The sequence below is a fragment of the Ceratotherium simum genome, chromosome 9 (genome assembly GCF_057802395.1).
Source record: "Ceratotherium simum simum isolate JZ-2026a chromosome 9, ASM5780239v1, whole genome shotgun sequence".
Classification (NCBI taxonomy): domain Eukaryota; kingdom Metazoa; phylum Chordata; class Mammalia; order Perissodactyla; family Rhinocerotidae; genus Ceratotherium; species Ceratotherium simum.
In genome coordinates, this window is record NC_141908.1 from 77945247 (window position 1) to 78089425 (window position 144179).

Sequence of the window (144179 nt, forward strand, 5' to 3'; positions counted from 1 at the left end):
TTGTGTGGAGGTATATGGATTATTTTTAATGTTTCTAACACGAACTTCACATTATTTCTCACGTTATTAATTGTTGAATGCTTGTGATAATCTACATATTCTGGAAACGTAATAATTAGACCATAATTCCTAATAATCTGGCTGAATTTCATAAAGACAAAATGCAAAGATTAGAAAAAGTGCAAACTCTCAACTAAACACAGTAGTTTGAAGACACACCAATTGAGAAAGGAAATAGGACTCCAAACATGTAGAGTGGGAGAAGCTAGCCTGAAATTGTCGATAACCTATAATTTTACTGATACTTAAAAAATGACTGCCATTTGTCTTAACACAGTTTCCCTGGAAACAGAGCCTCAAGCAAAAGCTTCCATGTAACACTTGATTTTGACGGGGAGGGGTCATATGCAATCCTGGGGAAGTAGAAGTGAGGGGAAAGGGGAAGAAAAGCAGAGAAGGAAGGAGAGCAAATAAGTGGAGTGTGTTTCTGAGCCAGCCTCAGCTCCACACACAATGGTGGAGGTGCATTCCATGGGTGCATTCCCGCGTTTCTCCATCGTGTCACCTGGCCCTTGCAGGAAGTTGCTGGAGAAGCCAGAGCCGCTGTTGGTCCATTCAGGCTGGTGGCCAGGCACAGGGCCTCTCCGTCAGTCAGCTTCATGTGCGGGGGCTCTTTGGTCTTTGAGAGCAGGAGGTAGCAGTAACAGTGGCCATGCTGCAGGACAGCAGAGGGGGCTTCTCCCCGCAAGCAGCCAACCCCTGAGGTAGGTCCGGCTGACCCGGAGTGGCCCGTCAACTGGGTCTGATTCACAGATCAAAATGAAGTCATCTAAGTCTTCTGTCCTTATTCAGAAATCTTTGGTAACAAAAATTGTTCTGGACAAGTGCTAGAAAACATCTTAAGAAGTCATCTAGGTGCCTGCCTGGTGGCGCAGCAGTTAAGTGCACACACTCCACTTCGGAGGCCTGGGGTTCGCAGGTTCGAATCCCAGATGCACTCTGACTCACCGCTTGTCAAGCCATGCTGTAGTGGCGTCCCATATAAAGCAGAGGAAGATGGGCACAGATGTTAGCCCAGCGCCAATCTTCCTCAGCAAAAAAAAAAAAAAGAAGTCATCTAATAATTTCCTTGAGTTTAAACAAGACCATAAGTTGTTTTATTTTTGAAAATTCTGAAGACTATTTCACAATTTCCCTCAGTAGCCCATTCTAGAATCTAAACATAGCATTTTAAACCTTAAAAAATCAAGCTATTCTATTTTAGCAACTTGTGACTTAGATGAATTACCCCCTAGGCTAATAAAAATGCTAACCATTTAAAAATTATAAAACTTATGATAATTAGAGGGTGATTAAAAAAACCAGCTCAAACCCAGTCTGGGATATAACTTTTGTATGATGAAATTCACAATCTCCTTTTAGGAAGAAATCAGCATATCTGATAAAATGTATTGTAATCAAATTACGATAAATTCTAATGGGATTAAGAAATATTTGGAGGAACTAGCTTCTCTCACTCTATTGATTGTCAGTCAAAAATTTAATAGTCTTTAACCAAATGTTCTTTTTTTTTGTATTAGTGTAGTCACTTTTTTTTTAAACTAAATGTCTCTAATTTGAGTAAATCTTTGAATTGGCTGCTTTAGATATCTTCTCTTGTCGCAATTTTGAAATAAAACTTGAATACATGCTCATAATTAAATTATCTGAAAGATTTTTTTTAAACTGTTGTGAGGTTCAGATATCAAATATACATAATTATTGTTGTGATAGTAGACATGACTCTCATTCTTTCCTTTAATGCTGAGATTGTGTGTGTGGGTATCCTACATTCTGTCTCACTCAGATTAGTACATTATAGTGGCAATAACCTTAGGAGTCTATGAGAGAAAATAGTTCTGTTCAAAGGCGTCATGTATTAATATAGTAAACAATAATTACATATATGTGGAAGGAAGGAAGGAGGGAGAGGGAAGGAGAGAGGGAGAAGAAGGAGATACTTCGTTCAAACTCCTCTCTCTCCACCGTTGGGTAACATTGTTATCTGTATAGTAAGAACAACACAGGTGCTCACTAGATAGTTTTTGAATCAATGAATGAATGACTACCCCTCTGGGACTATTAGATACACTATTGCTTGAATGCAAAGAGATGGAGTAGATATCCTCAGCTTTCTTCCTGTTCTATGATTCTGTGGTTTCTTTGACTAAAAAGTTGGCTAGGTTGCAAATTTATTTTAAAATCTGAAAAGCAAAATGCTTTCAGGTGAAAACAGGGAGAAATTACTTCTCAACATGTCCACTTTAGCACCAGGGAAGCCTAATAAATATCATTATCATTTACATGGCCACGCAATGTAAATTCATGAAAACTATGTATACCAATAGCACTAACTTGTGGCTGGAATAAGAACCTTAACTGCGCCAAACTGTATTCTATCCTATATTAGCCATCCTGCTTTCAGTTAGTACATAGGAATGCGGTTGGCCGCCTCTCCAATCTCTAGTTTCTTGCACCGATAAGGAAAAACTGCTGAAGTCATGAGGCTGCTCCAGGCAGAGCCCGAATGTGAGTCATATGAAAGCTCCAGCATTGCTGACCTCTGGCAAAGAGGGAGGGAAGGAGGACACGAGAGGCAGAGGGGGAGAGGCTCAAGCGTGGGTTTTCTCCTTGAACCTAGAAGATTATGGGTCAAGAGCTGTGTGCGAAGACTCTCCAGCCTGGATGCAGCTGCCGTCGCTGTGGGGAGGGAGGCGATGCACACAGCTGTCAGAGGAGTGTGCCCGTGAGGACCGAGGCTGCGATTGAGGTATTTGTATCCCAGGAGGAGCATCTTCCTCTATTGATAAACCAAGGAGGTCAGAGACTCCCTCTCTGAAGCAGGGTCTGATTTTTCTGCCGTAGGTCTAAACCAACAAAAAGAAAATACTATTAAACTCACAGAGAATTTATGCCTGTTGTTACCAAATTTGGGGATTTTCTTGTAAACCAAAGGGGAAAAATAATCCTGTGCTTTGGACTGCACGAGACTTGGTTGACTTGAATTCGAGAAATTTAGTTATTCTTTTGGAATCTCTGAAGTGCTAAATTACAGAGCTGAACCTCAGAAACCCAGCTGCAGTATTGGTATGCCAGGATTCAAAATTTTAATAATTAGCTCATGGTTATTAGCAACGCCATGCCAGAAAATTATTCCCCTAAAGAGATAAATTAAGGGGACATGAAAAAAAAAAAAAAGCCCGAGTTACAGAGAGAAAAATTGGAAACCATCCATCAAAGAGATTTAGGTTAACCTGTGTTAAAGACAAAGTTTTAGGTGAAGAAAGAATATAATATTTCAGCAGTTGATGGTAGTATGATCTCTTTTTTAGGGACCTGACTTTCAGGAAAGGTGACTTTTGGGGGTGTAGGAAGCTCAGAAAACATTTGAAGAGTGAAAATCAGGCAAATAAAGAAAAAATGGTTTATGTCAGCCACCGACTCTTGACTTTGCATAAATTTTATTCCTGCACTTTCTTCTTTCTCTAGCTAACAGATCTAAAGGAAGCATCATGTTCCATGACTTCATTTCACCCCAGGGGACTTCAGACTGTCCGTGCCCGGAAGTTCAAGAGTAAAAGGCCACGGAGTAACAGTGATTCTTTTCAGGAAGAGGATCTGAGACAGGGTTTTCAGTGGGTGAGTGAGCAGCTGATGTTGATCAAGAAGAATTTACTGCATGCTTATCTAGGGAGATGGCCCTTACCTCCAGGGCAATTCCTGACCAGGCCTTCCCAAGTACATTCTGGTAATGCTAATTTCTCTGGAAAAAAATCCACACTAAAAATGTGCTCTTTCTTTCTTTCTCACTTCTCGCCCCTCCCTGTTCCCCTTAAGCAGAGGAAGAGCGTCCCTTTTGGGGCAGCCTCGTCTTACTTGAACTTGGAGAAGCTGGGTGAAGGTTCTTATGCTACAGTTTACAAGGGGATTAGCAGGTGAGTGACTCATAGCTGGGAGAGACTTTAGAGATGAGGACCCCACCCCCTGATTCGACGTTGTAAAGCCCCAGTGACACATGGCAGAAGTTCATGGCTTTTGGGACCTGGGCAAGGCACCATAGTCAATAGGAAGAGACAAGATGATTTAAATAGTTTGAAAGGAAACCAAACTTCACCTGCCCCAATTAAAGTCAGCTCACTAAGGTGCTTATCAGCTTTTCCTCTTTTGTGTGTGTGTGTGAGGAAGATCAGCCCTGAGCTAACATCCATGCCAATCCTCCTCTTTTTGCTGAGGAAGACTGGCCCTGGGCTAACATCTGTGCCCATCTTCCTCCACTTTATATGGGACGCCGCCACAGCATGGCCTGACAAGCGGTGCATCAGTGCGCACCTGGGGTTCGGATCCCGGGCTGCCAGCAGCGGAGTGCGGGCACTTAACTGCTACGCCACGGGGCCAGCCCCAAGAGTTTCCTCTTTTTTATTCAATTCAAAGAAAGTAGACTGGCCCACAGAACAGTTACTGCTCTTCAGCCTGGTGGGAAGTGCAGTTGGTAAGTTGTCTCTAAAGGGTTTTTCAAATCCCTCCCTAAGTCACAGTGACAGAGGTTTGCAATGGCAACCTTGAGCTTGCTCCTTCATCCTTCCACTTTGCCTTCGTGGAAGAAACTCAAGTTGGTTTCTACAAAGTATGATTTACGCAAAAAATGATTAATCCTGGGTTTTCTACTTCCAAAATACACAAAATGGCTGGGGAATAAAAATACTGCTAATCCAGAAGCCAAGTACCCGTTTTCGCTAACAACAAACTTTGTGAAACGTATACTAAAGGTCCATGACCTCCACTGCTTCTTAGTTAAGGTGGGAAAGTCAGAAGGTCGGATTTCTTTAATTTATGTTACTCCAATGGAGAAAAATAATGGCCCAATAAAAATAATAGTTGTTAAATGTTAATTAAAAAAAATTTAATGTAGGGCCAGCCCTGTGGCATAGAGGGTGAGTGCGTGTGCTCTGCGGCTGGCAGCCCGGGTTCGGATCCCGGGCGCGCACCGATGCACTGCTTGTCAGGCCATGCTGTGATGGCGGCCCATATAAAGTGGAGGAAGATGGGCACGGATGTTAGCCCAGGGCCAGTCTTCCTCAGCAAAAAGAGGGCTGATCTTCCTCACACACACACACACACAAAAAATGTAATATAAATACTACAAGACTACATAGTCATTATTTATCTTAGTACTTGTGTTAATATTTTTGTTAAAACAGGATTTTAGGGGAAATATCATTTTAAATATATTCTGCAGAAACAGGCTTTAATTCACTTCCATAGACTATCTTAGGAACTGAGAATATAAAAGATTTCCTTCAAGGGACTCAGCCTTATAATAATATGAAGAATACATTAGAAATACTTGTCCAAGTGCACAGAGATACATGTAAAAGTGCATTCACTGCAGCAAGATTTGTAATAGAAAAAGTAAAAACCTGGTCACAAATATCCATTAATGGAGGACTGTCTAAATAATCACCGTACAGTGAAATAGCACACAGCCATCTGAAGTATGAGATTGATGTACTAATATGAAAAGAAGTGCAATATTTTAAGAGAAAAAAGTAGGTTACAGAACAATATGTACCCTATGAACTCATTTAGAAAAAAGCACTCGGATGTACTATACATGTATAAATTTGTATGTGCATAGAGGAATTTGGAAAAATGCACAAGAGATCGTTAAAAGTAGACACTTCTAGTGGTTGAAACTGGGGTGGGGAAAGAAAGATCAAACTTTTCACTTTATTCCTTACCACGAAGGCATTACATTTATGATTTAAAAACAAGTTTAAATGTATCATAGAGATAGATGCCAAAAAGGCATTTGATAAATTCAACATCAATTACTAGTTTTTAAAACTCTGAGCAAAATAGAAATAGAATAATAATTCCTCATTATGATATAGAATATTTCAAATCAACAGCCCACATACTTTTTTGTTAAATACTAGAGACATCACTATTAAGTAAGAGATGGGGCAAGAATGCCCATTATCCTTTATTGTTGAAGATTATTGTAAATGTTCTAGCCAACGCAATGAGAAAAAAAAGACAATATCATTTTTGTGGATTATAGAATTGTCTACCTACAAAAACCAAAAGAATCATCTAAGGAACTGTTAGAAGTAGTAAGATAGAACAATAAGGTAATCAGTTACAAAATCAAAGTATACTTATCAAAAGTTGTCTTAGGTATTAGCAATAACCATTAATAGAAAATATAGTAGGGGAAATTACTCTCACGATGGCAACAACAAAAAATCATCAGCATCAAAAAGTGGGCAGGATTTATGTAAAGACTTACAAAGGGACATAAGGGACTTGAAGGAAGAGCCGACCAGGCATTCATTCATTCTACTAATATTTATTGTGCACCTACTGATGTGCCAGGCATATTAGCCAATAAAGATTCAACAGAGAACAAAAGAGACAAAAATCTCTGCTCTTGTGGAATGTACATTCTAGTAGGGCTGAGATAGACAATAAATATGTTAGTAAAACACTGAGTTTGTCTGGAAAGAGTGAAACAGGGCAGAGGGACACGGAGTGCCAGAGCTGGGTGGTGGGTTACCGTTCTAAGAAGGGCGATGAGACAGGCCTTGCTGAGAAGGGAACACTTGAGCAGAGACCTGGCAGAGGAGAGGCGTGAGCTGTGTGCATGGACAGTGAAGAGAGCTGCAGGCAGAGGGAACAGCAAGTAACAAGTCCCTGAGGCAGGAGCAGGCTGGCATTGGAGGGGAGAGAGGAGGGAGCTGAGAGCAGGGAGGGGTTGTAGTTGCCGTCGGGCAGTAGAATAGGGTCTCATAGGTCATCCCAGGGACAGTTGTAAGGGTATTTGAATTAGAAAATCTAATAGTGCAAAGATGTCAACGATTCTCTAATTTAGAGTTTTAATGTAGTCTCAATGTGTTCAAAAGCTACCGTAATTAAAATAGTGTAGCACAAGTATAAGAAAAGACAGGTCAAAGAAATACGATTTTTAAAAGTGCAGAACAGTCATGAATCCAAGTATTAGTAAGATCTAGTGCATAATCATGGTGGCGTGTGGAATATGTAGGGAAAAGAAGGCAGTCCAATAAATGGAGCTGGGACAATTGTTTGCAGTTTGGAAAAGGTAAGCATGCAGTATGAGTTCCCAGTGCATTAAAAAGTTAAATGAAATAGAAAACATATGAGAACTAGAAGAGTAGGTAAGAGAATTCTGTGTCACGTTTGGGCTGGAAAGGTCTGTCTATATATAACACTTTTTTTTTTTTTGGTGAGGAAGATCAGCACTGAGCTAACATCCGATGCCAATCCTCCTCTTTTTTTTTTTTTTTTTTTTGCTGAGGAAGACTGGCCCTGAGCTAACATTCCTGCCCATCTTCCTCTACTTTATATGGGACCCCGCCACAGCATGGCTTGACAAGCAGTGCGTCGGAGCATGCCCAGGATCCAAACCTGAGAACCCCAGGCTGAAGCGGAGCACATGCACTTAACCGCTTGCACCACCGGCCAGCCCCCATAACACTTAAATCAGAACCCATAAGGGAAGATTGGAAGTGTCCATGTGCCCCATCTATCCAAGTATGTCCTAGGAGGCCCCAATTCTGAGATACCTTTTTTTTGTGAGGAAGATCAGCCCTGAGCTACCATCCATGCCAATCCTCCTCTTTTTGCTGAGGAAGACTGGCCCTGAGCTAACATCTGTGCCCATCTTCCTCCACTCTATATGGGACGCCGCCACAGCACGGGCTGACAAGTGGTGCATCGGTGCGCGCCCGGGATCCGAACCTGGGCTGCCAGCAGCAGAGCGCGCACATTTAACAGCTACATAGTGTGGCTTGCCCCCTGAGATACCTTAATAGAGGTTTCATTGAGACAGTTACCATTGTCTGATTGACCTGGGAACCCTAGAACAAAATCAAATGTGACCCTTTATTGTAGGTGCTCTCAGCATCTTTAAAATGTTAACATATACCATGACCGTCTAAGAAAGATTAAGAATATTTAAAAAATATAGGGGCCAGCCTGGTGGCATAGTGGTTAAGTTCGACATGCTCCACTTCAGCAGCCTGGGTTCTTGGGTTCGGACCTTGGGTGCAGTCCTACACACCACTCATCAAGCCATGCTGTGGCAGCAACCCACATACAAAATAGAGGAAGATGGGCACAGATGTTAGCTCAGGGCTAATCTTCCTCAAGCGAAAAACACGAAGATTGGCAACAGGCGTTAGCTCAGGGCCAATCTTCCTCACCAAAAAAAAAAAAAAAAGTATAAAGAGTTTTCTAAACATATTTACCAAAAAACTTTTTTGGGAGGGTGGGGAGAATTTCACAGAGCTATGCTCTGAGTAAAACATTTCGGAAAATACTGAAACCATAAAATTTTTAAATTTCAAAGATGATAAGGCAAACAAAAGAAATTGGTAAAAGTATATGAAGAATATTTCAATAAAAATAGGCAAATCACGAAAGAACAGAAAAGACCAATAAACTTATGAAAATTCAGTTCTTTTCAGAAAAGTAGTTAAAGAAATAGAAATTAAAATGTGATAATCCTTTTTACCTATTAAATATGCCAAAAAATGAAGATAAAAGCATGCTCCATGGGGCTGGCCTGGTGGCATAGCAGTTGGGTTTGCACGCTCTGCTTCGGCAGCCTGGGGTTTGCGGGTTCCAATCCCAGGCGTGGACATGCGCACTGCTTATCCAGCCATGCTGTGGCAGGTGTCCCACATGTAAAGTAGAAAAAGATGGGCACGGATGTTGGCTCAGGGCCAATCTTCCTCAGCAAAAAGAGGAGGATTGGCAACAGATGTTAGCTCAGGGCTAACCTTCCTCACCAAAAAAACAAAACAAAACAATGAATGTTCCACAAAACAGCAAACCCCACATTTGTGGGGGTATGTCAAAGGGATGCAGGAACCAACTGAAAAAACTCCCAAAACAAAGCTGGAAAAATTTGAGCAACAAAATAAATAAATTAGTATTGGCTTATAACTCAAAGTATAAAATAAATATCTATGGGGGCCGGCCCGGTGGCGCAGCGGTTAAGCGCACGCGCTCTGCTTCAGGGGCCCGGGGTTCGCAGGCCCGGATCCCCAGCATGCACGATGCGCCGCTTGTCAGGCCATGCTGTGGGGGCGTCCCATATAAAGTGGAGGAAGGTGGGCACGGATGTTAGCTCAGGGCCAGTCTTCCTCAGCAAAAAGAGGAGGATTGGCATGGATGGTAGCTCAGGGCTGATCTGCCTCACAAAAAAAACAAAAAACAGAAAACAAGGAAAGTTCAGAAAACTGTCACAGTCAAGAGGAGCCTAAAGAGAGAAGACAACTATCTGTAATGTGATACCTGGATGGGATCCTGGAACAGAAAAAGGACATTAGGTAAAAACTAAAGAAACCTCGGTAATCATATTGCAATACATAAATGTATCAAATCAACACACTGAACACCTTTAACTTACACAATGTTATATGTCAATTATATCTCAATTTACAAAAAGGCTAAGATAAATTTACACATATCTACTGTGATATCTACTTTAAAAGAGAAAAAAAGAGATTAAAAAGAAAGCATTTTGAAACAAAATTGGAAAGCCATAATAAACTTATAAGTGCTGTGAAAAAAAAGGCAATATATAACAGCAAATGAATTTTTAAAATTTAAAAATCATCTACAATCCATTGCTTTAGCACAGCAATTGCCATGTGCATTTTGTCTTACACAAGCACACATTCTATATAAAGTTACAAACAAGGTGTGCTTGCTATCTTGTATTCTATTATTCATTTCATCATGAATTTTTTGCATGTTTCTTTCTATATGTCTCTGGAATTAAGCTTTTGTTATGAATGCAAAATATTCCATTGTATTGATGTACTGCAAATTTTTAAACTGTTCCTCTAATGTTGGACATTTCAGATATTTTTATTTTATTTTCTATTATAACTAACACAGTAGGGGATATCTTTCACGCATTTGGAATTTTAAAAATCTTTATTAAATAAGTTTATTGGAAAAAAATTCCTGGGCATGGTACTTTATGACTTTTCCTATGTATTATCACATTGCATTCCTCCCAAATTTTACCAATTTATGATGCAACCCACAATAAATAATACAATTTTACTGCAAAAAAACCCACAAACCACTGAAGAATTCCTAACAAATGTACCACACTAATTAGTATAAGATGTTAACAATAGAAGAAACTGGATGTGAGTTACACGGAAGCCCTCTCTACTATCCTCTCAATTTTTCTGTAAATCTAAAACTGTTCTGAAAAATAAAATCTTAAAAAAAGACAACCCTGCCTAGCGTTGGGGACAGAGTGCTGGCATGGCCACTCTCATAACCAGTTAGTGGTGTGATCAGTTTGGGAACCTGTGTTCAAAAGAATAGAAACTTGTGCACAGCATACTCTTTGATTTAGCAATTCCACCTCTACCCTAAGAAAATAGTAGGAACTGTATGAAAAGACTGATCTACAAATATGATTGTCACTGTATTTTTTTTTTTTAAAGATTTTATGTATTTATTTTTTTCCCTCCAAAGCCCCAGTAGATAGTTGTATGTCATAGCTGCACATCCTTCCAGCTGCTGTATGTGGGACGCGGCCCCAGCATGGCCGGAGAAGCGGTGCGTCGGTGCGCGCCCGGGATCCGAACCCGGGCCGCCAGCAGCAGAGCGCACGCACCCAACCGCTAAGCCACGGGGCCAGCCCTGTCACTGTATTTTTATACTAGTCAAAAGTTAGAAACAATTTAAAAGCATTTGAAATTGGCTAAACACATTGTTGTATATTTATATGATGACATATTATGTCATTTTCAAACATCACATAATACAAGAATGAACAAGAGAAAAAGTTAAGTTGAGGAAAAACGGGTTGCTAATAATATGACATGAATCCCACTATATTAAAAACAGTATATTTATACTTGCATTAAAATCTTCTCTGTTCTCTGGCACTTAGCTTACATCAGCAGACAAAACAATGTATCAGGGGAGAGTAGGAGGAGATGAAGAAAGAGAGAGAATGGTGGGACCAGGCAGATAGGCAACACCTCGGAGGCGATTGTAAGAATTTGGCTTTTATTCAAAGTGAAATGTGGAGATAGTGGTAGGTTTTGAGCAGAGAAGTGACTTATTTTGACTTTCACTTAAAAAGGATGCCCCACGCTACTCTGTTGAGTGCGGATAGTGGGGGTACAAGTGTACCAGCAGAGAGCCTGTTAGGAGGTCACCACAATTCAGATGAAAAATAAAGATGCTTACATAAGTGCACAAAGAGGAAAAAAAGGAACGATATACATCCAAATATTATGAGGATGGATTTGTTGCGTTTTTTTCCTGTGCTTTTCTGTGTTCTCCAAATTTTCTACAATGAACATATATCACTTTGGTAAAGAGAAAAAATGTCTTGGTAAATATACATATGACTTTTAAAACTTTTTATTTTCATAATTTTATTTATTTATTTTTTCCCCCCTAAGTCCCCATAGATAGTTGTATGTCATAGCTGCACATCCTTCTAGTTGCTGTATGTGGGATGCGGCCTCAGCGTGGCGGGAGAAGCAGTGCGTTGGTGTGTGCCCGGGATCCGAACCCGGGCCGCCAGCAGCGGAGCGCACACACTTCACCGCTAAGCCATGGGGCGGCCCTAAAACTTTTTATTTTGAGAAAATTGTAGATTCATATGCTGGAATATATTTTGAAGGAAAGCTACTTTTGTTAAACTATCCTTAGTGTAAACTGCTGCTCTGAACCTTCTTGATAAATATGTGCCCTCTCCCCTGACTCTCCTAGAATAAACGGACAGCTAGTGGCTTTGAAAGTCATCAGCATGAATGCAGAGGAAGGAGTCCCATTTACAGCCATCCGGGAAGGTAAGAACAGTCAAATGGATCCGAGAGATCTGTTTTAAGTCCTTGATTTGGTAAAAAATGCATTGAGTCTAGCAATTTGGTGTCTAGCTTTTGATATTTTTAGAAGTAATATTATAACTGCAATTTTATTCTTCATACTAGTTTTCCAAGTACATTTACACTATGATTTTATTATTTATTCCTGAGGAAATTAAGATTCAATACTATTATATTAGTTGACTAAGACTATGAACTCAATGAGTACTGAGTATGAACTCAATACCTTCTGTGTGTGTGGTCCCATACTAACGCTAAGGCTATATCTATATAACCCCAGAAAAATCCATATAAAAAAAGAAAATATATATATAATCACACAAATTGTCAGTAAGCAAATTGCCTGAAAATAAGTCGTTTAGATGGCATTTGAAAAACTCTTTGGCAAGGCATGCATTTTTAGTGTTGCCCTGTTTTCTCTGTACCCTGGGCAGTATAGCAAGTGGGTAAGGAACCTAGTGTCAGATGGACTTGGGTTTGAATCTTAGATGTACCAATTACTAGTGGTGTGACCACAGGTAGGTGACTATACCTAGTTAAGCCTCGGTTTATTGCAGAAAGAGGATAATTATGCCTATTTCATTGAGTTGTTATGAGGATTAAATGAGAATATGCATATAAAGCACTTATCACAGAGTCCATTTTCAGAGTTCAACAAATGTTGGCTACTATTATTCCATTCTTGTTCTTTTCCCTAGTGATGTCTTGTTCACCATCAAGATAACTAATAATTTATAATATAAAAGTCAAAAAGCCACTATAGTGAAAATAAATCATTAAAAATGCAATTTATTAACCTTTTTACATGAGCCATTTGAAATAAAATGTTGGTAGGACTGCTAACCATTCCAGCAAAAACCCAGAGAAATGGCTCTTCCCTGGCTTTAATTTCTCCCCTTTTAACTTCTTCATCTTCCCTTCTTTATGGAGCACATACTATGCGCAAAGCAGATTGCTGGGTGTTGTGAAGGATGAGAAGGAAAAGCCCTAATCTTTGCTCTATATCGTTTTCAGTCTTAAGAGAGCAGATGATTCAAGTTACAACAAATGTTATAATGGAGATAAAAAAGACGTCAACTCAGATGAGAACCCGCTAGTCTCAGTGTGGCTGATGAAGTCGGCACATTTGGGACTGAGCTTGGAAGGACAGGTTACGCAAACAGGCATGGAAAAAGCAATTCAGAAAATGAGTTTATAACTGAATTTGATGCCATTTTCAAAAGTCTTTCAGAGCCCCTGGGAAATACATCATTTTGAATTTGAGTAGAAGGGCCAAACGGCAATTGGGTTATCCTGGTCGGATCAGGTGCCTTCTGGAGGAAAGCATGGTTTTAAGTGTTTAATATAATGGAAGCTGCATTTACTGATGTACTTATTAGTGGTCGCCATGAAAGGATGATCAGCTTTAGAAAGAGATGTGTAGATGAGTTAAAGAGTATTTCTGAACATAATGGAAATCCCAGGTCACCAACATTTGGGGAGGGTCTCTAGGCCCATGTTCACCCCATTCTTATGGCTTATCTTAAGCCTTTGTCAGGCTTGCTCGCTCTGATTTTGCCCACAGCCACGTTTTTCAGGTTGGCATTTGACTTAAACATTGAAACCTTTTGCTGGGTTTGCTAGCAGATGGTTCAGAAAAGCTGGACCTGTACTGTTCTGCAGGCTAAACGTTCCTCTTATCGCATGTTTGCTGAAGAATTGCCTTTCCATCACAGGTGTTTGCAATTATATTTAGTATTCATCTGTGGACTTTCTTGGTTTGTTTTATGGACTTACCTTACTGAATGCTTTGCTTGTATAATATTAAAAACCACAAAAGGATTTTTGACACATTGGAGGTTGTTAGGCATCCAATTTCCAACAACGAACGTTTCTTTTCCACCAGTGTGAAAGCTTGTTAGAGGAGCCCTCTCCCTCAAGAAGATATGAGGCCTCGTTTGAAAACTTTGGCACTGTCCCATTTTTCCTGTAAGAACTTTAAGGATGTGAGACCAGGGAGACAGGAGGTTAAATGAGAAGGGCTGGAAGACAAAATAAGAACAGCTGGAGTTCATTAGTTAAAATCCAGGGTCACTAGCTAAAAAGGCAACCGAAAGCCACGTGCAGAAAAACTGAACGAGTAATGCAGACTTCTTTAAAAAGCCTTGAAACAGGAATTACTTTTCCTGAACAGTTTGGCTGCTGTGATGGCATATCAGCCAAAGATTTATTGAGTAGGATTTTACTACATGTACAGTCTTTCTATTTATAGGTAGAATACATGTGGCAGTTTATTAATCTGGTCATTTGGAACACTGTGTGATCTTAACATGAAATATTATGAAATTAGCAAAAGTATGAACAGCACTGAGAGAAACATCTCTTGAAACACGCGCCAGATTCTTTTCATGTGTTACCTCCTTCAATCCTCTTAACAACCTTTACAGATAGATATTATTATTATTCCAATATAGCCATGATACAAACCAAATCTCTCTAATTCAACAATCCATACACTCTATTCATTCCCTCTACAGGTATTTATTGAGCTCCCACTATGGACAGGCGCTCTGCTGGCTGCTGGATACACAGCAGTGCACACAACAGACAAGTTCTCTACCCTCATTCCTTGCTAATTATAAAGATTAACCACCTTCATAGCAGCTTAGAAAATCTTTCATAACTGGTTCTAGAATTATATTTTAAATGTTTATTTTTACAAGTAGGAGAAAACACTTTCATTTGAATAGGCTAATATTTTAAGTTTTTATAAAAGAACACGTTCCCTAGTTTTATTAAACTATATATCAATATCTTGATAATGTGCATTATTTTAAATATCTTCTATAAAAATAGAAACTTTGGGTTTAAAAAGGACTTCCAGGACTTTCAGCCTGTTAACAGCATTTGTTTAGGAAGCAGCCATATAACCAATCTTTTTTGAGGACTAGGCATATGACATAATCTCTCCTCCCAATAATCTGTTTTTTAAACCCTTACATCAACTCTAGTTGGTAAAGTATGTTATTTTTGTTGTAGCAATGTAGGAATCTAAGCCTCAGAGAGGTTAGGTAACTTGTCTGAGGTCACAGAGCTAGTAATCAGAGTTGTTAGGTATTAGAATCTATTCTATTCTATTCAAAATCCTTTCTATATTACTATAAAGTAGATAAATTTAGAAATCCTTAACTCAAGCATTTCTCTTTTAGCAACAGTAAAAATAAAAGCAGAAATCTATTTTTATGATACATTTTGTATAAATGTTAAGCAAAATGCAGAAGAAATATTTTAAAGAAAATAATATATAATATTGTATATTTGTCGGTTCTGATTCTATCATTGACTTCCAGTAATTGCAGTGTTTAAATTAGAAACAGTTTCAGTTGAAGATATTTTAAGATCATTCTCTAGCAGAAAACATTACAAAGTAATTATTCCCAGTCCAAATAGTAGAAAGGGGAGCCAAAAATAAACTAAGACACCTCCCCAAGGTCATACAATGAGGTGGAGGATGCCAGCTAGAACTGCTGAGTCAATGGTCACCATACAGAGATTACGGCAGGTCTGGTTAGACAAGAAACCCTCCGGTGAATGCAATCAAAGCACGGCAGGGACATTATGCGTTTACACGTGCATAGTTACATTTGTATCAAACAAAATAGTGCTAGGATGATGGTATGTGATCGGGATTACAATTCCAAAGAAATCAGATGATAACTATTATCTAACATGTGTCTTAATATTTATCTACATTTATATAGACGATTTCTTTTCTTGGAATGCATAACTCAACTCATTGACTTGATTTGTGACACCCAGGCTGGAGAAAATATAACATCAGGAACTACAAACTCTTTTTAATCCAATGCCTCATGTGCGGTGGGTGTGGGAATTGACTCCATTAGTGACTCCTGCCTAAACTCATTACAACTGTCTGGTCTTCATTAATTCACAAGCACTTATTGAGCACCACATGCCAGGCCTGTGCCAGGTGCTCGAGATGCAAAGACAAGGACAGGGGCCACCCACAGCCTAGAGAGGGCTTTGACCACCAGACACTCTCTCTATATATGGTCTTGCCCCAGGACTCTGAAAATCAGCCTTGTTCTTCCTTGTCGTTGCCATCCTTACATTTTCTTCTAAACTAAAGCAGAACAGAGCAGAGCAATATCAAAACATCGTGACCCATTGCACTTGCAAAGCATCAATTTTCCTCAAAATTCACAAAACCACAAACTCCAATGAAATTAATAAAACCAAGAAATTAGATATTCTCATATTATTGCAAGATGAAAATATTTTTTTCTAAATTATTAAATCTCTTACACATATGAGAATCAGATTAAATTCCATTGGTTGGAATCCCATTGGTATTTAGTTGGTCCTAGTAAGCACCTTTTTTGGACATTTAAAATAAAGAAAGAACTACTTCGCATTTTTTAAAATGTGCTGAATAACGTTTTGTCATGGGTCATTTTTCCTGATTTGAGATTATGTTGTTTTCTTCAGGTTTTCTCTTTGGCTTTCTGAGTGTTCTCACGATCATACCAAGTTATCACATGTAAAATTCTTACAACATCACCTGGCATGTGGGAAATGCTCAATGAGTGTTAGCTATTATTATCATCATCAACATCATCATCATTATAAAAGTATTTTAGAAGCACTTAAAGTACTTCCATTGTGATTCCATTTGTCTGGAGCTTTAAAGACTCCCAAATTTATCTTTGCATCTTTTCCTTGAGGAAAAACAAAAATAAGTATACTTAGAATATGTGAATTATAAAAACAATAATTTTACAGGAATCAGAATGCTCTGATTTTAGGCTCTTTCCCCTTCTCAGTTGGCTTTTGCCTCCCTCAGCTGATTAGCCTGCGGAACACACCACATCCTGCTGTGAAGTGTATGAGCTGGCCCTGAAATAAGAAAGAAGACCTTTCCTTCCTGGGTTTAAGACCCACATATCTGAGGCTGTAGGCATTTTAGATCCCTCTGGTGGAAGGATCAAGCCATATACTAATACCGTGAGAGAAATGCTTTAAACATCATCTGCTCTTTCATGTAAATTCCCTATTATTGCTCATCAAATGTCACAGTTTCTATATAAGTATTTCAGTGGTTCTGGGGTGTTAAAAAAGCAGTAGTAGACGTGGCTATAACACACAGCGTTTATAAAGCAACTCCAAGACATAGGGAATAAAAGCATCTTCAACAGAAATACCTAATGCCAACCAATAATAGTACAGAAATGTTAGGTAGTGACCACTAATTCAATAGTAAATATTTACTGAGTGCTCATAATATCCCAGGCATTGTTCTAGGCACTGAGGGTACAGCAATAAGCAAAAAAGACAACAGTGCCTGCTCTCCGTGGAGTTTATATTTTTAAAGGTGGAGACAGACAAGAATCAGACAGATAGCATGTCAGGGGTGATAGAAATATGGAGAAGAGTACAGCAGGGTACGGGATGGAGGGTCACTGGAGACCCACTCTCGTGGGTCGGGGTAGGGGATTGCTATTTTATCAAGAGGGGTCAGGGTAGCCCAGACTTTATATATATCATTTGGGCAGGGACCTGAAGGAAGCAAGGGAGGAAGCAAGCAGAGAGCGGAGACAGGAGGGTTACAAGCAGAGACAGCAGCAGGTGTAAGACCAGGATGGAAATGTGTCTGGAAGGGTCCAACGAGCAGGTAGGAGGCCAGTGTGACTAGGCCCAAGTGAGCAAGGATGGGAGTGTGAGGAGATGAGGGTGGGGAGGTCATGAGGCTGGGCAGGCCATTGTAAGTCCTTTCCATCTTACTCTGAGTGAGATGAGACACCACTGGAGGGTCTGGAACCAGGAGCGACATGCCCTGACTTCTATTTGAGAAGGATCACAGTGGCTGGTGTTTTGTGGGGAAGAGACCGTAGGAAGGAAGGGAGGAAGCAGGGAGACTAGTTAGGAGACATCTAAAATAATTCAGACGAGATGTGATGGTAGCTTGGCTCAGGATGGTAGCAGAGGACATGGCAAAAAGGGATTCTGGACGTGTTTTGAAGGTATTGCCAACAGATTTGCTGATGGATTGGATGAGAGTGGGAGAAGAAGAGCTGAGAGAAGTTGCCATTTACTAGAGTGGTGAATCCTCATCAAATGGATTGATGGTTTCAGATGATTTCTGCAAAGAAATTGTGGATCAAATATAAGACTATTAATGCAAATGTAAGTGAACAGCACAGAAATGGCAAAACAGACACTTTTCCTACTCCTATGAGACAGAAATTATCAAGAAAACTATGCTAAATAAAGATGTATACCCACTGTTGTCAGCAGTGAGCCCCACCCTAAGTAGATATTGTTCCTTGAGTTTTCCAGCAAATGATAGTGTGAAGCCATAGTGATTAACAAAATATGCCATCATGATTTTAAAAATAAGCGTCAAGAGTTTTAGTAATATTATATTTAAGCGAGACTAAAATTGTATTAAAAATAAAATTAAAATATCAATATTCTTAGCAATTTTGGCTTTACCATATCCTTTTAAAACCTAATTTTGGTATATCTTTTGTAATGTGTGTGTGTATGTGTGTGTAGAGAGAGAGAGAAACAAAAATTCATGAACATAATTTATAAATAAAAATATACATAAAATACAAGCATTCTCAACTAATGTTAGAAGTCATTGTGATTATGGAAGGTGTTAAAAACTCTAGCAGAGACATGACATAACCAAGATTTTAAGATGTTAATCTGGAAGTAGGGGTTCAGTGGGGTTCACGGCGAAAAGGAGGGGCAAGAAGCTGATGGCTGGGATATTAATTCTAATTTGCACCTGTGTGATGCTTTACAGTTACCAAGGGTTCCGCACATGGGATCTCGTTCCATCCTTCTGTCAATCTGTGAAGTCAAGTCAGGAAAGGCATTCTCTCTTTTTCATAAGGAGTGAATTGAGACTTGGGTTGAGATTCTCTCCCGACCTCACTCAGATAGAAAGTGACAGGGCCAGGATTCACATTAGAGTTTCTGACTCCACAGTTTTTCGTTAGAACACTTCATAAATATATTTGATAAATTAAGTGCTTGCTCTTGGCTGAGCGTTGTACTAGGTGCTGTGTCAGCATCCAAAAGAGAGGGAAGTCACTCCCTCGGTTCCCATGTAGTCTTCAGTCTGGGACTAGGGACATTAACAGATGCCTGTGAGACTGTTTACTATATTTACAAAGCAAAGTACTTGTAAAAGTGAAATAATAAATTTAGCTCATAGGGATTAGAGGGGCAAACAGTAAAAGAGCATTAGTCATTAGAGCAAAGGAGGGTTAACAGGTGAGTAGGGAGCCTTTGGTGGTAAGAGGTTCTCAGCTGAAACTGACTTAAGCGAAGAAGGAAATTCACAGATCTGATAACTATGGGCTTGCGGGATGTGGACGATATCACCAGGAATCCATGTCTCTCCATCTCCCAGCACTGTTTTTCTCTGCCTTAGATTTACTCCCAGGCATGCTCTCGCCAGGTGGTGGTAATCTGGCCAGAGCAGCTCCTGGCTAAATCCTACAAGCTCAGCCCTCGGAGTGGAAAAGAAAGCACTTCATGGCACCAGCAAAGTAGGGCTCTCCCAGGCTTGGGTTTTGTGCCTGTGTCTGAACCACACACTGTGGCTGGGGGTGCTGTGCTCTGATTGGCCAGGCCTGGGTCAGATGCCCACTCTTGGGCAGGGGTGGGGTCAGCCCCACCAGAATAGCATGAGCTGAGTAGGGAGAGGGTTGGTTCCCCGGAGGAAAATGGAGGTGTCCCCACTAGAAGGGAGAATGGCTGCCAGGGGGGCAAAACAACAGAGGATCAGTACAACAGGATAAGATTCCTGAAGCAAGCAATTGTGTTCCAAAATTTGTAGGGAGTATTTGAGTTTGTTTTTAATCTTATGGAATCCTGGGCGAGAGTTGGTGCAGGGGATTCATGATATGAAGACATACCCTGCAGAACACTGATTAGGGTTTTTTATGCTTAACGTGTCCTTTCCTTTAAGTCTTAAGGACACTGTTTCTTCATGTAGGGATGCCCTGAGCTGAGACTTATCATCTCCTTATTGAGCCTTTTCTGGTCTCCACTCTCCTGAAGCTGGGGGTCTTCCTATCTCTGGAGCCCCCAGAGACAGCTTTTCAAACCCTCTCCCATTCACTCACTGGCCTTTTGTGGTGACTTCTCCCCTTTAAGGCTGCCTTTAGTGACCTCATAATAACCTGTTATTGACGATGCGAGAGAGTCCTCTATCTCCCCACTGCCCTGGGCTCCCTAAGTTTGGCCCTCTCCTCTTTTCAAGTTTGCATTTTCTCCTGTCCACAGAGGTTTGCAATTCTCCCTTTAAGAAATCCCCTCCACTCTCTATTATGTTTCAACAATCCTTCATCCCATGCTCTTATCCCTGCCCTCCACCAAGCACATCTGTGGGCCTTCTTGACCCCCTGTGGGATTTTAAATTTTAGAGAATGGTCATATGTTGCAAAGTCCTCTCTAGAAAGAACACTCCATTTCCTGCTCCCCCAATGGCCTCTCTCCAGGCTTCCTCTCCTGTAGCTCTGAAGCAGAGATGATAAGATTCCCAGAGGAAAGCATTTGCAAAGTGCTCTGAGTGCTTTGATGAAATTGATTGGGTAAATGGAAACATATTTTTTGCAAGGGCTCCAGCCTGTAAGAAAAATAAGTTATGTAAATGCAATGACTTGCCATTTAACAAGTAATGAAGGTCCTTTGTGATTTTAAATATTATTTCACAACAAGGGACTTTTTCCAGCTGTAAAAAACCAGAATGCTTGATGTGAAATGCTTAAAAAATAAATGCTGCTTGGTGTCTTTTAAAGCAGTACTTTCATTATCAATGATTGAATTAACATCTTTGTTTAATTTTTCTAGCTTCTCTGCTGAAGGGTTTGAAACATGCCAATATTGTGCTCCTGCATGACATAATCCACACCAAAGAGACACTGACGTTCGTTTTTGAATACATGGTGAGTTGCCGCAGCACTTTACAAAGCATGAGGGGAAAGCCTGGCGCTCGTATAATGAATCTGTTAATATTTTATGGCATGATAAAACTTTCATTACCATGTGGAAAGTGTCATGGAAATTTTCATTACTGTGATTCATGGAGGCTGTTGTTCTCAGTCTGATTCTTTGGTCCTACTTCTCCACCCACTATATTTGCTGTCTTTTTTCCCTCACCAACAGTAATAAATAAGCACTTTGAGTTTGCCTCCTAAATAAAACTTTTGCACTTATTTTTTATCTATTTTTAATCACGATCTGAGCAGAACCCAACATTTTTTCATTGACAATAAAGACATAAATCACAAGGTTTTAAAAAATTATATGCAAGTTTACTAAAGAATAACTCACTTTGTATTTTTGAAAGGAAAAAATATTCAAATAAGCAGAAGGAAATCATAATGTGTGTGCACTTAGCTTCCCTCAACGACACGTGGAGAGTGGAAAATCCCCACGTTGCTGTGTTCAGTGCCAGTCGTTTAAAATGAGCATCTCTTTGTGCCAAGAAACAGGCCTCCTTCTCGGAGCAGCCAGTTGGAAAGGCATGCTGTGTTTGGCTTTAACAGTAGAATCTCAGAAAACCTGGTTATGTACCTTATGCTCCTTGTTCTCAAAGATTCTGAACATTGTCACACTCTGACAGTCAAGCCTATGGTCTGCTTTAGGACATAGTCCAAGCACCACTAACACCCCTCTCTCCACCATCTTTGTAGCACACAGACCTGGCCCAGTATATGTCTCAGCACCCGGGAGGCCTTCATCCTCACAATGTCAGGGTGAGTACTTTGAGGGGCACGACTCTCCTCTGGCTCACCCACCACAGGAGAGTTTCGAAACAGACTCTCATCGCAAAGCAAAGTCCCATGACACTAAATAAGAAGATGAATATCGTTGATATTCCAGAGAAAAGTAAAAAAAAAAAAGAGAGTTACCTCTCAGATATGGAGCAATGTCTAGCTGTTTTCTGGGCAGCCGGGCCTTGTCAGTCATTGCCATCATGCAAATGTCTTTAGAAATATACACCAATTAAAACAAATTGCAGTAAAAGGAAAGAAGTGAAGCTAGGCCATCATAAAATAAATGCCGTCTTCATGGCAGAGGACTGTGGTCTGTGATCATGTCTGTGTTGTACTTATATTTCCCCACTAGAATTAGCAAATGAAGTACCTCTGTTGGATCTTAATCACTCACCCTTTTGCCTGCTCTATTGGATCCTATTATATCTGGGACTGACTTCCATTTTGCCAGTAACTGGAATAGAAGTAATAATAAACTTTTAACCAGCTGTAATTCTACATCTGTTATAAATTTTAGAAATCATTTGTATTTCATACTTTTCATTCCCTAAGCTTTTATTGGCGTTAATTAATTGGCCCTAAACATAACCATATGAGATTTGTATATGATGTATTCATTCATTTAACTAATATTTATGTATTCATTTATTCATTCATTCAAAAAATATTTATTGAGTACCTCGTACTATATTAAATTCTGAGGTTTCAATAATGATAAGTTGTGTGTCTTCTTTTCAGTGAGCTTAAAGCCTGGTAAGATATACGGACTTAAATAGACAGCGGAAAGCAAAGTGACAAGGGCTATGGCCATGTTAATTAAGAATACTATGAGAAATCAGTAAGGGAGCCTAATCCACCTTTGGAGGCAAGGGGGAAAATGTTTGAGGACAGGGGGTTGAGGAGAGTGAAAACATTTTAAAATAGGTGTTGGAGAATGGGATAGAGAACTAACTAGGAAACCGAGAAGGAATGTCTAGTAGTGTGTTAACACCCTGGTGAGGATGAAACCATTGAATTATCTGCATGAGCATGGGATTTTTTTTAACGGCAGTGCTTAGCAATTTGAATAGAGGAGCAGAGAAAGTAGACAGTTGAATTGATTCAGAGTTGGAGTTTTGCCAGACATGTGAGAAGAAAAGACAGTTGGGCAAGAGAATTGAGGAGATTGTCAATAGATAGGTTAAGGTGATGGTCAGCAGTTTCTAAATTGAGTCTAATCCGAGGGAAAGAGGTAAAGATAAGCAGGTTGCTGATAGGTAGGGAGAGAGCAGAAGAGTCAAGGAACTGGAGGTGTTGATGAAATAGAATGGTTGGAGAAAGATAAAAGATTTTCAGGCTTGAGTGACTTACATACCAGACACTGTGCTAAATGCTTAGAAAGATAAAAAGGCAGAGAATACATGATTCCTGCCCTCAAGAAACAAAAACAAGAGATAAGAAATATACACCAACATTATCAAAGAGTGTTTGTGAATCATGCCAAGTAAGAAGTAAGACCTAGTATTGTAAATGTGCAAAAAAGTAAAAGATATCATCTCATTTTAAGAGGTTTCATTAAGCCAGACCTTAAAAGATGCATTGCATTTCAAGGCGCTGGAATAGAGGAAGAGGTTACAGAAAGAAGCAATGTTTTCAGCAAAGGCACAGAGCAGGGAAGTAGAGGATGCGCTCAAGGAAGAGGATCCCAGAGTCATGTGCTGTTGGGTTAGAGGGACCACTGTGGTGTCAGTGTTCAGGTTCTGACTCATTAGTGGGTTATGAAATCAATTTGGTGATTAGCAACCAGCATTTTAAAAAATGAAATGGAATGGATGAGAAGAGAATAGAAAATATTAGAGCACATTACACTTAGTAAGCCTTATTTGGTGCAACTTTTGTTCCAGTTGAAACTGCACTTACATCTCTGTATGGATGTGAATACTGGATACATATATATTTCTTACTGTGGGTTGCAGTTAAAAAAAGACTTAAAAACACTAGGCTGGTCCAACTTCCTTATTTTGCGGAATTGAAATCCAAGATTTGAGAGAACAAATACTTTACCTGAGGTTAAAGACCTAGCTTTTGCAATTGTAAGAGGGATTCTTGGTTAATATTCTTTTCCACTAATGCTGTACCGCATCTCTGGTCCTGTTGGCCCAAGATATAGAGTATATTATTGAAATAGGGTACGTAAGTCCAGGGAAATAGATTGATAGGTGGCTGAGAGCCTTACTTTCTAAGATGTGGACTTTATTCCTTAGACAGTAGAGTCATTAAAGGAGTTTGAGTTGAGAGAGAATGATGTGATCAGAAGGAAACTTAGTAACTGTGGTCTGTGGGATGGATTAAGAGAGGAGATTGGAGTCAGGGATTCCAGGTAGGAGTTCGTTGATGCGGTCTAGCCCAGTGCTTCTCAAACTTCAATGAGCAGACGAATGACCCAGGGATCTGACTCAGTAAGTCTAGGGCGAGGCCTGAGCTTCTGCTTCTACCATGCTCCCAGGTGATACAGGTGCTGCTGGTCGAGCACCAAACTTTGAGGAGCAAGGATCTAGGTAAGAATAAAGGCTTCAATTATGGTAGTGAAGGTAGGAATGGAAAAGAATGTGAAAAATGGAAACAAAGATGGGTTTAGCCAGGACACGTTGACTAACTGGGCATGAAGAGGGCAAGGATGGGGCCAAACATGACTGGTTTTGAATTTGGTTGGCCAGGAGAATTACAGCTCTGTTAACAGAAACAGGAGACAAAGTTGACTTGGAGAGAAAGAGGAGGAGTCCTGTTTTGGACGTGATGAGCTCCGAGTTGAGGTGGGACATCTGAAGGGAAATGAGCAGCAGCAATGGAAGAGGAGATTGGTGCTCAGAAGGGCGACATAAGCTGGAGGTGCAGATTTGTGGGTAATCGGCACGTGGAGTTTGTAGTTAAAGACAAGAGAGTTGGTAACCAAAAGAGCAAATACACAAAGAGAGAAGGACTGGTGATAGAACTTTTGCCTTTAGGGGAGGAGAAGAGGAACAGGAAAGAGGGACCAAAGGGAAGCAGCTTTTAGGAATGCAAAGGGTCCAGTAAAGTACATTTTAATGGAAGTCGAGGGAAGAGACAATTTCAAGGAGGGCATGGTCGAGAGTGTCACAATACAGTTGTGTCTTATACAACTGAAAATCATACGTGACAGCAAGGACTTTGTGGGTCTGTGAGGGATACACTAATAAGTAGAGGGGTTTCCTAGGAGTGTATGGAAGCACAGAGGAAGAAGTTATCCAATCAAAGCAGGTGGGACTAGAGATGAGTTCCCCGTAGTAGAGGCAGCAGTGAAAATACTCAGATGCCAGAGGGCGTGGTATATTCCAAGAACTGAAGATAATTCAGTAAGGCTGAGGTTTAGAATTAACAGAGTTGGGGATGGTTAGAGACGAGACTTGAGAAGTAAGTAGGAGCCAGAGAATGAAGGGCCCAGCTATGTCGTGCTGTTCCATGTGAGGAGCCATTAAATGGTTTTAAACAAGGAGGTGGTAAATTCAGATTTTGTTTTTGTAAAGCTCGCTCTGAGGACACTATGTGACTAGATTGGAAGGAGGGCAAGACTTTTTTTTTTTAATGTTATAGTCTCCTGTCGCCACTCTGTCCCTGCTTTTTCCTACTCCCACCCCATACTCCCATTTCCTCTAGTCATTCTCTAAATGTTGGTGTCTATTAGGATTCCAGCATTGACAGTGAGGCTAATCAGGACAACAATGGTGCAGATGTGAGATGTTGGTGGAGGAAAGTGGACATATATTCGATCAGTTACTTAGCCAGGATTGACGGGAGATGGAAGAATCAGCAATAATTTTTCTAGCTTTGAGTATTTAGATGGATGATGGTGCTATTCACTGAGATAGAGAAACAGAGTGGAAAATGGATTTTAGAGGGACATAGTGAGTTAAGTTTTGGATGTGCTGAGTTTGAGGTGATTATGGGATGTCCAAGTGATCTTCAGACTCTATGGATCTAAAAGTTAGGACAGAGATGTGAGTTGGAGATAAAGATTTTGAAATCATCTGAATACAGTTGTTAATTGAGGCAGTCAGTGAATTACATGGCTAAGGGAGACTGTGTAGGGTGATAAGATAAGATGGTCAAGGATGGAGCCCTAAGGAATATCAATATATTAGAGATCAGTAGAGGAGGTAGAACCTATGAAAAGAGCAGCCAGAATGATAGGAGAAAAATTAAGGGATTGTGATACCAAGGGGAGAGAGCTTCAGGAAGAAAAACATGGTGCCAAATGCTACAAAGAGAAGAAATGAGAGGTATCCATTGGATTTCCATAGCAAAAGGCATTGGTGACCATGGTAAAAACATTGTGAATGAAGTTCTCATTGCAGAAGCCATTTTATAGAGGGGCAAATTTCACATTTCAGAGGACAGTTGCATATGATGGCAAGACCCAGGGTGTGACCATGAGAGAGTGAGAGCTGAAGTGGACTGGAGAAGCAGATTGTTGGAACTGAGGAGGTTGGCTGAGCTTGTTCACATGGCCACTAATGTCAAGGAAGCAACAGCTGTGATCCAGGTGCCCGAGTCTTTAGTGAATGATGGAGAGTGGCGGGGAGTTCCGTGGATGACAGTGAAAAGAGGCGTAGAGGAAGATGTACCTGGATGGCATGAAAGTCCAAGGGACAGGGGTGGAGAAGCAATGGTTTTGAAGTGGTATTGGGGAGTCAGGAGGCAGCTGACTCCACCTCACGGTCATCAAAGATATGAGCAAATTGTAGAAAAACCAGCATCCACCTGAGAATGCTGCAGGGAAGCAGTGAACTCGAGGTGTCATTTAAGGAATGGAGCCAGAAGGAAATTCACTAGTGGTTGGGTCGTAGAGAGTTTTTAAATCAGGAATGAGGAGTGAAGAGTGAACCATGAGAAGGGTTGGGAGAGGGAGGAACGATGGATGCTGGGTTAAATGAGAGGGCGTGCAAAGCAGTATGGCAATGAGCTCCCAAGGGGAAAAAGAAATAGTCAGAGAGCCTTGTACTTTGAGTAGTGACCACAGAAGACAGGATGGCAATCACAGTGAGGACAGCCTGTGTCGTATTTCTAATAGAACAATCCCAGGGATCACTGGTGAGTGGAAGGACTTGGGCTTCCCTGCTGGAGTTGGCTGATTGATCTAATTGTGTTTTTGAGGGACTCCTAGCCCAGATGGCACTAGCCCAGTGAAAATATTTTGTTCCCAAGAGCCTCACTGTGTTGGAAACAGGACTAACCCCTGGGGTATGTGAGCCTCTCTGGAAAGAGTCACCCACCATCTGGCTTGATGGTGACTGGGAAAGCACCACCAGACTGGGGCGTATAGTTGGTGCAGCTTCGGCAGTGCTGATGGAAGAGTTCAGGTTCTAAGGGACTTGAGAATGAGTAGGTGAGGTTAGTCAGCGCAGACTGCAGTTTTGAGAAGCGTGGCTGTGAAATACCAAACCTTAGGACTGCAGTGTTTTATTGTGTACAAATACATGTCGACGTCTGCTGAGACAGGGAGGAAAGGGATTGAGGAGCACGGAGGAGGGAGGCGGGTGTGACTCACAGATGAGAACAGTCCATCCCAGGGCCAGGAAAGGCATTTGAGCCTGCTGCTTAGAAGCCCCGTCTCTGGCTCGGCTGCCTCTTTCCTTCCCCGGCATGTTTTAACCGTCTTCTCTTGGGTTTCTCAGCATGGCGTAGTGGAGTCAGGCAGGTCTGAATTTGAGACCTGGCCCTGACTCTTTCTCAACATGTTTTTAAAGTTTCCTTGAGCCCTGTTTTTCTTATCTGTAAATCGTGGACAAGCGTATCTTCCTCACAGGGCTGTTTTGAGGATTACAAAAGGCGCTAGGTGTTCACTAAATGTTATTTTCCCTTCCTTTGGTCTCTGTCCCTCACCTGTCTCCATCTGCCTCTTTCTTTAGCACTATTACATTGAAAAACGTATGTTTAAGCCCATACTATGGCATCTTATCTTGTACCTGGAATTTGAGTCGGTTCTTTATATGTCTTTTCCATGAACATCTATATTTATAACCGATTGGAAGGTTTAAATGTTGGTATAGGAATTTTGTGCTTTGGCAGCTGAGTGATGTGATGAAGGGTAAAATGAACACTGTGTGTTTGAAGCACCAGGAAGAGAATCACTGGGAAGACTCATAGAACCAGTGAACATTTGAAGTGGGGGTCTCAAGAAAATTTTAACATTCTTTCACAGTTTGTGACCCTGATGTGGGACCTGCGTGGAAGCTACACGGCCACAGCTGTGCTGTGATGGGTACGCTCCCCAAGGTCCTGCTGTGGTCAGATCACGCTGCTCGTCAACTCGGCTCCAATGTTTCTAAGGCATTGTTAGCTCAGTGCAGGTCCTAGCATCTCTGAAGTTCCTAGTTTCCGATATGTAATGGAAAAAGTGGATTTATCCACACAGCTCTGCATCTGCTATTTTGCCTGTGTCCCCAGGAATGCTGGGGCTTTCTTTTCTAAACAGCCAGAACATGTTCCCAGTTGGCATAGGTCTTTGTAAACACTAGTGTTGGTGTTTGAATTCTCAATTGCCAGTGGCACTGGAAAATAGCAAAAGACACTTAGAATATTAAGCATTCTTTTTTTTCCTTAAGCTTCTATATTGGTGGGAACCTAATAATATCTTTGGTTTCTGTGCCTTATAGCCATGTGCAATATTTTAAAATTTGGGCTCAGAATATATTTTTGCTGTTGTTTTCGTCCTTCTTTCTTCTCTCTACTATTTATTTCTTATTCTCTTTTGATTTTTTTTTGTCTAATTTCTTTTGATCTCTCTCCCCTCTTAATCTATACTGTATATTTCCCTTGTTTTCAACTTTGAACCTAAGACTTTAAAAATAAATTTAAGAAGATAATGGTTGCTTTATTTCCTACTACCATCTAAGGATACATTTCCCAGTCTGGTCCTCTTGTGTTCTGTTTTTAAAAGGGTTTCATATCAGAGAGCCTGGAAAACTTAGGCACTTGTAAACCTTAGACTCGCATTTCCAGGTCAACTTTGATCTTATACGCCAAGTTCATTGGTGGGAAAGAAAATTAAATCTTTCACATCTAAATCAATAACTAGTGTTCCAAAGGAAACTTCAAAGTTTCCCTTTAGATATTTAAGGAAGGGTAATTCCTTCAGTATTAAAGAGATGAGGTGTCAGGAAAAGCCAGAATCCCTTTGTTTAGGACATGGTCTACTTATTTGACTTTCCTTGTCCTTTTTTCCCCTCTGAATGTAAAATCTTCATTTTTTTTGTCTCTCAGGAGACACTTTTACCAAATTCTTTCAGATGACTGTTTTTGATTTAGAGGAGAAATCAGCACATAGTGGCTCCACTCTGTTGAGATAGGGTGTTCATTCCTTCCAGCTTTTCATGTTTCAACTTCTGCGGGGCCTGGCGCACATCCACCACCAACACGTTCTTCACAGGGACCTGAAACCTCAGAACTTACTCATCAGTCACCTGGGAGAGCTCAAACTGGCTGATTTTGGTAAGCCGCCTCTCGAGTCTCTTTCTGGGCTGTGAACAATGATGCTTTTGTGTGCACATGTTTAAAGCATTGACTAGGCCTGGCCTTTGAAGAGTGGAGACCTGGGGAACGTGAGGCTTTGTGAGGATATCAAACTACCATATAGGAAGCGTTGAGGCAAGAAGCAGGGTGAGACTGGTATCTGCTTAGGATTCCATCAAGCCCCAGTCTCATCAGGTCCTAAAACTCGGGCACCCCTACAGCCTCACTGCCATTTTTTTTTTTTTTTTTTTTTTGTGAGGAGATCAGCCCTGTGCTAACATCCGCCAATCCTCCTCTTTTTTTGCTGAGGAAGACGGCCCTGGGCTAACATCTGTGCCCATCTTTCTCCACTTTATATGGGACGCCGCCACAGCATGACCTGCCAAGCAGTGCGTCGGTGCGCGCCCGGGATCCGAACCAGCGAACCCTGGGCCGCCGCAGCGGAGCGTGCGCACCTAACTGCTTGCGCCACCGGGCCGGCCCCCATCACTGCCATTTTTGATATAGAGACAGTTGTCAAGTGAACTGGACTTAGTAGGTTTCCCTAAATCTGAGTGGATGTACAATTTCTGTCTGAATAGGTCAAGGTTATCCCAGGATGGCAGGATAAAGAGGTTAACCCTAGATTGTAGGATAGACTTCTGCTGGAAGGAGGCTCTGAGACACTTGTTCCCGCTCACCTGTATATCTATACAGGTATGTCTATATGGGTACCTGAGGTTTTTATTCCCATCAAAGTGATGCAGGTGTCCCCTGAGTATCACTGTATCATTCCATTTTAGCACTTGTCACCGTTTATAATTATACACACACCACATATATATACTTGTGTGATGATTTTGTCTCCTCCACTACATTGTAGGCATTATGAGGGAAGCCTGGGTCCATTTTTGCTTAACATTGTATCCCTAGTGCCTGGTATCATAGTAGGTGCTCAACAAATATTTGTTGAAAAACTGGTTCCGTGTGAGCTGAGGAACCATACTTCTCTGTTTGAGAGAAGTCAGATGCTGGTACTAGGGCCACAGTACTTTATTCTGAGATAGTAGCTTTCGTCCAGATACGTAAGCATTTAACAGACATTCATTTATCAATTCCCCACAAAGTGAACTCATCTACTGAGATTTTTTCCAGCTATAAATGATGATATTCTCTGAAATAAGTAGCTGACTGACAAAAGTACTCTCATTTTGCAGAGGAGCACTTGAGAATGACTCATCTAAGGTCCTACTACACTTAGTAATTTGGATGAGCAATCCCATCCCTTTATCTACTAAACTGGGGGTTCCTGGACTGCAAAAATGGAAGGTGGCCATATAAGTTGTGAACTGAGTTCAGTTGCTGTTACAGAGGTGCAAAATTAAAGAGATATAAACACGCTGGACGCTTAACTTTCTCACACATAACAGTCTGACCTAAGCAGTCAGAGCTCATGGTGGCCCCATGGTGTCTTGGCACCTTCTGTCATGTGGCCCCACCATCCCTAGGCTGTTGTCCCAGCTGCATATTTCAAAATGGCGGCCACCTCCTTCTCATTACAGCCTGGAGGAAGGAGAAAAGGGAAGAGTGCTTAACTCCGCCATTCAGAGCATGGTCTGGAAGTTCACACATCACTTCTGTTTATATCATAGAGGCAAGAGTTTAGTCACCTCCCTACACTTAGCTGCCAAGAAGGCCACATCTCGCTGCAAAGTAGGCCGAAATTTGAGAAATTCACTTGATGGAGTGCTATACAAGGATCAAGATAGTTGAATAGCTTTTTAAAAGCACTCAAAGTTGGCGTATTATTTTGGAAATATTGTTTACTCTGCCAGTTATACTCTCCTTGGTAGAATACATCACTTTGGCTCTCCAGGAAGTCCCAGGACAATGACTTCTGTGCTTTTCCCCTTTGGTCAGGTCTTGCTCGGGCCAAGTCCATTCCCAGCCAGACATACTCTTCAGAAGTTGTGACCCTCTGGTACCGCCCTCCTGATGCCTTGCTGGGAGCCACTGAATATTCCTCTGAACTGGACATATGGTAAGAGCTGGTGCCAAGAAAATGTGAGTCATCCTACCCATGAGGGTTGCTTATCATATGTATTACATTTTTAATAATAACTCTAATGATACAATCACATTTATATACAGAAACATCAAGTGCTTTCAAATACATATCTCATTTGATTTTTGTAATCATTCTATGAGTTTTTACAGTTAAAGAAACTGAGACTCAGAGAGGTCTTGCCCAAAGTGTCTTCTGAATCCAATGCTCTTTCGACCACACTCCTCCTCCTAACTCCTAACTCTTCTCTTCAATCCTTTGTCTTCTCTCTTTGTCCTCAGAGAAACACACATACACCCCCAAACCACACACACACACAAACACACACACAAGTCTGCGCATGCATACCCACACATGCCCAAACACAGTTCAGAGCCTGGTGAAAAAAACATAAAGATTAAGATTCAGGGGACCTGATTTTCATGCCAGTTCTGTTTCTAATCAATTACTCTGGATTATGTTATCTTGAGAAGTCATATATCTTCTTTGTGTCTGTATTTCTCCATTTTAAAAATGAGAGTAACAAACTCTCCCTATGAGGGGTTAAATGGGACTATTGTTGGGGAGGCTCTTGGATTAACGGGATGCAGTAGTGAGTGTGGGATCTCAGGCACTCATCATCCTAGGGCAGTGGTCTTATGTTATCTGGATCTTATTCCTGGAAATATCCCAGCCGTTTGGGGACCACAGTTGGATGTGTGGTGACTTTGCAGTCACAGCCACCTCCACAAAGGTAACCAAGTATGGGGACTTCTTTCAATTCCTTACAAGGTCTTATACAAACAGAAGGCACAATAATAGATTTTTTAAAAATTAAACAGTATTCTATAAGGCTAACCTAAGCTTTTGGATTTCCCAAAGAATTGAGAAAGGCTGCAGAAATTTTCCTCCAGTGTATCTGTAGTCATTGATTTCCCAGTACCCAGTACTATTTCTAGAAATATAACCTGCTAGTCAAACCCTTCTGAAACTGTCAGCTCTCGCTGCTCTGCGCTGTCACTTCAAAGGCCTTCAGCAGGCTCTGGCTTTCTCAGCTCTTAATGATCACTTCCTAATTGTGCTTCACAGACAGATGAAACTTCTACTTATCACTTTTAAACTTTGATTTATTATGGAGAATTCAAAAATATATATAACATATTTATATGTCAGTGATTTTCAACCAGGGTCAATTTTGCTCCCAAGGGACATTGGCAATGTCTGAAGACACATTTTATTGTCACAGCTGGGTGGGGCGTGCCACTGGCATCTAGTGGGTAGAGGCCAGGGATGCTACTAAACATCCTATAATGCACAGGACAGCCCCGGCAACAAAGATTTATCCAGCCCAAAATGTCAATAGTGTCAAAACTTGAAACCTGATGTAGATTAAGCAATGTAATAAAGTGAACTCCGTGACCCCACTACCCGTTGTAACAACTAGAACTTAATCAGTACTGTCACCTCTACTTGTGTCCCTTTCCCATCAGCCTGCCCCTCCTGACTTTTTTTCTTGTCATCATTCCCTTACCCCTTTTAAGAATAATACTTTTATGTATTCTAAAAAATGTTGTTTTATTTTAACTGCTTTTGAGTTTTTATAAAAATGGTATTATATTGTTTTTAGTCTTCTGTGACTTGCTTTTTTTTCACTCAATATGTTTCTAAGATTCATCCATGTTGATCGCTGTAGCTACCCTTTATTTCCTGTCAATGAACATTTCAATTATTTAGTTTGTTTTTTGTTTTGTTTGTTTTCGCTATTACAAACATACTTGGTATGTGTATTTAAGGATTTCTCTAGGGGACTTTGGAGTAGATTTGCTGTGTCACAGGGTATGTGAATGTTTAACTTCATAAAATAGTGCTGAATTGTTTTCTGGAGTGATTGTACTCATTTATACACCAGCAGTGTGTTATAGTCCCTTATCCTCATCTGCACCAACTTTATAATAACAGATTTCTTAATTTTTGCTGATGAAGTGGGTAGAATGGTATCGTGTTGTGATCGAAATTTGCATTTCCCTAATTGCTAGTGATGTTGGACATCTTTTCATGGATTATTTGCCATTTGTGTTTTCTCCTCTATGAAATACCTGTTTGTCTCTTCCGTTTATTTTCTTTTGGTCTCTCTGTCTCTGTTTCTGTCTCTGACTGTCGGTCTCTCCCTATCTCTCCCTCCCTCCTTTTCTTTCTTTATTGATTTATAGGAATTCTTATAGTCTGTATACTAATCTTTTATCAGTTATGTGTGTTGCAAGTAGCCTCCCCCAGTTCACAGCTTATGTTTTCATATCTTTGTGTTGTCTTTTTGAGCAAAAGTTCTTAATTTTAATATTGCTGACCTTATCAATCTTTTCTTTTATGGTTAGCCCTTTTGTATCTTGTATATAGAATCCTTCTCTCCCTGAGGTCAGAATGATATTGTCCAATACATTCTTTTAAAATTGTAAAGTTTTCCCTTTCACTTTAAATCTTCAACACATCAGAAATGGACCTTTTCTATGCTAACCAATTGTCCCACCCCAATTTCTTCAGTGATCTGCCATGCCAAATCTCTCGTATATCAAGTTTCCATAAATGCATAAGTCTGTTTCTGGGCTCTTTATTCTGTTCCACTGGAGTCAATTTATCTATCCCTGTACCAGTGTCCCACTGTATTAATTTCTATAACTTTATAATAATACTTGATATCTGGTAGGACAAGTCTCCCCACTTACTTCTTCTTCTTCCTCAGGAGCGTCTTGGCTATTTTTCCCCTTTAATTTTTTGTATAAATTTTAGATTAGATGTTTCAAGTTTCATGAAAAATCCTAGTGGGATTTTCATTGGAATTGCATTGAAATTATAGAACACTTTGAGGATAATTAACACCTTTGTAATATTGTCTTCCAATTTTTAAACATGGTATATCTCTCTATCTGTTTAGTTCTCCCCTAATACCTCTCAGTAAAGTTTTACAATTTTCTCTCTAAGGTCTTACACGTCAAGAGCAAAAGTCCTTGTAAATCTATTTCTGTTGTTTATTGTTTCTTTTGGTTCTTGCATCTGGTATCTTTTTTCCACATGTGTTTGGTTGTTTTTGACAGTGATATGCTAATTTTCCAGAATTTCATTTGTGAGATTTTTTTGAGGCCTTGAATGAGGTGGATTCCCTCAGAGAGGATTTGCATTTGATTCTGTTAGGTACATTTTTTAAAAAAGAAATTTATTATTGTAGATTACATAAGTAGTGGTCTGCTACCCAGATCTTGATTTCTTAATACCATTTCTTATTAAAAAGAACTAGGACTTTTTGGAGAAATGGTCAATTCTAAGGCTGGAGCAGAGTAAGTACAAGATGAACCAGGAACATCTTGTTGGGCTGGAACATTTTTTTACAAAGTGATCAAAAAATGATGGGCATATGTCAAAAGGACATAGGAAGCAGCTTGAAGAGACTCCCACTGGCCAAAGCTGGTATAATTTAAGCGTCAAAGTAATAATAAGAGTAATGGATTATAATCCATTGAATAAAATAAGAATACATGAGTCCATACTGAAGATAAATAGCTAGACAGGTAGACAGATAAGAAAGGAAGCTTGGGGCCAGCCTGGTGGTGTAGTGGTTAACTTCGCACGCTCCGCTTCGGTGGCCCAGGGCTTGCAGGTTCAGATCCCAGCACAGACCGACACATCATTCATCAAGCCATGCTGTGGAGGCACCCCATATACAAAATAGAGGAAGATTGGCATAGATATTAGCTCAGGGACAATCTTCCTCAACCAAAAAGAGGAAGATTGGCAACAGATGTTAGCGCAGGGCCAATTTTTCTCACAAAAAAAAAAGGAAGCTCTTCCTTACAGTAGAATGCCAACAAATTATGGAATTAGAAAACCACTATTTTGCAATATAGTAGTAATTGGTTCAAACAAGAATCATCAATGCTAAACTAGAGGGAAAAGTTTGATGAGGAATAAGATATTTACATAGTCTCAAAGCACCTCTCCACAAAGTACCTCTTTGTTACTAATTACAAAGGAAAAAACAGTAACTTTATAGTAGAGAAACTTGGAAGACACCACCTTAACCAAATGATTAGAGTTAATATGATCAATAGTGGGACTGTCTGACATCAGGTGCCTCCTCATATGATGCACTGAGAAGGATACAATATCACTTATGTGGTTTTCCTGCAAAAAAAGCATAACCTGAATCAAATCATAAGGAAACATCAGATAAACAGTTTGAGGGACATTCTACAACATCACTACAACATCACTGGCCTATACTCTTTATTTTTTATTTATTTTGTGAGGGAGATCAGCCCTGAGCTAACATCCGTGCTAATCCTCCTCTTTTTTGCTGAGGAAGACCAGCTCTGAGCTAACATCTATTGCCAATCCTCCTCCATTTTTTTCCCCAAAGCCCCAGTAGATAGTTGTACGTCATAGCTGCACATCCTTCTAGTTGCTGTATGTGGGACGCGGCCTCAGCATGGCTGGAGAAGCGGCGCGTTGGTGCCCGCCCGGGATCTGAACCCAGGCCACCAGTAGTGGTGCGCACGCACTTAACCGGTAAGCCACGGGGCCGGCCCTGGCCTATACTCTTTAAAAGGTTGTCGGGAAGGAAAAATTTTCCTCTATCCTCTTAGGTTCAGTGGATGGGCCTGCAAAATACACTGACAAAAGACAGATTAACAGGATTAAAGCAAACAAATTTGATTTGATACTAAAAGCATTATGTGACATAGGGGAATTGGCTTCATAGAAAAGAGGAAAAATCCCCAAAGAAGCAGCTACGCTTAGAGGCTTTTATACCATTCTGACAAAGGACAATACATTTGTAGAGAAGTGACAAGACAAAGGAACAGGGTTTCTGCACTCTTTGGGAGCCGCAAATTGTAGGAAAGTAAATATATGGGGGACCCTAATGGTAGATAAGGGTTACTTAGCAAGTTTGTTTATGTAGATTCTTCTTGCTGCCATCTCTGTCTCTGGTGATAAGGTTGTTCTCCCCTCTGGGTATGGGAAGGTGGGGTCATCTTCACAAGGGGAATTTATGCCCTGCTTTCAAACGGATAGGGGGAGGTAGTAAGCTCATCCTATGTCTGCTTTTTCTCAATTGCCTTTAGCTTAAAATAATCCTTATGTCAGAATGGCATATTTTGGGCTGGCGTTTTCTGTTCCCCTACAGGGTCAAGGTTTTAAAAGGCAGAGAAACACTGAGGAACTGTTTCAGATTAAAGGAGATCAAAGAGACATGCCAACTAAACACAATGCATGGTCCTAGATTGGATGCTGGGATAAGTGGAGCCAAAGAACACTGCTGGGACAGTAGGTGAAGTTTAAATAGGGACTGTGGGTTAGAGAGTGGTATTAGATCAATGTTAAATTTTGATTTTGGTAATTGCACTGTTGTTATGTAAGAGAATACTTTTATTCTTAGAAAATACGCATGGAGTATTTAGGGGTGAAGAGTCATAGCATCTGCAATTTACTCTCCACTGCTTCAGAAAAAATAGATGATAGATAGATATACAGATAGATGGTAGATGATAGATAGATGAATAGATCGAGAGAGAGAGAGAAAATGATGAAATGAAAGAGTCAAAACGTTGGCAATTGGTGAATCTCTTTGAAGGGTATAACAGAGTTATTTCTACTATTGTTGCAATTTTAAGTTTGAAATTAGTTCAGAATAAAAAGTTAGCAAAAAATTGAGAAAAACCTGGTGTTTCATCAAAGATAGTGTAAGAAGCACTGGCCTAGTACATGATTGGTGTTTGCAATTATTTCATGGGTGTTCAAGAAGCATGCACATTCCTGAATTGTTGGGTACAGGTTTTTACAAACGTTCAAAAATTCAAGGTTGTTAATTGCGTTATCCAAATCTTCTTTACATCATTTTTGTCTGTTTAAACCTATCAATGAAAGGTGTGTTGAAATTGTTCACTATATTGTTGATTTGTCATAATTCTATCCATTTTTGCTTTATATTCTGTGAAGCTGTTTTCATTAAGTGCAATAAATTTAAAACTGTTCATTATTCCTACATGCACTTTAGGTCTTACTTTTGGAATAATTTTCCTTTCTTTTGAAGTAAATCTTTTAGAATTTCTTTAGTGGAGGCCTGTTGGTGGCAAACTCTGTTTTGGTTTCTTAAGATAAACTTTCACTGTTGAAAGGTAGTCTTGCTGGGGTATCATTCTAGACTGATGAGTATTTTCTCTCAGAACTTTGAAGACATCATTCCTACTTTGTCTTCCATTGCTGCTGTTGTGAAGTTTGCTTTTAGCATAATTGTCCTTCTTTTGCAGGTGATCTCTCACTTTCTCTGGATGTTTTTCTTTGTGTTCATGCAGTTTTCACTATTAGGCATCTAGTGTGGATTTCTTTTTACTTACCATACATTGTGCTTCTTCCAATTATGTATTCATGTCTTTCATCAGACATTTTCTTTTTGAATGTTGCCTCTGTTGCCTTCAGTGTTTCTGGAGCTCCAGTGAAAGGTTATTAGACTGCATCTTTCTATTATCCATGAATCTTATCTTCTCTCACATTTTCTGTCTCCTCAACTTTCTGTTCTGCATTCTGGGTCATTTCTTCCTGAGGCTTAGACCGGGTCACCCAGCCTAGTTCTGTAAGTCTCTCCTAAACGATGTATCCCTTACCTTTTTACTGCATATACAAATATATATATAATTCCATCAATAAGTGTTTGATTAACTTAACTGTGAATAATGATGACATAAAATAAAATTCAGTTACAAATTAAAATTATTGTCATTACTCTTATTCATTCCATTATTATTGTTGTTTTCCCAGTAAAACTCAAAAAGTAACATAGAAATAGAACAATAGGCATCTTCCATTGAGTTTCCTGTATTTGCTCACTCCCTACGTAATTGTTAGGTAAGGGGTGTTTACGCTGGGATACACTTTCTCCCATTTTTTCCCCCCTTTTCAGAGTGATAAGAAGAGAAGTGAGTAGGGAGAAGATTTCCAATTAACAAAGGAAGAAAAGGAAAAAAAATTCCTATTCTGCTAGGCCATGCAGCCCCATAGGGTACAAACTGAATGGCTTTGTAGGAGGCAGATGATGGTGGGTGAGCATTAGAGCCTTTGTCTTAAAGAAACTGATTATAACACAGTAGTGCATGAGCTTCTTATTCACACTGAGCCCTGATAGCAGCGGTGCCAGTGGGGGGCCCAGAGCAGATGGTGAGATTATGGAAAATGTACAAGTGGGACAGATCAGTTATTCCTAGTGCTTACACCACATTCTCTTATCTCCCAACATCTTTTTTCTCTCTCTGCTACCTTTTCGGACCTTAAAAGATTCCATTAGCAAATTCAGTGAGAAAAACGCAATGTTTTAGGGTGATTACACTGGTTCTTTTGTTTGTTTTTACTTTTTTGTATTGTGTTAACATATACATGACATAAAATTTACCATTTTAACCATTTTCATATGTACAATTCAGTGACATTGAGCACATTCACACTGTTGTGCAACCATCGCCACTATCCATCTCCAGAACTTTTCATCATCCCAAAGGAAAACTCTGTCCCTACTGAAAAGTCACTCCCTATTACTCCTTCCCATCATCCCCTGGCAACCACCATTCTACTTTCTGTGTCTACAAATGTGACTACTCTAGTACCTCAAATAAGTGGGATCATACAATATTTGTCCTTTCATGTCTGGCTTATTTTACTTAGCATAATGTTTTCAAGGTTCATCTATGTTGTGGTAAAGTGGGTTTTAAAGAAGGATTTATTGGGAGTGACGTCAGCATCATGGCAGAGTGAGCTGTCCTCTTTGTCTCTCCCTCCTTAAGTTATAACTAAATGGACATTCAGTAGCCAACAGAGGATTCCCACACAGCACAACAAAATGCCTGGGAGATCCATGCAGCTATACATCTGAAGGTGGGTGGACTGAATCCCCAGAAAGCAGTGGAACTAGGTGAGCACACCCCTTCTGCTCCCTGGCAGCAGTGAGCCAAGTCTTGGAGCCTCACACAGAGGCCAGAAGCAACTGTAAGAGGAGGCGAGGGCAGCCTGGCATGGTAGCCCTGAGTGTTAGCCCAGCCTGCGGGAGCACCCACTGCCGCACAGTGGCCCCGCCCATGGGCACACTACCCATTGAGTGGTGGCAGCTCAGCCCCCATGAAGTTGCCCCACACTCCAAGCACAGTGGCTCAGCCAAACCACCTGCAAGTGCAGGACCAGCCTGCACCTGCGCAACCCACGTGCTGAGCGCAGAAGCTCCACCACCATGAAAACGACCTACCGAGTGGCTGTGGCCAGCCCATGCAAACCAAGGGCAGCCATACCTGCACAACTTCCAGCAGATGTGGCAGGATCAGAAGCACAGCTCCTGGCTCCCCTCCAGCAGTGGCAGGTGGAATTTGTGACCTGATATTACCACAAATGCACCGGCAAAGGATCAGTTCATCAAACACCATGAAAAACTCTAGTAACACTTCAGAACGGAAGTAAAATGACAAGTCTCCAGAAACCAACCCTGATGAAGTCACAGAAATTTATAATCTAAATGACAGAGAATTTAAAATAGTGGACATAAAGAAACTCAACAAGTAACAAGAAAACTCAGAGAGACAGTTCAATGAGCTCAGGAATAAAATTAGTGAGCAGAGGGAATACTTCACCAAAGAAATTTAAGCTCTTTAAAAAAACGATACAGAAATTCTGGATATGAAGAACACAATTAATGAGATAAAAAATAACCTAGAAACTATAAAAAATAGAGCTGACATTATGGAGGACAGAATTAGTGAATTAGAGGCCAGGAATCTAGAAATGCTTCGGTGGAAGAGGAGAGAGAACTAAGATTTTTTTTTAAAAATGAAGAAATTCTTCGAGAAATATCTGACTCAATTAGGAAAAACAAGATAAGGATTATAGGTATACCAGAGGGAGGAGAGAGGGAAAAAGGAGCAGAGAACTTGTTCAAAGAAATAATAGCTGAGAACTTCCCAAAGCTGGGGAAGGAACTGGACTTACAAGTACATGAAACCAATAGAATTCCTAATTACATCAATGCAAAAACACCTTCTCCAAGGCATGTAATAGTAAAACTGGCAAAAGTCAATGACAAAGAAAAAATATTAAGAGCAGCAAGGCAGAAGAAATAATCTACAAAAGAACCCTTATCAGGCTTTCAGTGGATTTCTCAGCAGAGACCTTACAGGCTAGGAGAGAGTGGAATGATATATTCAAAATACTGAAAGACACAAACTTCCAGACAAGAATACTCTATCCAGTAAAACTATCCTTTAGATATGATGGAGAAATAAAAGCTTTCCAGGATAAACAAAAGCTGAGGGAGTTCATTGCCACTAGACCTCCCTTACAAGAAATAATGAAGGCAGCCCTCCTACCTGAAACAAAAAAACAAAGGTTTAAAAAAGGTTTGAGCTAGGAGATAAATAGACAGACAAAATCTGCAGAAAACTGCATCTCTCTATGAGAACAGGTTAGCAAACACTTAATTATAACATAAAAGATAAAGGGAAGGAAGGCATCAAAAATAACTTGAACACTTCAATTCAGTCACAAAATCACAACACACAAAAGAATAATTTTGACAATAACTCAGAGGGGAAGAGGAAAGGGATAGAACCTGCTTAGGCTAGTGGAGATAAGAGGCTATCAGAAAATGGACCATCTCATCTGTGAGATCTTTTATGTAAACCTCATGGTAACCACTAAACAAAAAATCAGAGCAGAGGCACAAATCATAAATAAAGAGAAAACTGAGAAAATCATCACAAGAAATCACCAAACTGAAATGGCAGTCAGAAATACAAGAGAAAAGAAACAATGGAAATATAGAACACCCAGAAAATAAAAGATAAAATGGCAGTATTAAACCCTCATATATCAATAATCACTCTAAATGTAAATGGATGAATTCTCCAATCAAAAAACACAGAGTAGCTGGATGGATTAAAAAGCAAGACCCAACAATATGCTGCCTTCAGGAAACACATCTCAGCTCTAAAGACAAACATAGGCTCGGAGTCAAGGGATGGAAGATGATACTCCAAGCAAATGGCAAACAAAAGAAAGTAGGTGTTGCCATACTTATATAAGACAAAGCAGACTTCAAGATAAAAAGGGCAATGGAGACAAAGAAGGGAAGTATATAATGATAAAAGAGACATTCCACCAAGAGGACATAACACTTATGAATATATATGCACCCAACACAGGAGCACCAAAGTATATAAAGCAACTATTAATAGACCTAAAGGGAGAAATTGACAGCAACACAGTAATAGTAGGGGACCTCAACACCCACTTACATCAATGGATAGGTCATCCAGGCAGAAGGTCAACAAGGAAACAGTGACCTTAAATGAAATACTAGACCAAATGGACTTAATAGATAAATATAGAACGTTCCATCCCCAAAGAGCAGAATACACATTCTTCTCAAGTGCACATGGAACATTCTCAAGGATAGACCGTAAGTTGGGAAACAAGGCAAGCCTCAATAAGTTTAAAAAGATTGAAATCATATCAAGCATCTTTTCCGACCACAATGCTATGAAACTAGAAATCAACTGTAGGAAGAAGGCTGGGAAAACCACAAATATGTGGAGACTAAACAACATGCTACTGAACAACCATTGGATCAATGAAGAAATCAAAGGAGAAATCAAAAAATACCTGGAGACAAATGAAAATGAAAATACAACATACCAACTCTTATGAGATGCAGCAAAAGCAGTGCTAAGAGGAAATTTATAGCAATACAGGCCTAACTCAACAAAGATGAAAAATTTCAAATAATCTTAAACTACACCTAACAGAACTAGAAAAAGAAGAAAAAACCAAGCCCAAAGTCAGCAAAAGAAGGGAAGTAATAAAAATTAGAGCAAAATAAATGAAATAGAGACTAAAAAAAAAAACAGTAGAAAGGATCAACGAAACTAAGAGCTGATTCTTTGAGAAGATAAACAAAATTGACAAACCCTTAGCCAGACTCACTAAAAAAAAAGAGAGAAGCTGCAAATAAATAAAATTAAAAATGAAAGAGGAGAAATTACAATGGATACCACAGAAATACAAAGGATTATGAGAGAATACTATGAAATACTATATGCCAACGAATTAGATAACCTAGAATAAATGGATAAATTCTTAGACTCATACAATCTCCCAAAACTGAATCAAGAAGAAATAGAAAATCTGAATAGACCAATCACAAGTAAAGAGATTGAAACAGTAATCAAAAACCTCCCAAAAAACAAAAGTCCAGGACCAGATGACTTCTCTGGAGAATTCTACCAGACATTCAAAGAAGATTTAATACCTATCCTTCTCAAACTATTCCAAAAAATTGAAGAAGACAGAACACTTCCTAACACATTCTATGAGGCCAACATTACCCTGATACCAAAACTAGGCAAGGACAACCCAAAGAAGGAAAATTACAGGCGAACATCACTGATGAAGCTAGATGCAAAAATCCTCAACAAAATATTGGCAGACCAAATACAGAAATACATTAAAAGGATCATACACCATCATCAAGTGGCATTTGTACCAGAGACACAGGGATGGTTCAACATCTGCAGATCAATCAATGTGCTACACCACATTAACAAAATGAGGAATAAAAACCACATGATCATCTCAATAGACACAGAAAAAGCATTTGATAAGATCCAACATCCATTTATGATAAAAACTCACAATAAAATGGGTATAGAAGGAAAGTACCTCTACATAATAAATGCCATATATGACAAACTCACAGCCAACATCATAGTTAACAGTGAAAAACTGAAAGTCTTCCCTCTGAGAACAGGAACAAGACAAAGGTGCCCATTCTCACTCCTCCTATTCAGCATAGTACTGGAGGTTTTGGCCAGAGTAATTAGGCAAGAAAAAGAAACAGAAGATCTATTCAGATTCCCTATTTCTTCTTGATTCAGTTTTGGGAGATTGTATGAGTCTAAGAATTTATCCATTTATTCTAGGTTATCCAATTTGTTGGCATAAAGAACAATGGTTACACCTAGAAAACATCTTTCATCTTTCAAACTTAAGGTGCATAGACTTATTTTCTTACCAATGCATTGATATTTATGGTATTTATGGATATTCCAGATACTGAAATATAATTGATTTAGGAATTTTGTTTGTCTTCTAAATGTGTGCATGTAGGCACCAACCATACAAATGCAAATTGGGAATTTCAGCCAGATATTAGCATTTTATTCCATAACACAAACTTCTTGTACTACTTTGTACAACTTGCATAATAGTCTTAATGTCCAGCTTTCTCTAATATATTTTACAAATTGTGTACACTCTCCTAGTGAAGTAGAAGATAAAGGACACTAAGAAACTGTGTAAGGAAAGGACTTCCTTCTTGGTTCCCCACAGCCACTGGTATGAAAAGACAACAAGCTTTTTCTAGCCAAAATGGAAAGGGAGAAGTGAAACTCTCGCTATTTGTGGATGACATGATTCTATATGTAGAAAACCCTGAAGAATCCACTAGAAAGCTATTAGAAATAATCAACAACTACAGCAAAATGGCAGGGTACAAAATCAACTTACAAAAATCAGTTGCATTTCTATACACTAATGAACTAGCAGAAAGAGAAGCCAAGAATACAATTGCATTTACAATAGCAACAAAAAGAATAAAATATCTAGGAGTAAATTTAACCAAGGAGGTGAAAGACCTATACAATGAAAACCATAAGACAGTATTGAAAGAAATCAAAGAAGATATAAAAGAATGGAAAGATATTCCATGCTCATGGATTGGAAGAATAAAAATAGTCAAAAGGTCCATATTACCTAAAGCATTCTACGGATTCAATGCAATCCCAATCAGAATCCCAATGACATTCTTCATGGAAATAGAACAAAGAATCCTAAAATTTATGTGGAACAACAAAAGACTTTGAATAGCCAAAGCAATCCTGAGAAAAAAGAGCAAAGCTGGAGGCATCACGATCCCTGACTTCAAAATATACTGTACAGCTACTGTAATCAAAATAGCATGGTACTGGCACAAAAACGGACACACAGATCAATGGAACAGAATTGAAAGCCCAGAAATAAACCTACACATCTATGGACAGCTGATCTTTGACAAAGGAGCCAAGAACATACAATGGAGAAAGGAATGTCTCTTCAATAAATGGTGTTGGGAAAACTGGACAGCCACATGCAAAAGAATGAATGTAGACTATTATCTTAAACCATACACAAAAATTAACTCAAAATGGATTAAAGACTTGAATGTAATACCTGAAACCATAAAACTCCTAGAAGAAAATATAGGCAGTACCCTCTTTGACATCAGTCTTAGCAGCATCTTTTTGAATGCCATGTCTACTCAGGCAAGGGAAACAAAAGAAAAAATAAACAAATGGGACTACATCAGACTAAAAAGCTTCTGCAAGGCAAATGAAACCATGGACAAAATGAAAAGACAACCCACCAACTGGGAGAAGATATTTGCAAATCATATATCCAGCAAGAGGTTAATCTCCAAAATATATAAAGAACTCATACAACTCAACAACAACAAAACAAACAACCTGATCAAAAAATGGGCAAAGGATACGAACAGACATTTTTCCAAAGAAGATATACAGATGGCCAACAGGCACATGAGAAGACGTTCAACATCGCTAATCATTAGGGAAATGCAAATCAAAACTACAATGAGATATCGCCTTACACCTGTCAGAATGGCTATAATTACCAAGACAAAAAATAACAAATGTTGGAGAGGATGTGGAGAAAAGGGAACCCTCATACACTGCTGGTGGGAATGCAAACTGGTGTAGCCACTATGGAAAACAGTATGGAGATTTCTCAAAAAATTAAAAATAGAAATACCATGTGATCCAACTATCCCACTACTGGGTATTTATCCAAAGAACATGAAATCAACAATTTGAAGAGGTTTATGTACTCCTATGTTCTATTCACAATAGCCAAGACGTGGAAGAAACCCAAGTGCCCATCAACTGATGAATGGATAAAGAAGGTGTGGTATATATGTGCAATGGAATACTACTCAGCCATTAAAAAAAAAGACAAAAATCATCCCATTTGCAGCAACATGGATGGACCGTGAGGGTATAATGTTAAGCAAAATTAGCCAGACAGAGAAAGGCAAACACCGTATGATTTCACTCATATGTGGAAGATAAACTCATGGATAAAGAGAACAGATTAGTGGTTACCAGAGGGGAAGGGGATGGGGGTTGGTGGGCGAAAGGGGTAAAGGGGCACATATGTATGGTGACAGATAAAAATTAGACTATTGGTGGTAAGCGTGATGCACTCTACACAGAAACTGATATACAATAATATACACCTGAAATTACACAGTTATAAACCAATATGACCTCAGTAAAATAATTGAAAAATAAATAAAATAAGGAGAGATTTATTTTGGAACACAAGTCCTCTATTCAAAACCGACTTCAGGCAGCTGCTAGTTTTAGGACTACAACAAGTTGTCTCTGCCTGAAAGATCCTTTGCAGTTAGATTTCTTGCTGCAAACTTCCAAATATAAAGAGTGGCTCTGGGAAAAGCAAGTGGAAGTACCGTGTCCCTGCCATACAGTATGTTGTTCTGCATTAACTTCAACAGCGAAAAACAAAAAACTAATTCATTTCTCCCAACATTTTTATGTGCTTCTTGCACCTCCAAAAACCTAAAACTCCTGAGATAGTTTATTTCCCCAGAAATTGCCTAAGGAATTTGAGGAATCCTTTTCTCTCTTATAGTTTATTTCCCCAGAAATTGCCTAAGGAATTTGAGGAATCCTTTTCTCTCTTATAGAAGAATTTGTTCATGCTCAGAATAGAGCAAAGTTTAGGAAGAGAGCCAGAAAATGCAGAAAACACATAAGCTGTTTCCTCTAACTTGACTGAAGACCACAGTTGGAGCAATAAAATGACCCAGTGCATCTCTCCTTTCTGGAAGGCAATCATCATGGTTTGATGCTACCAGGTCTTTTTTCCCCTGCGTGTGAAGTTCCCCTTTATCTGCATGAGTTGCCCCAAGGGGATCTCCATAGAGCAGAAACCCTCTGAGAAGCCTAAAGACGTGTAGAGTAAGAAGAGCCACAGGAATGAAGATTTAAGAACAAAACAGAGGAATAAAAGGGAATAGTAGCTGGTTCCCTATCTGGACCTGAATGTTCAGAATATTTAATGTTTGCTTAAGGCTAGTCTGGGGTGAGTAAAATAGATGATAGCCACGCAACTTGTTTAAGAAGCAAATAAAAAATATGAAAGCCGCATGACTTTTTTTTACAAAGCAAATAAAAAATAAAACAGTTCTGAAGAATAAATGAAAACAATAGAAAGATGAATTGTACAGTTTTTAAAGAACAATGTTTGCACCTAGAAAACATCTTTCATCTTTCAAAGTTAAGGTGCATAGACTTATTTTCTTACCAATGCATTGATATTTATGGTATTTATGGATATTCCAGATACTGAATTATAATGGATTTAGGAATTTTGTTTGTCTTCTGTGTGTGTGCATGTAGGCACCAACCATACAAGTGCAAATTAGGAATTTCAGCCAGATATTAGCATTTTATTCCATAACACAAACATCTTGTACTACTTTGTAGAACTTGCATAATAGCCTTAATGCCCAGCTTTCTCCAGTATATTTTACATAATTGTGTACACTCTCCTAGGGGAGTAGAAGGTGAAGGACACTAAGAAACTGCGTAAGGAAAGGACTGCCTTCTTGGTTCCCTACAGCTGCTAGTATGAAAAGACAGGAAAAGGCAACAAGCTTTTTCTGGGCTCCTTTCCTTTTGAGAGGAGGAAAAAAAGTGGGCTACAGGCTTAAACCTAGCAACGACTATGGTTTTGAATATTGTTTAAAATGCCCTCAGGCCTTCTAGTGGTTTGTGAGGCCCTGGAGTTTCTGGAAGGTGTTAGGGTACTGGATGGAGACTTGGTTCAAGTCTTCAAAAACCAAGACATTTCCATTTCTATTTTATATCAGTTAATAAAGCAATTACATATATGTTTTATATACACATGTACATACATACATATATGTGTGTGCGTATATATATATATGAAATGATGTGAGACCTTTCAAGTACATACAGAGAAAGCGTGAGGGGCAGTGCGTAGAGGCCAGTTGACGGTATTCACCAACTCAGTTTCTCAGCTGGCTTATCTCATAGTTGACCATTGCTAGCAACCAGGAAGGTTGTTAATCATTTGACAGTTTCCATTGCTTTTATTCTCTTCCATATGTTGTTTCATTTATACCTTTTGCATCTATTGCTTTAAAGACAGGAGGCAAAAAGAACATGGATATTTAAATACAAGTTCATGAAGAGCTTTAAAATGACAATAATTCTAAAAATTCACTTCAAGATATTATTCACTAGATTCTTAAGTTACATTTGTCTCATCAAAATTCTTGCGTCTTTAAGATGTCTCTTGTACATGAAAAATCAGTAAAAAGTAAATATACTGGCCATTATATCCAAATCGGCTTTTTTCAAATTGGGGATAAAAACAACCTGTTGTTTGAGGGGGGGAGAAAAACTGCTCGCAAAACTCGGTCTGATATCTTTTATTTATACATATAAAAATTCTAAGAACAAACCAGTTTATTTTAAATGCAAACCAACTTAATAGGACATGAAAACAGTTTTTGTCTCTTTTGACATGATAAGATATAGTTAAATTTCAATCTTTTTAAAAATATATATTCTCAGGCCGGCCCCGTGGCTTAGCGGTTAAGTGCACGTGCTCTGCTACTGGCGGCCCAGGTTTGGATCCCGGGCGCGCACCGACGCACCGCTTCTCCAGCCATGCTGAGGCCGCGTCCCGCATAGGGCAACTGGAAGGGTGTGCAACTATGACGTACAACTATCTACTGGGGGGCTTTGGGGAAAAAAAAAAAAAAGGAGGAGGATTGGCAATAGATATTAGCTCAGAGCCGGTCTTCCTCAGCAAAAAGAGGAGGATTAGCAAGGATGTTAGCTCAGGGCTGATCTTCCTCACAAAAAAAATAAAAATAAAAATAAAAAATAAAAATATATATTCTCTCCCCAAACCAGACACAAGATAAAAATTATTCTTAAACTTGTTTATCAAGAAATCTACTTTCTCCTACACAATCAATTTAAAGTAAATTAAATAGCATATGTCTATAGACAGATGGAAAAAGTAAACATTTATCATATGTAAAAGTACATATGAATAATATTAAAGACCATATTTAAAATGAATTTGATAAATAAATCTTTAGTAATATGATGATCTATAATAAAATGTTTTCCTTAAATATCCTTCTTTATCAAGCCACACAAAAAAAACGTCAAGATGATTAAGGGAGTTTGCAAAATTATGTGTTATGGGGAAAGAGATTTGGAGTCAAAGTATTGAACCGGGGGGGGGGGGTGATCTCTGTAATGGGTCACCTGAACCATTTTCATCACTCAAAGACTTAGAAGAATAAAAATGTGCATTATCAGCAAATGAATCTTACCCTTTACTGTCTCTCAGTAATTACCTTCCAGTTTGACTACACAGGAAAGAGAATTTATATTTCACCCTATTTAACCTATTTTAAGATGTACATTCTCTGTTAAATCAGGATGCGTCTTACAATAGCCGTCAGCGGGCTGCAGCTGTGACTGAAGTTACCATTGCACGTGGGAACATCAAACATGCCAGCATCGAAACTTATAGAATGGGTGTCAGTGAGTTGGAAGAAAGTCTTGCAGAAAGGAGAGCTTTGTTTTCTCTTTTTAACCCCTAGGAACCAAATGGTTGCGGAGAAGGAGTGATCAGACATTCTCTAAGCAGGAGTCAGAAGTAGGCTTACTCTTCATAATTGCAAGGTCAGCTAGGAGCCCAGCACCGATGACCCTCTATTATTTTACAAAATGCTACATCATCAAACTCCTGACACAGAGGAGGATGCCGTGGATAAACCCAGACATCAAAGAGTCTGAGTCAAATGCTGAATGTGAAAAAGTTTGAGGAACACTTAAACCAATCTTTTTCACTTAATGTTTCATTTTTTGCACGTACCAGTATGATATATGATAAAATAATCTGTCTCATTAATTTTATAACAGCCTTTCCAAGAAGTATAAAAGAAACATTCTGATCATGTCACAGTTTAACCTGCAGTTTTTTTTTTTCTTAATAGTACATACAATAATGGTGCCTCTTACAATGATAGCATCTTAGATTCAGTGAAAGAGGTGTTCAATTTGGAGATTCAGTACTTTCCCCTATTCTCATAAAATTGATAGTTAATGAACTTGAATGAGCTAAATGTTTGCTATCTATACTGTGTTCCTAAATGCTGGTCTTTCCAGTTTAACAAAAGGCTGCAGGCTGTTCGTATTTTTATTTGACATAGGGACTTTTTTTTTTTTTTTGCCCAAGACTGTTAATAGCATGTGGCCCCTATTTAACCATCCTCAAAATATTTCTTGGGAGAAGAAATGCCAGTAGTTCAGTTCCACATGTATGGTTTCCTTAAAAGTGTTGGGTTAACTCTTGTTTCCTTTGCTAGGGGTGCAGGCTGCATCTTTATTGAAATGTTCCAGGGTCAACCTTTGTTTCCTGGGGTTTCCAACATCATTGAACAGCTGGAGAAGATCTGGGAGGTAAGAAAAGAATTCCTCCTAGGAAGAAGAAATATCTGCATTTCAAACTTTGAACCAAATTTGCCTTAGAGACAAATGAAGCAGTCCATCTGGTTTGAGACATTATGCCATATATTAAGGTTGTGGAAACAGTGGTATTTGCCATAGGTATAAGCACCTGGGGAATGAGTGGTCAGGAAAACCCCTGTTGTCCTGGAGCAGCTCCTGAATCCACCTCCTCCCTATTCACTGTCTCACTCTCCCAGGGCAGTTCTGCTATTACTACATATGCACATCCCTGCCTGGCCACCCCCAGCTCTAATTCTACCATATATTTGGCCCTGGATCTTTGTCAACTGAAGACAAGATACTAAATTGTCATAGAACCCTGATAAAACAAAGGCCCACAGGTTAGTGTGAGAGCAGTAATCTATTTGTCATGCTCCTCCCAAAACCAAATTCGTATGATCTCAAGGTGCTTTTGTGTGTGTGGTTCCATTTCTTTATTCATTATTTATCCCTACCTCATTTGTGCCATGATGTACTTCATTTTTATGTCCCTTGTAGCTTATGTGCCATGTACTGTAGTCATCTGTATATTTCCTTTTTTTCTGTGTGATTTTTTAATTATGGTAAAATATACATAAAATTTACCATCCTAACCATTTTTTTTTAATAATTTTGTTTATTTATGTTTTCCCCCAAAGCCCCAGTAGATAGTTGTATGTCATAGCTGCACATCCCTCTAGTTGCTGTATGTGGGACGCGGCCTCAGCATGGCCGGAGAAGTGGTGCGTCGGTGCGCGCCCAGGATCCGAACCTGGGCCGCCAGCAGCGGAGTGCACGCACTTAACCGCTGAGCCATGGGGCCGGCCCCTAACCATTTTTAAGTGTACAGTTCATAGGCATTAAATACATTCACATTGGTGTGCAACCATCACCACCATCCATTTCCAAAACTTGTTCATTGTCCCAAACAGAAGCTCTGTACTCATTAAACAATAGCTCCCCATCTTCCCTCCTCCTAGCTCCTGGTAATCTCTCGTTTATTTTCTGTCCCTATGAATTTGCCTATTCTAGGATTCTCATATTAGCGGAATCATACAGTATTTGTCCTGTGTCTTGATTATTCACTTAGCACAATATTTCCAAGGTTCATCCACATTCTAGCAGGTGTCAAAGTGCTCTAATCTGGGGGTTATCACCTGTTATCCTGCATCCTGCTCCCTTTCAAGTTTACTTGCTTCGAGCAAGCATCCAGAGCATTCTTGCTAACAGCCTCCAATGCAGGTATCTTGGGAAATATTGCCAGTGTGTGGTTTTTGTGCAGGTGAGGAAACTTGTCTTCTTTCGAACTCCTTTGTAATTTTGATTTAGTAGCCCCAAACTTTTGCCTGTCCAGAATAATACAAAGTTTTCATTTTCAAATTGCATAACCACTGTGGAGTCCTTCATTTATTTTAAAAAAAGTTGAGTTTATCTTTAATACACACATAAAGGTGAGGAAAACCTGCTAGGAAACATTTGGGAAAAGGGAAAAGAGTTGCCAGTGTATGGAGGGTCATTGGCTCACCTCTGTGAAGAAATTCTATGCAAATCAGTCTAGTGCTACAGAATCATGACCCAGAAGATGTTGTCTTCTGGCTTAAATAAAACATGCTTTGTGAGATTAAGACATTTTATAGAGATTAATCACTGTCATGGGGCCGGCCTGGTGGCGTAGTGGTTAAGTTCTTGCACTCTGCTTCAGCAGCCCAGGGTTTGCGGGTTCGGATCCGGAACGTGGACCTACACGTCACTCATTAAGCCATGCTGTGGCGGCGTCCCACGTGCAAAATAGAGGAAGATTGGCACAGATGTTAGCTCAGTGGCAATCTTCCTCACCAAAAAAAAAACCACTGCAGTTAAGTTTTCTTTTGGAAACATGGGGATTATTACAGGGGAACATGGGAAAAATTGGGACGCATTCACAAACTAAGAAAACATTTTTCAAACCAAAAGATTTTTTTCTTCCAAATCCCCTGCAAGATTGCTAAATGCTATCTTCAAACAGCATCGCTGGATGAGGGAACATCATCTAAGCTGGAGACAGCCTAAAGTAATGGCTTTGGAGTTGTAAGACCTGGGTTTGAATTCTAGCTACTTCCTAGCTAAACAAATGTGGGCAGGTGATGTAGTCTCTCTGAACTTCAGTTTCCTGTTTGTGAAATGGGGCTAGTGATGACATTCTAACCTTGCTGTGAGCATCCCATAAGATCAAATGCATAACAAGCTCTGTGCACCATACTTGCTCAATAAGTGTTTGCTCCTTCTTCTCTCATAAAAATTATTATTGTAGAGCTGTTTCAATAACCTTTCTGCTGACAAACATTTCCTGACATTTACCTAACTGTTCTGTTCTTCCGCTTAGCATTACTTCTTGTCCACGATAGAGGAAGCACAATCAGCACTGCCTAGACCTGACCCTGCAATGACCCTTACACATTTGAAGAGTATTTCCTAGTAATTTAATCAGGAAACAACACTTATTGGACACTGACCATATAAAATACTCTACAAGGTCTTGTAAGAAGTTATAAGGCATGGAAAAAAGGGAAGAATAAGAAAAATGCAAGTGTTGTTCAGTCTAGGAGGGGTGAGGGGTGAAGTAAAAGTAAATATATGGGAAACAAACATAAACTATGTATATGTGTAAAAGGATCTGTTTATGGGTGGATAGTTAATATAAGTTGTATTATTGAAGTAGAGTGTGTTATTAGGATATTTGAAAATTTGAACATAAACTGATTTTTTAACAGTACATACTAAGTTTAAATGATCATGCTATTAAAAGCAATCATTTTAAAGTTCTTTGCATTTAGCCCAGCACTTAGAAATCATAGAACAAAAAGAATGGGCTAGACGTTTCCCAGGAACTGATGGCTCTCTAGTTATTGGTTCAGGGTTCCAGGACCAGTCTTGCTGACTGACACCAGCCGCCTGAACGATGTTTTAGGTAATTCAGTAAGTGAAAGAATTTGGACTTGAATCTGGACATAAAGTACCAAAACATGAGTGACGCAGCAAAAACAAACATGTCTTAACAAGTCAGTCCAACAGTTCCTGCCCAGGAAGCCATGTTCCCTTCTACCATTATCCTTATCACACTGCAATAAATCAAAGGGACTTTATTTTGACATTTATGACAACTCATTACAAATTTAAAACAAGTAACATATTAGATATAATACTAGCCTGGAGTCAGGAGACTTGAGTTCTGAACCCAGCTCTAAATTCAGGTTATGAGATAGAACAAGTCACATAACTACCCTCCCTGGGTCTCCAGCGTCATTAATTGTATTTGGTTTCCTGACTCCATGAAGTTGTGACTTCTTTGAACAAAGTGTAAAGGGAATATTGTTGCTCCCATCATTTTACATCATAATATTCTTCTCTGGTCATTAGATTCCCCCCTGCTCCCCTCCCCCAGTTAGTTATTTCTCAAGTTTATCAACTTGCACAACTCATTGTTGACTTTGAATCAGCACTGATCACGGAGATAGTTCCATTTTGCTTAGCCATACTTTATGGGCACCAGGAGGTTAGACTCATTCCATCTCATTTTCCCCCGGTCCTGTCCAAGCAGGTAAAGCCTACTGTTTTGTTAGCACATCTGTAGTTCCACGCCCTGAGGACAAAGTGAGAGAGTGGCCACGTTCGGCAGAGTGTTGTCTTTTATACTACTATATCTCAAGCGGGTTAGACATTTAAACATTACAAATAGCTCCTGACTTTGTGTTTTACTAAATTACTATCTGGTCTATACAGAACACAATAGGAAAGCTATTTTGGGTTCTATGATATTTGATGTAGGAATTGCTTACTTGAAAGCAATGTGTCCATTTTAAATCTCCCAACCTCTAATCTCAACCTTCCTCGACATTTATCCTGGGATCTAACTCTTAGGAGGAAAGACATAACGAGAAGTCCTGAATCTTTATTTTGCCATCTTTCTGAAATGCCCGTGTGTGCGTGTGTGCACGTGTGTGTGTGTGCGCGCGCACTCTTGATCACATCTGAATAGCTGTCACTGCTTTCTGATCAATTTTTTACAAATCTAATTCTTTCAATAAGTGCTTTTAACAAATAATCCCGGATGTGGTTCTAAAATTAGAATAAAATAAACGATGCAGACTTTAAATCCATTAATCAAAATGCCTTCAGTTTCCATTCCAACAAAGGCAGAAAACAGCCCCTGCAGCCCACAGTGGTTTCAAACATAGCGCCTTCAGGGAAGGAGTAAATCAACAATTTTTGGTTTTCAGTTTCCCAGACAGTGAAGTGGAGATTTAGTAATTTTCTCAAGTGAAAATGAGTTCAATAACTTTCAAATAAAAACTGAGCATCAAATTTCCAAATAAAAGATATTGAATTTTTGCTTAAAATGTTAAAATCTCAAGCTTAAAGCTTATGGCATAATATTTAAAAAATTTTGGTATCCATTTTGTTGGCTTTAATCAAACATAACACAAAGGAACCAACAATTCTGGTAACTTTCACCTTAGAGAAAATATGGAGGTGGTTCGTCATTGTTTATTTCCTCTATTGCTTTCTCTTCCGTATCTTTGCTGTGTTTTCATTGTGCTTTGCTGGCCAACAGAAGACGTATGGGTACACGTGAATCACAGCCACTTGTTTACATGCACATCTGTGCAAATACATAAGATGGTAGGTTAAAAAAGAAGAATTAGCTTCCCATCCTCTGGCCCTCTCCCACAAAAGAAGAATTAGTCCAGTCGGTTTTTCAAAATGGATTCCAGGGTTCTTCATGTTCCCTCAGGCTCAGGGTGGTTGATAGGAAAAGCCCATAATCCCCTCAGTAGCTTTTCAGTTTATTCAGGGGATGGATCAAAGAAAGAAGTGTTTACTGGGTGGCATGATTTTTTTATTATATGAGGGAAAAGAGCACTCCAGTGTCTTTTGTTTGAGGACAAGCTTAACAGGCACCACCAAGTACACCTCTCAGCCAGAGTCCTAGTCAGCATGCTGGTAGATATTACGATTCTGGATTCCTCTTGATTATTTATTTTCATATTAATTAAGAGCTAGTGCTTCAATTTGGTAATCCAAAGCATCAGTGAGCCCTTTGTCAAGTGATGTTACTATTACGATCCACCAGTCAAAAACCAAATACCACAAGCTACTGGGCCACAGAAAAAACAAGCAGATAAGATGAATTTGGTAGAAGGACTAGAGTTAGGTTTGGGATCATTTTTAGCCAACATTCCACTGCCTAAACGTCAGTAATCCGAATCCTTTTTAATTTGAGCACATTGGGGAACAGCTGAATGTCCACACTGAGGCATAACTTCAGCTGTCAAGTGTCTCCTGTTGATATATATATATATATATATATATATATATATAGTCATCTAATGTAAGGCAAAAGGACAGTCACTCCTGCCTCTTTATGTCCCCAACTCCCAACATAGCATCCTCATGTATGGTAATCATGCAATAGATATTTAGTGATGAGAATATGACTTGAAGCAAGGCTCTATGATCTGCCTCAGAATAGCAAATGAGTTAGTGAAGACACAGGCTCAGGACCTGTATTTGTCACGGTTCTCTAGAGAAACAGAACCAAAAGTATATATAGAGATATACAGTCATGCATCGCTTAATGACAGGGACGTATTCTGAGAAATGCGTTGTTAGGCAATTTTGTCATTGTGTGAACATCATGAAGCATACTTACACAAACCTAGACGGTATAGCCTACTACACACCTAGGCTGTATGGTACTAATCTTATGGGACCACCATCGTATGTGTAGTCCGTCGTTGACCAAAAGGCTGTTATGCGGCACATGACTGTGTAAGACGAGATTTATATGGGAATTGGCTCATGTGATTATGGAGGCTGAGGTATGCCATCTGCAAGCTGGAGAACCAGGAAAGCCACTGGTATAATTCAGTCTGAGTCCGAAGGCCTGAGAACCAAGGGGGCTGCTGGTGTAAGTCCCAGAGTTTGAAGGCCTGAGAACCAGGAGCTCCAATCTCTGAGGGCAAGAGAAGATAGACGTCCCAGCTCAAGAAAAGAGAGAGATAATTTGCCCTTCTTCCACCTTTTTATTCTATTTCAGCCCTCAGTGGATTGAATGATGCCCGCCCACGGTGAAGGGTGCATCTCTTTACTCAGTCTACCGATTCAAATGCTAATCTCTTCCTAAACACTCTCACAGACACACCCAGAAGTAATATTTTATCAGCTACCTGGGCATTAAGTTGACATGTAAAGTTAGCCATCTCAGGACCACAGGAATATACTACATAGAAATATACTATAGTTTTGTCCATGAAACTACAAATGTTGGAAACACTAAAGTTTCTTTCTTGTATACATCAGCTGGTGTAATGTGACAGACGTCTAATTCCTCCTTGTTCTGCCCTGATCTGTCCTTCATGTGTCCATACCTGCTCCATCTACCTTGTCTCTGCCTCATCTTTGTTTGTCTTTCTTTGTCTTTCTATAGGTGTTGGGAGTCCCTACGGAGGATACTTGGCCTGGAGTTTCCAAGCTACCTAACTACAATCCAGGTAATATTGATTTGAGCTTCTGAACGCTCTGAGAATTAGCAATGTGAGAGCACTGGCCACACAAACAGGGTGTCCATCTTTTATTGTTAACAGCAAAGATAGGTCTAGACAAATTTTTAAATTCACACATTCTCTGACTAATCATTTTACGAGGAGGACACTGAAATAAGAGTTGGGGTTAGATCAGTTCTCTAGCTGTGTAAAACACAAGTAGTAAGCTGAATAAGAATTTGAAATAACTATTTCTGTAGATTCCAAATCCATTTCCAAATACTCAAGGGCTCAAAAAAACACTCAAAAGATGGCTTCAATTTTGAGCCCTATGATTACCATTGAGTTTCTTTGCTAGGTTATTGTACCTTTACTGTATATAAAGTATAAAAGGAAAGCTAATACAACAGAGGGGAAGTGGAGGCTCACCAGGGCCAGGACAGGCCAGGGAAGATGGCCCTAGACTACACATGAGTCATCTATTGTCTCTAGACCTAACACTTGGTCATTTTCTGTCACACATTTGGTCCTCCAAGACGGGCTCCTGGGGTTGGATTTGGAAGAGTTGGAAGTGTTGCCCATGGGGGAAGCTGTGAGAAATGGTCCCAAGGCTGTGCCAGAGGGGTCAGAGTATCCAGTAGTCACTTCAAGGATGTTGAGACAGAAGGGAGGAGACAAGCAATGAGCTACAGGATGAAGAGCCATATCAGAGGCTGGAGAAGCAAGGAATGGCGATACCAAAGCTGGACGCTTGCTGGTAGGATTAAAGGGGAGGTAGATATGTCCAGTTAAGGGTGAATGTGGCCCAAGTCAAATTTTCCAGTCTTTATATTATTACATTGTTCCATTACTAAAAATGAATTTTCCCCAAATTGTTGTCATTACTAACTTTGGTGTGAGATTACCCTGGAAGAGTTTCATGAGAGCAAGAAATTGTAGGAGATTAAAAAGGCAATTAAAGAGGAAAATGAAAGACACAGGAGGCTAGGGATTTTTTTCTTCTTTTTCCAGCATCTGATACTTTTGCTCAAACAGCTATATATAGGGATCATGCATCTTGAACTGAGCAGGATTATAGAAACCCTACAGTAAGCTAAAGACTAACTGGAAAGTCATTTCAGCTGCTTTGTGAATGATCCTATGCGTTGCTAAATGGCCTTAGGGTCATTTACAAATAGTTTACCATTTCTAACTATCTTGCTTGAGTTTAGCCTCTGACAAAAATGCCACTCTCTGGCCACAGGGCTTGGAATAGTGCCTTTTCCCTTTGGTCTGAGATAGGGAGAAAAAAGAACAGACTTCTTGAAGAGACCATGGTCCAGTGTGCAATGGGTCCTATCTCCAGTTGCTACACTTTCTAGGAGAACCTGGGTCTCATCTTTTCCTACCCTGCCTGTACCTCTCCCTACCTACTCTCTTCTCCAGGTGAAAATGGGACCCCTCAGCTTCCTAACATGGATGCAGACAGAAGTTTAGGGTCACAGATGGGTGTAGCACACAGTTTGGATGATGTCAACACAAAGCTGCCATGATGAGCATATGCTATTCTCCCAAACTTCAAACATTTGGGTTTCTGATTGATTCAGGCAATAAACAGTGATCTGTAATACAGGATGTCTTGGTGAGCACGATAATGATAGAAACTTGTCCAAAATGCTTCCCTGCAGATTCAGTACTAAATAAGATAAATGGGTTCCAATAAAACAGTGAAAAATATATTGCATTTTTCAATTTGCTGTCGTTTCAAAGTAATGTGCAATTTTTTATTTGTGAAGAGAATTCTCCAGACCCAACATCAATAGGGCTCATACTTTGCATTGTTTTTCTAGTAAGGATTCAGTTTAATTCAAATAAGTCAAAAAATTTTGAGCACCTACCATCCACCAGGCGCTGTTATGTGCTAGGTCTGCACAGATGGATGCGGTACGTTCTTGGGTCTCTAAGAGCCTGGGTTTGTGTTCATTCACCCACACTCTCTCACCAGCTCTCCTCATTTGTGAGCCCTGCTTGCATGGGCTTGGCGGTGTGTAGCTGTGGGCCAGGCTAAGCTTATGGAAGGAAGGGAGTTGTAACCTTCGCCACAGCCAAGATGTCTAACCCCGTATTTGTAAATCTTAAAAGTCTAGTGTATCTTAGGCATGGAGTCAGTACTATTGACAACTCAATCATAAGGACTATGTTTTAACAGGGTCATCCACATCTGTGTTCCAGGAACGTCCCCTTATGTGAATCAAGAAGTCCCTTTGAGCCACTCTTCTCCCACCCCATCCCTGAGCTGCTGCTGCTGCTTCCATGCACTTGAACTCCAATGATTAAGGGAAAAGAAGAGGGGATGGGAGCCAGAAAAATGTCACAGAGAACTGATAACGCCATTCTGGATGAGATTTCCATTCCTTTCCTTCTCATTCTAAGTACTAGTAGAGCCCCCAAACTTCGAATTCAGCCGTACAACAATTTTGAGGGAACCGGAGAGCTCAGAACTTGGGAAAACCACCCAGTGTCCATCTATGCCCACTCTGCCCTTTCCAGACCTGGTCTGGCACATGTCTAGGAGGACAACACAGTCTCTGTTTGTACCAGTTTGAAAAAAACACCTGCTGCTGACCCAGCTGGACAGGTTTCTCTGACCAGTTGTTTTCTTGGGGTACTGGTAAGAGGGGTTGTAGGTTTTCTAGCCATCAATTCAGACTATTATGCTGATTACATCTGGGCAAAGAAAGAGAGGTGTGTAATTTTAGATACTGGTCTGTCTTCCTTCCTTCCTTCTTTCCTTCCCTTCCCCCTTCCTCCTTCCTTCCTTCCTTCCCTTCCCCCTTCCTTCCTTGCTTCCTTCTTTCCTTCCTTCCTCCCTCCCTCCCTCCCTCCCTTCCTTCCTTCCTTCCCTCCCTTCCTCCTTCCTTCTCTCCCTCCCCATTTTAAGCAAGCTGGCTGAGAACTCTGTGTCCTCCACTTCAAAGAGCCAGTTGTCTTATTTTGATGTGGGCAGATTGAGAAGTAGGCTTTGAAAAGGAGGCTTTTTTTTTTGTTTAATCTTTCCTCCTGGGATAGGTTTCAGAGCAATATATCCAAGTGTCAATGAGGGGGTTCTGACGAGCCCGGATTCCCAGACTCTCAGCAGGATCATTCTCTAACAGAAATATAAAAGTGAAATATTAAAAACCCTGGAACGTGAACTCCATCTGCAGAGTAGCCAGTGTCTTGCCTGCTCGCACCATGGGAAAAAAAGATCTTGAAAAAAGAGGGAGGAGAAAAAAAGTGCTTTGAGTAAGAGGTTTACAGGGTTAGCAGAGCATAGTAACATCTCCTCAAAGAAGTGGGTGTTGCTCTGTGACCCCCCAAAATGCTGCTCCTTTGACTTAGCCGCCAGAACACTCACCCTCCCCTGGCAACACACCCCGTTTTCACATGCTAACTGAGGCGCCTGTGATTGGCTGGACAATACACCGGTCACACTTGCTAAAGGCCTGCCATCCTTCACACAATCAGCCAAGACACATTAATCAAACTGGCGGGAACTGGGGCTGCGCTGGCCGCCTGCAGTGGGGGAGGGGACGTTTGGGCGATCCCTAAGGAGAGTCTGCAGGAAGCAATAATAAAGAAGGGCATGCCTGAGGGGCCTCCACTCTCAGAGAGTCTAAAAAGGTGAAAGGCCCAACTGACGCCATATCTGCGGTGCCCTGGATCTGTGGCACACAGGAGCCCAGAAGCTTGCAGCAAACTGGATATTGGTCTTGGCTAAAATCTGCTAATACCAGACCATAGTGTGACTTTAAAGGGTAGACCCCTGGAGACATTTTTATAAAGTTCCCTCAGCCCTCTTGGCTTCCCCTCCGCCCCCAAGAAAACGCACACAGGAGTCCTTTTGAGCCTCAAGCACTTCAGGTCCAACTGGAACCAATGGAATAAAGCATATATAAAAAGTAGAGAACCACCTAGAATCAATTAAGAGAAAGTATTAACTGGCACGGTGTTGGTCCTAAACTAAGTATTCGGAGGACATTAAAAATAGTTAATTTAAGATAAAAAACTTTTAGCATTTTTACTTTCAATGGTAATATCCTCTGACTTCTTTTCCAAACTCCCTTTATATAGATTTTCCAGTGGCAATATAGAGCTAATAAGATCATACCTTAGAGACCAGTTTGCTACAGAATCGTGTAAGGCTTTTAAGAGAATCAGCTAAATATTTAGACATTTCTCAGCTAAAGTAAACGGAGACCGTCCTCCTCTGGAGGTTGTCCAGTCACCATCTCATTAGATGCAAAGATCCTATGATAAAGAAAAACTTTTTTTTTTGCCCACATGGTTGCAGCCCAGTTGTGGTTTTTAATGTGTCATTGATTGTTTCATCCAACTCCTTTTGCTCCGCTGAAAGAGTCTGTCATGGCTCTGTTTGCTTCCTTAAACATGGTTTTTGAAAGCGCTCATGCTGTGTGAGCTCAAATCCTAGCGTTAATGTACCGCTGGGTTCATTTCACCACACTCAAGAGCACTGAATTTAAATCCCTCTCAATTCCATTGGAGGCACCAGAAGCCTTTATCCTTCTCCACTAATGGTTCCAAGTTTACATCTAGATACTGGGGTCAAGGACAGGAGAGGATTTAGAAATAACGGTGCATGACATTAGTCAATGTATTTGCCAAATTGGCAATTAGTTCCTGATGTGCGTGCAAAGCATTTTATTCCTGTCTCTTTGATGCTTGTTCCCATTGAGAAGGGACTAGAGTCCACAGAGGCCTTCAAACTTTTAAAGAAATATCTGCTGAGAATCATGCCTGATTTGTGACATGAGCTCAGCGGCAGGGAAGCATCTGGGATTATCCTGGTTCTTTCAGCTCCAGGAGAGAACACTGCACATGGAAAGATTTTCCACTGGAGGAACTTAGTGGAAATCAAAAGGCAGGAAAGCGGTACTAAAAGCCCTGTGGGGACCCAGATTCAGATGCACGATAAACGGTAGGCAAAATGGATCCTGCTGACACCTAGTTATTTTCAGGACGCCTCGCCTGCTGTTTCACCTTTTGACCACCAGGTGGAAGCAAGAAATAACCAGGACGGAATATGACATCAGACAGCATTGTAGCACAGCAATAGAGCCTTACTCTTGGAATGTTCTATTTGGACCTCAAATCCAGAGTGAGAGCTTCACTTCATCTGACACCACTACAGGGCAGATGATGATTAAAATCTAAAATGATTCTTGTCATACTGGGATGATAAAGAGCTGCCGTGCTTTGGGCTCGTCGGGTCCTGAGCACATCTTTGTGTGTTTGCTATGAACCCAACGCCAGGTCTGCATGCCCTCAGTTGCACGAGCTGTTAGCCGGAGAGTCATTCAACGGGCTGAACTAAGGGAAAGATACTTTTAATTATGGCATCAACTCCTCACAGAACGGCAAGTCCAAGCTCCATCTTGTACTCTCTGGGGCACTTGAGGAAGTCACTTGTTTCCTAGTTCCCTAATCTGCAAAATGGGAGCAATCCTAGCATTTTAAAAGTGTTCCCTATGTGCAGACACAGGACACAGATAACTGCTAATCCTGACTACTGCCTGCTGGGGTGGGTCCATGCTGGTCGGAGTAGCATGGTTTTACATAGGAGGAAACAGAAGCTTTCTCCCAGGTCCACACAGAGCATTTCCTAGATTGGAGATGGTCAATCCACAGCCAAACCTTGTCCTCCTCCCATGTTGTATCCCTCTGTCTCATTTTGCAGGGTGGTTCTGAGAAATAAATGTAATTATTGAACCACCTCTGCCATAGTACCTAACTTTTCTTGAGATTTAATTGACATATAACATTGTATTAGTTTCAGGTGTACAACATAATGATTTGATATATGTATATTTTGCGAAATGGTCACCACAATTAGGTTAGTTAACATCCATCACCACACATGGTGCCCAGCTTTCAGTAGCTGCTCAACAGAAGTTAGCTCCCATTCTATTTCTTACACGGTGTGGAAGTTCATTCAGCTGCTCGGTGCCTCACTGGGGGTCAGACTCCATGACAGGTGTGTGAGAACTGATGCTATGCCTGTTTCTGTATGTTGAGCTCCCTCAGAATTCTCGGCTTCTTTCTAGATGTCAGGCCCACCTCCTGGCACCAGGACTGACTTTTGGTTTTGCTTGCTTGGCCCTAAACATTGCTTGAATGCGCACACACTCAGAGCCGACTTACAGTTTTCAAATACCTACCTAAGTCAGTCTGAGCGCCCGTTGAGGCTGTCCCTCTGGTGGAGGCCCCATTCTGCTCCCCCTCCTGAGCTGCTCGGAGATGCCTGCCCACTCTATGGCACAGGGCTCTTCCCTGGGAGAGCCCCTATTATCTGCATGCTACATATGGGTACCGAGCAAGGGCTACTCAATCCCAGGCAGTGTCAGCGTTGTCACTGTTGATGTCGCCCAAAGTGTGATAGAGTGGGAGGGTCTCTGCAGAGCAAACCTGGCCACTTCAAGTATTTCCAGTATTTTACACATGCCCCCTAACTGGCACATAAGAGTCAATAAATATGTGTTATATGAAATCAGTGACTAGGAGTCAGAAAACCTGGTTCTAGTTCCATTTGCCCCCTCCAGGACATAATAATCCTTGTTCTGCATACTTTGCAGAGAAAGTACATGTTCGTTATTATTCACCTTATTCCTGGGTAACAGGAACTGCTGTTTATTGAGCACTAACTCTGAGTTAGGCACTTTACATACATTATTCTACTTTGATTCACAACAGCCTCATCCGATAGGGCCTTGTTATCATCCCTGCTTTACAGGGGAGGGAGCTGAGGCTTCGGGAGGCACCTGTCTTGTCTAGGGTCACCCAGCCAGGAGGGGGGAGGCCCAGAATATCCAGACCTGTTGGACTCCAAGGTGATGTTCATAGCAGTATTCCACTTTACCGTCCAACTATCAAAGGGCAAATATAATGATTTGGTAATAAAACAATGACCTAGACTGGGGACCAGCTAACAACACTTTTTCAAGTCCATTTCCAATTGATTATGTCCTTCCACCCAGACTTGCTTTTAGAGTCCGTGAGCTTGGTGACGTATTTCTGGAATGTAATGCGAGTTGAGTCCCTACCCTGGGACGCCAGCAACACTCCCTTGCTCCAGGTAATGAAGCCACCGGTGTTCACCGAATCTCTGAACCGCGATTGGGCTCACTACAGCTGCACTTAGGGAACACTGCCACAAGCTCCTGGGGAGTTACTGTTAACATCTCTATTAACCCGCCCCCCAAACCAGTCAGAGAAATTCATTTAGATACGTAGCCTACTTTGATCTTCATTAATAGTTTCTACATTTATTTTTAGTTTTCTCATCTTTATTTGGTGGCAATTATTAGTTTTTATTGAGGAGGACTGGATGATCGTAAAGGAGTTAAGATAAGGAAAAATTGCAAATGAGTGAAAGCAGGTTAAAAAAAATTTTTTTTCCTCAAGTAAAACCCTGCTATATTCCTTTCCAGTTCATGAAAAGGAAACTTAAGGTTCCAAATATCATGGCACTGGGTCAAACCAGAGACTCCTTCCCCGGCTTCACAACCGGTGCTCTGTGCCATCAATCTCTGGGAAACACAGAGCAAGGCACCCATGGGCTCTCTTGAGTTACTTTCACATTTTAAGAATAGGGTTTAGTAAATCTACTCCATTTTTATTTTTCATCCAAGCATCAGTTTTTCTTTTTCTTTCTTTGTTTTTTTTTTTTTTTTTGTGAGGAAGATCAGCCCTGAGCTAACAACCATGCCAATCCTCCTCTTTTTGCTGAGGAAGAGCAGCTCTGAGCTAACATCTATTACCAATCCTCCTCCTTTTTTTTTCCCCCTTTTTCTCCCCAAAGCCCCAGTAGATACTTGCATGTCATAGTTGCACATCCTTCTAGTTGCTGTATGTGGGATGCCACCTCAGCATGGCTGGACAAGCAGTGCATCGGTGCGCGGCCAGGATCCAAACGCGGGCCACCAGTAGTGGAGCATGCGCACTTAACCACTAAGCCATGGGGCCGGCCCCAAGCACCAGTTTTTCATTTGTTCAACAAATATTTATTGATTTTGAATCTCCCAGGCCTAGCTAGGTGCTGGCCTGGGAGATTCAAAAATAAATAAGGACATTGATACCTGCCTTCAAGGAATACAATCTAGAGAGGGAAACGAAACAACAATGTGGAAAAAATATTATTATAGCAGCATCCCCTGGGGGCCTCTGGGGACACTAAGAAAAAGGCACCCTTGGTTTGGGGAATTTAGGGACTGAGAAAAAGACACATGAGCTAAGTCTCAAAGATGACCAAGTGGGCTTTCTCCAGGTGAGCAAGAGGGGAAGGATATTCCAGACGAAGACACTTGACACAGAGGATAGGAAAGCAGGTATATTTGGTACTATACCAAGTAGGTAAACCACTCAGGGAAGCTAGGATGTTGGCTTTATGGTGGGGCATTGCTGGAGATGAACCTGGAAGGGTAGACGGGGACCAGATTGGGAAGTGCTTTGTAATCATCCCAAGGATTTGGACTTGACTAATAAGCAAAGAGAAGGCATTGGAAGATTGTTAGCAGGGAAGTGATATGGCACGATTTAAATTTTAGAAAAAAATTGCTTGGAAGACTATATGTAGAATTAACTTGGTGGTAGTCGAGACTGGAAGCAGTGTGGCAATGTTCTAGACTCTAGAAGACAAACAGGAAGTCTCAACTAGAGTGGTGGCTATGGATAAGGAATGGAGGGGACCAATCTAAAAAGCATCTGGGAGGTAGAGTCAAGGGGAGGTTGTGAGTGGTTGGACTTGAGTCGTGAAGCAGAAACTTCTCCAGTGGGAGAGAGAATGACAGCACCTTTCACTGGCACAAGAAAGAACAGGAGGAAGGAACAGATTTGTGGGGAAGGTGATGAGCGGAAGGTTTGAACATTTTGAGAGTAAGATATCTGTGGGACCACCAAACAGAGATATCTAAAAAGCAATTAGAAATACAAGCCTGTGATTACAAGGGTCCAATCTAGAAATACAAAATGGGAAGTCATCTGCTTCAAGTGGTACTTAAAGCCCATGTGTGAATTCAGCTGCCCAAGAGAGATCATGTAGAGAAAGAAGACTGATGGAACCCTGGGACACCAGTACTGAAGGAAGAGGAGGAAGCTGAAAAGAACCAGCCAAAAGGGCTGGAGAAGACCAGGAGATGATGATGATGATGATGATGATGATGATGATGATGATGATGATGATGATACTGCAGAAACCATATGGCCGTAAGCTCCTTTGGGGGAGGGCCAAGTACCATGTCTGTGTATTCTCAGTGCTGAGCACAAGCCTGCATGTGGTGGCCCTGAACCATTTGTAGAGACTACAGGGAAGTGGTAAATGTTGTCAAATGATGCATCATTACATGCCATAAACACCAGTGGCATGATCAAGCTATAGCTCAAACATCATTTGTGGGGGTGGACAGAGATTAAACATGGTACTGCCCTCGGGAGAGGAGAAACTCTTAACTCTGCCCATTCCCTCCACCCTCGCCATCCACCCAGCAGAAGCAAGGCCTGGCCTCCCCTTCCTCCGCAGAGACCATTACCTTAGGAACAGACTTCAGAGGATGGGATATTTTCTTAGAATCCACAGAAAGTTCAAATGCAGGGTTAGAAAAGTGATAAACCACAAACAGGAGTTGGAGTGCCAGGCTTACATGCCAAGGAGCACCCTCGGTGACAGCACTTGCTTTTGGTGTCCTGATGATTCCCGAACAGGAATCTAAAGCCTGGTAATGCAGACACCAGAAGAGGAGACTTAAGACTCCTTGACCAAAGACTAAGGAAGCTTCCAAGCCGCTACCTGAGAAGAGGGGAGCAAGCAGCTGTGAGGTGCGTGTTTGGGGTGGGGGTGAGGCGGAGGTAGGAGGAGAGCTACAGATTTTTGCGATGCAGTTTTAAAGTTACTGCTGCAGATAGTGAAATAAGGCTAACAACATTATCAACTATTTAAATACATGGTATCTCAAGAATGCATTGTATTCAGGAAATTCCAGAGGTGTAGTTCAGTAGACCACACCATAAGATAACCTTAGGGTGATTGTGGCAAGACTATAGCAACTAGAAAATGTTTTACCTTGAGCTAAGACTCAGAATGGTCCTGGAGATGTTTGATCAATCAACCACCAAATCTCTATTGACTGAGATTACCATGCTTGAGCCAGTTGTGCAATGAGCTTCTTAAACGTTTATGAAAAAATGCATTATTTTACTATGGTAGCACCAGTTCTGCCCTTATTTGAATTTTACTCCACTTAGTTGGGAAGTTTAAATGTTGAGCCTTTTAAGTTTCCTTCTGCAGCTTACTTTGCTTTTCCTGCCTTAAATTCCATTTGAACTCAAATGAGAGCTCTTTTAAAGAGAACTGCAGAAGGAGAAGACGGAGCAAAATCTGGTCTAATGATTTACTCTTGTCTTTGGAAGGAGAAGGGAAATAAGCTACCTACAGACCTATTATTTTTAGAGACTATTGAAGCCAGGGAAACAGACTGCTCTCACAATGGTGCTGTGTACAATGCCTATCTGTTTGTGGATTGTTCCCTCATTGATCGCTTGCAGCCTAACTACTGGGAGAAATCAATGGGAGAGGCAAGGTCGTCCAGCATCAGGTTATCTGCACACGAGTGGGAGGGAAGGCCGCAAATAGACACCGGGCTTTGGCTCTGCTTCATATTAGCCACCTGGCTGACTCTGGACACATCAGTCCCTCTATCTCAGCTCATGTAGCTGCAAAATAGATGTGGGGAGAGAGTCGGGCACAGTCTATGCAAGACATGGAACCTCAAGTTCAATGTTGTTACAATGCCTCCTGGGGCAACTTTTACAGGTCGTTCTTCGCTGGTAGAATTTATGAGAACTGATTTTCCCCTTGTTGTGCTTCCTCTTTCCCATCCTTGAAAAATATATTAAGTATGCGGCAGACACTATGTTCTGCAGTTTTTATATACAGATTAATTGAATTCTCACAACAAGCTCACTTGAGCAAATGAGCCTCAGAGAAGTGTGTGGGGGTCACTGGTGAGTGGTCGACCTGCCCTCCTTGCTAGACTAGCATCCTCGGCCTCACATAGCGCCATACTAGAAACATCTGGAGACCGTTAAAGACAATAATAACACTGTGGCAGCCCGGGGTTCGGATCCCGGGCGCGCACCAATGCACCGCTTGTCAAGCCATGCTGTGGTGGCATCCCATATAAAGTGGAGGAAGATGGGCACAGATGTTAGCCCAGGGCCAATCTTCCTAAGCAAAAGGATGAGGACTGGCGACAGATGTTAGCTCAGGGCTAATCTTCTTCACACACACACACACAAAGACATACACACACACACAAAGACAATAATAACAACACAACATGGACCAATGCTGGGTCCTCCCTGGGCAGGTCAATCAGACTCTCTGGGGGTGGATCCCGGGCTTACCTGCGTTTCCAGACTCTCCCAGCTGATGCTAATATGCAGCTTGTCTTGAGAACCACTGTTAGACCACACTACCTCTCCAAAATGAGAGGTGAAAACAAGCATAAAAAAATTAAAAAGGAATAAGACTAACATTTATTGAGCCCCTACATGCCAAGTGCTTAATCTTATCTAATATTCCCAAGCAACTGGAAAAGTATTCCCCTTTTACACATTTGGAAACTTCTGCGGTACTTAACCAGAGAGGTTACGTTCCTTCCCCCAAGTCCCAGAGCTCATAAGGGGCAGAAAGAAGATTTGAGCCCTGGCTTGTGCTCACGTCACTGCCCCACACGGCTAATAAACATGCTTCTGGCCCACCATGAGGACTCAGAAGAGATCCAGCCAGGATTGTAAGAACTTGAGCCTGAAGGAAGTTAGAATTTCAGTAGAATGAAACAAGTATGGAAGGTTTCCAAGGGGAACAATAAGGCAGAAATACCTCCAAGGAGAGGGAGAAGCATAGTACATTGGACAGGGGAAGAGGCAGCAAGAAGAGGCAAAGGGTGAGGAAATACTTGTATTACACTTACTCTCCGAATTCTCACAACCACCTCAGGCGGCAGGAACTATAATTATCCCCGTTCTGCAGATGAGAAAACTGAGGACCAGTGAGGGTAAGCAACACCCTCAGGTTACCCAGCTGGTAAGTGGCATAGTGTGGATTCAAACCCCGGGTCCAGAGTCCTAACCACAAACGGCTTACGTTGCCCATCGCTTTTCAAAGGCAGAGAAAGGAGGAGAAGCAGACAGGATTCGTTTTGTTTAATGCTCTGAGGCAGGCACGTTCATTCATTATCTCAATGAACCAATGAATTCAATGAATCACTTCGTCCTCTTGAGGCAAATACGACCTCCAACTTGAGTTAAGGAAACAGGCTGGCCGAGGTTTGAATCTTTTGCTCAAGGTCTCAGCAAATCTGAAGCAACAGTTTCAAACCCTGGGTTCAGTGTTCAAACCCTAATGCAGCTCATTCCAAACCCATGTTCCACAAGAGCAACTCTCAAGTCAGAAATAGTGTTAGAATACTGATGGCCAAAAACACAGCACACGGGGTTCTAAGAAGGGGAAACCACACGGGAGAGGATTGAAATGGATCCATTATGTTGATTGGAAATTGGGATATGACTGAGTGAGGACGTGTTCCAATTTTGTTTGGCCAGGGAAGAACTGAAAACAGGCAGCAGAAAGTGGTTTGGAAATAAACCTACTAAACAAATGCCGGATACTCTTATCTTTACTGGTTGGTTGAGTCTGGGCACAGCCACCCGAACAGAGAGTAGCTAACCTGTCTGTCTGAACCTGGCTTCCCTTGTGCCCAACTGGGACGTGACCGCCAGCAGCGAGGTCCCCATTTGACCGCATCTGACCTTGAAAACTCAGCTTAAATCGCTTTCTTTGATCACTTCTGTCACTCTACAACTCTTAGAACTATAAATGCCATTTTTAATTGAACTTATTTTCGAAGTTACAAAATAATATATGCCTTTTATTTAAAAAATAAACTTCAGGGCCGGCCCCGTGGCTTAGCGGTTAAGTGCGTGCGCTCCGCTGCTGGCGGCCCGGGTTCGGATCCCGGGCGCGCACCGGTGCACCGCTTCTCCGGCCATGCTGGGGCCGCGTCCCACGTACAGCGGCTAGAGGGATGCGCAGCTATGGCATACGGCTGTCTCCTGGGGCTTTGGGGGAAAAATAAATAAATAAATAAAATTATTAAAAAATAAAAATAAAAAAATAAAAAATAAACTTCAGAAGATAAGCATGGAAGTAAAAAGGGTGAGGCCCTGTAACTGCTATTACTATCTGCCAAGTAGTCTTCCGGGTCTTTTCTGTGCACATGACAGGAATATGTCAGGATTGTCCAAATCATTTTTGATGATTAAATTCTGTGATCAACTATGATTAAATTCTTTGTTATGATAAACATCTTGGTGTATTCCATTCCTATTTGAGATGGAAGAAGAGACCTTTTAAAACCAAAACAATTACATTTCAGGCCCAAGAAAGGTATAAGGCAGAAACATCATTTTAAATGAGAGTTGAAATACTCTTCTCAATTTGCAGAGGGAAATAGAGGATTTGATGAGGAGCACCAGCTTATATCCCCTGCAGCAGCTCTCAAGGCCCTCACGTAGAGTAAGCATTCAATTAGCACTTCTTGAATGAATGAAAAATTGTCCCCTTTTATGGTGGTTTTATTTTGGGTTAAGTAGTGTCAATACCAAGAATAATAGAAACACATGTTTCCACATATAAGTGTTATAAAGAGTGCTCCAAAGAAAATTACAGATTTTATTATCATCCATTTTGGATCATTTAAGTCAGGATTCACTTCCATTTTTGCTGCAAGTGACATAAAATCAGCCCCGTTGCTTTTTACCACTTTCGAGACTTTGAGCCCTTGCCCCATCATGCGTCACGTGACTTTTCACGCGCGCGTGCTTTGTCCTCTCTAATGAATTGTACACTCTGCAAGGGGGAAAGATTTCTTATGCATTTTCCTCAGCACTTGGTACATGCTCTGCACACAGTAACTGTCAGTAAATGTTTGTTGACCTTACCGAATATTGTGACCGTATTAGTTTGCTAGGGCTACCATAACAAAGAACCACAAACTGGATGGTTTAAACCACAGAAATTTATTGTCTCACAGTTCTGGAGGCGAGATCTGAAATTGGGATGTTGGCAGGATTGGCTCCCTCTGAGGTTCTGAGGGAAGGATCTGTTCCAGGCCTCTCTCCTTGGCTTGTGGATGGCCGTCGTCTCCCTGCATCTCTTCACATCGTCTTCCTTGTGCATATCTGTCTCTGTGTCCAAATTTTCCCTTTTTATGAGGACACCAGTATACTGGATTAGGGCCCATTCTAATGACCTCATCTTAACTAATTATATCTGCATCAACCCTATTTCCATATAAGGTCGAATTCTGAGGTACTTGGGCTTAGGACTTCGACATATGACTTTTGGGGGGGACACAATTCTACCCATAATTGTGACCTTCCACAGAATCATACAAATTCAGAGTAAGGAGGGGCCTTAAACATCGTTTAGTTTGCCTATCTGATACTTGAATTCTCTCTTACCCTAAGCCAAGAAGAGCATTTAGAATTTTAATAATATTTTTGGTGACAGGATTTTAAGGTTGTTTTTGTTTTTTAACATGTCCGTGTATGCTTTCCAGAGTGGTTCCCACCGCCTAAGCCTCAGAGCCTTCAGAATGTGTGGAACAGGTAAGCACCACCGTGGCAAGCTTACCTTTCAGCAGGGTTGAAGGGACATTTCCCTGGACCTCAGTGCGCTGAACGCCCAGCCCCTGAGCACCTCCATCTGGGGGCCCTAAGCCCCAGGAAGATGCCTCTGGAGAGCCAGCCACCTGTGAGTCTGTTAGTTTTTCTCTATGAACCATTTTACTTTCAGTGAGTTTGGTCATTAAAATTGTTTTGTGCCCCTCAACCATGCCTGAGGCCTCGAGAACGAGGGAGTGTTGGCCTGCAAGAAAACCTAGTGGGTTTATTATTCTCCGACACAGAGAAACCAAATAACATCATTGAGTGGCTAAGGGCGGGGGGGCAGCTTGATTCATGGAGGTCATCCTTTCCCAGGCCCTCTCTACGCAGTCTCGGCTCAGACCAGGGCAGACTTTTATTACCAGCTTTCAACAAATCCCTAGTTTCTTTTGCAAAGTAAAACAGATAATAGAGACATTCCCGGAATAGTTAGCTAACTAAGCCGTGCCAGGCAACCTCAGGGCTAAGAAGAACTCAGTGTTTTCGGACAATGACCAATTACAATAACCAGTATTATTTGATCTGAGAGTAATTAGCTGAGGCTCTGTTCTTTCTGCTTCAGTGAGGAGGCTAAAAGGGCAGTGAGGAAGACATCAGAGCAGGGGAAGCGAGCTCAAATGTCAAAGAAAAACACACTCTCGCAGGTGGGGAGAGGGGAAGAGAGCCTCACCGAAAGTCTGAGCGTTGTTCTTCCCTGAAAATGTGGAAGAGTTTAACCCGACCAAATTTTGTTTGATATTTTCCCATACTGACTGTTCTTGTGCTTTAAAAGCCTCCGCGTAGAGTGACTATCAGAGCACAAAATGAAATAGGTGGGAACACAGAGCTATGGACTGGGAGGGACGGTCTCCGCAGGATGCCCGCACACTCCACTCTTACCTTCAAGTGCGCTGTGTCACCTGGAACCCCCGTTGTAGTGGAGACGGGTTCCAGGGAACAGCTGTTCATCACTTCACTCCAGATGTGCAGACCCTCTTGTCAGCATGGCCAGCCTCCCTAACCGCTAGCTAGAGATGTGTGGATTCTAGCTCTGCCCTGCGGCTTTCTTCCATTTCATTACCGGCTTCCACAATAAATGGTCACTCCAAACCTGCAAACCACCTTAATACCCCATGCTGCTGCTATGGGCACTGTCGCATGGCAGAAAAAAGTGCCGCGAGCCTCCTGCTATGGTGCCACCAGCCCTTCCTTCTAGACTGAGTGGCACTTGGGTTCGCTGAACATCCCTCTGGCTTTTATGACCGCACACAACACCCACCACCTCTGCCCATTGCCTCGCTCCCAGCAATGCCTTTGCCTTCGCTCAGACTTCTGGCTTCTCTTTGCTCAGATCCTCAAGGCAAGGAGTAACGTCCAGAGACGTGCTAACACAGTAGCCACTAGCCGCATGTGGCTATTTAAATTTAAATTAATTAAAATTAAATGTAACATTCAGCTGCTCAGTTGCACTGGACGCATTTCAAGGGCTCAATAGCCACACGTGAGTAGTGGCTACCATATCACACGGGGCAGAAATAGAATATTTCCATCATCAGGGAAACTTCTATTGGACGGCACTGACCTAAATTATCACAGGAGAAAGTTCTTGGCTGGGGGAAGGGCTTTGTTGTTGAAAGAGGGATGTTCTGTGGGATGTTTGCAATGTGCCTAGCGGGGTGCTGCGTATTTTATTTCATTTATTCCTCCCAAATCTCATTCCCATTTCAAAGAAGACGAAACTGAGGCTCAAAGAAGTTGAGTGACTTAGCCCAAGTCATGAAGCTGAGTAAGGGGTGGAGCCAGGATGCATCTGGTGACAGGTCTCCGTGGCTGTGGCAGTTGAGTCAGGTTGCCGGTGCTATGAGGAAGAAGCAGCCAAGCTGTCACTGGCTGCTTTACAAGATTTCTGCAGAGGAGCAGGGGAACTGTGCTCCTGCCGGAGATGCCCCTCAGGACCTGGCCTGGAGTTGGACGGTGACCCGACTATCGGGGGCCTGGTGAGTGCATCCTCACTTGTTAGGTTGAGTGGAGAATTACAGACAGCTTCTGTTGTTTCTTCCTGGTGTTGGATGTGTTTCTTATTGGCGGATCTGCTCCACCTCATCCTAAACTGACAGCATTGAAAAAGCCCCCACTCTCCCGGAACAACAACAAAAATGTCACTATTGAAAAGAACTGATGTTATTTGAATAAAGTCTGCAGCATAGTTACTAGTATTGTGCCCATATTAACTGCTTAGTTCCGATAATTTGACTACGGTTATATAAGATGTAACATTAGGGGAAGCTGGTGGAACATGTAAGGAAAATCTCCGTATTATTCCTGCAAGTCTTCTGTAAACCTAAAATTACTTCAAAATAAAGACAAATTGAAAAAGAATGCCCACACTATCCCTGCCCTTTTTCTCTTTCCGTGGATCTAGGGGAAAATGACAAAAAAACCCCAGTTGAACTCATAGGGACTAGCCTTGTCCTACAAACAGATAAAGCCCTTCCACCACCCAGGTTGATGGCAGCAATGGCGGTGGGAGATTTTTATACTCAGAGCCAGGCTGAGCTCAGAAATCAAGGCTGCTGCCTCAGGCACCTGAGAACCATGAGATTTCAGACGTGTTGAAGGACAGGCTGGTCGGTGGCACTTTATACAACCACCAAAGGAAAAGCCTGACTTTCATTTTTTCTTATTGTTTATGTTTTTATTCTGGACTTCTAAAATTAAATGTGGATGTCCTCACACCCAGCACATCTTTTAGGATACGTTTACAATTTTAATCCTTTTTACAACTTGTATAACCAATGGGGCCTGTAGCAATTCAAATCTGGTGGAGGGAATTTGTTTTCCTTGCACACAGGGACAGGAAATCTCCAGAGCTGCTATGGAACCGGAAATTGGTACAACTTCACTAAATGATTTTCTTTTTCTTTTTCTTTTTTTTTTGGTGAGGAAGATCAGCCCTGAGCTAACATCCGTGCTAATCCTCCTCTTTTTGCTGAGGAAGACTAGCCCTGGGCTAACATCTCTGCCCATCTTCCTCCACTTTATATGGGACGCCGCCACAGCATGGCCTGACAAGCGGAGCCTCGGTGCGCGCCCGGGATCCGCACCCGGGGCCGCCAGCAGCGGAGCGCGCGCACTTAACTGCTACGCCCCGGGGCCCGCCCCTAAATGATTTTCTTAATCGAAAATTTTAACATGTTGTATATCCTTCAACCTGGGAGTTTCGATTCTCAGAATTTGTACTAAGGAAATCATGGCACAAATACACAAAGATTTCTCATTGATGATATTTGTCACAGCATGATTTTAATAACGGCCCCTAACAAGAAAAGAAACAACTTCAATAAGGGTCTCACTATGAAGACTGTGGTGTACTCACATAATGGAACGCTATGCAGCTGTGACAAGTTATGTCCTAGGAGGCTAGTCAGAGTCCTGGGAAGATGCCCAAGATAGTCAAGTGGAAAAAGTAGGTTATAACAGCATGTAGAGGATGGTCCCATTTTTTTGTAAAACAAAAAATATATCTGCATAAAAATAAAGGACTAAAGAAGAAAAAATGAACACCAAAGCAATGATGATTATCTTTGAGTGAAGGGAGTTGTCTCAGAGTGTTGGGATAGTTTTAATTTCCTTTCTCTGCATTTCCTAAGTGTTCTACAATAAGTATGTATGACTTTGGCAATGGACCACTTCTCACTTCTTGAAATGTTACTGGAAGGAGAGGTCCATCAGAGGATTCTTTGTCTTTATTAACAGACTCTCATTAATTGTGTGTGTGGGTTCTCCTAACTCTGCAAGAGACTCCTGGCATGTTCTGTAGTTAACATCACAAGCCTAACAAATAATATTTATTAACATTTAGTCTATATGGAAAGGTGCTGGCAGGCAAATCAATGTTTGTGATGTTCGCTTTTCATGCCAACTTTCATTTCCAAAGTAGAGGTGGTAACCAGTGAAGAACTGTCCTAGTAGGAGTTAGAGGAGGTGGCAAATTGTAGAAATGTGACAATGAAGGCGGTGGATAGTAAGCAAGACTGTAAATGCAGAAAGAAGCAGAATGATACAAACATGGAAATCAATTAATATTTGTGCCCAAAGAAGCAACATCTGTATCCGTGGGCCTCTTTTCTCAGCTCCCAAATAAGAGTGCAATATGCCAATGGCAAGGTGGAGACTATAGGACACTTGCCCAGGTCAGGTTGTCCTGCACGAGTGCCGCTAGTACAGGCTTATATTCAGGAGGGCACAGATTTGGCTTATCCAGGGAAGACCAACATGATCTTGGCTCATGGGAGGAAAAGCTTTCATTTGTATACTTTGCCCTGGTCTATACTTTGCCTATCTCTGCCTCCTGCGGAGCAGGAGAAGTGGGTGGTGGCGGTCATAGTTGGGAGGCCTTGGGACGGGAACAAATCCTGACTGCACTGAAACCTTGCTATAACTTGTGGGAAGGTGAGGGCAAGGTTGGTTAGTTGAAGAGGAAAGTCCTAAAAAAGAAGTCCTCACGTCACCCATCAGGACCTACTCTCCTTTCTTTCATTTATTTGCCTGGTAAAAATGGCCTGTGCTTGCATGTGTTCCTGCTAACCGGTAGGCTCCATCAGCCTTTCCTGGCTTCCCCAGCCCCCAACATTCACACACAGTCTAGACACAAACAGTATGCGTGTCCTGCTAACACAGGACCAAAACTGGTCCCCTAGCCTTCCTTATCCAATCGGATTGCAGCTCCCAAGCCCCTTCTACAGAGCAATTCTGTAACGATTCAATTGTTATGGGCCAGTGGGTGGGAGCGTTGGGAGAGAACAAATCCCTGATTGGGGTGGAGGTGGAAGCTGACACATGCATTGCTCCCCACTCTCCATCATCAGCCACCTACCCACCCCCTGGAAATTCATAGAGTGGCTGCAGGCCCCAATTTTGGCACACATTCCGCCCCACCACCCTATAGCGTGCGGCGACCAGCTAGATCTTTTTTCAGGAGATTTTCACTGAATCTCCTTCCAGACTACCACCAGGCCCTAGTGATGTGTACCAGCTCCCCACTCCAAGCCCCAATTTATTGGCCTGAAAACTTGTGCCTGGGGAGGGCACCCTGGATGGAGAAAATACCCGCCAGCCCTTCTTCAGCCACAAGCTAATGAGCAGCCTCCACCCCAGGGTCCCTTCTCTCCTAACTGGCCTGGAAATTTGCAAGGAATGGGGATTTGCAAATTTCTTCTCTATCTTCAGTCTGTGAAGCAATTACTCCTGAGATTGAGGTAAAGTTATTTGTTTATAGAAACAGCTTTATGTCATGGGAATCAGATACCTGACAGTTTCTTATATAAATCTTATGCAAAAATTAGGCAAATTGCAACTCTGGGCCAGGCCTTCCAGCGTCACGGCATCATGGCCCCTGGGAAGGGGAAGGGTGTCAGTTCTTTGTCGCTTTGGTTGGTTTGTATATTCGACATTATATAAGCGTATCGATTTTGGCTTAATTGGGGATTTGCATGGCCACGCACCGTAATTCTGAATGTCAGACATCAGTCCTGCAGTTAATTACCTCCTGGGATCTGCAGTTTTCCATCTCGTGGTTTTCCACTCGCAAACCTGTCTGTGGGCTCTAGAGATGGCTGCACTTAAATGATTGGCACTAGATTAGCAAAGACTTTCAAAACATTATAAGTAAGTAGAAAACATGGAGCCCCACAAGGCCTGCCCTCCCCCAGCTTCATATCTGGCCCACTCCCCTCCTTGTGCCAGCTGGCCTTTCTTCCCTGCCCTAAACTCACTCTCTTCCCTCCCACCTCCCCAGGGTCTGTAAGAGCAGCACAGATCTCTGCCTGCAGCGCCTGCTCTTCCCCTGCCCCAATCCCTCAGCTCTCAGCGCAAAGGCCACTTCCTCAGGGAAGCCTTCCCTGCCTACCTCTTCCCACACTAAGTCAGGTATCTGGGCCTTTTTCTTCACGGTGGCACTTAAGCATTTGTATGATCATTTGCTTAGCCTCTGACTGCTCTACTAGACTAAGCTCCTGGAGGCAGAGTCTTGACTGTTTGTCCCAGAGCCAACCACCTACTAGCACATAGTAGTTGCTCAATTAATGGGTTTACTCATCTCCAAATTTATAACTCAACATAGGGTCAACTTGAGGATTTGTCTACTGTAATTTGGGAACTTAATTCTCTCTCTTCCTGTGCTCCATCTCAGTGGGAACCAAGACAGTGTCTTAGCTAATAACCCTGGGAGCCGAGCTTCAGAAACACCGTAAATAAGGGTGTTTTCTACCAAAGCTTCCCCCTCCAGAGTCGCCTCTCCCCCTCTTCCCCCTGCAGGATTCTCTGCTCGCAGCGCAGCCTTTGGAGTCCAGAGCCTAAAGCATATTTCCAATGGGGCTTTTCTGCTCGCTGGGAGCTACTGCGTCCCTCAAAGAAGAATCCTTAATTATATGTTTCTGCTTCTATAATTACAATTCTGAGTCCTTTCTGTATACACGGTGCCAGAGACATGGCAGAGGGTGGGGGCGCTGGATGATAGAAGCTGAGAGTTTTCCCTTCATCTTAGTAACAGGACAGGGAAGAGTTTCCCTGTGGGGCTTATTTCCGCTTGCCATCAACGTTACTAACCCCAGGAAAATTCTACTTGAAACACTCTTCTAGCCATCTCCTTTTCTTTCTTCCCCTTTACTTTTCAGAAGGGAGGCCTCTGGAGAAACTTTTTCTCTTCCACTTTTCCAGGTTGGGCAGGGTTCCTGAAGCCGAAGACCTGGCCTCACAGATGCTGAAAAGCTTTCCGAGGGACCGCGTCTCGGCGCAGGAAGCGCTGGCTCACGATTATTTCAGCGCCCTGCCGGCTCAGCTGCACCAGCTTGCTGACGGTGAGTCTGTGAGCGTGTGCACGTGCACACGCGTGAGTCTCAGGGTCTCAGTGTTTTCTCTGAGCGCTGGGGAATCGTAGCATTTGCAACCAGGAGTGAGCTCGGAGATCAGTTGCGTGGGAGAAGTGAGATGGGACCAACCTTGCCTGAGTTTCGCACCCGATTCTCTAAAGCTCGAAAGCGCTGCTGGGTCGAGGTGAGACAGACCCCCGTGTAATGATCCAAACATTTCCACATACACACGCACGCTCAGAATCAGACGAGATGGAGGCTGCCCCTGAGTCGTTTGCTTTCGCTGGCATCTGCCAGGAGTAGCCAAAGTTTCCAACAACCCCCCTCTCTTTCCCTAGGGAGTAAGATGATAGGTGACATGGATATGTCAGAGAGCAGAGCTGGGCCTTTCTTGGTTGGTAACCTGATGCTGCCGAAGGAAGCGCCGGGGTGGGGCGCTGGGGGCGGGAGCGCCCGCCCAGGCCAGACGCCCATGGGAAACACAAGTTCCCCTGAAATCAGCTCTGCTGCCTGGGCCTGAAGTCATCCTCCAAATCTGAAATCTGCTGAGGGATCATGTGGCTGGAGCGCTGCTCAGGTTTCTCAGAATGTGGCCGGGAAGGGCCATGCGGAGGATGTGGGCAGTGCGGTCACGGCCCCGGCTGTTTGGGGGACTATCCTTAGGTGGGGTTTCCTTGAAAACATCCACCATGCAGCAGAAAACAGTTTTTAGAAGTCCTAAGCCGGAAAGAAGAAAGCTAAGAAGGAAAGGCTAGGGGCTCAGGCTGGGAGGAGGGCGCAGGGATAGGGTGCGGAGGGCGAGGATGGGGCCAGGGCGGGAGGCACTGCCCAGGAGGCTTCGACAGCCGCGCCCACCGCAGTCCCCAGGATTGGCCAGAAGCGCGGCTCGCCTGCATCCAGCACAGTCCCGCAACGGTCCAAGGCTCTTAGCTTGGGATGTCTTGAGGTATGTTATTATTAAAGTGAGTCATTTAGGATCTCCAAAAAAAACCATAATCATACAACGGGGGTTAACGTCTTACTTAACCCTGTGAGAAGTCATTCGTCAGTATTTATTAAGTTGCCATTAAGTGTCAAGAACATATTAAGTGCTATAAAAATTGAGGAAAAAAAGAGCCTTGTCCTTGACCTCGAGAATCCTCCCGAGTGGGAGGAAAAGAGGGTGAGGAAGAGGAAACAGGGACCCTTGTACACGTGGCAACACAAATCATATCTCAACAGCCCAAGTCTGTGCATAATGAGCTGCAGATGGTCAGAGAATACGTGTGTACTGAAGGCGGTTCTTTGGAGGAACCAGAATAACTCAAGGGAGAGGGATTAGACCGGAGGTGAATCTGGACTGGAATTTGGAAGGAGGGGACGGACGTGGTTTGGCATGTGGGTGGAGTAAGAGACATTCCAGGCGACTGCAGTTCTCACCCCTTCCTGCTACCTCACCCCCACCACATCCCCATCGCTCCCCCGCTCCCATCCCAGCACCCTCTTCCCAGTCTGAGCCCCTGCATCCCTCCTTCTTAGCTTTCTTCTCTTGGGCTGGGGACTGCTAACTACCACTTCAGGCAAGTATACACACTTGGGCGTACACACACACACTCAGAGACTCTCACTCACACACACAGACTCTCTCACACACACACATACTCACACTCCCCTCTCTCCACTTAAAGAAACTTCCCCACTGGCCCTCCTCCAGGATCTATTATTCTACATACTGAGAACCGTTGTCGGGGACCTTCAAAGTTGTCTGGGCCCCAGCTTCTGCAGGAGGAGAGTCATTAGGAAGAAACAATCACTGTGCCACCTGATGGGAGGGTGGAAACTTGGGTTTGATTCTTCCTGGCCACCGAAGCAAAGCCACCAATAGAGGGGCTCTGCACATGCATCTCTGTGTGTCTGTCTGTCCTCTGCGTGTGTGCTCACGGGCACATAGAAGTGTAAGAGAGAGACCAATCTGTATTCCTTCTCTGTTCGCCCAGCCACAGAGCCCAAATCTACTTTGACACTTATAGAAAAATGAAAAGATGGAATCTTGCAGGAGCCTGCCTGCACTGGGGGGAGACAGGAGTGCTCACAGCAGGAGGGAAGTTGACTTTTCTTTATACATATAGGGGTTTTTCCATGCAGAGTTTAAATTATGCCTGATAAAAGGAGTTTCGTGGATGTTTCAGTTCTTTCAAATTCTCCTGGCTTCCTCCCAATTAAATGAGGTTTGTCAAAGCCACAGGGCTCTGCTGCCGCTGCCTCGGCCGACAAGCACTTCCTGCAGCGACATCGCGAATCCCTGAGGGAGAAGATGAAAGGGCCGGCGCCAGGAGACAGGGGGAGGATGGTGGGGGGTGTATGTGTGCATGTGGGAGGGGGTGCAGAAGCAGCTTTAGAGACAGACCAACAGATAGGACGTGGGACAAGTAGACAGGGAAAGCAAAGCTCCCAGGAAAATTGGAAAGAAAAATAGAGGGAGAGAGAGAAGCAGCTGGGGCCACAGCTTGTGCGCCTTGACCCCAGTGGCCCTCCCCACGGACACGTCCACTAAGGGATGTGCTCTCCTGGCCTGGCAGGGCCAGCCTATGTTTTCACTGCCCACGGCAATGAGCCTTTATTAAGAGCCTCCTTGGCAGACAGGGAGTACCTGTCTGGTTGTCAAAGTTCCCAACCTGCAGGGACACAGAATCTCCATCCCCAGGATGGGCTGCCCCAGGCCGAAGAATTTGGCAGAAATAAGACATGCTCTTGTGAGTGGTTTGTAAAGAAAGTTGCATAATTATGCAAGAAATGTTGCTCTCTGGTGGCATTTCAGTATGGAATCATTCAGGGGTTTATATTTATATCATTTTATTATTCTGGTTTTATTCTGGTTGCGGGATAACAAAGTTGTCACTTTAAAATATATTCGGTTTCCCCTTGGATCTGGGAGATGCCAGCTCGTATTGTCTGCCCTCTGACGAAGACAATTTAAGCATGAAACCTGTGGCTGGGAAATGTGTGAAGAGTGGAAAGACAGCCTAAATTCCCAGTGGAAGAGTGGCATGGAAATTCCCCAAGAAATTCAAGATCGCTCCCATCCGTCCATGTCTGTTTTCACGAAGCTGAGAAATCCTGAACGACACTCTCTCTCGGTTGTGGCAGCAAGCTGATGGCCAGAGGAAATGGGGGCTTACTTGCCATGAGAATCCAGGGATTCCTGGATTGGTTCTCTTCTGGAGAGCTCTCTGAGGGGGAGAAGTGTGAATGTTAAAATGGCAGGCAGGCGGGAACTTCTGCCAAGTGCTGACATCGTCCCTGCTTGACTCTTGAACACCTGAAGAAACATTTGTTGAAGGAGAAATTATTGGTAGTCTCTCTCAAAACACACCCAACAGCAAGCTAATTGCTTTTGCAGATGGCCAGGGAGATGTTCTTCCCACTCAGTGCCCGGCTTACGGCTGCACTTGTGGTCCTCAGGCTGAGCCAGCAGCAGGATGTCAGCTGGGGCTGCCAGGACCTAAAATTAGGCCAGTGGCAACTCTCTAATCTTAGCTGCAGGTTCAGCTTCTTCGTTTAATTCCCTCTGCCCTCAGCATGAACTTGGGCTCTGGGAAATGAGCACTGTGTAATGATTTGGGGGTAGGGGGAGTAGAAAATCATTAAGCTGCCCCTTCTAGAAATAGGCTCCACTCCGTTCCTGCAGGGAGCCTTCCAAATGTTACCCTTGGAAAGTGAAGACTGATTTTGGAACCTAGCCATTGTGAACCACAGACACTGATCCCCAAAAGTACCTTTTTATCTGGGGCCGTGAATGCCACGCGATTTAAGAGTCTGGTCCTTAAGCCCCAGGCCTTGATCGTCAGGACATCAAAGGCTGTCTCTCTGTGGGTTGCTCCCATTCTGCTTTTCCAATCCCAGGCTTGAGTCTTTCCCATTTCTTCCTGGACTAAATCCCCCTTCTCCTTTAAAACAGGTTTCAGCATCTTAGGAAAAAGAAAAATCCTGAAACTTAAAAGCTTACAATTGTTTCACAAGTAGTTTTGCAAAAACAACTTGCCAGAGTCCTTCTTATGGTCGTCCGCCCCTTACTTGTGGGGATGGAAGAGGCCGTGGCATTGGCCTCCAGCCACATCACACCACCTGGTATCTGTACGCTGGTGGTTCCTCAGCCCTCAGCGAGCCTTATTCATATTGCCCCATCAAAATCTGAGTGATTTTTTGTTTTTTTCCAATAAAAGAACCTCAGCCTTTCTTTTAATATTATGTCTTTAATATATTTGAAGATCCTTTGGTATCACTTTCCAAAGGTCACTTTTCTAGGCTGAATTCCTTTGACCCCCTCCCATATAGATTCTATTTCTCTCACTCTTTAATCATTTTGTTTCATTATTCTATTCTGAACCTATCTCAATTATTTTGTTTATCTCTGAGACTATGGACCCAATGTAGACTCAGGTTTCTAACATAGTGGGAGAATTATGTTCCAGCGCATTCATGGAAGACCTACTGAGGGTCTATTAGGTGTGGTATTGAGGGATACAAAAGTGAATTAGCCATAGACACTGTCCTCAAAGAGCTTACCATCCTTAGGAAATGAGACAATTATATAAACAGCCACAGATCAAATGTAAAGTACTCTGGGTGTTCGGAGGAGGTGAGATTAACTCTGGTTGTGGGGATCCAGGATGGCTCTGTGAGTGGGTCTTGAAAGATCATGGGGCCTGGATGGTTGGGACGGAAGGACATCCAGAGAGAGGAATGTCACCCTCCTTGCAATACGATCTAACGTCGTTCTGAAGGTGTCTTCTTCAGACACCTTCAGACACCTTCTAGAATAGACTCATATTCTATCCTAGTTTTTACTCCTTATCATTGTATGCCTTCTTGCAACAATTTAAACATTCTTTAACACGTACTAGTGAAATTTAGTTTAGCTCTTTTTATGCTGACGATACAAATCTGTTCTGTTTGTTGCTTTTATTGTCTAGTCTATTCAAACTTTAACCAGAATACTTTGTCATTCTAGAGGCCAGGTTTCAGGGCTTGGGGATGATGGGGACAAAGGAAGGGAGATTCTGAGCCAGGTCTCTCAACTCCATTCTGCTTCTAGGAGTTTCTAACCTAACTCAGACCACTCTCTCTACCTTTTAAATCCTCCATTAATCAGTACTTAAGAAGCCATACATTAAGAAGCAAGTTAGGAAGTGTCCTCCATCACACACTTCTTCACCTGCTATGCACAAAGCTGTCCTCAACTGATTTTAACACATTAGACGAGATTTGGGGTTGAGACTTGGCTTATGGTGTTGCACAGAGTTGTGTTGCCAGGAGAAGTCTGGGTAAACCAAGTCCCTCAACCCCACTAAGCCGTTAAATTGGTTCAATTTGTTAGCATTTTGGGCTGAAAGAGTCTCCAAGTAAAGACAAACCATTCAGGAAAGAGTTAGAGACCCATTGAGTGGGAAAGGATCTTAGAGACTCACTATTCCAAATCTTCATTGTCAGATGAGTCCCTGACACCAGGAAAGAATAATGGTAGCTGCCATTTATTGGGCATCTCTGTGCTTTACAGAAATTCCCATTCAATCTGTATCCTAACTGGTGAGGCTGGAGTTATTATCCTCATGTTACATATTAGAAAGTTGGGACTGAGGGAGGCTAAGTAAATTGCTCAAAGTCATGCGGCTAGTAAGTGGAAGGGCCAAGATTTGACTTCAAGCCAGACTCCCAAGCCACTCTCTTCCCAGTCTTCATTGCTGCTTGTTAAATATCACATGGGAATTTGGTAGCAAAACTAAGATTAGAAGCAAGATCTTGACTCCCAGCCCTCTGACCTTTCCACCATCTCATGCTCTGTCTATGTTTATCTTAAAGCCTGCCCAGGAAAGATTCCACGTGTCTCCAGGTAACATGTTTAATATCTCACAATTAAAAGGGCTCAAATTTATGTTTAATAGAGACTCATGCCCCTGACCTCTTCCTCAGTCCTCAACGTCATCTTGTCTTAGTTCCTGTTCTTTTTCTGTTTGTTTTTGTTTTTGTTTTTTTTGTGAGGAAGATTAGCCCTAAGCTAACATCTGTTGCCAATCCTCCCCTTTATGCTGAGGAAGACTGGCCCTGGGCTAACATCCATGCCCATCTTCCTCCACTTTATAGGGGACGTCGCCACAGCATGGCCTGACAAGGGTGCGTCGGTGCGCACCCAGGATCTGAACCCGTGAACCCTGGGCTGCTGCAGCGGAGCACGCGAACGACCTCTATGTCACCGGGCAAGCCCTTCTTTTTCTGTTTTTTGGGATTTTTTTTGGTAATACACAATCACCGTTGAGTTTTAAGATTTCTTAATCAATAGTGGTTATTTTTTCGTTTCACTATAACTCATTCAATTGTATAAGAAAAATATCAAGAATCCAATGGAAAATTGGGCAAAGGCATAAAATAGCAATTTATGTAAAGGAAAAAAAAGAACATATTAACACATAGAATAAATAGACAGCCTTACTAGTGATGAAATAGATACAAATAACTGTTAAAGTAGTTATTTTTCCCCTCGGCCTAATGACTCCCAGTGCTGGTGAGGTTGTGGTGAAGTGATTCTCTGCTGATGGTGGTGTAAGCTGGGGCAACATTTGCAAAGCATTGTGGCGAGCACATCAGGAGAAATGGTCACATCATAGAAATGGTCACATCATAGAAATGGTCACAACCTCCAATCCTATACTTTCATTCCTGGAATTATCCAAAGAAACAATTGAGCAGGGAAAAAAAAAACCTAGATGCATAAAAATGTTCATTGCAGTGTTGTCTGTAATTTAAAAAAATTGTACAATAAAAATAAAAGAAACAATCTAAATATTCAACACTAAAGAACTGGGTGGACAAATGTTGGTATACTGACTGAGCATACAGTACTATGTAACCGTTTACAGTGATAATTCACAGGAGTGGGTGGTGATATGGAGATGTTTATGCTATGACAGGAGCTAAAGGAAGTAGGATACAAAATTGCATATTCTAGTGTACCTGTGAAAGTGTACTATGCATATCAACAAAGCTGAAAGCTCATGTACAAATATAGAAATGCTCTTCTAGTTTAGGGGGACTGTGGATAATTTCTTTCCTTTTTCAAAGTGTTCTGTAATGTTGATGTTACATTGTGTTTACTGTTTAAAAGATGAGGTAAGACAAATGGTACAGGGAGCCCAAGCTCTGGATTGACAGTTAAAGGACCTGAGTTTTCTTCTTTTTTCCCAGCATAACATGCCTTATTGGCCTTCATAAACCTCAATTTCTCAATCTACACAATGGGTTAACACTAGTTTCCTTTACCCCAGATTGATAGAATATTTACTTTATAAAGCTTTTAACTTACTGAATGCAAGACTGTTCATATAAATGTGGTCCTGGGAGAATGAGCGGCGGGAGGGAGAGGAAAAGATAAATAGGCACTAATTAATTTTAAAAGGAAAGATCATCCACTTTAATCGGAAATGCACATGTGCTGTGCCCCTAGTCAGAGTTTTAAGAGCACTCCGTGTTAGTTAGCAACTTCAATTTAAAGCACTGTGTGATCCTGTGGGCTTTGAAGATATGAAGCTTATCCACACACACACACACACGCACACACACACACGCACACACGCACTCAGATTACCGCGGAGTCACGAGGCGGCGTGCGCTCTGGATGATTAAGTGCACTAAGCAGCTCGGGCTGGTGGACGGATGATGTGTAAGAACAGCACAAAGACCACGTGACAAGGGAAAGTACAAGACATTTTGAAATGATGCTTTAGTTTCCAAGCTTTCTTTTCCACGTGGACTTTCTCTTTTAGCCATTATGGGCGAGTAAAGAGATTTGATTATCTCGTTTCCTGTGAAAGGTTATTTAGCTCCTCAATCCTATTAAGTCACTTTCTGCACTCCAGTGCACCGAGCCCTCACCAGGTGATCAGCCCAGGAAGAGTGAATGGAGACACCAGGATCAGATTGCTAAAGGAAGCAAAGTCACAGCTAAGTTTGAAAGGGGTGACAGCCAGCAGCCAGGAGCTTAGGAACTCAATTAGACTGAAAGACAACTATCTCATTATCTCGTTCCGAAATGATCTAAATACATAAGAATCCAAAAGTTTTAAATAAACTTGTCCTACTGACTGTCTAGATGACTGAATTTCCCTTCTCAAAAATTTTTTAAACGCCCTCTTGCGTATTTATTTATTCTAAGCGCAAAGCAGCTGCGATAATTATGCTGTCAGACTCAGGAAGCTAATGACAGTCAGGCGGATGGAAGGGTTTGCGTTTGTGAGGTTGCTGGGGAGAGCCACTCCGCTGCTTTTCCCTTCTTTCTTTTGTTCCCCCTTGTTTTCCTCTTCTGTTTCTTTGAGTTGGGAAGGAGAATTGAGCAGTCCACTGCCAAGTTGGAATCCCTTTGATGAACTCCCTTTGGTTGCTGTCCTGGCACCGTCCTGCCAGATAATGTTTCTCTTTCTCTCTCTTCTCTCCTTTCTTCTTCTTCCTCCTCTTTTTCTCTTCTCCAACTTCCCCCTTCTTCCTCTTCCTCTCTCTCCCTCAATCCCTCTCTTCCCCTCTCTCTCTCCCTTTTATTCCCTCTTTCCCTCTTCCCTCTCTCCCCCTCTTTCCCTCTCTCTCTCTCTCCCCTCTTTCCCTCTCTCTCTCTCTCCCCCTCTTTCCCTCTCTCTCTCTCTCTCCCCTCTTTCCCTCTCTCTCTCTCTCCCCTCTTTCCCTCTCTCTCTCTCTCTCCCCTCTTTCCCTCTCTCTCTCTCTCCCCTCTTTCCCTCTTCCCTCTCTCCCCCTCTTTCCCTCTCTCTCTCTCTCCCCCTCTTTCCCTCTCTCTCTCTCCCCCTCTTTCCCTCTCTCTCTCTCTCCCCCTCTTTCCCTCTCTCTCTCTCTCCCCTCTTTCCCTCTCTCTCTCTCTCCCCCTCTTTCCCTCTCTCTCTCTCTCCCCCTCTTTCCCTCTTCCCTCTCTCCCCCTCTTTCCCTCTCTCTCTCTCTCCCCCTCTTTCCCTCTTCCCTCTCTCCTTGCTTTTGAGGAGCTGCTGCTTTTCAGGGGCAAGGAAGACTGAGGGAAATCTTCATGCCACTGTCCCCAAGGCAAGAGGACACTTCTCCCCAAGGGAAGTTCCTATGATGGTTTGGACTTGAGTTGATTTGAGAGTAATCTGTAAAGTTTACATGCTGTTTATTTTAACTCTTTGACTGTTTATGCTATGACATGAGCTAAAAGAAAGTAGAATACGAAATTACAAATTATAATGTTCCTGTGGAAATGTATTATGCATATCAACAAAACCTGATGTCTCCTCTTTCCAGCCCAGCAAATACATAACTCCAAACCAAGAGTCAGGGCCACTGATGACCCACGGCATGGGAGGCAGAAGTCTAGGCCCAGCGAGGCAGAGCCAGCATTGCAGGTTTATTTCTTCCCTCTGGGTGTGAGCAGCTTCCAGCAAACAACATTGTTAAGGCATTTTACGCTTTCAGTGCGCCAAAACTAGAAGCTTTTCTTTTTGTTAAATTGTGAGATATTTAGAGCAACCCAGGTTTGTGCAGACTGTGGGCCTTGGAGAAGCAACACCTGAGTGGAAGGATGCCCTGGGCGGGTTGTGTGGACATGCTTTGGGGACAGTGTGGCTGCTGCCTCTTGCTGTTTTTCTCAGATGGTATCTATGCTGATGCTTGTAACAGTGGCTAACTAGTCATTAAAAATACATTGTGTATCAGGAACAACCCAAGATGCTTTGCATGTATTATCTTCTTTAAACTTAGAGCAATCTGCCTGGAAGTTTTATTATCCCCATTTTGCAGATGTTAACTTTTGGAGGACTTGGCCCATAACTTTAGCATAGTAAGCACCCAGGAACAACACACATTTAGCAAACACAGGCATTTATAAAAATGCAAACTACCAGCCTTCCAAACTAACCAAATACACAAATCAGAGGACAAAGGTAGTGTGTATAAATATATATATATAAATATATACTTCAATTTTTTTTTTTTAATTTTCAAAAGTTGCCCCTTAGAGTCTGTTTACATAGACTGTGTAATGTATCTCATGTAACAGGACTTGAAACTTTCCAAAACATCTCTGGGCCAGCGTGACAGTCACTGCCTGTCATCACTGGGACTAATGTCCAGACTCCTTGGCTTGATATTAACTCCCCTGGTTCCAACCCATTTTCCTAACTTTATCTCTGGTCTGTCTTGCTCTAACCAGGCATGATTATTTGCAGTTCTCTCCAACACTTTCCTTCCTCCAGGCCTTTGCTCATACTGATCCCCCAGCGAGGAATATCCTCCCTGATGTCCTTGACTGTTGAGAGCATGGTCATCCTTCATGGCTCAAAGGGTGCTGGTCCATGTTTTTTCCTGCTCCTCAGTAGACCTTGGAAAGGGGCTGTCACCATTCTGTGTTTGCACATCACTTTTGGCCCTTGTTTGTAGTGTATGTGTCTCTCCCAGTTCTATTCCTGTTTTTACCACCTTCCACACCTAGCACTATGCTTTACCCAGTGTTCATTTGATAGACATGCATGGAATTGAGTTGAATAGGAGGCACTTAACAACTATTAGTGCATTCAGTAAAGTGAGTTATCCAGGAGTCAGCGTAAATAATTGGTGGATAATTCTGGCTCATGTTTTGATGTCTCTTCGGGTGAAAAATATTACAACAGAAGTAAAAAATACAACATGAAAGATCCCAGGAAATAAAATATCGATGCTTTTCTCTTTTCCTCCCTATAGAGGAGTCTTTGTTTACCGTCTCAGGAGTGAGGCTAAAGCCAGAAATGTGTGACCTTTTGGCCTCCTACCGGAAAGGTCGTCACCCAGGCCGGCTTAGGAAAGGCTGGTGAAAAGAAAGGCGACGTCACCAAGATCCTTCCAGGTACGTGGTCCCAACAGTGAGGCTCCTTATGGACGGAATTGAAAATCGATCGCTGCCAGATGGAGACGACATTGTTCACGGAGTCGGAGCACCTCTGCTCTTTGTCTGGCTCTTCATTCCTACCCTGGGGACTGCTGGCCCGGCCTCTTCAGGCTGAGAAAGGAGGATGGCAGTGTGCATCATGTGTCTCTCCCACTCCCAGAGAAGCGGTCGGACTAAGACAGAACTACAGGTCATCGTAAGGCCTTCAGCTGACACATGGAGTAAAGGACCACTGTGGCACATTGTATTCCCTTCGCTACACAGCTCTCTGTCGGCTGATAGGACAAAGCCAGAGGTCAGGGTGACCAACTGTCCCCATTTGCTTGAATCTGAGGGGTGTCCTGGGTTGTGGGACGTTCAGTGCTAAAACTCACACCGTCCCAGGTAAACCAGGATGGTTGGTCACCGTATGGTGCAAATCACCACCTGGCCGGCCCCCACCTGGCTCAGAGTCTGGCCCGCCCAGGAGGTGGTTTTAGAGGATCCAGTCACGGCTCTCCAGGCTTCTTAGGCCACACTTTCTGCACAGGAGTCACAGGGAGTCCTCTCATTCAGGGGGAGTTCTGGCAACACAAGGGCCTGATGGGGAGGCCAGAGCCATCCACAAACATCACAGACACAGCTGCTTGCAGGAGTCTCCTCAGTCAGCCCAGGGCATCCCAGCCTTCCAAAGTAATCTTGGGGAGGAAGGGGTGCTGTGGAGGGTTTTCCCAAAGGCACCATACCCTGAAGGGAGTTCTGCTGGTAAGCACAGGAAGCCAGGTGGGACAGCCCTGAAAGCCACCGTAGTACAGACACTGCTGGGTGTTACAAGAGCACTTCCCACGCTGGGCCTTCCATGGTGGGTGGAGAGGACAGTAATCTAGATAGAGGAATCGAGGGGGACCCATGCCCAGAGCCAGCCAGCCAGCCCTTTAGGTAAGCTACAAGCATTGGACTATGATTTGGCCACCATAGCTTGGCTGTGCTTCCTAACAGAACTTCTGGGGCCTAGATGGTATCCACTGGCATACTCCTTACACCGCCACTTGCCTCGCCACGTCATTCACGTGGCGGGATTCAGCTCTTCGCCACTTTCTCTTGGATCTCTCTTTGGCTGCTGATATTTAAAGGCCCATACACATCTAAGGATGTCTGCCTTCTGGATTTTCTAAGATCGTTGTGCTTAGAAATATGGAAAGATCAGGGAAGTTTAAAATTACAGCTGTTTCCTCAGAGCATTTTTTGAAATACCTAAGTTTTTGTTTTGACAATATACAATTGAAATTACAATAGGCAATACAATAATATGGTACTTCCCAAGCAAAATATTTTCTAGAGCAGAGATTTTACTGTGTAATTATGCCATTTTAAACCCACTAGTTATGAAAATAGGATGTACTTTAGCTACATTCTATAAAGTGAAGGATTTGCCCTTCGTAAAATTATCAAAGACATTGAATGGTAATGGTCTCAGATCCTTGTGCTCCATTAGCATTACTATTATTTCTTTTGTTGTTGTTATTTTGTTTTACTAAGCAGCCAGAAGGTAGAAAGATAATCTTGCCTCTCTGATCTACAGTGACTTTCCACAAAGAATTGTTACCTGTAGATATAAATTGGCCACAATAGAAAATCAATTAAATGCTGTGAGTCAGAGTTGATGCCTGTGCCAGCAATGGAAGAAGGGAGGAGGCAGACTTAGCCACTATAGGAGTAATCTCGTGATGTCCCCAGGCCCTTGGTGCTAATGTAAGGAGATAAAACCCATAGGAGATGAACCACAATAGGGAAAAAAGCTAGAGCAATTAAACTGTTTAGTAAACGGCTTGGGATCAGCCAAATCGGGGAGCTCTGGAGTTGAAGAGACCCACAGACACTTGGGGCCTGTAAGTCTTTTCCACTAAATTGAATTTATGTTAAAATATTCACTTTTCAGGAGATTCAAAATGTAAATTGGGATATTAGGACTTGTAACTGTCAGCAATGCCTGAAAATTAAGACTCTTAAAAGATCCTCAAAATGTCAGTTTCAGGTATGGAAAAAATGTGTACTAATGCCTGCAATAGAGAAACAGAAGGGAAATAAAGGGATTGGGTACACACCACGTGCCAGGCCGTTTACACGTACTATTTCAAGGCTTGGCATGTTTTGAACAGTGGGGTGTGGTGAGGTACAACTGTGGTTTGTACACCCAGAGATAGATTTTGGTTATTTTTAAAACTTTCTTAGTTTTTATTACCAGGGGTAAGAAACTACTTCTGTTATAATTTATTATCACCATTTCTATCAATATATATAATTCTATTGATAACTTTGCAATAGCGTTTGACAGGTTTTCTTACTAAATCTGTACGATGTTATTCATTATTTTGATTTTGTTTATTCTTCATTTACTTCCAGGGCTACATTACTGCTATTTCAGTTTTAATATGCTTGAGTTTACTAAGAAGCTTCAAATCTAACTCCACACTGGACCAGGGGTTTTATACCATCACCTGTGACCTGAAATCTTTTAAATATGAGATCCAAGGCAATGGTCATAATACTTGAAGAAAAAGCAATAGAAGGTTATTGCTATTGTCATTTGCCTAAAATTTAAAGGTGATTGGCTCAAAAATTAGACATAGACTGAAATAGTCTGAGAAGAGAACTTCTGAATAACTTCATCCATTTTGTGATTTGATAGAGAGACTTCTGGGCTGGAAGGACCACAGGATGGATGGAGACTGACAACTGAAAGAATTGGGAGCCAGAGCTGGTGCTTAGAGAGGCCTGTCCCTCCTGTGTTCACTCACAATTTCTCCCAACAAAAGGACTTCTGTGGCAAGGAGAGGATTAGTCTAAAGTTTAGAAAAAGTCTCCAGGAAAGATGGTTTCTTGGGTAAAGTTGTCGACAGAAAGACTTGCTTAAGACTCTTTGTTATGATTTCCTAGGGGGCGCTTCCTCCTTCCCTAACTGGATTATAAACACATTACCACCCCACCCCAGCCAGATTTGAGGAGTTTGGATTGAGCTGCTGGTTAGAATTAAATTTCGAGCTATCTCCTCTTTCTACTGAATCCTAATTGTCTGTGATGATAGCAGAAGTGATGAGGAATCCAAGCTCTGATTTGATGGTAGAGATACTGAATAAATAGATAGGAGCAAAGAATTACAAAGACGTAATTCAAGCCCTGTTGCACCATCAGACACACGTGCATGTGTGCACTCACATAACCATCAAATAAAATGAGAGATCTGTCTCGGCTAGCTTATGTATCACTTTCTACAATGACTCATTCTGAAAGAAGCCAGGGAAATTCAAATTACTTTGTCTAGGGATCGTCCACTCAGAAAATGTAGCAGCCTAGAAACCAGAGACCTCTATATATCCTTTAGAAAAACAAAGAGGAACTAATTAAGAGAGAATTAAACAGTAGTACCTATCCACCCAAAGTCTGAGATGGAAGAAGGAAAAATGCATACAAACAGTCCAAAGAAATCTACCTTAGTGAGTATTTGATGTTAGAAAGGCATTTGACAAAGCCTGTCCAGATATACCTGAAAGATGAAACCATGTGGGCTGGTTGATGGGGCAGATGTCTGTGCTCAAAGAATGGTGGTCATGCAGCCTAGAGACAGGCCGATAGTGGTGTGGTACAAGGTTTGGTCTTCAGTCCCATTCTGGTCAAATATTTTTATTAATCACGTGAACAAAATCAGAGAAGGTGCATGATTTATTTATACAACTCGTTGAAGTAAGTACTGTTATCATTAATTTATTATTTCCATTTTACAAAAGAGGAAACTGAGGCTCAGAGAAGTTAAATAACTCCTCCATGGTAGTACACCAGAGTTAAGGTACAAATCTCAGATCTGGCTGTCTCCAATATCTGTGATCTTTCTAGTAATCACATACCTATCAAATCTGCAGAATACTCAACTCTTGAAGAGGCAGCTGCTATTTAGCATTAGACTATGATTCAAAAGACTGAGACCTTGCTAAAAACTAATGTGTACCACTACACATCTATTAGAATGGCCAAATTCTGGAACACTGACAACTCGAAATGCTGATGAGGATGTGGAGCAATAGGAACTCTCACTGATTGTTGGTGGGAATGCAAAATGGTAGAGCCACTTTGGAAGAGTTTGGTGGTTTCTTACAAAACTAAACATGCTCTTACCATAGATCCAGCAACCGTGCTCCTGGACATTTACCCAAAGGAGCTGAAAACTTATGTCCACACAAAAACCTGCACACAGATGTTTATAGCAGCTTTATTCATAATTGCCAAAACTGGGTAACAACCAAGATGTCCTTCAGTAGGTGAATGGATAAATAAACTGTACTACATCTAGACAATGAAGTATTATTCAATGCTAAAAAGAAATGAGCTTTTCAAGTCATGAAAAGACATGGAGGAAACTTAAATGCTTATTACTACGTGAAAGAAGTCAATCTGAAAAGGCTACAGATTGTATGATTCCAACTATATAACATTCTGGAAGAGGCAAAACTATAGAGACAGTAAAAAGATCGGTGGTGGCTGGGGGTTAGGAGGGAGGGAGTGATGAATAGACAGAGCACAGAGGGTTTTTAGGGCAGTGAAACTATGCATGATATGATAATGGTGGATACATGTCATTATAAATTTGTCCAAACCCATACAATGTATAACACTAGGAATGAATCCTAATGTAAACTACTGACTTTAGATGATAATGATGTGTCAATGTAGATTCATCAGTTGTAACAAATGTACTGCTCTGGTGGGAGATGTTGATAATAGGGAAGGCTGCACGTGTGTCGGGGCAGGGGGTATATGGGAAATTTCTGTAACTTCTGCTGAATATTGCTATGAACCTAAAGTTGCTCTAAAAAATAAAGTGTATTAAAAATACATAAAAAAGCTAAAGAGCAATAAGCCAATACAACATTTATTCCTATCAAATTTCATCTGATCTAATTTCTTACACTTTAGGCTTAAAATGTCAACAAGTTAATTAAGGCTGTGACTTAGTGGAAATCGGCACTTTTTAAGTACAGTATGAATTAATAGTTTGTCTGACTGCCCACAAAAAATAGTGGTAATACTTTTAGGTGATATACGTGAAGGAATAAGATAGAGTCCCAGAGAAGGGAAATGGTTTACTCTCTACTGATCAGATCACATCTAAATTATTGTCAAGTTTAACTCTACCCATCACACTTTGAAAGAAACATCATGTTGAAGTATTTATTGTGCATCTGTTAGTTTACAGAGCTAATCCTGTTTCCTCCTCTTAACAAGACCAAGAGGTAGGTGTAGTTGTTCCCCTCTTTGCAGAGAAGAACAGAGTCAAGTTTAAGTAGCTAGAATTTGATGCTTAGACTCTCTGTCTTCAAAATCTGTACTGTCCTCACCCTCAACCCCAACTCTGTTGCATGCTCTAAGGAGGGCTGCTAGGAGAATAGGGGGCCTGGAGACCAAGGCACAGGAGGAAGAGCCCAAAATAGAAAACCCAGGGGGCAGAGGAACGCCCTCCAGAGGACTGAGGGTTTTACGGAGCCAAGGGGCTGGCCCTCCTGGGGGGCTGCAGAGCCAGGACAAGTACATTGAAAGCTCAGAGGTGCTACTTTTTTTTTTTTTTTTTTGTGAGGAAGATCAGCCCTGAGCTAACATCCATGCTAATCCTCCTCTTTTTGCTGAGGAAGACCGGCTCTGAGCTAACATCTATTGCCAATCCTCCTCCTTTTTTTCCCCAAAGCCCCAGTAGATAGTTGTATGTTATAGTTGCACATCTCAGAGTTGCTACTTTTGATGCCTCAGGAAGAGTTCTCGGACACTTTCACCTGTCCACCAATGGAATGAGCTCCCACAGCAGTAGAGGACTTCCTCTGCACTTGGGAGGTATGGAAAGCTGTAGGAGGGAGTCCACATTGGAGATTAGAACAGCTGACCTCTAAGGGCCCGTCTCAATCCAAGATTGTCTAATAAAGACTTTTGAACAGCTGTGGAGAGGCTATACTTGGAATTACAGTAAGATCCTATTATTGCAAGAACAAGTAGACTTTTCTTTTTAAAGAATATTTTTTTTTAAGTAGAAATTGACAAAATTACCCTCTTTAATTATAACGGAAGATAAGTCATGCTTGGGCTTCCTTCTTTTTCTCTTTTAATTAATGGATTTGCCTATTCAAAAGCTTAATAAAAATTATATATAAAACACCAAAACATCATTACAATCTTCCTTCCTTGATTTTGTACAAGGAGCATTCCTGGTGTTTGTGCAGAGTTTTTGTTGATTCTCTTGTATAGACATACACCTGACTTTTAAAAACATAATTTATTTTTGTTCCATTTGATATATTAGTTATTTTAGTGATGCTTATTTTTTCCATCACCAGTGCTACTCACCTAATGTTTTTGACTCCCAGGCTCCATAATTGGGTGGCACTTCCTGGCCCTCTGGTGGGAGGAAGGGCAGCGTGATAAGCTGGCCAATGAGTGAAAGTGATATGTGTCACTTCTGAGCCGAGCATTCCTTTGATTGCCAGTGCGGGACCCTCCAGATCTCTCTTTATTTTTCCCTCTGTTACAACTACCAGCAACATTCAAGATGGTCCCAGAATGAGAAAACATAGAACAGAATCCCCAGATGACATATGATGAATGTATAGTGGGAAAGAGAAATAAAACATTATTTTAAGCCACTAATATTTTGGAGTTATTTATTGCTGCAGTGTAACCAAGTGTATCCTGACTAGTACTGGGTCACAGAAAACACAGACCTGCCATGTCCAACATGGTAATTACCAGCTACCTGTGACGATTTATATTTAAACTTAAATTTAATTAAGTTAAAATTTCAGTTCATCAATCACACTAACCACATTTTAAGGACTCAATAGCCACATGTGGCTAGTGGCTACCGTGATGCACAATGCAGATACAGAACATTTCCATCATTGCAGAAAGTGTTGTTCAACAGGGCTGAAAGAGAGAGGTAGCATTTTTATGAGAGTTGGTAATGATATCTTCTAACATTTCTTGTTATTTTAAGTGCACATCTAATACCACCTTGGAGTTATTCTCAAAAGGTTTGGCCTTTTTAAAAAGAAATCTCTGGGAGCATCCAGTGGAGGTTACCTTCTGGAAGAAAATAAATCACCCTGACCAGTTACATTTCTGAGAACCAAGTGCTCAGAAGGTCTATTCCTGAAAGTTACATTGACGCAGAGGATTGACACCTTTTTGTTCCTCTTGACACTTCTCATAAATGAATTCCCAGAGTAGATTTTTTCAGTCCATCCTCTATGAGCCTATCCACATTTTCTACTTCTCATTCCTCTCTGTCCTTAAGTAGCTTAATGGGCACCTGGTGTAAGATCTGAGGTGGTCTCTCTTAATGAATTCATTTAAATTTATTAACATCCTTGTAAACATTGTTTCTATTATAAGAAAATCTTGTGGGAGCCCAAAACTGAACCAAGATATGAAATAATCCTTCCCAACTATTCATTAATTCATTCAACAAACATCTAAACACTAGAAATACAAAAATTAAAGTTTCCCCACAGGCCGGCCCCGTGGCTTAGCAGTTAAGTGCGCGCGCTCCGCTGCTGGCCCCCCTGGTTTGGATCCTGGGCGCGCACCGATGCACCACTTCTCCGGCCGTGCTGAGGCCGCGTCCCACATACAGCAACTAGAAGGATGTGCAACTACGACATACAACTATCTACTGGGGCTTTGGGGGAAAATAAATAAATTAAAAAAAAAAAAAAAATTTTTCCCCAAGGATCTTATAGTGTAAAGGAGAGTTAGATGGAAATAAATACAAGATCCAGTGACGACATATCCGTCTGCCCTATCATAGAAGAGATGACAGTTAATCTTTGTCTTGAAGTGAGAGTTTGGGGGCCGACCCAGTGGCGCAAGCGGTTAAGTGCCTGCGCTCCGCTGCAGTGGCCCGGGGTTTGCCGGTTTGGAGCCCAGGTGTGCACGACGCACTGCTTGTCAGGCCATGCTGTGGTGGCGTCCCATATAAAGTAGAGGAAGATGGGCACAGATGTTAGCCCAGGGCCGGTCTTCTTCAGCAAAAAAGAGGAGGATTGGCATTGGATGTTAGCTCAGGGCTGGTCCTCCTCACAAAAAAAAAAAGTGAGAGTTTGATAGACAGGAAATCAAGGGGGTGAAAAGAAGATAGCCTTGTGAGAGGGAAAGACAGAAGGGACAGGATGTTTTTTGCTGTGAGGAATTGAAAACCCCAATTCAATGGCTTAATCCATGAGGATATTATTTCATATAAGAAGTCCAGATGGGGCCGGCCCCATGGCTTAGCTGTTAAGTGCAGGCGCTCCCCTACTGGCGACCCAGGTTCGGATCCCGGGTGTGCACCCATGCACTGCCTCTCCAGCCATGCTGAGGCCACGTCCCACATACAGCAACTAGAAGGATGTGCAGCTATGACATACAACTATCTAGTGGCACTTTGGGGGGGAAAAAAAAAAGGAGGAGGGTTGGCAATAGGTGTTAGCTCAGAGCTGGTCTTCCTCAGCAAAAAGAGGAGGATTAGCATGGATGTTAGCTCAGGGCTGATCTTCCTCAAAAAAAAGAAGTCCAGATGTAGGTGGTTCCAGCACAGATTAATTTGATGGATCAACGACAGCATCAACAACCCGGGTTCCTTCCATCTTTCGTCACTACATCTTCGGTGACCTTCATCGTCTCAATTCTCAGACTGGTTTCCTATCATGGTCGCAAGACGCTGCCACTGTTCCAGGCATCACGTGAGGTACAACAATGTCCAACTGAAGAATAGAATATCTCTTCCCGTGTGCTTCCTTTAAAAGAAAGCATCGTCCTCTTCACATCTTACAATCAGACTGTCGTCGCACGGTCCCTCCTAAACCCCTAGCGAAGGAAGTTAGATGATGGCTGCAGAACGGTCAGCGTTTACTCCTGACAGAGGCTGGGATCACCTGTCTCGAGGGGCAAATTCCTGAATAATCACAGTTTTCTTTTAACTGAGGAAGATGTGGAGAATGACTGTTGGACAGACAACCAACAGAATCTGCCACCACGACTAATTGGCTGCGGGGTCTAACGGTAAGGGGAGCAGGGGGGGTGAAGAATGGTGGTAAAGTTTCCAGTCCGGGGGCCTGGATGGCTTGTTACGTCATTTGTAGTCAGGTAATTTGTTTGGGAGAGAAGGTTATAGGCTCGTTTCTAGACATCTTGGGTTTGAGGTATGCCTCAGACAATTGGAACTGCTGACCTGGGACCAGGAAGTGAGGACTGGCTGTATGTGGGCATCACCTACACACCGATGCCCTTGAAGTCCCAAAGGTGTGATTGCCCAAGGGAACATAGGCAAAGAGGAGAAGCACAAGGTGGGAGAAGGAAGAAGCAGCAAAGGAGACAAGGCTAGAAATTGGTGGGTTGGAGAGGTGAGACAAAAACCTAGAATCATTGTGGGTGATAAAAGTGAAGAGTCTTCCAAGACAGAGCAGCCTACAGAGAAAAATGTCAGGAGGATGTAAAGTATGTCAGGCTGTGGATTTTCGTGGCTACTGGTCATCAGTGACCCATAAGGGAGCAGTTTCGGTGGCGTGGTGGTCACAGAAAAGTGCTGTGGATTAAAGAGAGATTGAGTGGTGAGAAAGTAGAAGCAGGGAATACCTTTCAGAGACTGTCACGAAAGGATAGAGAAGATAGAGTACTAGCTACAGTGCGGAGGGCCTCAGAGGGTTCCTGTTTTGTTCAGCACAGGAGAGATCTGTGCATTTTTTTGGACTGGAGGAAAAAGAAAGAAAGAAGTTGGAAGAATCAATGGACAGTCTAAACACATCTCTCCTCGGGATTCTGCCTGGCTCTTCCCTCTGCCCGGAACTTTCTTTCTCCCAAATATCCACACAGCCAACTCCCAGGACTACTTCAAGCCTTTGCTTCCATGCTGCCCATCAGCGAAGCCTGCCCCAGCCACCCTCTGAACACCCACGCCTCCTGCACACCAGTCCCCCTTGCCCTGCTCAGGATTCATGCTCTGTAACTTTCGGTTTATTCATTTATGATGTTTATCATTTCTCTCTCCCCCACTAAAACGTACGATCCATGAAGATAGGGAACTCTGTTTTACTCACTGCCGTATCTCAAGCACCTTGAACGGTGTCTCGCACATAGTAGGTCCTTGATAAATGTCTTTTGAATGAATGAACTTCTCCACCATGTTTTCAATTGCAACCCAGCACCCCTTTGCTCCCTGGACCTGTTCTGGGTTTTTTCACGTATGACATACTGATGTTTTACATTTATCATTTATTTTCTATGGCTCCCACTAGAAAGTAAGCCCCACAGGAGCAAGGATAAATCACTTCTGTTCACTGATGTGTCCCAAGCACCTAATTGTGCATGACACACAGCTGGTGTTTAATAAATACTTGTGGAATGTATAAATGAATGGCTCAAGGAAGATTCAGAGATTGAAGGAAATGAGATTAAGAGCCTATGTTTTCCTGGGAGAGGATAAGAGATATGTATCTTCTGAGACAGGAAAAAAGAAAAGTACATGAGTAAAGATTTAGAAAAGTTCTGAAGATTGCTCAGCCGTTGAGCAGGTGTGCAGAATCGAGAGACAGACTGCTTGTAAACACAAGGTCTGGCTCTGCACTAATGAGCTGTGTGACCTTGGGCAAGTTCACTTCACTTCTCTGTGCTTTTATTTCCTCCTTTGTAAAATGGGAATAAAAGTATCTATTTCACAGAGTTGCTTGAGAGGATTAAATGAGTTAATACAGTTAAAGTATTCTAAACAGTGCCTGGCAGACAGTAAGCACTACGAAACGAGCAGTATTAGTAGTGGTGGTGGTGGCCATGGTGGTGGCAGTAGTCACAGTAAAGTGGAAGAAGGAACCAGGGAAATTGAAGGTGTCAGAGCCCTGGTGCTCTGGCCAGCAAGGTAAGGCAGGAGTCCAGGAGGATGATAAGAAACCAAGTTAAAGAGTGAAAGAGTTACATCGGGGCTTAGGGTGAAGTTGGGGGAGGAAAGGCAACCCCACCGGGTCTGCTTGGGGTGACTGCAGTTCACCGTGGTGAGACTGGCTAGTTCAAGTTGCAGGCACTTTTTTTTTTTTTTTGGTGAGGAAGATTGTCCCTGAGCTAACATCTGTGCCAATCTTCCTCTATTTTGTATGTGGGATGCTGCCACAGCATGGCTTGATGAGTGGTGTAGGTCTGGACCCGGGATCCAAACACACAAACCCCGGGCCGCCAAAGCAGAGCACACAAACTTAACCACTATGCCACGGGCCGGCCCCTGCAGGCACTTTTATAACGAAGTGAACTTGGGTTTTTTTAACCTCCTGCTCTAATAAACATTCAAAAATGAAGATCCGGGGGCCAGCCCGGTGGTGTAGTGGTTAGGTTTGTGTGCTCCACTTTGGTGGCCCAGGGTTCACAGGTTCGGATCCTGGGCATGGACCTACACACTACTCATCAAGCCATGCTGTGGCAGTGTCCCAGACAAAGTAAAGGAAGATGGGCACAGATGTTAGCTCAGGGACGACCTTCCTCAAGCAAAGAGAAGAAGATTGGCAACAGATGTTAGCTCTCAGGGCCAACCTTCCTCACAAAAAAAAAAAATTGAAGATTTGTGTTTTAAAATATATTTTTCTCACCAGACAAATTCCAATTCCTGAAAACTTGTATGAAATATAATAATGGCACTGATTTTTTTTGTCCTCTCTGAGACTTTTGGTCTTTTTTTTAGCTTTGTAATTTATTATGTTTAAACAATGTTTGATGAAAGATCTAAGGGATTCAAGGCAGGAAAGGCAAAAGGCCAAGCTGGTCACACTACCACAGCCCATGACAGTGGCTGCATCGGGCCACACATCTCTGGAAAAGACAATTCCCCAAAAGGGTGGCTGGGGGAGGCAGATAAAAGACCCAAGTTGGGTCATGTGACAGGTGTCACTTGAGTACCGTGCTGGGGCCAGAGATGAAAGCCCACGCCTTCTGGTCACATGACATAGCTTCATTACACTCTCAGCGGGGGGCCAGAGAGTCTGGATGCCATTTTTACCTATTTATTTATTTGTGTTTTTTCCCCCTTATTCTGTGATAATGAGAAAATGTTTAAACTCCCATCTCTGTGTTTAAACATTTCTCCCTGCTGACAGCAGCAGGGTACCCCTTGATCAACTGTCAGATTGGAAAGCCAAATTTCTCTGGAAAGTAAACAGCATGTTAGCTGGTTGGAAATAATTTTCTGTTTACTGGTAGCTGTTAGTCCAGGAGTGATGGAGCCCTGGACAGCACTTGTCAAGTGAGGAACAAGAAACAAGTTTGGAAATACCTTTAAGACATGGCTCTGACGATAGGGCCTTACTGTTTTTTGATAGAAATGTACTCTGAGAAAGTTATATTAAAATGGGCAAAAAAACTTTTCCCGTGTTACCAGCTCCTGGAGATCCTTCTGGCGAAACTGACATGGAATCAAAGGCAAACTCACGGAATGCTGGAGTTGAAAGGGTCCTTGGCAGTCACCAAATCCCCCACTGGGGAAACTGAGGCTCAGCCAAATGCCTTGGATTCTTCTCACGAATAAGAGGAAAACACAATAACTATCAATATAACAAAGAAATAAACATTATATTTGCTTTTCAAATTCATGTGTGAAGATAAATTGAAAAAACTGATGGAGGCAATTTAAACATTTTGACCTATGTATACTTAACAACCAGGTGTAATGGCTCATGTATAACGTGAATCTTTATTAGTCTTTTATTGATTAAACATATTGTCACCAGAAAAAAATGGCTCCAATAGAAGTAATACATATTCTCAAGCTGTATAGTCATCGGTCCATATTTGCCTTGAATTAGACTAAATCTGAGGTCCTGATTTGTCCCCAAATTAGCCTCACTTCTTCCTCATAGCTAGAAAAGCATTTTCAGATGCTGACAAGGTGCCTTCACCTAGATGCTTCCAACAAGTATGTCAAGCCCTGCATGCCCAGATGTCTTCTTCCCCACCGTGAACAAGCAAAGAGGTCTCCTCCTTCCCATTTTGGTTAATAGTATCTCCATCCAGTTGCCTGATCCCTCCCCTGCCTCCAAAACACCTTCCAGTCCGTGTTCTCCTCTCCATCTCCACTGCCAGGCCACAGACCTGTGCTTCTCAAAGTGTGATCCCTGCACCAGCAGCATCAGCCTCAGCTGGGAAAAGTTAGAAATGTACATTCCCTGGCCCACCCCAGACCTGCTGAATCTGAAGCCGGGGCCTGGGCCCCGCAATTCTGCATCTTAAAAAGGCTTCCCGGTGATTCTGACACACGGAAGTTTGAGAACCACTGCCCTGGCCGTGTCCTCCAGGCCTTGCCCGGTAGTCCCCTAACAGGCCTCCCAGCCGCCAATTCGTTCTACTCTGGAGTGTTCTCCACACCAGTGGTTCTCTACCTTGGCCGCACATCGAAATACCTGGAGAGTTTTTAAAAATACTGACGCCTGGGTCCCACCCCGGGAATTCTTGTTTAACTGATCTGGTGCACAACATTAGGCTTCAGGATGTTTCACAGCTCCCCGTGCTACTCTGAAGTACGGCCAGGGCTGATAACCACTGCTCCACACCAAAGCCAGGGCTCCTTGTTAGCAGACAAATCAGATGATTCACTATCTCCCCAGAAAAACCTCCACCAGTCACAGGATAGTTCTGAACGAGACTCTCGGACATGGCCCAGCCGACCTCTCCAGCCAGCTCCCTCATCATCGAGTCTCACTTGCTCCTCTCCTCTCAGTCCCCAAATGCAGTGTTCTGTTCATATCCCTAGACTTGTGCACTTTCTGTTCCCCTGCTTGGAACGTCTTCTCCTTCCTTCTGCCTGTGAATTCCTACTCATCCTTCAAGACTCAACTCAAAGGCCACTTCCCTGCCTGCTCCAGCCCAGAGCACTGGGATCCCAGAGCACTGTCTGCTGTGACATCGTAGAATTGGTCCTATTTCATTGTAATTATCAGTCGACACTTCTTTCTCCTTCACTAAAGCTGTCTGCATCAGGAGCAGTCGGAAGGATGCTCAGTTCTAACATTTTATCCCCGGGGTCTAGTGCAGGGATGCTCGATAACTGTCGGTTAAGTGAGTGAATTGAAAACACAATCCACGATGCTTGCTGCCTTTCATGGAGATCAAATCACGGTGCCATGCGGCTTTCCTTTCCAGGAACAGTAAAGTTCACGTAGCTTGTACTACACAGATGACGAGGAGTCAACCAGACCGAGGCTCTGTCCTCGCTGGCCTTCACTTTCTAACCTTTAAAATAGCGTCAATAATACCTACTTTGCAGAGTCAGTATGAGGATTCGTTGCGTAACACCCTGCAGTATGCTTGACACAGAGTAGGCACTAAATAGAGTTTTTATGATCATAATAAGTAAAACTAACGGAAAACAAAGAAAGTTGAACTGAGCAGTGCATCTGTTTATGCATCTTCCGCCCCCTTCAGAGTGTGCGCTCCTGACAGGCAGAAGCTGTCTTATTTATCTGTGTTCCCTGGGGCCAGAACCCAGGGGGCATTCATTAATTAATTCAGTCATTCATTTAACAGCATTTATTAAACTAATGAACGAAATGAATAACATTTGTGTTGGAATGATGGCTTGCTGTTTGGAGGCATAGACAGAATCGCACACTGGCCCATCTCACAAAACAGAGAATCGCAGTCTTGGCAGCTGGAAGGTATCCTGGAGATCATCTTCAAAGCTTCTAATTCACAGGAGAGGAAATGGAGATAACTAACCAAGAAAGCCATTTTAATTTCCATATTTAATAAAGAATTTCTGGGTTACGAATTGGTGCTAACCCAGCTGGAAGTCAAATCCGTGTCGGTAGAAGTTGGCCCTGCAGTGCCTCGTGGGGCGAGCGATCACAGGGCAGCACCTGGTTTTTCACGTGGTGAGAAACTGGGAGGTTGAGATGAATTTCAGGGAAAAAAATCACTGGCGGCAACTTTGAGTATGGTGGGTTCCAGATTATATAGTTCCTGTCTTGGAAAATAAAGCACCTTTTACCCAAAAGGCATTTAAATTCATGTTACTGTGTCCTCTCACAAGATGGGTAGAAGGCACAATTTGGGTCATTTAACAGGTGTTATTCAAGCAACAACAAAGGACAGATACAAGCGTTTAACAGATATAATCGCATAAATAAGCCTCGTTTAAAAATGAAATCAAAACTACAATGAGATATCACCTCACGCCTGTCAGAATGGCTATAATTAACAAGACAGGAAACAACAAGTGTTGGAGAGGATGTGGAGAGAAAGAAACTCTCATACACTGCTGGTGGGAGTGCAAACTGGTGCAGCCACTGTGGAAAACAGTATGGAGATTCCTCGAGAAATTAAGGATAGAACTACCATATGATCCAGCTATTCCACTGCTGGGTATTTATCCAAAGAACCTGAAAACACCAATGCATAAAGATACATGCACCCCTGTGTTCATTGCAGCATTATTCACAATAGCCAAGACTTGGAAGCAACCTAAGTGCCCATCTAGGGATGAATGGATAAAGAAGCTGTGGTATATATACACAATGGAATACTACTCAGCCATAAGAAACGATGAAATCCAGCCATTTGTGACAACATGGATGGACATTGAGGGTATAATGCAAAGTGAAATAAGTCAGAGGGAGAAGGCCAAATACCGTATGATTTCCTTCATTAAGTAGTAGATAATAACAACAATAAACAAACACATAGGGACAGAGATCGGATTGGTGGTTACCAGAGGGGAAGGGGGGAGGGAGGAGGGTGAAAGGGATAATTCGGCACATGTGTGTGGTGATGGGTTGTAATTGGTATTTGAGTGGTGAACATGATGTAATCTACGCAGAAATAGAAGTATAATGATGTACACCTGAAATTTATACAATGTTATAAACCAATGTTACTGCAATAAACAAAAAATTAAAAAAAAAAAAATGAATCACCTCAATAGACACGTTCTGAGATCTGAGTCACTCCCGAGAGGTCTGAAAGCCACTCTCAGCTTTCCGGGGGTGTCTACTGTGGACTCTCCCCGAGAGCCGGATGACTGGACTGGGGAGTCAGGAAGGCTGGTCTGCTGGTGCCGAGGTGACAGCCCAGAACATGGTCACAGATGTGCAGGAGGGAAATCCAGGAGGCTCTTTGTACCCAACGTCCAGCATGTTCGGCCTCAGTGCCCTGATCTCCAGGAAGCATCTCGATGCAGGGTTCTCCCCGGGAGGCCTCTACACCCTCCCCTCAGCCCTGTGTGCAAGCCCCGAAATGAAATTTAGGCCTAGTGTTAGTTTGCTAGGGCTGCCATACAAAATACCACAGACTGGGTGGCTTAAACAACAGAAATTTATTTCCTCACAGTTCTGGAGGCTACTAGTCCAAGATCAAGATGTCTGCAGGGTTGATTCCTTCTGAGGCTTCTCCTTGGTTCGCAGATGATACTTTCTCACTATATCCTCACGTGATCGTCCCCCTGTTTGTGTTATCTGTGTCTTAATGTCCTTTTCTTATAAGGACACCAGCCATATTGGATTAGGGCCCACCCATATGACCATATTTTACCTTAATTACCTCTTTAAAGGTCTTATCTCCAAATACAGTCTGAGGTATTGGGGGTTAGAATTTTAAATATGGATTTGAGGGGACACCATTCAGCCCCTAACAGGCCTCTTAGTTACAAGACTGGCTGCTGACTTCTCTCATACAGAAGAAAGATGGATGAATGAATGAATAAATGAATGAATGCTCTAGACCAGCCAGACACTAAGCTGCAAACAATGTTGTGTTTTCCTCTGGTCACTCAGGGTTTTTCTTCATTTCACTCTGTGAGAAGGCACTAGGGGAAGGGGGGAGTCCCAAGCAGGGGTTGGGGTTGGCAGGCAGCGCCCCACCCCGGATAACAAGTTGCTCTCGAGGAACACGTGTTGGGAAAAGTGCTTGATCAGAGTGTCAACTTGTGGCCGAGGAGGAACACTAAGTGGTTCTGTCTGTCACCTCCTCCACCTCCACTGGAATCCGGCCATAATCTGATGGAAACGCTTTGACCACTTTCGGGAGAATTTTTCACTATCAGTAGGCTCTCTTTCATACTCAGGCTATCACCAAAGGCTTTCAGAGCAGCCGGAAGTCTGGCCCCGGGGGGGAGGGGGGTGGATCTCAAGGGTAGGGGGATGTGGACCAAAAGCCACTCTGTGCAGAATGTCCTGTTAATTGAGACTTTCCTGCACATTTCATCATAGCCTGCGTTTCCGAGCACAGCTCTGTGCAGACGCGACTCCGGCAGCATCTCTCCCATCATCCTCATTGCAGTCGAGAAGACTCGGGAGGGCCCGCAAGACAGATGACTGGGGTGAGCTGGGTTTCAAACTCAAATCCAGCCCACGCGGTTCCACAGTCTGTGCTTGAACCCCTACTCGTGCTGTCCTCACGTGAAATGAGCCTCCAGAAGCAGCTGTACGAGAAAGGGTTACAGGGGCTAGTGGAGGAGTTGGAATGCCTGGTTCGAATCCTGACTCCACAGCTTTGTAGCTAAACGCTTTGGGGCATGTTATTTAACCTCATCAGGTCTCAATTTCCTCATGTGTAAAAATGGGTCGAATAATAGGGCCTACCTCTACCGGGGTTATAGTGAGGCTTGAAAGGGTCTGCCCACCAAGGTCTTCAATAAACGATAGTTACTAGTCCTATCATGTCACCACACACGCAATCGATATTACAGATCTGCTCCTACCTAGAGGTGAAGAGGCGTGTGTGTTTGTGTCACACAATGCGTCCATGAAGACACAACAACAGCCACTGTGTACTGAGCACCTACCGTGCGTCATGCGGTAGACAAGGTGCCTTGTATACGTGACCTTGTGTTTTACATATATGACCTTGTTTATTCCTCGTAGGCATCCTCTGAGGGAGTTAATATTATAATCCTATTCAGATGAAGCTCAGAGAGGTTGACTTGCTTGAGGTCACACAGTTAAAAATAATGGCGCTGAACTTTGGTTCCAGGCCTGACTCCAGAACCTGTGATTCTAATCTCTAAGATACGATGCCTCTCTGAAGTCACAAACTTAAAAAAGAATCCAAAAGTTGCTACCTTCAACTGTGTATAATCTTTTAAAGAAATCTCTTTGAAAGGCACCGACATATCCCCTCCGTGCTGCCATTGTTCTTACCCTATGGCTCTCAGAACCATCCACAGCCCTCAGGAGAAAACTAGTCTCATTCAATTAAATCAGCCTCATCTTTTAATCTAAAATGGTATTACTTAACTTTAGTATTCACCTTATTTCCCAGACTTTGATCTAAATGAATTTTGGCTGTTGTTAAAAATCAAATCCACCTTTAAAGGGTAAATATTTGCCCCATCAAGATACTCCGAAGAATTTAGACCTAAGTGTCTAAAAAGAAACGATCCAGAGTGTTTTTAACAGTATCTTTGGAATAAGTGATTCATCTTCTAAGGAGACTACTTTGAAGGGGAGGCTCATGTGGGATGCATCAACTCTGGTACGTTTATTTAAAACATACCTTAAATTTCCTTATATATATTCACAAGTAACAGGCCTGGAAGACGCCGCACTCTGCTAAGGCAGGGGAAATTGATCAGGTCACCGAGTCCTTTTCAGTTGTGTCTTGCCCGGACTTTCAAATTTTATTCTGTGGATTATAAACGTGAGCGAAAGGGGTCATTGAGGAAAGGGACCCCTGCCTAAACAGAGACACCCCCACACGCGCCCCTTGCACCAGCTCTCTGTTCTGTAGTGCTGAGCCCGAAACCAGAAATGGCAGCTAGCAGCTGGAGAGAGAGTCTCGGGCTCTGAAGAGACAAATGAGAGTACTGGGGGCAGCTTTTTAAAGCAGAAGTCAGCAACTCTCCCATTCCTTGCGCTATCTTGAACTTAAATGCCTCCCGACTGCTAGAAAACTGATGTGGCATCTGATCCCTGACAGTGCTGGATAACTGTTGACCAAATTTCTCCACGTGGTTGTTACGTGGCTGGCCATTTGATGATCAGTTTAGTGTCAGACACGTGGGATGGCCCTCCATAGCCTTTCTCAGCCTCCAACACTGAATGAGTCAGGGTGGCTAACCAGGCCCAAAAACATTCTAAGCAGATGTAGTCATTACATCAGACCCTACTTAAACCCCTCCTTTCCAGTTCACTCAGAACACTGCCCTTCTACTTTTTGCAGTAGTAGAACTTGGTGTCTTTGAGCGCTTGTCACTTTTAGTTTTGCCTGCACTGCTGCCCAGTTCCTCCCGAAGCTCCCCCCTCACTGTACTGTGCTTCCCAGATGCTTGCAACCTGAAATACCCCAGGTGACACAATGCACACACATTGTAATTGTCCAAGTACGTCCATCTTCACTTACGTTGGTCTGGCTCTCATTTGTCTTATCAGTCAAATAGTAAAACTTCAATTAGTGGGGTAGGCACAATAATGGTCCCCCAAAGATGTCCACATGCTAATCCAGGAACCTGTGAATATGTTACATTACATGGCAGAGGGGAATTAAAGTTGCAGATGGAGTTAAGGTTGCTAATCGGCCAACCTTAAAATAGGGAGACTATCCTGGATTATGCGGGCAGGTCTAATGTTGACACAAGGTCCTTAAAAGTGTAAGACAGAGGCAGAGGAGGAGGTCAGAGGGATGCAGTACAGAACTGGACCCACTCTTGCTGGCTTTGAAGATGGAGGGAGAAGGCCATGAACCGAGGAGCGTGGGCAGCTTGTAGAATCTGGAATGGGAACAGATTCTCCCCAAGAGCCTCCAAAACGGAGCTTGGTCCTGCTGAGACCTTGATTTTAGCTCTGTGAGACCCATTTTAGACTTATGAACTACAGAATTTAAGATAATAAATTTGTGTTGTTTTGAGCCACTAAACGTATGATTGTGTGATTTGTTACAGCAGCAATAGGAAACAAATACAGTTAGCTGAGACCTCAACAACCAGAAAATACAATTCACTGACATTTTTTCTGCTTATCACTTTTGAGAGAAATATTCAAATCTCAAGAAAAGTTTAAGTCAACAATCTACTTTTGAGCAAGATCTTAGATTGAGTTCTCCTGAGACGGACTCTGACATGGAAAGCTGGGGCCACAGGTTCCCTGGGGAGAGCTCTTGGGAGACGCGTCCATGAAGGGGGAGGACCTGGCAGGGGAGGCCTGGCCTGCGATGCCACTGGCCCTACAGGCAAGCCCGGAGCCAGGGCGGCCCTTCAAAATTGTCCCAAATTGAGGCAATGGGGCTGAGCCCTTGTTTCCACATCACCCAGTCTGGGAGGGATGATGAGCTTAGGTCAGGCGGTTCCTGGTGGCTGAGGGCAATGCCCAGCTAGGAGCACAGCTGTGAGTCATCTGATTCCCAGCTGCTGGGGGACAGGTGGGCTGGCCCTGAGGAGGGGATCTGAGTAGGCACTACAGTGCTCGCTGCAAGCGGTCAATATTTCTAGGGTATGTGAGATCTACCTATGTTCCATCTTGTCTTCATACAATGGGTAAGAAGAACTGTTATTTGTTTGATGCTTCTTATGTGGCAGATACTAAGCTTAAGGACTTGACTCTCGGTATCTCTAATCCTAACAGAGTAACTACTGTTAGTTCCACTTTGCAGATGAGAACGCTAAGGCTCAGAAGCTCAGACTGGTGAAGCAGCTTGTCTCAGCCCACCCGGCTTGTTAAGCAGCAAAGCCGGGTTTCGACATCAAAGCCAGCCCACTTAATCCCCAGTCCATATCAGAACACACAGAGTGCGTCCTCAGGAAGCGAGTTCACGTTACAAACCTCAATCTGACACCGCAAGATTCTTGGCCATCAAGAAAGATAAGATTATATTCACAAACTTTGCTTCCTAAATAGGAAAGTTGTCCGAGACCGATTGATAACGTATTAAACAAGGGTGGAAACGAAAAAGAATTTCTGGTGGCCCAGAGGGTGGATGGATCGAGGTTTGCTCTACACACTGTAAATCAGAGTTCATTACATTTTTGCTCCGCATTGTACATGATGAATTGGGTCATCACTTTTAGGTGTGCCTTGGTGCTCTCTTTCCAAATGAAAGGTCCTAAGGGAAAAGAGTCAAGACAGTCTACCTTTCCTTGTGTGGCCCCCAGCACCGTCTCAACACAGGATGGCACATAATAAATACCACTTGATGATTTTCTTCCCTTGCAGTCATGGCCCCGACCCCGTCTAACCGCCTATAACGCAATATCTTTCTCTTTGCACTCTCCCTGTGGGTGGGTCTAGAAAATATGGTGCTCTGAGAAACGCTGTAAAACTCTCTTCTTTAATAAGGATCCTGGTGTCCCGTGATGCATACTATAAAATCGCGGGCCTGCTGGGGTGTTCAGGGCCGTGTGGGCCCATTAACAGCGTCTGGTTCTGTGGTAACGTACTTCATATCCTACGAAGGAGATGGTGGTCACCAGAGTGCAAAAGCGAAAGCATTTATTACAAAGAACACGAGGTGACCCCGGAGTAAACACAGCTGTGCCCTCGTGGTGTCTTGTCAGTCGTGCTCCCTCAGTAGATTAAAGAAATCCACGTTTTATGAGGCCATCATTTATTCTGTATATACACCACAGAAGGCTGCTTCTCTGTCAAGCCTCGCTCGCTGCATCTAAGGTTTCAGGCCCTGGAATTGCATGGTGCAGAGATGCCTCACTAAGACACTTATTCTTGCATGTTCTAATATTTTCAAAGGGGGATGAGGATCAGTTCCCATTTGTTCCTGAATGATTTACACGCATTTCTGGCTCTACATAACTTGTAGCTGCCCTTCCAGTGTCTTACAGCCTCTTCCCACGCAGGCGCTCTCCCCTGCAGCCGGGGCGGGTGGAATGAGCAGGAGACTTTCTCTAGGAAGGCTCGGGGCCTGGCTCTGTCGTCTACTAGCTGTGGGGCTCAGGGCTCTTCCTTTAACTCACTGAGCCTATTTTTCTCATCCTTCAGTGGGGAGAGTGAGCTCTGTTTCCTGGAACTGTGGTGAGTTAGATCATTGGCCCCCAAAAGGGATGCAGAGTCGGGGGAGCATAGCAATACATAGTAAGACTCTAAGCTTCTGGAAAAAAAATAGAATATATATGAGTATTATTACCTTTATGTAATATTATATACATATTAATAAATGTAAGTATTTATTAAATATATAAATTTAAATTCACACAAGGATTATATATACTGTATATGTACATTCGTGTATGTATATATATGTATATGTAAACCCTTGCGTGATTTTTCGTGTATACCATCAGCGCAGCAGTCCACACATGATCTCCAACTCCCCGTGTAGCGGGGTGAGCTGTCGGGGCCACTGCACGTGCAGGCACAGCTGTGGACTCACGCCATCGGCGGTGGTGAACCAGTGGCTGTGTGGGGGTTTTCTCACAGGGTTTCCACCACTTCTCCAACCACTTCCTCCTCATTGGTCAGGATTAGACCCAGAGACATTGCTCCTTTCATTGTTTTCTCTGCCTTCTGCAAACTGAGATGATCGAGCTTTCCTCAGCACTGAAGAGGGTTATCCTGAGTCAGAGGGAGGAGGCATCCCCAGTGAGGTGGATGGTGTGTCTATGTCCCCTACAACAATTGGATTTTTTGGAGAAAAAGCTATTATCGGAATGGAACCAGACTCTTGAAGGTTCTATTTATACACGAGCTTGGTTGCCTCTCCCCTATTCCAAAAGAAAAAAAACATATAACCTGCTAAAATAATGCAGTTTTACATTATTTACAATACAGCAGTCACAAGCTGAGGGCCACTGCATATTTATTTATTCAGTTATGTTCAGAGGGCCCACTATGCGTCAGGTACGTTGCTAGGCCCTGGGAATTCATAAATCTCCGCCACCTCATCCGTGCCCTCGAGGTGCTCACGGTGGCGTGGGGGAGATGGACAAGTCAACGGAGAATCATAGAGCATGTGTGAAGCGATGAAATTTGTACAGAGTTATGGGCACAAGTAACCTGCCTGGGGATCCAGAGAAGGCTTCCCAGAGGCCTCAGCTTCCTAAGGAGTGAGCTGAATTTTGCCAGATGAAGAAGAGTGGAGTGGATGGAGCGAGGCGTGCAGGACACAGGGAAGCTCGTCTGTGAAGGGAGGGGGTGTGGAATCGCACAGGGCAGCCGGATAGCAGGGGTGCACCGTTCTGAAGGCCTAGAGAAGAGAGGGTGTTCAGGAGAGTGCCGGGAGATGACCTAGCGAGTTAAGCAGGGGTGGTGTGTGAAGAGTTGTGTGTGACTTTCTCTTATAGGCAAAGGAGGGGTTTGAGGCTTGTAAGCAGGACACAGGCACGATCATGCAGTGGGGTCCACACTGGAGATTCAACATGTATTTTCCCATTTTTTAATTAGCAAGTTAAAGGCATTGGGGATGGACTGGGACACATTAGTCAAACTTTAAACAATCAGATCAGTGTTTAGTCGTGTTAATTACCGGAATATCATAGGACACTTCGTAGAAGTTATTTTATTATCACTATTAGGGCACGCACCCACCCCACCCCCACACACAAACACAAAATCACCTTTAACTTGCCACGTTAATATTTCCTCAAAATTGGAACCTATTCATTTTATTTAAAAAATTTTTTAATATAACAGCTGTGTTTTTTAACAGATTTCTTGAGATATTCACATACCATATAATTCACTCATTTAAAGTGTGTGGTTCAATGGCTTTTGTTATATTCACAGGGTTGTGCAACCAACACCACAATCAATTTTAGAACATTTTCATCACCCAAAAAAGAAACCTCATGGCTGTTAGCCCTCACCCCCCAACCCCACAACTCCCTCAGACCTAGGCAACCACTAATCTACTTTTCGCCTTCATAAATTTGCCTGTTCTGGACATTTCATAGAAATGAAATCATACCATCTTTTGTGACTGGCTTCTTTCACTTAGTATAATGTTTTCAAGGTTCATCTATGTATGTATCCATACTTCATTCCTTTTTATGGCTGAATGACATCCCATTTTATGGATACAGCACATTTTACTTATCTGTTCATCAGCTGGTAGACATTTTGGTTTTTTCTACTTTGGGGCTATTATGAACAATGCTACTATGAACATTCATGTACAACTTTTTATGTGGACATACGTTTTTTTCTCTTGGGTGTATGCCTAGGAGTAGAATTGCTGGGTCATATGGTATCTCTATGTTTAAAATTTTGAAGAACTGCCAGACTGTTTTCCAAAGCGGTGGCACCATTTCACATTCCCCCCAGCAGTGCACGAGAGGAACATCTTCATTTTAATGCCAAGTTCTCATTAACTCCTATAGGAATTCCCCTTCGGACAGAAGGACTGGCTCCCCGCCCCAAATCCTGAGGGAAGAGGTAGGAAGTGTTTGCCATGCTGGCTTTGTTTTCAGCCCTGCTTGGAACTTGTTTTAGAGTAACTAGGCCACCCCCTTTCTTTCAGGCAGCCTCAACCTCTGGGATGGTTGGAATGGAATGCTTATTTTCCTGTTTCATAGAAGTGTTTTGAGGAGGGAAATTCTTTGTGATCCTTGGAATGGAATAGCACAATTTTATGGAGTCTGTTGGTGGTGGTTGCCACAACAGAACAAATAGCCGTAATACTTAAAATGATTGAACGTTAGCCTTGGAAGGGACAGTCAAGAGACCATCTAGTCCAGGCACGGTAAACAAGCTGCAGCTCAGAATGCTGTCTGACCAACTGTAGGCGTGTGGGATTATGGAGCTCCCTCCAGGCCCAGGAAAAGGGCTGGGATTGATTAGCAATGTCTGCCCTGGTGACAGAGGGCATCGTGGTGGCACATGTGCTACCAATTTGCTTTCCCTAATTGAAGCCAGCCATAGTACAGCTGAGGCTGCAGCCGAGGTCACACAGCTGGTTAATGACAGAGTTGGAACAAGAATCAGTTCAATGTTTTTCCCTCTGCACCATACTGCTCCCAGTTCTGAAAAGCACATCATAAAGGCCCCTGTTTAGGAACAAGACTAGGGTTACCAAGTCTATCTTACTGTGTTCAGACAATTCTCATCAACGCCTGTGGGAATTACTCCATCAGGGAAACTAGTTAATGATTATACAGACTTGGTAAATGCTAACTAGTAAAGAGGGGCCATTCCCACCTCCTGAACCCCCATATCACCAGTGGAACGCCCTTTGATGTCCACAAACTTGGTGCATTTGTACACAGTGGGTGTTGAGAGGGATGGGTTTGGACCAAAGAAAAGAAGTTAAGTCCCTTCTGACTTGAAAGGGAGCGACTGTTTCCACCTGAACGAAGAGAAAAGAAGCCCCATGTTCAGCCCCTAGATCAATCAAACCCCATCTTCCCGGAAAGAGTGAGGACCAAGGTCATTCTAGGGGAGAAAAATGATTTTTCTACAGGGGAGAAATGAATATTGACTATAAAAGAACCATTCTTAAAATCCTCAAATCTATTTGAATTTCATTAGAATGTAAAATATGCCTGAGTTTCTCCTTTCCCACTTTATTAATGAATTAAAGTACACACTAATAAAAAACTACAGAGAACTCAGAGACCTTGTGTAACTAATTCCTTTTCTTTCTTTTTAAATGTTATTATATAAAAATGGAAACAATACCAAAACGACTTCCCTTTCCCTCTGTCCCTCTCCCTTCTCATTCCTTTTTCCCTCCATCACCACTTTAGCTCCTTCTCTCTGTGCCGCGTTGTGCCAGGGTCCGTCCAGGCGAGGGAGCCGCGGTCCGTGCGCCTGACAAGCTCAGACCAGGGGGCCTGTCCTTGTCCCCCCACCCCGCCCCAGGGACAGCCACGAGCTGACCTGACCACAGTCCGGGGGGAGGCAGAGACCACCTGCCTCCACGGAAAGGGAAGGTCAGAGAAGGCTCTGGAAGACAAGTAGGTGGTCAATGGGCAGAGAAAAGCACTCCCTGGTCAGAAAGCACAAGCTCAGGGAGGGCTTCCCAAACCGCACAAAGCTGAAGGCACCCAAGCGTGAGGTGGATGTGGAGGACGTGAGAGAAGCCGCAGGAGGTGAAGCTGGAGGAGGGGCCTCTCTTCCCAGGCTCCTGCGGTGAGCCTGGCCCCAGACCCCTTCTGTGGAGGAGACACCTGGTGTTCCCATCAAACTGTAGAAAATCAAGCAGGAACGCAGGCAGGGATGTGCGTGTGTGTGTGTGTGTGTGTGTGAGAGTGCACATTTTAATTATCCATTCATTCTTTGATGGACATTTGGGTTGTTTTCACTTTTTGGCTCTTATGAACAGCACTGCCATGAACATTTATGGACAAGTTTTCGTGTGGCCCTACGTTTTCATTTCTTTAGGGTATAGACACAGGAGTGGAATTGCTGGCTCATACAGTAACTGTCTGACATTTTGAGGAACTGCCAAAATGTTTTCCCATACACCTTTTAAAATCTGAGTTAAGGGCCGGCCCTGTGGCTTAGCGGTTAAGTGCACGCACTCTGCTGCTGGGGGCCCGGGTTCGCATCCCAGGCGTGCACCGACGCACTGCTTCTCCGGCCATGCTGAGGCCGCGTCCCACATACAGCAACTAGGAGGAAGTGCAGCTATGACATACAACAATCTACTGGGGCTTTGGGGGAAAAAATAAATAAAATTATAAAAAAAAAAAATCTGAGTTAAAAGGCAACTTTAAACCTTCAAAAGATGTGGCTTCCCTCTAACAATCGTACAGACAATCCATGCTCCTCCAGGGTTATGTGTTTATTGTATAAAAAAGACATCCTTTCTCCTTGCGATTCATGGCTGGAGTATCCTGGAACTCAGGTGGACAAAGCCTGAAGGGATCTCCATCCTCTTGGGAGATCCCAGGTCAGTGCCTTGGACTCCCGGAGGAACAGTTTCCTTCCTGCCTGGCCTAAAATCTTTTCTTGGTTTTATGTAGAGACATTGGCTTTGATCAACACTCACATCCATAGATCCTCCCCTCCCCTATTCATTGACCAATGTCTATGGGATCAATTAGATTGAAAGCAAAGGCCTAGATAGTTCTGGGTCTTCTGAATTCCCATGACAACAAAGGGAAGGAAACACCAAGAGAGACCCTCGTCATGACCAGGAGAGCTGGGTGATGCTTCCTTGTCTAGTTGGGTCCCTGGAGCCCAAATTGGGGAAGGCCGTGGGATGAGGAGGGGTGTCATCGATTGGGGTGGGGAACGGCCTGGCCTGCAGAGCTGATTGCTCACCTACTATGAGCGTGGTGCTCTGGGTCCAGGTCCTTATTTATCCCCAATTTTATAGAGGAGGAAACCAACAGCTTGGATGCCCCACAGCGAGAGAAGACAGAGTAGGTCTGCGTCCCGATATTGGCCTCAGAACCAGCCACTATGGCTGTGATCTGGAGCCTAGAGGCTGGAGCAGGAGCGAAGGCCTGCCTCCATTTGCCAGGGCATCCGTCCCACGTCATTCGGTGGCCCTCCAGCACCAGCACCTGGCCCTGCCCAGAAGAGCAGCTGTCACTGCTATTTTGGAGGCAATCATATATTTTTAATGACCTGCAAAATCTCCCCGTGAGAAGGGAGGGAGAGTTGAAATTAGGGCCAAGCAATTTGCATTGCGAATCAAGTTATCCTCCCTCCTGCTCTCCAAGAATATGCAAAAATAAATGCCTCCTAATGAACCCCGGGGGGCTGAGGCTTTGATATGAATTCTGCTGGAGGGGTAAAGAGTTCTAGCCAGACTGAGACCCAGCGTGAAGTTGGAGCGGGAGGGCCAGGGCAGTCCCCTTCAGAGCGAGGGAGAAAGGAAATTGGATTATCTTGCTCACAGTTGGTGTTTTTCTATTTCTTAGAACCACAGATGAGAGCTCCCCTCCCTCAGATGAAGGGAATTCAGTTAACCCTATTTAACCAGCCAGCTCCTCACCCTACTCCGGCCTCCCCACACAGGCCTCACTCACTAACCCTCCAGTTCCTTCCAGACTCCCTGGGCCTACAGAGACCAGGAGTTCCAAAGACTTTGCCTTTTCCAGAACTAGAGAAGACCTATTAAAGATGATGATAGATAGATAGAGACATAGATAGATGATAAATAGATGTATAGGCAGGTAGATAGATAGGTAGATGATAGATAGGCAGACAACCTTTCTATCTGAAGTCAGGCAGCCTTTACTTCTGACTGACACGGGGAAAACCCCACCCCTCCTCCCCTCCTCAAGGCCTCCAGCTCCTTGTTTGCTCAGCATGGTGAGGTGTGTGTGGGCAAGCATGTGCTTGTAGGGAAGAGCCGTGTGGGGGCTGGCCTGCCAGCTGAGTGGTGTGGGTCTGAGGGCATGTGGATGTGGTATTTGTGTGGGCTTGAGAGAGTGGTAATGACGGTTTGTGTGGACTTGTGAAAGAGAGGAGATGAGGAGGCCTGTTCCCAGCCTCCCTGGGGAAATTCGTGGGGATGGGCACAAGCCCAGCCTAGACAAAGGGAGTCCACAGAAGATCTGGAGCTCTCATCAGCTCTGCCTCTCGGCTGTCTCCTTGCCCTGACCTCTCTCCAAAACTGCAAACACCTCCTCCTGATCAAGATTTCTCCTCCTTCCCTGCCGGTCCCGCCTGAGAGGAGCCTGGGACCTTGCACTGTGAGGCAGGGTCTCTTGGCGGTTAAGCCAGTGGGTGCGTCCATCAGACAACCTGATTTCAAAGCCCAAAACCACTGATCACAAAGAGTAGAACAGATTCTTCTATCCGTCCATTTCCTCATCTGGAAAATAGGGGCAGTAAAGGACCAATCCTAGTGGGCTGTGGTAAACACTGTGTGCTAATAAGTATGAGCTATTAGTGAGGTGAGTGGGTCGGTAACTGCTCAGGGCTGTTGGCTCGATTATTGCACCCAGTACCAGGATAAGATGATTTAAGCTTCTTAAGATGTTCTGAGGGATGGTAGGCAGAGGCCTGTGGGTTAGGGCCACACCCAAGGGAATAAATAATTTAGCCCTTGGTAAAGGAAGGCTCTGCTGATAAGGGGGCTTTCAGGATCTCCCGGTTGGGGATGGCACAGGGCCACCATAGGAACATACGTGTTCTGGGCACTGTCTCCATCAAGATGCCCCCGAAAAAAAAGAGGAGAGGAACTGTTATAGGTTAAACAGAATCACAAGAGTCGTATTAATCAAATGCAACCGAGAATACTGATTAAATCCTGACTTATATAATCAAATATTAAATAATTCTGGGACAATCAAGAAAATTTGAACACTGAGTGGATATTTGATAATATTAAGAAATTATTGTTAATATTTTTAGACATGACCATGTTACTGTGGTTATGTTAAAAGACCAGATAGTCTTTATCTCTTAGAAAATATACTGAAGTGGGTGAAATGATAAAATGTTTTAGATTTAATTTAAAATAATCTAGCTAGTAGAGGCAGTTTGGGAAGCGGGGAGAAGCAGATGAAACAAGACTGGCAAGGTGGTGGGTCAAGGAGTTCCATTATATTATTTCTCTAATTTTGTGTGTTTGAACATTTCCTTAATTAAAGTTTTAAGAAGAAAAAAAGAAGCCCCCTCTGGACCTGCTATTTGGAAGGTGGCTTCTGCCCTCCTACAATGCCACCAGGCCCTTGGACCAATGTGGAGGGCACAGCCGAGCAGTGCTTTGTAAGCCCTGTAAATCAACAAGCACAGCTGAGGCCATTTAGTAGGAAGCTTGTTAATAAAAAGATCTGGTTTAAACGGATCATTTTATTGGGGAGAAGGAGTGGAGGATGATGGAGAACAGGGCCGCCCTGGCAGTGAGGAGCTTTGTAACTAGTGCCAAGCTCTCCCTCACAGGCAAGAATTAGATTGCATTAACTCTATCGCCACCTCAAACCTTTTCCAAGAGGATGGTGAACCCAAGGTGGTAGCAACAGGGGTGGGGGATGGGCCTAGAGAATGTGAGAGAGAGAGAGCACGAGCCCATTGGGTTATCTACCTCACCATAGATGTGGGGGGCCTTCAAGAGGGCGCTGGGAGTTTTCGTATTCTAGGGAGGCCGCATCTGGGATGTAGCAGAACTCTCATGCAACACCCGGGGCAGAAAAGTGAAGGGGAAACAATCAACTGGCAAGAAGGTTTTAAGTAGAGTAACCTGAGCCCAAGAACAGGAGGCCTCCTGGAGAGGCAGGACTTTGAGAGGGAATCTTAATGGAAAGGACCCAAGAGAGACCCTGAGAAATAAATAATGTAGCCAAACCAAGGTGAGGACGCTTGTGGTTAAACTGCATTGGAAAGTGGGTTTTGACGACAGGTCCCTTGGAGGGTCACGTGACTCCGCTGGCTCAGCCCAAGGGCTAAGAAGGCCCAAGCACCCGAGTTCAGGGCTTCGGTAATGACGGGCCAGCGCCAGGGGCCCTGGAGGGCCTATGAACTTTCTCTCCTTTCTTAATCTGCCGGTGACCCAGGGCTGCTGCAGGGATCAGAGGAAGAGCATTGAATTTGGAGTCAAAACACCCAAGTCCCAGTTGTAGCTTTCCCAGTCTTGAGTGGTAAAGCTTTGGGCAACAAATCCCTCGCACTCCCTCAGCCGCAGCGTCCCTATTGGCTATCGGGACGAGCAAGACCTGCTTCCCGGTTGCTGTAGAGGGGCATTTGTGCAGGAAAAAGGGCTCGGGATTTGGAGACAAGGTGCCACGTAGGCTCAAGCGCAGGCCTCACCCTCTGCGAGCCATGTGACCTCGAGCCAGTCGGTGCCCCAAACCCCTGTCTCCTCATCTGAAAAATGGGGGAGAAACAGCAGCCTCATGTGAAGACACAAAGAGGAAATGCAAGTGACTGGCCCAGGGCAGGGCCTGGCGCGTGGTGAACACTCGAGAATGTCAGCAGTTAGCGTCAGTGATGTAAGACAGAAGAACATAAATGAGGTCAAGTGTGGGAAGTCACTAGGACAGGCACCAGGAAAGCATCCCGGGCTGAGAGCGGGAAGCTCAGACCTTCCCAGACTCCTGGTCATCCCAGCCTCTCCCTCCTGGACTCGGTTGCTGTCTTTCACTTGGAGCACAGAGATGGCCCCGTTTTACTGCAGGCGCCCTCTATTTGGACAGCTACTGTAGTGTCCTGGGAGTGTCGATCAGATCAATCAAGCCTGTGAGTGACTGAGATCTTTCTTCTTGGGGAAGATGATCAGAACCAGGCATGGGCATGACCCAGGGTTTAGGAGAAGAGAAAGAGAGGTTAGAGATTGGGAAAACAAAGGCAGAATATTGTGGTTGTTTTTAATCTTGAGTGTAACTGGGTAGCTTCAGAAAAATCTTTATTGTGAGCAGTGATTTGCAGGCCAAAAATCTTGGCACCAAAGCAAAAAAAAAGAGTCCTGTTTGCATTATTAACACTCATGGGTATACACGGATATTTAAATAAGGGCGTGCAGACAGTCATCTTTCCCAGAGTCTGTACCTTGTGGTTACTGAAGAGACAGTTATAACACTGCCCTTGCTAAATTAAACCTCATCCACTTCACCCACATTTGTTCTTGGCTCCTGTCACACGGTAACACCCCTCCCTCTCCTGGTCCAGGCCTCCGCCCTGGCTGATCCCCAGCCCTCCCACGGGCCAGGAAGGACCCTAGCCGGATGGCAGGATGTTTTCCTTCCCGTCTGCCCCTTTGGTCCCCTGACGGTAGAAGCCAGGGTGTGAAACTGCGCACCTACAAAGTTGGCCTCCTGCTTTGGAGGCCTCAACAGGAAGCCACCAGGCCCCCCACTTCCTGTGGATGAAGGGCTATGTGATTGAAACGAATCTCGCTCTCATTCCCCTTCCCAAGTCACACGTGCCCAGGCCAGCAGCTGAGAGTTAACAAGCAAGTGACATTAAATCAAGGCTGCGCTGAGACCCCAGAATTTAAAAATAGGTGTTTGGACTTCCAGATGCTTGTTTGTCTGCTTCCGGCTCCATCTCCACCCTCCCTCCCTCCTGGTACCTTCTCAGCAGGGAAGGTAGTGGGATGGAGCAGGCCGCTGAGCGCACAAAGGGTCAAGCCCTCTGGGGGAGATTCCTCCACCCCCACTGCTCACTCACTGCTCTCTTGCTGTTGCTTCTCGCCCACTTTCTTCTCTCATGTAGGCTCATTAAAAGCTCTTCGAGTTTGAAGGGGATTGGGTCACAACAGCTCTGCCGCTGCCAGCTGGGCACCAAGCAGGGAATATGCACCCTGTTGACAGGGGACAGCTCAGCCAGGGTGGCCCAAGGGCCCGAGTGCTTTTCACATGGAGATGAGCTGTCAGTAGGCTCCTTCTGTAACTAATCACCACTGTTGTTGAAGTATTACTACTGCTGTTGCGGCCAGAGTGCCCCAAATGAGGAACAGGCGCTTTGGGATAACATCAACCACGGGATGGTCACTTCTCATCTGGGATCTCCCAGCCCTCCCAGTGAACATCACGGAACCCGTTCCATTGCATGGCCAGGTTGTTGCCTCTGTTAGCAGAGTTGCAACAGTGCTGGGATCTGCCTGTATCTTGTTTAAACCAGGGCTTCCCTGATGAAGGTCCTGGGGTGCAGAATCTGAAAAAAATGAGTTATGGGGGAGTGAGTGCAAAGAGCCTGGGCCTCGGAGTCGCCCGGCCTTGTTCAAGTCTTAGCTTTACCCCTCTCAACTGTGTGACCTTGGACTACTTGCCCTCTCTGAGCTCGTTTCTTCATCATAAAAACAGAAATACTAGGGGCTGGCCTGATGGTGTAGTGGTTAAGTTTGTGCGCTCTGCTTCGGCAGCCTGGGGTTCACATGTTTTGATCCCAGGCACGGACTTACACATCACTTATCAAGCCATGCTGTGGCAGGTGTCCCACATATAAAATAGAGGAAGATGGGCATAGATGCTAGCTCAGGGCCAATCTTCCTCACCAAAAAAAGAAAGAAAAGAAGTACTGATAATACTGAGGTTGTTATGAGGGCTCAGAGTGATGTTGATGGGTGGTTAGCACAGTGCCCGGCACCCAGTAGGGCTCCATAATGAAAGCTGTTCTGGTTATGTTGATGTTGGTGTCTGACGCCTTTCACAGCCCACCCCACCCCCCCACACACACCATGCCAGACACAGCCGGTGTCCCTAGCAAAGTAACTAGCTTGCGAATTACGCTTCTCTCCCCACTGGCCCTGGGTCCCGGGAAAGCAGATGCAGATCATAGTAATGACAACAACCAGCATTTATAGTTCCCTTCCTGGTTTATAAAGCACGAACGCACACCCTACTATTTAATCCTCACAACTGCCACATGGGGTGTGTGTGTATCCTCATTTTTTTCAGAAGAGAAAGCTAAGGCTCAGAGGGGTTAAACGAGGTGCCCAAGGTCACATAGTTTACAAATGGCAGATCTGGGACTGAAGTCCAGTGTTCTTTCTCCCACTCCAAACTCCCTGTTGTCCAGTACCCTGCCCATGCGGGGAGGCAAACACCCTCATTCCCCCAAACAACACTCACCATCCCCCCAGGGGTAGCTGCTAGGGAATTAACTACTTACCTGTGACAATGCAGAAACAGCTGTCATGGGGTTACCCTCCCGGGTGAAATATTTGTATTTGGATGGGGGTCTTCTGTTGACTAGGCCTTTGCCCAACGGGTTTACTGCAATGGGCACTTGCAGGTCTTATGCTGTGAATTACATTAACCCCCCCAGGTGATTGCCTTTTCCTTCTCTGTAGAAGACTTGTCACACGCATGGAGGCCGTGACCACACAAAATAAAGGGGAGGCAGCACACAATTGCAAAGCTGTCAGCAATCTTTAACTCAGTAGGGCGTAGCCCAGTGATTAAGCCACGGTACTCCAGACTTAACTCCATCTCCTCACCAACTAGACTCAGGCCCTGGGCTCCAGCCAAAGGGGGCCACTTTAACCTTTCTGGGCTGAGCTGAGGGAACCATGGACTTTTCAACGACACCCACATCTCATTGGATCTTAACAACATCCTGTGAGGTTGTGTGAGGTTGGTGCTGTTTTTCCTGACATAGATAAGGATGCTGAGAGGTTCAGAAGGCCCAAGGGGCCCAAGACCCCAGGCCAACACCCAGTAGCATCCAAACCAGTCTTGCCTTTTCAAAATGGTGCCTCTCTACATCTGCCTGCAGACCCCACACTTCCTGGGTGTTCATAGAATGAAGCAACCACAAGTTTACCCTCCCACAGGACTAGGCACTCGCCAGTCCTTGACTCTGCAGATGAAATAGTTCATCAAGGAGACTAGTGGAACCCACAAGACCACCCTGTCCACCGCCACATGACACTCAGGTGTGGACCCTGGAACTCCACTGTGATGTGGTTTTGGAGAGGGCACAGAGACAACTCCCTCCCCAAATGGAGGCAATGAGAAGGAAGCCCCACCTGTCTTTGTGCCAGAAGGGAGGGGGAAGTCAGGAGTTGACCCAGTTATCCTCTCTAAGAATGTGAAGGGTTGACTGTGTCTGTCATTCCCCCAAGACAAGGCAAGAAATTGTGGGTTTGAATTATAGCAGAATGGTTCAGGATAGACATTAGAAAGAACTTTCTGACCAAGAAGGCCACGAGAAGCTGAGGCAGATTCACGTGAGAGAGGAAAGGAAGCTGCTTCTCTGGAGATTTGTAGAAAATAAGTCGGCTGCTGGGTAGGTAGCATGCCCATCGTGGAGATGAGGAGGTTGAAGTCTGCGATTACTAGAGTTCCCTTCAAGCCTCGTGGCTAAAAACTGCTAGAAGACACCAGATAAACAGAAAGTGTAACTATACTTATTTTTAATTGAATAATCATTGCTTCCAATTTGGGATGATTTCAACAATGCTTCTTCTTGTATTTCTATTTTGGCTCTCTAGGGGAAATTTGAAGTTTCCTGGTAATTTATAATTTTAACCACAGTTTTCCTGAGGCAGTAAGTTTATATGGGAAAATAGTTCACTCTGAATCTTAAATTTTTCTCCTATGGTATAATTTGCCATCACGCTAAACACACATGTCGTTATCTCATAAGCTCATAATTGCCGACTCCTCTAACCCTGACATCTCCAGAACAAGTAGTTCTCCCTCAAAGAACATAGCATTGTCATACCAGTACAAAGTTGAGGGGCCCCTGCAGGACAGGTAGAGAAGTTTTTAAAAAATGGAAATGACACCCAGGAAATAGAGAAATGAAGGCCGCTCTGCGATCCTGACATTGACGCTTTCCCCTCCCTGGATTGGAAGGTCCTGTTCCTCATATATGCAGATGAGGGTGCTGACTTGTACCCAGAGGGCATGTGCTCAGCAGCCTTTCTGGGAGATGAAGGGTTTACACAGATCCAGACACACTCCTGCCCTCTCTCCCTTGTGTTATGAGATGGCTCCCAGGGGGGCAAGTAGAGTCTGGGGGGACGAAATCATCAGCCTTCGGGGCTCAACCTGTGGCTTTATTTTATCCTGAGGTAGCCAGACAGCGTGAACACTATAGAAATGGATTGAATCATCCCTCGAGACTCTGTTACGGAACAGAGCAGTGCCTCTCAACACTTCTCATACCGTGGCACACAGAGACGATAATGCAGTATAATGATCACGCAATAATAATGACCCAGGATAAACAGATAAGGTTGTTTGCAAGCAACCAGGTGGCTCCAGCCACGCCAGGCCTTGCCTGGACACCCAGTGGCTGAAGGGCCACCTCAGCCCTTCAGCTCAGCCAGCTCAGAGTAGAGCAAAATGCTTAGGGCAGTGGCCCCAGGTGGGAGAGGGCTCTGGAGTTAGATGGCTTGGAGTCGAGTCCTCGTTCAGTGGCTGATTACGACCTTGCGTGAGTTCTTGAGTCTCTCCCTGCCTCAGTTTCCTCACAGATGTAATGGGGTTAATCAGAGTACCTACTTCACGGCGTTATTCTAAGCATTAAGTGAGTTAATCCATGGAAAGTGCTTAGAAGCGTGTCTGGCACAGAGCAAGCCCTGGATAACCGGCAACCGTCCTCTTGCTGCTGTGAGAGTTCCGGAGTCCAGGCCTGCCTCCTGGCAGAGAAGAGCAGTGCCAACAGTATTGTGCTCCAAATCCAGCTAGAGACTGTAGTCAGAGGGTTCGCTGCTTTCTCCAAGTCTGCACGTCTTCTCTTCTCTCACCCGCTTCCTTCCTCCCCTTCTCTACTGTGGCTGTGGGTGCCTAAGAGGTAGTGGCAAAAGAGGAAAGAGAATTCTGGAAATTCGCACCCCAGTCCTGGTTCTTCCCCCCACCAGTGGGCTCCTGCAGGATGAGGCACCTCGCCTCTCTAGCCCTCAAGCTCCTCATGGAGTGCAAGGCGGCGGTTGAGCAGATGACTGGCAAGGTATCTTTCTGTTCTAATGTGTCCTGGCTGTTCTGTGGTGCAGAATTACCTAGTACAGCGTGTGTGTGCGTGGTGGCTGGTCCTAGATCTCCAGGACAGATGACCGGGACAATGAACACAGAACAACTTAATGTTTTCACCCCAAAACATTCTCACCTGCAGTAAGAACCAACCTTCAGTTTGCCACTGCTGCCCTCCCAATCGCTGAATTCTGAATTGGAGACTTTCTTACCTCAAGAATAAATCTGTAAATATGTCTCCTAGGTAACATCCTGTTAGCTTCATTACTCAAAGCTCTTGAAAATAATACAACTGCATTTCTTTTTAAAAATAGTCAGTAATTCAGACATCTTGCTTAGGCCTCCCACCTAATTCGTCTGAATTAGTACAGCGTGTTCATTTCTGCTCAGATGAGGACACTGGATAAATACACACAGACTTATATTTATCCATGAGAAATGCACACTAAATGCCATTTCCAAGCACCCGGGGTTATTCTTTCCCAAGCTCTACTTTATTTAGAGGTGCTTATAACATGTACCTCCTTCTTGCTATTAAAATTGAATATTTTAGCCCAAATAGTCACTCAGAAATAACAGCCAGAGCAACATCTCAATTTAATCCTGATCCTGACAAAATCTATCTCCCACCTTCAGGGTTTGGGGAGGATTTTCTCTCCCTTTCTCTTTCCCCTGTCCTCTAGAGAGGATGGTCCTCTGAAACCATTTCTCGCAGCTCCTGAAAACCAGCTGTACTGCTCTTGCAAAGTCATGCCAAAATGTCCTAGCAGACGGAGCTAGGGCAGATTGTGTGGCCTAAGGATTTAGCAGAACAAAGCCCCACCAGGCAGGGCCCTGTGGTTTCACTTTGCTTTCACTGACATCAATGTCCTTCCTCCATGAAGCCCAGCCCAGGCCCGTGTGAGAACAACTTTCCTGGAGTTTGGACATCAACCACAGGCTCAGAACACTACCGTCCCATCCAATAAGTAGAAGGATGTTTTCGAAACCTGGGAAAGAGCTCTGACTGCCTCTCAGGATGGGCTGGGAGCCTGGAGCAGAGCCAGGTCCAACAACTGGGCATCCTCAGAGGATTTGTGGGGGTCTGTGGGCAGCTCCGGGGCCAGCAGTGGTGGCCTTCATGGACTCGCATCCTGGGAGGGGGATGGGGAGAGCAAGATGCATGTGGCCAGGACGTTTATTGCCTGCTGCCTTTGACAAATGACCATGGTTAGCAGAATGAGTTCACCAGCAAAGAAAACACGACTCACAGGCAGCCCTGGAGCCCTTTGAAAAGTGCATTTTGTCTCCCCTAGTGGCACAGCTATCACCAAGGCAGAGCGAAGCAGGCCCCGTGGCATGAACCCACCAGGCTTCCTCATGGCTAGGTTCCTGTGGCAGACTGAATCATGGCCTCAAAGATACCCAGGTCCTGATCCCTGCAACCTGTGAATGTTAACTTATATGGCAAAAGGGACTTGGCAGCTGTGATTAAATTAAGGATCTTGAGATGGGGAGATTATCCTGGATTATCTGGGTAGGCCCTGAATGTAATCACATGTACTTGTAAGAGGGAGGCAGAGGGAGATTTGACTACAGAGGAGGAGAAGGCGATCTGAGGACTGAGCAGAGATTGGAGTGACGCTCTTGGAAAAGGGAGGAAGGGGCCACAGGCCAAGGAATAAGGCAGCCACTAGAAACCCAAAAAGGCAAAAAAACGATTCTCCTCGGGAACCTCCGGAGGGAACCAGCCCTGCTACACCTTGACTTAGCCCAGTGAAGTGGATTTCAGACTTCCAGCTTCCAGTAAGTGCTGTAAGAGTATAAATTTGTGTTGTTTTAGGCCACTGAGTGTGTGGTAATTTGTGTCAGCAGCAATAGGAAACTCAAAAAGTTCCCAAGAGTGGGGGGGTGCCCCAGAGCAGGGCCTCCCTTCATCGCAGAGGGTCTCCTGAAAGACAGAGGGAGCGGCAGTGCACCTCTGCAGACATTCCCACAGCCCAAACACTGCCTCCTGGGCCCACACTGGGATGCTCAGGGCAGGGATGGTGGAAGGGAATCGGCATTTATCAAGCATCTACCGTGTGCTTCACTGTTCGCAGATTCTCTTATTTAACCATCACAGGTTGCTAGAGGGTTAGCACTCCATTTGCTGATGAGGATGTTGAGCTCAGAGACGTCAGGTCATTTGCCCAAGGTCACACAGTTGGTCAGCAGCACTTCCCCAGGGACGTTTACTTGTGGCTTCCCCTCTCACCCTCCCTGTGTACTCCTTCCTTAGGAACCCTCCAAAGTGAGAGATTGGGTGAGCAGTTGCTAGGGTACAGTTCCAAGGAGTTCATTCAGTCATTCACCCATTCATTTATTCATTCATTTATTCACCAAGCACTTAGCCAACCCTCCCAAGTATTGGGTCCTTTGCTGTGGGAAAAGAAGTGACCTTCTGCCTCAGGTGGCTTACAAGCCAGGAACAGACTTTTACAAGACAAGTTATGTTGGCATTTTCCTCTAAAGTCCACTGCCCACCTCAGGCAAGGACAATTAGCTCAGAAGGTCATGCACTGTCCACTGTGAGAATTATTTTATTTTACCAAGGAGGAGCTAAAGCTTGGCCTTGTTGTGACTTGTCAGAGCAGAGGAAGAGGAACTGGGATTCTTCATGCCGACAGGGATGCCGCAGGTTTGCAGTCAGAGAGCTTTCCTGAGTTGTGCCTCAGTTAGCTCTGGGCCCCAACCCTCGCTTAACAGCAGGGTGTTGGTTAATGCTTGGCCAGTTTCGGGGTGCAGGCGATGGCCTGGAACAGGTCTGCTAAACATGATCCAGATCCATCGCATCAGGCTCTAGGAGAGGCGAGACTGGGCCTAAGGCTCGCAGCTGCCTCAGCTGCTCTGTACCGGGGTGGCAGCGGCAGGCACAGTGGGTTTTGACTGGGCATCCCTCTCTCTATGTCCTCTCCCAGCAACAACGTGTCCTGCTTGGTCTTCTGTTGTAGTTGTTTCAGACAGGATGCTTTCAGTTGCAAATAACAGAAAATCCAATCCCTAACTGGCTCAAATAATCGAGGTATTTTACTGGCTCCATTTAACTGAAAAGTCTAGAAGTAGGGCTGGCTTCCAGGAATGCTTGCTCCAGTGCCTTGAACAATGCAAGCAGGCCTTTTTTTCTCTCCATTTGTCAGCTTCATTTCCTCATTGGACTCTACCCACATGATGTTCCCTTCTCATGACCCCCCAGACGGCTGCAACACCCAATACCAAGTCTTGTTGTCTTGAAGGGCAGACTAATGATGTTCCCGACTGGGAGCCAATGGAGAGGGCCAGGAGAAACGCAGCACACTGATGGTCTAGAGCAGATCACATGTTCCCCACCCAGCACCAGGGTGCAGTCACCTCAGAGCACACGGCCGAGAGGGGAGGAAGTGATTTCCCTCAGGAAATTGGGGATGTTATTTAGACGGGGAAGGGGAGAATGGATAGATGCTGGGGAGCCAATTGAAATATGTCTGTGAAATGTCCACACCACTGATAGGGTTTTATTATGTTTTGATCTTAAATGAAGAAATTTTCTACCCTTCTTAATACTTCCTTGGAGTGAATAATCCTGCAAGGGCTTCCTTAATTGGGTGCTTATGATATCACATACTCCTTAACACTCTGATGAACAGATTTCTTCTTCATTAAGGCTCCAGGGCCTTTAGAGGCCAGCTCTTTCCTCTGTCCTCTCACTGCGCCTCCCCCAAAAGAAGCAGCGCTCAAATATTGCCCTTGATTAATCGCAGGCCAATTATCCAGTTCGTGGATTATCAGGACTCCTCCTTTTTCTTCCGACATCCTGCTGCCGTTTAGCCATTCCCCTGCTCAATAACAAGCCTGCCTGAAAAGATAGGGTAAAAAAACGGAAATAGAACTTCGAATCAGCCAGTTTAGCTCCTTACCAACCCTGGTACAATTTTTGAAGAGGAAGTTGAAGAGAAATGATGAGATCATCTTGAATTTCCATGATCTGTGATAACGTTGTGGACTCCTTCCCCATGCCCCTTCCACCCTGACCCCCAGGCTCCTTAGAGATTTTGAAAACGGCTGAATTCTCCAGAAAAGGCACGTTCCTTAGACACCCAGACATTTCTAACGATTCCTGTCTTGTTCTCCATTTCCTAGGCATCTCAGTAACTTTTTTGTTGTTGGTGGTGAGGAGATCAGCCCTGTGCTAACATCTGCCAATCCTCCTCTTTATTTGCTGAGGAAGACTGGCCCTGGGCTAACATCCGTTCCCATCTTCCTCTACTTTATATGGGACGCCGCCACAGCATGGCTTGCCAAGCAGCGCATTGGTGCGCGCCGTGATCGGAACCGGCGAACCCCGGGTCGGCTGGGCCGGCCTCCGCAGTGGAGCACGCGCGCTTAACCGCTTGCGCCACAAGGCCGGCCCCTCAGTAACTTTTTTAAGTAAATTTTTTTCTTTTTGATCACGACAATTGTTTTCAAGACCTGTTGAAAAGATCACAGCTCAACCCTACTGCCCAGGTTGAGAACTGAGACCCCATGTCTCAGTTTCCTAGTGCATAGACATCAGATAAACACAATAGCCCTTGCTAAACCAGGCGAACAAAGTGAAGGGGGTGGGGAGGAAGGCGGGGTTGCTGGGGACCCCTCCCAGCAAGCCGAAGTGCTTCCATCACCTTCGCCGAGCATCTGATCACTATGTCTACCCATCCTCCACATCTAACTGATTCCTCCCACCTCTGGTAGGCTGGACAGGAGTCAGTATGACCTCTAGGTTTTCAGTCTCCTTAGCAGAATTCAAACAAAAATGAAAAGGATATCTTTTCTATTTTTTAGAGAACATTTTTTCCCAACATCTAAAAACAAGTGATTTCCCTTTGGGATTTGTCTTTCCCCTGACCACACCTGGTGGAACAGAGACTTCCAATTCAGCTGCTAGATGACAGCCGCGAGAGCAGAGATAAGAGAGAGCCAGCTTCTTCATGCCGTAATGTGAGGGCAGCCCTGACGCTTTCGGTTCAGTAGTGAAACTGGGGGAAATATTTTCAAATCCAAGCCACTAGGCCCACATTCAGCCTCTAAATCTTGGTAGAAGGCAGAGGGTAAGGAGTTTGTCTTAGGCCGTTTGGCTGCTATAACAAAATAGACTAGGTGGCCTATAAACAACAGAAGTTTATTTCTCATAGTTCCGGAGGTTGGGAAGTCCAAATTCAAGGCACTTGGTGTCTCCGTGTCTGGTGAGGGCCCACTTCCTGGTTCAGAGACGGCTGTCTGTTGGTCTTTTCACTATGAGCTCACGTGGTGGAAGGGGAAGGGAGTTCTCTCGGGTCTCTTTTACAAGGGCACTAATCCCATCACAAGGGCTCCATCCTCATGACCCAATCACATTCAGAAGGCCCCACCTCCAGATACTGTCACACTGGGGATTAGGTTTCAACATATGAATTTTGTTGGGACACATTCAGTCTATAGCAGGGCTGGCAATTACTTTTACTAGCATTGTGGCTTGGTCCAAGTGACCAGCACGTTTTTAGGCAGAGAGTTAAGTCACACATTGATGACCTCTCCCAGCAATTCGTAGAAGGGTCGTGAGCAACCCATGCCCTTGGTGACGTCAGTGGGGACTGCTATCGTGCCGGTGTAATGCAGGGCTGGACTCAGAGACAGAAAAAAACCAGACTCCAGATCTGCCTTTGTACCCAGCCACCGAGGCAAGTGACAACCTCCCTCAGCCTCGGTTTTCTCGTCTGGAAATGTGAACCTCAGCGAACCTCACAGGGCTGTTCTGGGGATCAAATGTATTAACGTACATAGACGTGTGCAAACTGCACCCCAAGTCTGGATAACGATGACTGTCGTGATGCCCGGATGCACGCCATAATGGCCTCAGGCAGGAAGTGGACAAGCTTGGGAGAGGGCACATCCCACACTGGAGCACCCACAGTGCCTTCCCTCATGCAGGAAATTGGCCCTGTAGAAATCCAACTTTCAACTCTGCTCAAACTTGGTTGAATTCACAGCTGCCTCCCACTCCCACAGAGGGACAGGCCATCTCCCCATTGTCCATCGTTTACAGTCCCCTCTGCCAGCCGAGGGTTGAAACATCTGCCTTTGACTGTGTGATTTCATTCGCTTATCCAGTCTCAGCATTGCCCTAACGATAGGCCCCAGGCACAGGGTTAAGCAAGTCACATAGACAACATTATGTACCTTATCTGCAGGTGACAGTATAATGATAGTTGTTGTTGTTGTCCCATTCTTACATGGGAACAATCTGCAGCCTAGACAAGAGTAGCAGCTGTAATTTTCCCAAGGTCACATGGCTAATAAGAGACAGAGCCAGGTTTCAAAACTACCAGGGCCTGCCTGACTCTGTGCATCCTCTAACCAATGGGCTGTACTGCTCTCCATGCCCTTTGCCCAGGCTGCAGGGAGGGGCCCCAGAAGGCCCAAGAGTGACAGTCAGGCCTGCCTTCTATGGGCCTTGAAGGAAGGCTGGAGCTTCCCTCCTGGATCCTGGCGCCTCCTCCTTAGGGGGCTGGTCCTCTGGGCCCCACTATGTTTCGTGCAGGACCTCTGGATGAGAACCCACTCCCCTGCCCCACGCAGCGGGTTCACGGATAAGCAGATGCCCAGGGAGGGCCCAAATCCTACACCAGCCAGGTCTCAGGGACTAATTGCCCGGCCAGCAGCTTGTTAGAGGCTGTGTTGGCAGATGAGGAGAGCAGCAATAGAAGCAGCCAATTAAGCAGCCGATGGTGCTGAACTAAACGTGACCTCGTACTTAATTGTGGATGTGGTTTCTCTGCAGTTTCTCACCCATCTGGTTTTAGGAGAAACAATGGGACGGTGAGGGGAGGGTGAGTGGCAAGAGGAGGGTCCTGTTGTAGGCACATGCTGCTCAGGACTCCCGCATTTTTCTTTCTTAAGGGGACAGCAGCATCAGGCATTCAGTGACTTCCAGCACAGGAGAGCTAGGGAGGGGTGGCCAGGCTCTCGGCTGTAGCCCAGGAGCAGCAGGCAGGTGACAGAGGAACAAGGCCTTGTCAGTTGAATGAAACAATTCCAAAGAGGCTGGAGACCCAGACTCGGGGCCACCTCTCTGACAGGGGTTAGGGGACAAGGCTAGGGCAGAAGCCGGGGCTACGCTGCACAGGGAGCTCACAAGTGATTTGAGAACTTCTCTTTCCTCTCTACTCCTGCCGCCAGCTGGGTGACCAGGGAGCCCATCGGTCCACTCCACCTTTCTCAGTGAAGAACCTGGAGCTCCATGATCAGAAAACGCGTGAGCCCGGGGAACAGCAGGGTTGGGGGCTCAGAGGGAGAGACAGACAATATCTCCGCACCTAGTTGGGACCAGCCCACCTGGCTGCTTCCCTAGTGCCTCTGTGGCAGCCGTGGAGGCACACCAGCCGGATGTCCCCTTAAGAAACAACTTGCCATTCAACTGCCAGGAGTGCCGTGAGCTGACAGCCTCCACCTCTAGAGTCTCAGGCCACCCTCAGCTCGAGGCCACACTCTTCCTGGGAGCCGCCGGCCCGTGACTGGGCGAGAAGGACTAGGGCCGAGTGTCTCTGCCGGTGGGGCTCCTCTCACGGGCAGGCTTGGCTCAGAGCTCCCGCTGGGTCCGCTGAGACTGTCAGGTCTGAGCTGTGCTCTGAGCCTCTCCCCACCCGATTGCGTCTGCACCCGTTATCTTTCACGGGTGTTACCCCAGTATTAATCTGCCCGGCTGTCATATCACACCAGCAGACAGGGTGGCTTAGACAACACACATTTATTTTCTTACAGATCTGCAAGTTAGAAATCTAAGATCAAGGTGCCATCGGGGTTGGTTTCTGGTGAGGGCCCTCTTCCTGGCTTGCAGGTGGCCACCTTCTTACTTTGTGCTCACGTGGCCTTTCCTCTGTGCACGTGGAGAGAGTCTCTCTTCATATAAGGATACTAGTCCTATGGGATCAGGGCCTCACACTCATGATCTTATTTAACCTTAATTACCTCATTCAAGTCCCTGTCTCCAAATACACATTGGGGTCTAGGGCTTCAACATATGAATTGGAGGGAGCAATTCAGCCTATAACACTCCCCAGTAAACTTCTCACATTCCTGCCTCTGTCTTACTACCTGCTTCCCAGAAGGCCCAACCAACAGTCTTCTACCTAGAGGCACGTCCCACACCCACAGGGCTGTTCCTTTCTCCCCACTGCTTTCCAGCCCTACTCACGTTCCCCAACAGATGTCCCCTCTCTGCTTGCTCCTGTCCCAGTCCCATAGAACAGGCAATGTGTGGCCTGGGGCTCTGCCAACCACTGCCTACAATGTCTTCTCCCAGACCCCAGCTCCCAGACTCCCAGAAAAGCAAATAGGATCCCTAAACTTGAGATGTCCTAGTCAACAAGGGGAGAAATGCCACAGGCTGGAGAAAGTGTTTTTACCTCTCAAACGTGCGATTCTGTGTCTGCAGAGTCTTCTGACAAAGCGTAGACCTTGATGGAGCACCTCCACAATGAATAAGGTGTCAGAGGTGAGCAGATAGTCTGTTAGGGGTGGGGTTAGGTGGTGCAGACACATAAGAGTATGAAGCGCCAGAGGCATAGCAGACACGGGAACCCAAAGGAGGGAGGGAGTACCTCATCTTGGGAGGACCCCGGAGGACTTCTTCTTTTTTTGTGTGTGTGTGTGGAAGATCAGCCCTGAGCTAACATCCATGCCAATCTTCCTCTTTTTGCTGAGGAAGATTGGCCTTGGGCTAACATCCCTGCCCATCTTCCTCCACTTTACGTGGGACGCCGCCATAGCATGGCTTGACAAGCGGTGCATTGGTGCGCACCCAGGATCCGAACCCAGACTGTCAGCAGCGGAGCACGCGCACTTAACTGCTACACCACGGGGCTGGCCCCAGGACTTCTTAATACAGCCAGCATTTGGGTTCAGCCTTGGATGACAGGAAGGGTAGGGTATCAGAGGAGAGGGAGAGGCAGAGATTCAGGGTCAGGAAAATTCGGGGTGGTTCATGGCACACAAACCAGGCCAGCAGCATGGAGTGTATGGTGTTTTGAAGATAAGGTTAGAATGATAGGATGTATTTAAATAATGGAAGACTTTGAATGCCCAGGTATTTGGATTTTATTCTGTTGGTACCTCGAGCCGTGAAGAGATGCCACCACAGGAGTGATGTGAGCAGATCAGTATTTTAGAAATATAGGTTCTTGGCAGGATGAAAATGTAGGGATTGGAGGTGGGTAGAACAGTTAAAAGCTATTCTAACAGTGAAGGCCAGAATGATGAGGGCCTGACTAGGAGAGAGAAGTGGCCGTGGTAAGGAGGGATAAGATTGGAGATTTATTGCCGAGAATGACCAACAAGATTGGACATGGGGCAAGGGGATGAAGAGAAGATGCTGGGGTCATGAGTCTGAATGAGCTACAAAATGACCTTAGAACAGAATTGAATCAAAGAGGAAGAATATGGGCAAAGACACGCTGAGGCTGACATTAAAACATTTGGACTTGGAGTTCTGGAGTCTGGGAGAATGATCAGACTAAAGATATGGTTCTGGAAGTCATTCCCACCATCACCTTCATGCTTCTGGTTCAGGTGCTGAAAGAGAGAGATAAAGGGAAAACAGAACAGAACCAAAGACCAAATCTTGGGACAGCCTCCAGTTCCTGGAGCATGGGTTCAGGGAATGATTGAGATGACACCATCAGAGCGCAGTGGGGCAGCTCTGGAAAGAGTTCCAAGTAGAAGGGGATGGTCAACAATGTCAGTGCTATAGAGAGGTCACATCACGAAGGATGAGGATGCGGACCATGGAGAGACTGCCAAGTGGAGAGCACTGGGAGTGGGGGGCGCAGGGGGATGTTGGCCTTAAAGAGAGTAGTTAACAGCAGAGAGCTGCAGGCAGAGGACAGTCTTGCTGGGTTGAGGCATGAACTGAAGGCAGGGAAATGATGCTGAGTGCTGATCCCCCTTTCAAGACGTTTGTTGAAGCACAAAAGGAGAGAAGGGAGTCTAAGTTTATGTAACAATAAGGCCCAAAGAGCTGTCAATCTAAGAACAGAAAAATTTGTAGACTTTTTATTTGAAATAATTTCAAACGTGTAGAAAAGTTGCAAAAATATAAATTGGGCATAGTATATCTACTTTTTACTCAAATTCACCTATTGTTAACAATCTGCCTATTTGTTTCATCATTTGCTCTCTTTTATATATATGTGTACACATATATACATGTTTACATAGATATACAGGTATATATATATGTAAAATATTTTTCTGAATCTTTTGAGAGTAAATACATACATCATGGCCCTTTACCCCTAAATACATCAGTGTGTATTTACCAAAAACAAAAGTATTCTCTTACACAACCGCCATATAGTATCAACTTCAGTAAATTTAACATTGTTACAATCCTTTTTTCAATTGACCCAATAATGTCCTTTATAACATTTCCCCCACAAACTGGGGTGAGTGTATGAGCTGGCCTTTCTTCCTGGGTTCTCAGCAGCTGTAGCCCCTGGGGGTGGGGTAGGGTCTGGGTTGAGGGGGGTGGTCTCCTCCATTAGCAGCCACTTAAGCCATATATCAGTTGCCAATGGCCCTAGTTCCTGAGAAAATGGGCAGGATATGGGCCTACCTAGGAGGTGAGCAAAGGTCAAAAGCAGAATTGTGTAGAAGTAAGTTAGGCTGACCTCCAGGTCTGCTAAGCTTCTGGCCTGTGTATTAGAAGAATTCCCTTTTTTTTTAATTAATTAATTAATTTATTATTTTTTTTCCCCCAAAGGTCCAGTAGATAGTTGTATGTCATAGCTGAACATCCTTCTAGCTGTTGTATGTGGGACGCGGCCTCAGCATGGCCGGAGAAGCAGTGCGTCGGTTCATGCCCGGGATCCGAACCCCGGGCCGCCAGCACCGGAGTGCGTTCACCTAACCGCTAAGCCATGGGGCCAGCCCTAGAAGAATTCCTTTATATTTCCCTTCTTAGTTTTACAAAAGAAAAAACATTTGTCAATCTTCTAAGGCTCTTCAGCAGAGTAAACAGTACTTTACATTGGCCCTGTAGTCTCTTTGGGCAAAGAATGCATTTCTGAGCCTATGTTAATATATCCATGTCAATGAAAATGGATCATTCATGGAGTCCAAGGCCATCTCAAGGACTTTATTTTTGCTTAAATGAGCATCCTGCTGAAGCCTTTCTAGGGAGATGGTATGTTTCTCCTGATTTCCCCATAGTCTGGCCCGTGAGGGATGCTGTTTACTTCCTGAATTGGCTATTTCTAATTCTGAGACAGAATTACCTGGTACTTTATCAACTAGAAACACAAAAATCAATCTGAGAAGGAGGCACAGACAGGGGTGTTTCTGACCTGAATACTTTTAGTAGGATTATTTGGCAACACAGAAATTTGTTCTCCTTCGCACCTGCCCTTGTGGACCTTGGAAATCCCAGTATCTCACACTGTATGCTTCTTTTTACCAGATGAAAATTACATATCCCATTGTATTTTCTATTTTGCGTTGGCTATTAGAGCTACAGTTAGTACTCAATTACAACAAGCATATTGGCACAGACTTTTCTTCTATTTATATCTCCATTTACCATATATGTATATGTTTGATTTTTCTTCCATTTATATACATATGTGTATATATATATCCATTTACTATATCTCTGTGGGTATCTGTGTATAACTATCTATCTACATATGGTTTTATTGTACATGTGTCTTTAACATTAAATATCCTAAAATCATTTTTGGAAGCAAATGGGGTGTCGCATAAATATATAGTTCTTCACAGGACACTTGTCTCATTCTGGCCACTTATTCCACCCTTTCCCCATGTAGAAGCAAATTCAAGGCATTTTCTCTCATGCCTGTTAACTACTTCTGTTGTCCCAACTATAAATGGCCACAGAAGGCAATTTGGTTTGGGGCAGGAGCTCTTAGTTAAAATAGAAATTTCTCTCCTTAGATTCCATCCTGAGTCCTGTGTTTATTTAATTTCTTATGGGGAATTTGAGTCTGATGCTGACAGAAGCCAAAGGGAATGCTGGTCCAGAGGGGCACAAACTTCGCAAGCTGACTTTAGCGGGAGAGGAGAGAAAGCTGGGCCTTGAGGAGGCTAGTGCTCCCCCAGCCACAGCAGAGAAAGGAGAGAGGGTCAGAGGGCAGGTTTCCTCGCAGGTGACCCTTCCCTGTAACAGTGTGGACTCCTGATTGAGTATTGGCTCGAGCCTAAAGAGTGGGACCAAGAAGCCAGGACAGACGGGTCTGTGAGGAACTTCCAAGGGGTTTCCCTGTGACATTGAAAACATCCCAAGGCAGGGAAGGTACTTTCTCTGTTGGTTGTTCTGGAGCCGGGTCTACACTGGCTTTCTGCATGTTTCTGAGAGGAACCAGAGATGTTATAAAATAGATATGTAGGTGGGGTCATTTTGCCCTGTCTCCACCATGGAATATAATAATAGTAATAGCCAACACTTGTACAGACTATCCAAGTGCCAGGTACTGTTCCAAGAAATTACACACACACACACACACACACACACACACACACACATCATCCATGAGAGAGGTATATTATCATTATCCCCATTTTACAGAGGAGAAAACTGAGGCTCAGAGAGGGTAAATAACTTGCACAAGGATACACAACTAGTAAGGCGGCAGAGGTGGCTCTTGTACCCCAGAAGTCTGGCTTCTGAGCCTGCATTTCCCACCCCTCTACTATAGCTCATCCAGTGGCCAGCACACAACTTTCAAGTGGCCCCTATCCCATGCAAGCCCAGGAAACAGACCCCCTGAGTCCCAGGAAGAGTCTAATATTGGTCTCAAGCCCCTGAGAATTCCAGAGAAGATTTGTTCACCAGAACTGTGTCAGCCCATTTTCTTATCCACAGGCCAGAGATGACATAAAGGGTGCTGATTTAGAGTCTGGTTATATGTCTCTTGAAGAATTTCAGAAACATTACTCTTCAAACTTCTAGAAGGTAAGAATTTAGATCATTCGTTCAAAACACATTTATTAGCCGCCTACTGCACACCATGCGCTTGGCTGGGTTCTAGCGAGATGATAACTCAGCTTCAGTGGTCCCTATCCTCAGCATACTGCCAGTCTGGGGACATGACGTAATGGAGTGAGAGGGAAGGACACTTCACCGGGTAAGGGAAGCCCTGAGCTGGGGGTCCCATCCTGCTGTTAACCTGCTGTGTGACCTCATTTAAGCCCTCTGGACCTTGGTTTCCACGGCTGTAAAGTGAGGGGATGGTTCTGGACAATATCTGAAGAGTGCCTCTGGCTCTGAAGTTAATGTTTTTAACCAAAGTTTACAAACATCTTCTGTACCAGCCATGGCGATAGGCTCTGTCACATACATCTCTAATTTTTCAAATAGGCATCAAAATGCAGCCAACAATTAAGAAGATGATGTTCAGGCTATTGTGATAGGGGGAACATTCATTAATGAGGAAAGTATCAAAGAAAAGGAAGGGGCCTGAGGTTTTGTAGAGGCAGGTAGACAAGGAAGTCATCCCCAAGTCTTTTATGGGAGTCATGCGGAAGGATATCTTGGAATATTCGATGGCAGGCAGGGCGGTCCTTTGCAGTTACCCATTTCGAGGACTCAAAAGCGGAAATTTCTCAGCTGTCGCTGTTTTCCAGAAACATAGGGCTTAGGTAAAGTTCAGTATTGTCACAGGGGCCACAGGCTTCTGTGATGCACAAATGTATAACCAAGGGGCACCTAAAACCACAAAATAAACGTGGAAAATCTTCCCAAAGTATCTACTTTTACTTGAAATTATGGGGGCAGAATCATTATTTTATATAAAACAAACATCTAAAGAAAAGAATGAAAATATTTATGATTTTAAAGGTAAAATCTTCAAAGAGATTTCATCCTTGAAGCAAGACCCTCTCTCTCAACCATTTGGGGTACCTCTGTAGAAAAGTTTGAGAAGCACTGGTCATTTATTCTCTTATTGAATTCTCACAAGTCTTTGGTAATACTTATTTTTTATCAAAGCTTCATGGGGATGATGTTATCTTTTACGTCATGTTTTGTTTCCTCATGTGCCTCCATAGCTGTCTTTTTTCTAACCTCAGAATTTTTTTAGCAACCAACTTTTTACTTTGGAGTATTACAGAAACGTTGCAAGGATGGTACAGAGAGTTCCCATATGCCCTTTACCTGTATCCCCAGTTTCTGCTAATGTTAACATCTTACTTAACCACGGTGCATTAGTCAAAACTAATAAAATTAACATTGGCCATTACTATTAACTGAACCACAGACTTGATTTAAATTCCGTCAGTTTTTCCTCTAATGTCCTTTTACTGTTCCAGTACCAATTACACATTGCACTTAAAATGCCTTTTGATTGACTGAAAGAACCTTTCATAAGGCCTACTAAGTGCCAGGCATCGCCCTACATCTTGAGGAACCCATGAAACCAAGAGTCCTGGGTTTATGAGCATGTAAAGAACATGGTGGGGAAAGTGGCTTGTCTGCTCCGTGCTACGCAGATGTGAGGAGTCTTTTTTACCAAGGACTGTGTATTTGGCTCTGAAACCATTTGCAAACAGGTGTACCAGCACTGGTACACACCCCTGGGCCACCCACTAGAGAGGCCAGCCCTGGCAGTGGCTGGGTGTCCCAGCCCCTGCCCCCCAAGTCCAGGTGGCATTTGAGTCCATGGTGTGACCTCCATCAGTCTCTGTGTTGGGCTGCCCCTCTGGAGCCCAGTGCTGAAAGGTTAGCACCTTTGAAATCAGATAAAGGGCGTGAATCCACAGCTGTGCTTGTTTTAGAAATTAAAAGGCCAGTCATTAAAATGATTGTTTTCCTGAAAATAAAGGGATTAAACAGGTCTCCCTTCTTCCCTGTTGCCTCCCTCCTCTTTTTCCAATTTGTGTCCAGAGGACTCCAGCTTCGTGTTAAAGAGCACAGAATTATCTCTGTTTCAATCTTGGGGACTGGCTCCATAACAATTATAATCTCTTATCTGAACCCGCCTGGAGGCAAAGGGGCCACTGAAGCCAAATTCTTTCCCGTATTAACCGCCATTCAAATGGGTCCGAGAGAATAATTGAGCCTGTTTCTTTAATGTTGGGGGCCCTCAAGGTGATTCGCAAACTTCTCTGTTCAGAAGTTTTCCCTAACCCTTTTCTGTGGAAGGCTTGGTGCATCTTGGGGATTTAAGATTTTAATACAGAGAAGGGGAGAAGAGGATAAGATAAGCCTGTGAAAAGTGCTCAGAAAAACACCTGACGCTCAGGAAGGACTCCATAAACATTAGTTATTGTTACTCTATTTAAGAGGCCTCTCAGAGACGTTCGTACCTAATTTGGAAGGCAATGGGCAGCCTTCGGGGGTTTCTTGGGAGGATGATGTGGTTGGAGCAGAGTGGCGGTCCTAAAGGAGCTTACAAACTAGTGAGGTTTTAAGTCACGAACACATAACAGGACATAAAGTAGTGGATATAGTTAGCATCTAATAACTATGCAAAGTCACTTTACCTGCATGATGTCATTTCACCCTCATATCAAGCCTGTCCGGTGGCCATTATTTTATCCCCAATTTACAGATGGAGAAACAGATTAAGAAACTAGTAAAAGCAGAGCTCTGAGCCCAGGTGGTGTGGACACCTCTCCTCCCAGAGAGGTGGGTGGGGGTCCTACCTCCCAAGCCCTCCACACAGCTCCGTCACAGCAGAGCCCCAGTGTGGTGTGGCTGCTGGTGTCTCTTCCCTCTAGACTGGAGCCATCTAAGGGCAGAGTCCACATCTTCTCACCTGTGCACCTCAAGGGGCTAGCACAGAGCCCGACTTGTGTGCATACTCAATAAACAGTGTGTTGAATACAAACACAAAAGGTTGTGAATCCCAGGCATTCCTGCCTAGGAACTCCTTGCGTCCTTGTTCTGTTGACTGCCTCATGCTCCTGTTTCCTCTGCTGGGACAAAAGGGTGAACCTGTGGCCTATTTCACCAAAACATCATGGACAATTAGCAATGGGAACTCTAAAATGCTCAGAGAATGCAAAAATGCAGCCAAGGTAATTAATTGTGGTCTGTTCCCTGACCTCTGTAGTGGGAGATCTTTAATTTTTTTTAACGGGAAAATAAAGAGCTTTCCCCTTCAAGCCAGCATGGAGGCTCTACTCCATGAGCAAATGCTAAGGCGGCCCAGGAGGTAAAGGCTGAGAATAGACTTTAAGCCTGGAGGTTTCTAAGGTCCATCTACGAAGACGATGTGCCGTCATTCCTGTGCCCATGTGAGACTCGGAGAACTGGGGTAGACCTCACCCCCCGCCCCCTCCCAACAAAGAAGAAAAAGAAGTGATGCTTAACATTAAAAAAAATAAATAACAACCATGATAAACCTTGTAGCATAGACAGTGAACAAAAGAAAATGAACTCTGCAAACAACACTGACAAATGGACTCTTCCGGTCGACACCAGAAATTCTTCTGTGAAGAGTTGATGTTGAGCTCAGTTTCTGGGGCTCCCGCCAGGCCTCTGAACTGTCCACCAAAAAACCCCTAAAGAGAAATTAGAGAACAAGGAACATGACGGAGGCCGCTGTGTATGTTAAACTGCCACAAAGCCCTACATTTCAAAAGGACTGAACGCGCTGAAAGTGAAAGACCACGCAGCCCTCTGAAAAGTCCGGAAAGCCGGGCTGAGCGGGCCAGCGCTCCCTGGGGAGGAGGCAGCCCAGCCACAGCCGCTGGGTGAGGAGCCGCGTGGGAGCCGGATGGGAGCAGGGAGACAGTGCCCCCGCTTCCCTCCTGTGACACTTGGCCCCCTCCCTGGGGCCTATATTATTTAACGACGCAGAACTTCCCTCTCCCCTGGAGCTGAGCTCAAGCCGGGCCATTTCTGGTTCCCACAGGTGCGTGCAGATTTGAGCCCCTCTGGTGCTGTGAAGGCTGCAGGTGGGAACTCGGGGCAAGAGCAGGGCGGGCGCTGTCTGGGTGGCAGCAGAGGCCAAGGGGCGCGCTGCTGCACCGCCCCCCAGCAGATAAGGTCTCATTAGCTGACCCAAGGCAGTGCCAACTGAACAAAATGAGGTGGGTTTTGGCTGAGCACTTAACAGTTTGCTTCTCGGCTTGTTTCATGTTTTCTGTTTATTTCAGCTTTATTGAGGTATAGTTGTCAAATAAAATTGGAAGATGTTTAAAGCGTACATTGTGGTGATTTGATACACACAGATGTTGTGAAAGGATTTCCCCATCTACTTAATTAACACATCCGTCACCTCACATAGTTATCATTTTATTTATTTATTTATTTTTTGTGAGGAAGATCAGCCCTGTGCTAACATCTGCCAATCCTCCTCTTTTTTTTGCTGAGAAAGACTGGCCCTGGGCTAACAACCGCGCCCATCTTCCTCCATTTTATATGGGACCCGCCACAGCATGGCTTGCAAAGCAGTGCGTCGGGTGCATGCCGGGATCCGAACCAGCGAACCCTGGGCAGCCACAGCGGAGCGCATGCACTTAACCGCTTGCGCCACCGGGCTGGCCCCATAGTTATCATTTTTTAATGAGAACATTTAAATTTCACTCTCTTAGCAAATTTCAATTATACAACACGGTGTTATCAACTATCGTCACCATGCTTTACATTAGATCCTCATGCTAATTTTTTTTAAATGAAAAATATCAAACATACAAAATCGTAGAGAGAATCATACAATCAACCCCTCACTCACCCGGCTCATATACCTCGCTGAGATTCAACAGTTACTAGGATTTTGTCACGTTTGCTCTGTCCCTTTCTCCTTTTTCACCTTTGCTGAAATGTTTTATTTAAAGCAAATCCAAGATAGCATGTCATTTCGGCCCCACACACTTCACTAGGCATCCTCCAAAAGCAAATGAAGACATTTCTTACACAACCACAACACTATTATCATGCCCAACAAAGTAAACAATAATTATTTGGTGTCCCTAATAGTCAGCCCTTCCCTCTAACCATAAGGAAAACACCTCAAGGTTAGAATCAGGGCTAAGAAGCAGCCCCCAGTGCCATCTGAGGGGAAGAAATACTAGCCCCAGGTTCTTTCTCCAAGCCTTAACCCAGAATCTTTGTCTTGGTTTTGCATGGTGGACACTTCCCACAGACCTCCACCTTTGGGTCTTGCACAGACACGGGTATTCCTCCAACTCCCAGCCCCGAATGCATCCTCTAAAACAAGAGCTTGGGCTTTTCAGCTACAGGAGTGTTCTCAAACTATCGAGTGTACCAGAATCATCTGGAAGGTTTGTTGAAATACATATCCTGGGCCCCACCCCCAAGTTCGGTGACTCTCCAAATGTGGTCCCTGGACTAGCAGAATCCTCATCATCTGGGAACTTGTTAGCAATGCAGATTCTCAGGCCTGCCCCAGAACTACTGAATTGGAGACTTGGGGGTGGGGCCCAGGATCTGCCTTGTTACCCAGTACCTGGGGCCTGGCCTTGCTCTGCCATGACAGGTGTCCCTGCCTAATACTCCATTCCTTGAGGAACCAGAATCTCAGCCTCCAATCTCAGTCTCCTCTGGTCAGGTGACCTCATACTAGGTCCTTGACTTGTCCCAAGGCTTGGCTGACCTTCTCCTGTCCCTCCCAGGGCACCTCCAACAGTGGTGAGGAGACATCCCTTCCTGCTGTCTACCAAGAGGAGCGCCTTCTTCTCATTAGCACAAAGGTGCTGTGCCAGGCCCTCGTCTGGTTGTCTGTCAACTGCCTCCTCCACCCTGACTCCTGGATTCAGCCAGGATCATTGAATAATGAGTCCCATCTGGCTCCCACCCTCAACCATTCTCATCCCCCAATCCTTCCCAGCCCCAACCCTTGCCTGAGCCTCTAGTGCACGTGCTTTCCAGCTGGTTCCTTCCCAACCTAGCCCATACTGGGGCTGCCCACCCCTGGTTCCGGCCAATGCCCAGGCCTGGGCCAGGTCAGCTTCCTGAGAAACCATAGCCCCATCC

The 144179-nt window shown here is 43.7% G+C and overlaps 1 protein-coding gene across 5 annotated transcripts; it reads left to right on the forward strand.

The window, feature by feature from the left end:
- The first annotated feature begins 2619 nt into the window (after positions 1 to 2619).
- On the forward strand, positions 2620 to 93507 carry CDK15 (cyclin dependent kinase 15). Of its 5 annotated transcripts, XM_087435623.1 has the most exons (14): positions 2620 to 2809; positions 3529 to 3678; positions 3877 to 3974; positions 11818 to 11897; positions 20802 to 20896; positions 21647 to 21709; positions 29095 to 29218; positions 31139 to 31259; positions 49837 to 49930; positions 56424 to 56487; positions 71133 to 71181; positions 77935 to 78074; positions 88812 to 88953; positions 91378 to 93507. In XM_087435623.1, the coding sequence occupies exons 1-13, from the start codon at positions 2687 to 2689 to the stop codon at positions 88919 to 88921; spliced, it is 1311 nt and encodes a 436-aa protein (XP_087291749.1). In that variant the 5' UTR covers positions 2620 to 2686; the 3' UTR covers positions 88922 to 88953; positions 91378 to 93507. The 5 variants fall into 5 exon arrangements, with proteins under 5 accessions (XP_087291749.1, XP_014640230.2, XP_087291746.1 ...); XM_014784744.2 differs by lacking the exons at positions 77935 to 78074; positions 88812 to 88953; positions 91378 to 93507 and having other exon boundaries at positions 3880 to 3974; positions 71133 to 71340; XM_087435620.1 differs by lacking the exons at positions 71133 to 71181; positions 77935 to 78074; positions 88812 to 88953; positions 91378 to 93507 and adding an exon at positions 58690 to 60777.
- The last annotated feature ends 50672 nt before the right edge of the window (positions 93508 to 144179 follow it).

Coding starts and splice junctions, on each gene's coding strand:
- CDK15 (XM_087435623.1), top strand. CDS start 2,687: ATGGGTCAAGAGCTGTGTGCGAAGACTCTCCAGCCTGGATGCAGCTGC. Junction 3,679..3,876: donor TGAGACAGGGTTTTCAGTGG/GTGAGTGAGCAG, acceptor GTTCCCCTTAAG/CAGAGGAAGAGCGTCCCTTT. Junction 11,898..20,801: donor ATTTACAGCCATCCGGGAAG/GTAAGAACAGTC, acceptor TAATTTTTCTAG/CTTCTCTGCTGAAGGGTTTG.